The sequence below is a fragment of the Gymnodraco acuticeps genome, unplaced genomic scaffold (assembly GCF_902827175.1).
Source record: "Gymnodraco acuticeps unplaced genomic scaffold, fGymAcu1.1, whole genome shotgun sequence".
Classification (NCBI taxonomy): Eukaryota; Metazoa; Chordata; class Actinopteri; order Perciformes; family Bathydraconidae; genus Gymnodraco; species Gymnodraco acuticeps.
In genome coordinates this window covers 13,017,825-13,140,105 of record NW_022990238.1, presented here as the reverse complement: position 1 = coordinate 13,140,105, position 122,281 = coordinate 13,017,825, and the positions used below count along the sequence as shown (strand labels likewise).

Here is a 122,281-nt window from a genome sequence, read left to right as displayed (position 1 = left end):
AGTCCACATTACACATCAGTAGATGGCGGTAATGCGCCCGGAGCTGGTAGTGAAGTTGCATACCTTTTCCAATATAAATGTATCCCCTTCTGTTTATTAATCTTTTCTGGACTGAAATAACAACTGTCTTACAGGGAGGGCATCAAAGGGTTCTCGGCAAACAGCTATGTCGTTCACACTTGGTTTATACCTATGTTGCAGAATCCTGAACAGCATCTCCCGGTACTTATGCGTATTATCATTATTATATATTCTGGAATCATATGAGAATCACTGAATGTAAACCATTCATTTTACCATCTCTCACAAGGATAAAGCAGACGATTTCCGGAGGATTCTGGTTCCTGTGTGGCGCCCAGGGCATTGGACAATATGTGTCAGTGATATGAATTTACTGATCTGTATTTCAAGCTAAACACAAAATATTACTAATTTCATCAATAAAGTGTAACATCTTCTTATACTGTTACTGTAATTTCAAAATTAAGATAAGTATTTCAGCTCAAATTTTGTAATTGTGTGTTCTATTTGCTGTGGTAACTATTTAGTAGATAATGAAGCCACAAGAAAGGGAGATCTTTTTTTTAGATTCCCTAAATGGCACTGGCTTCCGTGATGAAAGCCAAATGGAAACATTGAGGTTTTTAAGCACAGAAATTATGTTCAGTTTTAAGGTTCTGTTCTTATATTTGTATTATTTTTGTCTATGGCTCTGTGTTCAGTTTTACATTTAAAAGATGACCTCAAGCATAAATTGACATGTTATTGAACAAAAGATTGGACTGAAACTGAGCATAAGACATTTAAAATGGGAATGTTCTGTTACCACCCATTTATAAGCTTTCTTTTCTGTTTGTTTCCTTAAAATCAAGCTCTTGGCCAACCTGTTCGCCATTATTCCACTGTTGGTGGTTCTGCAGTTCTGCAGTGTTCAAAAGTTGGTGGTTCCACCAGTTTGACAATATTCAACCAGTTATATGTTCCAGTTTTCAATTTTCTTGAATGTCCTTGTCTAAACAGCTGTGTGTTATCCCCCATTAGACAAGTTGCTCTGCTTGTGTCACCTGGACCCTGGAGAGAATTCTGTGCAAACGACATTCAAGTTAGTAATTATGATGCACACTAATTGAGTTTGATTCCTGGATTCCTACACTGTGTGTGTGTGTGTGTGTGTGTGTGTGTGTGTGTGTGTGTGTGTGTGTGTGTGTGTGTGTGTGTGTGTGTGTGTGTGTGTGTGTGTGTGTGTGTGGTGTGTGTGTATATATAATGTATATAAATCTCACCTTCTTCATGAAATAGGGCATACCAAGACAACGGGCCTCCAACAACTGTGGGGTGTTTGTGCTCATGGTATGGCTCATCTGATGAATTTATCAATCTTTTCTTTACAGTTTTGCAATTAGTGTGTAATGTTTTTTTTTACTCTTGAACAGTATGCCCTCTACTTTGTGATGGAGTCAGCTTTTGATTTCAGTGAGGTAGGCCACAGAGATACACTTTTGATCAGTCCTTGTGGTGTTCCCTTTTCATTTTAATATGCATCTTTTTTTGCACAATTGGACATGGAGCATTTAAGGAGATGGTGGTGCATACTACTCATTGACAACTTCCCCGTGACGTAAGTATTCTTACCGTGACAAATTTTGTGCATGTGTCATCTTGAATCTTTTATTGTATTGTTTTTATGTCTTATGAGGGCAAAAAAAAAAAAAAAAAAGAATGAAATTAAACAATAAACCAGTTATGTTTGTTAACAATTCCCATATCACTTGTTGTCACTGATAGACATTTTTGTTGAAAACGAAAACCTCGACGCCTTTTTTTGTAGTGGACAGCTCAGATCTGTTGTATGAAGCGATGCCGGTAGCGGAGGTAAGGCACACACACCAAGTGTTCAGGAAATGGTTAATACAGCGAAAATCAAAGCTGACGATCTCTTGGTTTCATATGTTTTATCCCCCAGACAACATGGACATAAGAACATTTCAAAGAAGAGGAAAGTAAGTCTTCAGCTGGCAGCAGTTAATCAGTTAACAGTGATGGCGGCGGCGGAAAAAGCGTCTCACTTCTGGAGAAGAGTTTCGTCTTTATGTCATGATAGAGAGATACAAATACTGAATAGTTTAGATGAGAAAAGGCATCGAAATGCCAGGTTACTAGTATTTATCATGTAAACAGGGAACATGAATAACCGATCTCTCTGTGCTCATGTAAACACCATGATGTACTGTAGAGGCGCAGTCAGTGTGTTTTACTGGAGCCTCAGTTCGATAAGAGCTTATTTTCTGAGTTCTTTAACTTCGGTACTCTCTCTCAAAATGGTAATGTTCATTATGTTTTAATTATACTTCTTATCATTCAGAAGCTTTTTGTGTGTGTTTATGTTTTACTGAGTGCTTATATGCAATTTCCATCCCAGTATTCAGTTAACTGTTTATTTTCTGTGCACATTACATAGACTAGCTAATATTCTACCTACTGCTTGGGACTTTGAGTCTTCAAAATGTCCAATGTCACAGACTGGGACTTACTTTAGAGTCAGTTGTATTTACATTCAGTATGACTTGTTATGATTCAATGTGAAAGAGTATACTGCTCAATAAATAATGATCACTTCACCACCTCTCTTGACATCTAGGCGCTTGAGAGTGAGTCAGAGGCAGAACACAGGGACAGTGGAGAGAGGTTCATTGCTCAGGTGAGTGATGAAAGGGAAATGACAGTTTAGAGTCAATTGTGATGTGGACTCTCATCCCAGAATGTTAAGGAAATCAGTGGGGATATTGAACAGGAAGCGTTTCAGTCAAGGGGCATCATATGACCAATATAGACGGAAGAACAACATTTATTTGAACATTTAAGTCAATGATACCATTCCTAGGTGAACTTAACATCTGTATGGAGTCAGATCAGTCTCAATATTAATAAATGCTCACAGAAGGATTCACAAATGTATTTTGCGATTTATATATAAATGACTCTCCACAACAATATCTCTCAATGCACTCATAAATATTTATTGTTGTATATAAATGTACAAAAAATGGGCATTTAAACTGCTTTGTATTAATTCAAAGACGGCTCTGAATTAATAATCAAATATGTTTCCTTTCTTTACTACTGGATGAAATTACAAAATGTACCCATCATTTTCCTCATACTAGTATAGCCACATAAAAGTATCAAACCACCTGATAAAAGGTGCCAGAATACAGGAAATCTATTTTTTTTTCGTGGTGGGGGGGAACCCCACACCCCCCTTTAAAAATGTCCCCCCCACATTCAGGATGCTTCCTACGCCCATGAAGTGAAAACACTAATCTCACAGTGTTAAAATACACCAGTACAAGTGAAAGTATTCCATTCAGTATTTAACAGTAACTACATGTATGTAATAAGTTAAATTACGGGAAAGTATTTAGCCTATTGCCCAGTGATATGTACTTAAAAGTTAAAGTATTAGTTATGCAGCAAAATGTGCATTAATGATATTTTTTGTGTTTCTCGATTAATATTACAACATGCATTGCAAAGTTGTAAGTTTTTTAACTGTTTTATATACTGTTGGGCAGTTTAATCTGCAGAAATTCATCTTGTATTCTATGAAATCCTCATGTTTGTATTTTTGTCACTTTGTTTTTTTCGGGAAAACAGTCCCTTTAAAACAAGAAGCCCATTCTTCATGGAGGTATTTCTAGCCTAATCCGTGTATAAAACACATTTTATTTCTGCATTTAAAAATGTACTCAGGTGACAGTACTGCAGTGTTTTCATCAAATGTGAGAGACAGCAAGCGCATAAATATAGCACGTTTGTTTATTTTAGCAAACCATGCTCCAAGTAAAATTGAATAGAAATGATAATGTATAATCTTTTTGAGAAATAGAGATCGCACATCAGTCCTGTGTACAGATCAGTTCGATAAAGTCATGCCTAAACAGCGACATTACACGATAAATACGGGTTTAAATAGCAGCATTTGCCACGGAAGGCGAGTGGCAGCTACAGTAAACCTTCTCTTACTCTGGCATCTTGTGGCAACTCCCGTTCAGCTGCGGCAGATGCCTCGGCAAGTTGTGGCATCGGTGGCATATGCCGGAAGTACTTGCCACAGAGTAGTGGCCTCTGTGGCAGATGCCGGAAGTACTTGCCACTGCCTGCAGATGCCACGAAATGAGCCAGGCCCTACTGGAAAATGTACTTTGTAACTAACTAACAATGCTTGGTTATTATATCTGACAACTCCACATTTTATTTAGCAGAAGACCCAGGTGGAGCTAATTTAGCCATTTTACTTAGTGTTGGTTGGTTTTATTTTATTTAACATGCATTTGAATGTTCACCTCCAGAAACAACAGTAACTTGAGGTATAAACCAGGCACTGTATGTACCATAGGATCATATTTCCTGCAACAATACACTTACCTGAATTTGCAATATTATTGTCAATCAAACAATATATTAAGCTGCAAATGTCTGTGTAACTGAACTAACCCTTCATAAAAAAAAGGACAGGGAACACCGATGCAATGTGACACACAGAACATTTAATCTGCAGTTTTTTCAAGTCATATAGCACCACAACGAAAAGCAACAACAATCTGTATCTGATATTAGTGTGCATGTCAGTACAAACCATAGAGCGGGTTAACGGCAATGTACGGGAGGAAAGGAAACTAAGCTGAAAGTCGTTTCTGGTGCAGGGCTTTAATTTACGCAGACTGAAAATGGAGGCACACGCACATTTGTTCACTGGCCCTCCTGTTGCCCTTTGTCATAGAACCTCCTCCCACGCCCTCTCTCTCTCCACCACATTGTGCTGGAAGCCCCTGACGTGACCCCGGCGGGGCCCCCCACCTCTGTCGTACAGGTTGTTGGGCCCTCCCCTGCTTCTTGAAGCCCGCCCGTCCCACTGGTAGCGCCCGGTGGTTGGGTCCGAGTCCCCCCAGTGAGGAGCCCTTCTCCTTCCACGGTGACCCCGCCCGCCTGCAACTTCTTTTGGGCATTCAGTGTCCAAGGCTGCCTGGTACAGTGGGGGACCCTCCCCAGACATCGGGGTCTCTGCCGGGACCACCCTGCCTGTCTTAGACTGACAGAATTCTGCATTCTCTTGCATTTGTTGGTTACCCTGAGCTTTAATCGGCCCCTCGTGGCAGGACAGAGACAGTTTGTGCAGGTGCTCCGTGACGGGGGCCGCTCTCCGGTGATGTTGCGGTCGGAACCGGCCTCCTCTCCTCGGCCCCCGCCTCGGAGCCTGAGCGCCCCTGCAGTGGGAGAGTCCAGGAACAGAGTGGTCAGTTTCATAAGAGGGAACCTTAGAAGCAGAGGGTGCCGGGGGGGCGGGGGAGACGTCTGGGTCGAGGTTTTCGTTTTCAACAGCAGGTGGAGCCTGTGGGAGTTTACAGGCGTCATGTTAATCTTTTTGTATAAAATGATGCATATGGGAGCAGTGCTGTGCAAAGGTTTTTTTCACTTTTTAGTTTTAAGAGTTAACGATATATTCGTATCTGACTCTAAAAAAACATCAAACAGAACATTTCCTAAATGATCAGTGTTCCCCTAATGATAGTAGCCTGAAGTTTCTATGTTTAGACAGCAGCTCAAAATGTATTTTTTTTAGGCATAAAACTCAAATGCAAGATGTCCTCAAATAATACATTTCAACTAAATAAAGTCACTTAAAGGGCCCATGCCATGGCCATTTCTACTGATCATAATTCCATTGTTGAGTTCTACTAGAATAGATTTATACTGTGCAATTTTACAAACTCACATTGGTTTCTCATACAGCATCTCTGTAAAGTATGTGTATTCACTCAGTCCTAAACGGCTTGTTGGAGCTCCTGCCCCCCCCCCCCCCTCCCTATGAGCCCAGTGGCCGTCTGCGAGACACCGCGGAACTCAGCCTGGGCACACACACACACACACACACACCTAGGGGATGGGTATCGTTAAGGTTTTAACGGTACTACTACTTTTATCGATACCGCTTATCGGTCCGGTCTTTTAACGGTACTTTTATCGGTTATTTTGGAGAAAAAAACAAGGTAAACTAACTAAACAAATTGTGAACAAAACTAACATTGCTTTTTATTTAAATTAAATAAATAATATTTCACATCAAAAGAAACAACAATGTTTTAACAAATCATATTAAATAATGTGATGACAGAACTGTAAACAGAATAGCTGAAACTTTAACAAACTAAATAACTCAGTTACCTCTAATCATTAACCCATGTTTGTATAACTGAGTTAACTCTGTGTGTTGCTGCTAGCATACATAACACCTGACGTGGAAACGTTACTCGTGGACGGGGCTACAGAGCTACTAGAAAGACAGTGGAACCTGGTGCATTCCTCCGTCTGAATGTGGAGCACTTTTGATAAATGTTTAGACAAATTGCTCGTGTTACCGCCCTTACATGCTAAACTGTTATTGCACTTTAGGCAACGAGCATCGAGACGGGTAAAGTTTAACCACCACGGAGCGCGTTCTCTCCGCCATGGCCTCCGTGTGTGTGTGTTGCTGCATGTAGCAGCTGCGTGTGTGTAAACTGCCCCGCCCCCTCGCAAGCAGGCGGGGGAGAGATCTCTCGTCTGGATTGGGAAGATCGGAAATACAAAAAATAATCAGACGCATTTTGCAGTCTATTTCTTTCTTTAAGTTTTTAGTACTTTATCCATTTTTTTCTGTATAAATAGTTACAATATTGCTTTTTTTACGTGAGTTGAGATTTTTTTGAAACACAATATTTTGTATTTTCTAGAAATGGTTACTGAGGAAAACAATACATTCTAAACGTGTGTGATATATAAGAGCAGAACACTGCAACTTGTATCTGAACCCAGAAATCCAAATACGTCTGATGCAATTAAGAGAAGGAATCATGACGTGTTTTATGAGCTGCAGCCTGTCAATGTGTGGCCATATCATTTCAGATTCATTCTCACCTCGTTGGTATGGATGAGAAATCGATTTGATTCCACCTCCGGGTCAATGATCCCCCCTTTAGAGCGCTGCCTCTCCAGAAGCTTCTGCAGCTTGCACCACTTCTGCTGACATTTTGAACCAATCACCACTTCGTCCAGCTGAGTGAGAAAAACAAAAGACTTTCAATGGTTATTACTGACTTTGGAAACGACTTCCAAAGTGGTAAGATTGTGAAATTAAGCTATGAGCCGCCATAATGAACTATTTATTCAATTAAATGATGCAACATAAAATAATAAATATTCCCATCGATACAAGTACATAAGGTGCACTATGTTACCTCGGGCAGCTGGGGTGCAGGCGAGGACAGAAGCTGGTCCACGTCATACGACAGCGGCTCTCTACACACCGGACACACCACAGTCAGCTCCTGTGAGGGGAGTCAGAAAATGAAATCACTTGTAAAAAAGAGAGACACAAAAAGGTTTGTTTGGCCGGAGCTCCTCTCACCTGACGCTGGGTGTGGTCTCGGGTCTTGTCCTCCTCTAACTCACGCTCCCTCTGCTGGAGCTCCCTCTCTGCGTGGCTGGCGTAGCGGCCGAGGCAGTGGGAGTGGAAGTAGTGGTAGCAGCTCGTCTTGGAGAACGTCTCTCCCTCCTGGAGACATCCAGTGCACATAGAAAAATTAAATGGGTTTGCAGAGGCAGATTTTAGGAACATTTCTGCTTACAAGAAGTTGCTTAAGAAATATACTTTCCTTTTCAACATTTTTAATTGGAATTCTTTTGTATTTATTTAAATAAAACAAAATAAGGAAATACATCCATATTCTATTAACTAAAACGAATTATAGTGATAGACAAAATGTTATAAGGATTGATGTTGTTGATGTTGATGATGATGTACCTTAAAGCCATAGAGGCAAATGACACAGTTTCCATGAGGAATATTGCTTTCAGTCAAGATTTCTTTAGCTTTCTATAGGAGAGAAAAAAAGGAGAAAAGTTAGAAACTTGACTTCAAGCAGCAGTACTTCTCACTATTACCATTATGTATGAATTAAATAAAAAGCACTATATATAGTGACCTCAATGAGCTGATACAGCACGGGTGAACCCAGACAGGACTGAGCCTCCAACTGAAGACACTTTTGGACACTAAAAGAAAAGGTGGCATATGCTTACAGAGTTTTACACTCCAAAATAAACATTTCCGAGCAGAAAGTAGTGATAAAAGAGTTCAATCACACTTTATTACCTACTGATCTTGTCATCAGAAAGCCCCCGAGGGTTACGAATGGAGATTGCTGGAGAAGACGAGGGATACTAAGCACACAAAACAGGGAAGAGAGTCAAAATGTAATTATGTCCATCAGTGTGTTGAGCTTTACAGGTGGTGTTTTAGCACTATGGCAGCATTCCATACCTTTTCTATTAGTATATACTGCTACTGCCCTAAAAAGTATGTACGGTTGCAGGCAGTATGCATACAAACGGGACTATACCCTGAGTTCCAATACCCATACATACTACTAAAAAGAAATTAGTATTTCCCAATAAATAGTATGTCAAATGTAGTATGCCAAAAATACCTGGATGTCCTACAGCATCAGGTCCCATATGAAAAAGCTTAAAGAGCCTGTGACACGAGTTTCCCCCATCATCCAAACCCATCAATTTGAGTAAATATTGTCCCTTTGAAAATCGTGACTGAACTGATTTTGGATATTTGTACTTTGATAACCATTAATCTGCCCTTCAATGTTGACCATTTTCTGGATCTGCTCGGGGATTCTTCAAGTCCCGCCAAATTACGTGTGACGTCATTGCGGGCACAGCGCTCCAGCTGCACCGTTCAGGATCCCAGCATCTGCATGTAAACGCACGATGGCGCACACAGCAGCAAGCTCAGACAGCGATGACAGTTTAATTTTGAACGTGTCTGAGAGCTATGAGGCTGAAGGATCGGTTTATGTTGTATCTGTTAGAAGTTTAGGAATTAGGTGCGTCAATATGGGCGATCATACGGTCATGTAGCCAGTGGTGGAATGGGACTAAAAATCATCCCGGGACTCTCGACCAGCCCACTTCGGTACCGCTAGTAAATTGTCAACGGGGGGAGTGGGGGATGTGCTAGTGACTTATCCGACCGGCCCACTTCGGTACCGGCCCATCGGGATTCGTCCCGATGGCCAGTCCGCCACTGCACCCAGCCCACGTAAACTGTCAACGGGGGGAGCCTCGCTGCGGGGAAACGGTGGACCTAGTGTCCCGATCGGAGTGGGAATAATAATAATAATCATAATCCGTGCATTTTATCCATTCATTTCCCCAACATTGTGGTAAAAAAAAAACCACACGTTTAATCCATGTTGGTGTACTACAACTACAAAAAGCATCGGTTTGTTTTCTCATCAGGAAATGCAGACCGGCTCAAACAAACGATTTTTAAATCATCATCCTCACGATCATTTAATCTATCATATGTTCGCCGAATTGACATGAAAGCACTAATAAATGTAGTTTCATCCACTTGAGTTTACAACTACAAAAATAATCGATTTGTTTTTATATCACATCCTACGGGAGGAAATTCAGCAGCTCCGATTTTAATCCTAATTTAATCATCATCTTCACCACGATCATTTATGTTTATGTTCACCGAATTGACATGAAAGCACTGACAAATATGAATATTCTGTAGTCAACTTCATTAACGTGCCTAAACTCAGCAATTCACCATTTCTACGCATGACAACACACTATAGAGGCTTCTCAATTCTTACATTTCCCCTCCTCGGTTCCCCTCCTCGAGACTTAGTCCCGCCCACAGGAGATGCGAGCGGAGGACCGAGGAGAGAGGAGGGGAAGCAGCAGACGTTTAAAGAAATGAGAACTCCTCTCATATTAAAGCGACGTCGGTTCATTATTACGTGGCAACAGCTGCATCAGCTGTCGAGTGTTTTGTCATAGCCCTGTATTTTATAATCTCTGTTAGATCAGCTGAACATTGTTCCCCCACATATTTACTTTGAATTCATTGAGAGTGCGGTATAATGAGACAATAACAGGCACAGATGCGGACACACACACACAAATATATTTATATAAATATATACAATTTAAAGTATGAGAGCACTCTCATAATAACGTAACACAATCAGAGATTGGATATATCCCCCCCTCTCTCTGGTCGCTGAAATGGGGAATTGAAATTACGGGCCAAAAGTTGTATTTACAAGTAGGCCTATTAAAAGTAAGCAGAGGACACCAAACCAACTGAGACCGACACACACACACACACACACACACACACACACACACACACACAACACACACACACACACACACACACACACACACACACACACACACACACACACACACACACACACACACACACAACACACACACAACACACACACACACACAACACACAACACACACACACACACACACACACACACACACACACACACACACACACACACACACACACACAACACACTACACACACACACACACACACACACACACACACACAACACACACACACACACACACACACACACACACACACACACACACACACACACACACACACACACACACACCACACACACACACACACACACACACACACACACACACACACACACACACACACACACACACACACACACACACACACACACCACACACACACACACACACACACAACACACACACCACACACCACACACCACACACACACACACACACACACACACACACACACACACACACACAGCTCCTAAAGCATAATCAGGCTACAGCCGTTGTGTATTTTATTATGTGAAGCACTAAACTGTCTTAGAAAAATATCGACTCTTTATTTGTAGATATCTACTCAACTAAAGCAAATAAAGAGAGTAGGCCTGTTATACTGAGTGATATACATTTTACACACTGCTCTGCTTTCTGCACGGAAACATCGCGACGCGATGAAAGCAGTTTCTAAAATAATATCCAGGGGATGCATGCATAGCTGTCATTGGCTGAGATAAGTCCGGCCGTGCGTCACGCCTCCACCGTTCCCGGAAATGCATCCGCGGAGGAGCCGTGGAGGAACCATCAGTGTCTCCTCGGTTATAGCTCCTCCAGAGAGCCTCCTCGACGCTCGATCCTCGGTGTGCATTTAGAGAAATGAGATGTCCTTCAAAATGGCGCGCTGAAATTCATTTCCGGGTCACTACCGGAGGACCGAGGAGTCGAGGAGGGGAAATTTGAGTATTGAGAAGCCTCTTTTGTCCGTGTTTGGCTCTCTCGCCGCACAGTGAAGCGTTCCCGCATTGACGTCACTTCCGGCTTCCCCCAAAACTTCAAAATGAGTCGAAGGAATATTTCATTGCACAACAGTTGTTGGGATGCTGTCACAGGCTCTTTAAAGTTAAAGGTGCAATGTTAGGACTAAGCACTATGTCAGAATAAAAAAATCGGATAGTTGTCACTTTTATTTTATATTTTATTCGTCAGCGTGGCAACTAAATAGAATACTGGTATGTTTTGGAACGCAGGACTGGTGTTTTCAGTTGATTGTATCCTTACAGGTACATAGCAGACACCTTATTAATGTGAGCCGTGGAGAGAAATGTGAGCAGTGTTGTATCAATAAACCTCATCACACAACACAGAGACTGACGTAGCCTACTGTAAACACAGTCCAGTAGCAGGATAAGATCATAAATGATGTACCTGCTGATCCAGGGTCAGAGTCAGGGTGAGGCGGACAAACTGTGAGACAGAGTCCTCCGCTGTGGACGGGTACAGGACCAGGCTCACCTCCCAGCACCTGCAGGACACAGCTGCAGCTTCAACAACACTCTCTAAACACAGATAAACTCTGAAGCCAAAAAGGCAGCAATCATTATGCAGAATGGCCCAATTAATGACGATACACTTGATATGATGTAATAATGTGCATTTTAATGTAACTAGAAACTAAAGTTATCCAGTATTGTAGTATAACGTTTCATGAAATTGGAATACTCATGTATAAGTACTTCAAAATCTGTACTTGATTACAGTTCTTGAGTAAATAAACTTGCACCACTGTCTCGTACTGTAAATCACTAACAACATGCCTTAAAGCTAAAGCTTGATGTCATTTTAGCTCATTTTTGTCTCACCCTTCTTCTTTCCTGTTGACCAGCAGTTCATCCAGATAGATGGACTGCAGCACCTCGATTTCAGACAAAACACTGCGGAGAAGAGAAATATAATGTTTAACTTGTATTGATGCCATTCTGTCCTGTTTTATAACAGGTTGACACATTATGCTAGCGTTAGCTGGTTAACCATATAGCCACAGCAGAACTGCTACATTTCCTCTGATGTTAAACCGTCACTAAATAAATAAACCGGATATCAATTGTATTGAATGTCATGAAATGTGTTTGATGGTAAAAAGAGGAAATACATGCTGTAAACTAACTCACTCGCACTCGGCTGCCATGATGAGGTTTGTCGCTGTTTGAGCTAGCTGCAGCTGCTAAAACCTTGATATAGCACACGGTTCTTTCAAAACAAAAGTGTCACGGCAAGCTCTTGTTACCGTTTTAAATAAATCACGTAACTAGACATTAACTGGATCATTGTAGGTCTGATTTAAACGTAACATTCCCATTTATGAAGGGAAAGGGTGAATCATACATACTTGGGCCTAAATTATAAAACTTGTATTTTGAATGCGTTCACCGGAAGTACCAGCATGTTGTTATGACTGACTTGATGTCAAGTGACCATGGAAGGGAAATGTGCTGATTTCCATTCCACAGTAAGAACTGCATACTATAAATAACTAATAACAATACTGATAATAATTATAATGAGTCATAATGTCTTTAAAATTACATTATGACTCATTATATTATATGACATAATTATGAGTCCTATCATTTTAGTTTTTTCATCATTGAGTAAATGTTGGAATGTGTGTTTTGACCTATGATTTTGACCCATGTGCTGACACATTCATACAGTGATCCATTTTGTGGGAATACATCTTTTGAATAGTTTTCATCATTCATTGTTTGTCTACCATTAAAATGTTCGTCTTGTAAAACACTTCACAACTTTGTTTTGGAAAGTGATAGCTTTGTTAATAAAAAATATGAATACTTTATTATTGTTATTTGGCACTAAGGTGCTCAAAACTTAAGTATTTTCTTTAACCACTTTAACATACTGTATGATAGATGTTGGATACACCACTAATAACACCTGCAATACTCATTTACACATATACACATCTGTCTCTCTCAGGGGCGGATTTACAGGGGGGCAAGGGGGGACAGCTGATCCCCCACTGTAGATTCCCCCCAGCTGCCCCCCTAACTTTTGTGTCCCTAAAACTGTACTTGTAGAAGCAAACTTACACTATGTGCACAAGCTTCTCAAGTAACGAAACAAGCAATACATTAATTAAAAGTGAATCATTTGAAATATAATCTTAGGCCCCTCAAAAATGTAGCACTGCGGAGTGGCGTTCACACGGACAGCGACACTCAGGAGCGACCGAGCTGTCACAGCAACCAAAGAAGGATCAGTTTCCCCTGGCAGCATTCCCCCTTGGACCAGTTTTGTTTTTACTAAAGAAGAGAGCTTGAAACAAAATATTAAAAACTATAAAATCCACGTAAATTACTCTCACACATCATAGCAACCAGGCTGCATAAATTAAACCAGGTTGCACCCTTTATCGTCAAACTGGGTGTTACAAAGTAAACAGTCTAAACACAGCTGCCTGTGTGCGTCACGTTTGATAAATACTTTCTGATTTGATATTTACTATAGCCTATTAGCTATAGCTATTAGCTACATGGTCCTAACGTGTAAGGTAATACAATCATTTGTACCAGTGCTTTTGACATCGAGACTCTTTCATGCCAGAGGAGCTGGAGTGATTCAACGACAACAACAAAAGATATATCTGAGAAGAGATCAGGATGAATAGAAAGAGAAAAGGGAATACACTGGAGAGACCATGGGTCAGAGCAGGAGAAGGCCAGGAGGAGATGAAGACATTAGGGAAAAAGAAGAAATGAATGTGAGGAATGAAGATGTGATGTCAGACTCAGAAAGAGGGACAGTGATCAGGAGCAGATGAAACTCCAGCTGGACCGCATGGTATGTTTTTATTCTTCCTACATACGATAACAGCAGCAGTGGCTCTTAGAGAAATATTGCCTGAAATGTTTCGCTGCACAGGTCGCCTTAAGCTCTCTTAAGAGATGGGTGATGTCATTTGTGGACTTAATAATAACTAAGTACTTTGTCTGAACTTACAGTACATATAATTTTAGGGTAGCCTTCCTGTACTTAACATGAGTATTGTCTGCCGTTTTTACTATGTTTTTGTTTGTTTGTCTGAACACCTTGTTTCTCTTGTGCATTAAGACCACTTGTGTTAGGGTATGATTTAACAAGATATAGGTTATATATACATTATAAAATACCACTTACTGTCCGCCCTCCCATGCCACCCTGCCATGACCTCTTGCGCCACCTTTGCCACCCCATGTAATATGTGGTCTCTCTCTCTCTTTCTCACTCACTCACTCACTCACTCACTCACTCACTCACTCACTCACTCACTCACTCACTCACGCACTCACTCACTCACTCACTCACTCACTCACTCACTCACGCACGCACTCACTCACGTCACGCACGCACTACACGCACACACACACACACACACACACACACACACACACACACACACACACACACCACACACACACACACACACACACACACACACACACACACACACACACACACACACACACACACACACACACACACACACACACACACACACACCCACACTGTGTTGTTTTGTTGTGGTATTGAGTGTCAGGCTGACAGGCGGATGTGAGTGAGCTCCACCTGCAGCGGCTGTGCACAGCAGGCGGTTTGGAGCCACGAAGATTCAGGTCAGACACACATCTTTAAAACTTTCTGCAAACACACGGCCTGTTTCTGTCTGACTCTGCACACCTAGCTGAAGGCACTGCAGTATCTCTGCATTATTGATCTGTGATGAGACATGTTTCTCTCTGTGTGAAGATGCTATAACCGTTTTAAGAAAAACTGAATCTTGAATGAAAATATAGGAAAATATAAATGAAGAAAGGAGGGGCATGTATGCAATGACATGATACTGCATGGTGTCATTTTGATCACAGTTTATCTTCAATTGCTAACACATATGAAACCATGGCTCATTTTCTCAAAACACTGAACATAATTCCCAAACAACACACCCAAAGTGCAAACACCTCATATATCCTGCAGAATGACTCAAAACGACATCAACACCTATCAAAACCCAACTTTTGCACCGAATTGCACACACTTCGTACAAGACTCTTTGTCCAACCAACTACACACCGTGGTGCTCAATCAAAAACACACATACTTTTATGGGTTTCTGCACCACAGAAATAAGCGCAGAAACCGTTATGCTGCAAATAACTCTTCAACTGACTTCCATTCATCCTCCCTCTCACTCCCTGTACCTCTACCTCTTGCTGCTATGTCTAAATATCCATTGTTGTTGTAAAAAGTTCTTACTAGTAGCCTTTTCCTAGTGCTTGCATCCTGACTGATGAGTCAGCAATATGCATGTGTATTTGTTTATTGGTTCATGTGTGTAGCATTTCTTAATGGCAGTGCTATGAAAATGCCAAACAAGTGAATATGTCAGATATCGGTGTCTTCCTTAGAGAACTGTGTGCAGTGTCTTCTGCCAAGATGAGTTGAAAACTGGGTGCAGAGCTGAAATGTGTTGGAGATTTGAGCTGAGGTTTTGCTCTTTGAGTGTGAGTTTAAATAATTATTGCACAATGATGCACTAGGTGTCATTTTGTGTGTTAGCCACTGAAATAAACTGTACTAAAATTCACTAAACCACACACCCAAAGTGCAAAACACCTCATATATCCTGCAAAATTCTGCACTGCAGAAATATGTGCAGAAACACAAATATTCTGTTGAAACAAAACAAAATGTTTCTTTATACACAACTAATCAGGGCAACATGCATGAAGAGCACAGCAGTTGTGTGAATGAAAAATATGCTCTTTATCAAATACATTAAATGCTAAGGAAAACTTTGAGGAGAAACATATAAAGATAATTTTTCTCTAAAAAAAAGAGAAAAGAAAAAATACCTGAATTGACTTGAATTCGTCCTCCCTCTCACTCCCACATCCCTCTCTTCATCGTGATGCTATGTTGCTTCCACCTATATGACCGTACTCACCTGCAGTCTTTATATAGTGCCCACAGGACCAAGCAATCATGTGTGGCCCGATGGCAAATGTATTTTCGAATGGTTTCATGTGTGAGGCGTTTTCAGTGGCAGTGTTTTGAAAGTGACTTTATGTCAGATTTATGTTTCTCACTTAGAGAACCTTGTGGAGTGTCTTGCAAAAAGTCCGTAGATGATTTGCAAATGAGGTGCAGAGCTGAACATGTGTTTAGGGTTTTGGAGACTTGAGCTGAGGTTTTGCTATCTGAGAGTCAGTTTATGTGTCATTTTAGTGGTTAGCAATGGGAAAAAACTCTTCTTTTTGCTTTTAAATGTAACACTTAGATTAACTTCATATGAAGAATGTGATGAATTATCTATTATATGATATTATTTATAGTCTGAGATATACATGTTTTTCACATAAATGTTTTTTATTTATCTTTTGAATTGTGTATTCTTATAATTTATTTTTAGTTCCTTTTTGTTTTATTTCAGTAACTGTTTGGTAACCTTAAATAAAGGTGGACTAGACATATTTACGGTGGCCCTGAAGTGCAAGACACCACAGCATTTCACAAAACGCCACAGCATTTCACATTGGACGGAAAGGGTATTCCTTAGGGAGAACACTTCTTGTTTGTGATTGGACAGAGCTGTGATTGGTTGTTTTTGCTGCCAGTCAAGAAATTACGCTTCGTGATTGGCCCAACACTCAGAGCTCACAGCTCCTCATATCTGTTTAGAAACTGGACAAAAGTTAAACATATACAAAACACAGACTGTCTATGTCATGGTGAATACAGTCGCTGCTTTATTTATGTCTGTATGACGTTGTTGTGAGCGTGGACGGATCAGCTACAGGTTAGTTTAGCCTGGTCGATCCGATTCCGATAGGATTTACATTCAAGGGTACTATGACTATGCTTGCACGTCATGGTACCATAGCACCTCCAAGGCGCTAAAAATAAAACTTCAAACATCGCAAAATAAACTGGTCAGACTACTGCTTGACCTTTCATCTAGAACCCACCTCACCTCTGCCCACTTTGACAACCTAGGATGGCTTAGAGTAGACGACAGAGTACAGCTACTTGCAATGGGCCTGGTCTACAAGATCCACTACACCTCTATGGTACCCATGTACATGTCAAAATTCTTCCCAAAGGTCAAGGAATACCATGATCATAACACCAGAGGGAGCTCCACAAATCATGTGAAACCCAGATTTGGCACAAAAAAGGGGGAATACACGTTTCGCAATTATGCCACATCAAGGTGGAACGCTCTTCCCACAACTGTAAAGGAAAGTAAAACTATACTTACCTTCAAAACCTCTCTTAAAGAGCACCTTCGGGGGAGAGCATTGCAAAACTGGCCCCGGTAATGGTACAAATCTCAACCTGTCGTTCAATGGACAGCCCCCGATCTATGTATATACTCGCATTTTAGACTCTGTTACTAACTGTATATATATCTGTAGACTTGGTATGTCTTAAATGTCCGGTTAGGATGTATTAGAACGAAATCTAAAATGAAAATTGTAAACAAGCAATCTGTATGTAAAAAAACCACCTGTATGTAAATTGTAAATAAGCCATCTGTATGTCAAATATGTCTTATATGTCTTAAATTACATGATGAATTGGAAATGGGGGACCCTGATGTAAACAAGACGAAAGTCTTTCTCTGGTCTGCATCCCCTTAACAATTGTATGTTTTGAGCTGTACTGTACTGTACCCAATATACAAGCTGTTAATAAACTTTTCAAACAATCAATCAATCAATCAATCAACATGGAGATACGGCCCGCCCCCTCTCCAGCGTCTTGTTTGAATGACAGGAGTAAACACAGAATTAATGCTTTATTCATTCATGGTTTTTAAGGGGCTTATCTCCATGTAAATACTATGAGGTAGACTACCCAATATTCGCATCGCTCTAATCGCTCGAGTTTCACCGCGGCTGTCAGATGGTGGAGGTAAACGGTACTCTGTCCCCCCCCCTCCCAGTGAGCTGTGGTGTTCCACAAGGAAGCATATTAGGTCCGTTACTGTTCCTAATTTATGTAAATGACATGTCATCAGCATGTGACTGCAACTTGTTCTTGTTCGCGGACGACTCAGCCCTGCTGGTCTCTGACAGGATTGCAGGTTGAAAAAACCCTCAGCTCCGAGCTCGGCAGAATCTGCACCTGGCTCGCCGATAATAAATGATCATTACACCTGGGTAAAACAGAGTCCATTCTCTTCGGTTCTAAACATAATCTCAGCAAATCCGACGACTTCTCAGTTGCAGTGGGTGACATTATTGTCACAAGTAAGAAGGAAATTACATACCTAGGATCTATTCTTGAGGCAAACCTCTCCTGTGACAAAATGGCATCCAATGTAATAAAAAAGGTCAATCAAAGAACTAGATTCCTATACCGGATCTCCTCTCTGGTAAACAAAAACACCCTGAAAACTCTGGCAGGAGCACTCATTCAAGGGTACTATGACTATGCTTGCACGTCATGGTACCATAGCACCTCCAAGGCGCTAAAAATAAAACTTCAAAACATCGCAAAAATAAACTGGTCAGACTACTGCTTGACCTTTCATCTAGAACCCACCTCACCTCTGCCCACTTTGACAACCTAGGATGGCTTAGAGTAGACGACAGAGTACAGCTACTTGCAATGGGCCTGGTCTACAAGATCCACTACACCTCTATGGTACCCATGTACATGTCAAAATTCTTCCCAAAGGTCAAGGAATACCATGATCATAACACCAGAGGGAGCTCCACAAATCATGTGAAACCCAGATTTGGCACAAAAAAGGGGGAATACACGTTTCGCAATTATGCCACATCAAGGTGGAACGCTCTTCCCACAACTGTAAAGGAAAGTAAAACTATACTTACCTTCAAAACCTCTCTTAAAGAGCACCTTCGGGGGAGAGCATTGCAAAACTGGCCCCGGTAATGGTACAAATCTCAACCTGTCGTTCAATGGACAGCCCCCATCTATGTATATACTCGCATTTTAGACTCTGTTACTAACTGTATATCTGTAGACTTGGTATGTCTTAAATGTCCGGTTAGGATGTATTAGAACGAAATCTAAAATGAAAATTGTAAATAAGCAATCTGTATGTAAAAAACCACCTGTATGTAAATTGTAAATAAGCCATCTGTATGTCAAATATGTCTTAAATGATATGATGAATTGGAAATGGGGGACCCTGATGTAAACAAGACGAAAGTCTTTCTCTGGTCTGCATCCCCTTAACAATTGTATGTTTTGAGCTGTAGTGTACTGTACCCAATATACAAGCTGTTAATAAACTTTTCAATCAATCAATGTGTTTGCTCCTGTCATTCACAAGACGCGCTGGAGAGGGGGCGGGGCGTATCTCCATGTAAATGCTATGGGAGATACCAACTACAACAAAATGAACATATTTGAACATATTTAATTGTAATACACGTTTCAAAGTGATGCCGAAGCAACTACATACTGATAACGGTTAGTAAAAATCATGAATTAACGCTTTAACAAGTCTGCAAACAAGACGGCAGGCGAAAAGCTTTGAAAATGCGTGTTTTCTGAATGGAATCGGATCCATCAGGCTAAACTAACGTGTTGCTGCTCCGTCCACACTCACAACAACGTCATACAGACATAAATAAAGCAGCGACTGTATTCACCATGACATAGACAGTCTGTGGTTTGTACATGTTTAAGTTGTGTCCCGTTTCTGAACAGATATGAGGAGCTGTGAGCTCTGAGTGTGTGCTAACGGCTGATGTGTTGGGAGTCTATGGTTGGGTGGGACATATTTCGCTGTCGGGTGTTGACCAATCACGAAGCGTCATTTCTTGACTGGCAGCTGAAACAACCAATCACAGCAGTGCTTCTCTGGCTGGCTCTGTCCAATCACAAACAAGAAGTGTTCTCCCTAAAGGAATACCCTTTTCATCCAATGTGAAATGCTGTGGTGTTTTCTGAAATGCTGTTGTGTTTTGTGAAATGCTGTGGTGTTTTGTGAAATGCTGTAGTGTTTTGTAAAATGCTGTGGTGTTTTTTGAAATGCTGTGGCATTTTCTGAAATGCTGTGGCATTTTGTGAAATGCTGTGGCGTTTTCTGAAATGCTGTGGTGTCTTGCACTTCACGGCCACCGTACATATTGCTGTACTGTTTTAAAACAGTAGTGCTGGTCCATATTCCTCCAATTGATTGAAAGATATGAATGCATGAGAAAGTACATTTGTTCATGCGGTCAAGTGTCTTTAAACCAGCTTCGAAGAGTTTTTTCAATATAACCCTTCTGTGTTGTTGTGTTTCAAATGATATTTTGAAACATTTTCTCTCTCACTGATTCAAGTTCACATAGGTTGAGTATAGCAGGGACAAATTATATAAATATAATTTTATTACGCAATAAAGTGCTCTGCAGGAAATTAGATTTGCTGTTATTTCCAATAGATAGAGACATTAGTGCACTTATCCAAGAAATGCACTACATTAAACTGCTCTCTCTGAGCAGCATGATGTTAAGCTTCTCTGCAAAAACGGGACTTCCTCAGGAACTTCCCTGACTCAATATGTTGCATGTGGTCAGGTTGGTATGCCAATAATAAAAGTATTGTAAGGCATGACAGGCTTAACATTCAAATGCAGAACTCATTAGGGTCGCTCTCAATTTATTCCTATCACCAAAAACATACTGAACCTAGCACCTTTGGGCCCCTGAGGTTCTGGGCTCACAGAACAGATGCCCATTTTATTCATTTTGTGTCAATGAATGCATCAATTTACTGTACAGCCAGTGGAACTCAGAATTGAATGCATGATAAAACTAGAAAAAGTGCATTCAATAGATGTATCTCCCTCTCACAAGATACGTTAAATCTAACTTGATAATCCCTCCCTGCTCCCTTTTAAGATGGCATTGAAAATGACAAAAACAAGTATTTATCTATTTGAAATGTTACCTTACTTTACTGGAACGCAACATATGGGATATTAATTGATTCGTCAGTTCAAAATAAGACCAGACTTTACTGTAAATGTCTTACAATAAAGGCCAAAATGGCAAGCAACAAACTAGGGAAATCTGGTTTTAAGGTCTTTGTTACTGATGCAGTTGTTGATCAGATTGAGCCTTTTCCAGACGGACAGGGAGGATTCAGTCAATTATGAAAATATCTAAAAATATATTTGTCATAACATGTTAAATCACCGCAACCACGAGAGGTTCTTGATCATACAGTCATACATCAGGCTAACTGATGACACACACACACACACACACACCACACACACACACACACACACACACACACACACACACACACACACACACACACGAACACACGAACATATGTATGATCCGTTTTAAATCTGGCTGAGGTAACAATGCAGTCTTTTTAAGAAGTATGCATATCTAGATGAACAAGATGCTTAATTTGTCAGGGTTACTTTTGCATGTGTGTGTTCTTGAAACGTGCAACTAAACCACAGTTGCAGCTGTGCTCAGTATATGTGTGACCGTCCCTTGATAAAGCGTCCTCTGAGGAAGGTCTGTGGTTAGAATACTAGGAAAGGAAGGGGAAGTTGCATGAAGTGAAACAGAGAGGGACAGGAAACTGTGCACATTTCTGCAAAATAAAAGGGAAAACACAAGGTCAACTAAACACACAATATTTAACAGTATTGGGCTTCTTCACCCAACTTTTATCTCAGAACTATTTTCATATATTTTACATATTTAGGATATAGCCTAGATGCAAGATATAAAATATTATTTAACAAATTACTGTTTCCAGCCAACAAATGTCTTGTTTTATTGATAACAAAGCTGAAGATTTTAACAAAATGTCTAAAAATGAAAAATAATACATAAATACAACAACTCATGATATACATGCAGACACAAAGAGAGAGAGTGAGAGTGTACCAGAATATTAAAGAACTATAGATTGAAACAGGTTTTAATTCCAATACCTGCCTAAAAATGTGTCGGATAAGGTTTCCTCAATAGATTATTTGATTACCTAATGCAACCTTTATTTCCCAACAATTTGTGTTTATATATTAAATTCAACCAATTGTTTGTAGGCTAAAGCAAGAGATATCAAACTTCTTTAAATATTCAACTCGCTTAAAAATTAAAAACGTTTGGGCGAGGGGTAGACCTAGGACCAGGTGGAGGGATTATATCTCTTCGCTGGCCTGGGAGCGCCTTGGGATCCCCCAGTCAGAGCTGGTTGATGTCGCCAGGGAAAATAAAGTTTGGGGCTCTCTGCTGGAACTGCTACCCCCGCGACCCGACCACGGATAAGCGGGAGAAGATGGATGGATGGATGGATGGATGGATGGATGGATGAAACTCGCTTAAAAATGCTGCAACAAGTGGCCTGACTTTTATTTTGAAAGTGAGGCCGGAAGTGACATTTAACGCACTCGGTGGCTGGTACTTGTAGCAGAGGCGATCATCAGACCGCACAGAGCAGACACACGCAGACACAAATTATCGTGTTCACGCAACCTCACCCAGACAACAGAGCAACAAAACGCCACTCACTCAAAACCGGGACTTTTGTTTGTTTGTGCTAACTGTTTTAAACATTCAAATATGCTTCTGTGTTCACACTTCGGACGGAGAAGAGGCCAGCCTTAGAATAAAAGTCACCACAAAGTATTCTCCGGAGAGGAGGAAAGGTAAGCTGAACAATGCTGTTTTAATATCTGAAAATGTATTAACCTCATACTTCCTTGTGAAAAAAAAAATGAAATTAAGTTACGGCTCAGTTCTCTTCCTCTTTCTATTGCTCTCTATCTCCAACTTCTCTTTCGTTACTTGAAACTAAATAATGACTTATTTATTATTATTATTATTATTTCGTAACTGGATGAAGCCCTCTCTGACAGCAGACACAACATTACACATACTTATTTAGCTTTAGGCAACTTAGGTGATATCAGTTATGCACATTTACGCCAATCTTGGATGTTATACTTGTAAAACCCAGGTTAAATCTACATTTCTGAACTAATTTTAATCGTTATTTCATCTCTATTTTCTGGATCTCCCCTCTTGGCTTGGATTGTATGTTTTCAAGCTGCATGTTTTTATGGTTTTTCACCCCCGTCATTTAAGGGAAGTAGCTTGAAAGCTTTTGTTGGTGGGCAAGATTGAGTGATATGATGTCAATACTAATACACAATCTTTGATAATCTCATTAGTTCTTAATATATGTTTAGTTTTTCTGTCTAAATCCATGGAGATCGATGCTTTTCTACCACCACAGAGCTCAGGGTTAGAGGTCAATGCCCTAACTAACTAACTAACTAACTAACTAACTAACTAACTAACTAACTAACTAACTAACTAACTAACTAACTAACTAACTAACTAACTAACTAACTAACTAACTAACTAACTAACTAACTAACTATGAATTAGGGATTCAAATACACACTTTTATTTAGAGAAACCATTTTTTTTTTAGGCAACAGTTTATTGTTTAATGTGGTTTCCAATAATGGTTTTGCATCTCCTTTGAGCATGTATCCTCGTTGTAAGTGTTTGCCAGCGGACACTGTCATAAATTTAATTTAAATCCAGTTTTCATCCACATTTTGACCATACACATGTTAGATCTTGGTCGTTCTTAACTATTTATTTCAACCAGATAAAGGAATTTAGTCATCGGAATCTGGATCCTAAGTCCGCCCTGGGTCCCAATAATCAGCGTTTTAAAAAAAAGTTTTTAAATCAACTGGTCCGTTTGTTTTGATGATGAGAATAATTATGCAGGTTATTTAGACTCCCGGTTAACCTCCTTTCTTACCGGGAAAAGATCCAAGGCCACCAAATTCCGTATTTTGTTATACATTTTTTTGAGCGACCCCTAGCGGTTGCAAAAATATATGTAGAGATTTCAATCTGCCGATTTTATTTGTCTAAGTTATTTTAAAGGTCCCATGTCATGCTTATCCGGTTATTACCCGTCCCCTTGTGTGTTATGAAGGTTTTTCTGCATGTAAACGGTCTGCAGAGTCACAAATCCTCAAAGTACACCCTGTAGCGAGTAAAACTCTAACACAGAAAAGAGCTGTCTATGCTGCCCCAGAACGCCTCGTTCCTGGGTACAGTGACGTGCTCATACCCAAATGGACCAATCCGTGGAGCCGTTACGTTACGTCCATTGATCGGTCCAAATGGACCAATCTGCGGACTTCCTCACACACACACACTCAATCTTTTCTCAGCTGTAGCTCCACCGATTTCTCCTCCCTGAGACGGCGGGTGTGTATGTTTGGGCTGGTTTCGGGCTGGGTTTCGCTGTCTCGCAGACGGCCACTGGGCTCATAGGGAGGGGGGGGGGGGGCAGGAGCTCCATCAAGCCGTTTAGGACAGAGAGTGAATACATACTTTACAGAGATGCTGTATGAGAAACCAATGTGAGTTTGGAAAATTGCACAATATAAATCTATTTTAGTAGACCTCAACAATGGAATTATGATCAGTAGAAATGGCCATGACATGGGACCTATAACATTTCACAAAATTCTAGTCCACAATACACAATCCATATGTCTATTGACCTTACCAAAAACTACAGCTGAAATAATTATTTCATAAGAAGATCGACAAAAAATGTAACAGCAAAGATTCTAAATATTCTACGGTGCTGATTCAACGTTTTTCCCTCAACATAATTTTCACATGGATATCTATCTTAGTTTTCAGGTTTGATCAGATAAAACAACCATTATAAAGACATTCCCTCGGGTCCTGAGACATTTTAATCTGCAATTTTTCATTATTTTTATTATAATAATAATTATATTATTATATATAATTATACGGAGGCATGTGGCGCAGTGGATAGAGCGTTGGTGTTCAGATCAGGGGGTCACAGGTTCAAACCCCACTGCAGTCAGCATGTCCTTGTGTCCCTGAGACACTTCACCCCAAATTGTTCCTGTGGGGATTGTCCACAGTATTGAGTATGTTAGTCGCTTTGGATAAAAGCGACTAACAAGTAACATGTAATGTAATATTATTATGGTTGCAGTTTTTTCACAACGTGGTAAGTGTTGTGTGAATTGAAACTCAACTACTCGTCCAAAATAAGCAGGGCCGCCCCTCCCTACGCAGACTGTGTGGGGCCTCACCTCGCGGAGGGGGCCTCAGCTTGTGGAGGGTGCTTCATTTTGCGGAGGTGCTTAATCTTCCGTAGGGAGCCTCATTTTCCGTAGGGAGCCTCATCTGAAGCGCAAATGCGGGGCACTTACAGTGTAAGCGCGACACAGTTTCTTCGCTCCGCTAGCACCCCCCCCCCCACGCTCGCGACACAGAGGGCCTCATCATATAACTTTGCGTGGGGCCAGGGGCGGCCCTGAAAATAAGTATGTATCGTTTTGTAACGTAAGTAATGTGTTTGTTACATGAGTGAATTAATCCATTGTCCATGACCTCCTCTTATGCAGACTTTGATTACAAACTTATTTGTGATACATCAAAAACTAACTTTTTAAGACAACAGGCTCTTGGATAGCTTAAGATTTTAAAATACATTTATTATGACATGGCAGTTTTAAAAATACAAACAAACTGTATATAAATTCACCAGAACTAGCTCTTCCTTGACCAACTATTACAGTGAAACACTCCGTACACATTAATGAACAATCACATAACATCGTATGTTATATTGTGGAGCACACAGGAGCCATTTACGATGAATAATTTAGCTAATAATACTCACATTAAAAATGCATTATTAATAATGTTAAAGTTAAGGATCTGAACATCCTCCACTATTTGTAAAAGAAGGCAAAAACATTCAGAACAACATTGTGTTTGTGCCTGAAAAAAAGGAATAAAAGAAAGAGTTTTAGCTGCTTCTGTTCTCTGGATAACTTCTGCCCTCATGGACCGTGCAGTTTAAGATGGATGTGCAAAATGAGAGAGACATCTCTGTAGTTAAAATACTGAAACTTAAAAAGCAACACTGAAAGCAACACTTCTTTAATATACTCAAAAATATATTGATCAACTTCCTTACATCCCCAGTCTACAGAAGACATGAGTTGGCAACTAGCCTACTTATAATCAAATTATCACTATTCAATTGTCCTTTTTCAACAAAAATCAAAAACTTTTTATTGGTTTCAGCTTTTCATTCCTGCGCACACGGTTGACGTTGTAAATTCAAACAACTCTTGGTCTTAGGCAACAAAACTACTTGGTTAGGTTGAGGAAAACAAATCCTGCTTTGGTTCGAAAAGAGTAAGCTTAAGGCCGTCATATAGGCCTAGCTCAGTTTGTTATACTGAAGGCCAATGGACTGCAGCTTGGTCCACATGCGGAGGACCTAGGTTCGAATCCAGCCCGCGTATCATTCACTCTTTCATATCTGTCACTCAAATAAAGACACTGGTTGCCATAACAAATATTTAGATTTCCACCGGACAAACAGTGTTCTCTTGTTGGGAGAAAGTCATGTGTTGTTCTTTTTCTCGGCCATAGCTAAATCTATCTTAAATTAAACAAGAGATTGGTGTGTTATTTATACTTCCACACCTGCCTTGCATCGCTCCCGGCACGTAAAAATCCGTAACATAACTTATTGTTGAATAAAGTCAGCAAACCATATCATAATACATGTTATAATAAGGATCATGTTAGTTGAAGTAAATTAAAAGCTAACCAACTAAAATATTCATTAGAGTATTTTGCTAGCAATATCTGTTAGCATGCTAGCAAGATAGGACTAGCAAGCTAGCTGTAACTAAACTACGCTGCATGATCAGTTGTCGGTTGCTTTGTTACGTTAGCTGATGATTAAGTCATGTGTTCACATTAAGTACATTTAAAAGCCACATCAACCCCGGCAGTGATTAGCAGAAGTTATTCATTCAAGCTGGTATTTTGCTCATTTGATTTTGCTTTATTACAACACACAGTCAGCCCATTAGTAACATTCTTTTGAATTCTTTCAGCAGATCCGTCCACAGATCTTACCATTGAGAGTTTTGTTTGTAGAATCTTTGTATTGAGGGATGTTTGTTTGTCACATGGGGAAATGAATACACCAGGTGTTTCACAGCAGTACATCTACTCCTATGGTACTTGAGTTGAAAGAAGTTTCAAGCTTGCAGAGCCCTCTACAGCTGCACGAGTGAAGCGATGGTAGATTCAGTTTACTTCACCACATCCTTCACTTCATAACCACAAAGATAGTGAAAATTGTTTTCACATCTGTGGGAAACTAACCTAAATTAGTAAGACTGACTGCTGTCGTGAGATTCAAATTCTGACTGAATTTAAAATCTGACTTTTATAAAAGCCTATCTCTTTTAATTGGAGAATAACATTTTCACTAATGTTGTCCTAACCTCTGCATTGCTGCTTGTTTATCCGTAAACAGTTAGTCAAAATGAGAAGTGGCTTTTGTGATTCTTCCTAATTTAAAAATAGATTACAAATGATTTTTTCCAGTTGCTTTACATGTCGTTTCCATGTCATGACATTTTGAGGACATAAGTGCCCTAAAAAACTCAAGTCTGAAAAAAGTGATAGCTTCTGTGTTTACAGTGCATATAGTCCTGTGAATGTGTACTTTGTTTACTTAGATTACATTTAAATGAGCTCCGTTATGTTTTGTTATAGGATTCAAGTGTTTAATTTAACTTATACCACTTTTAATAACCCTAATAGTTTGTTTTGGACCCTTTTTAGGGCTAAACAATAGGGCACAGTCCAATATCCAAATATCTGGAGACGCAATCTTTGTTAAAGGCAATATGTCTGTATTTGCTGCAAAAATGTCCCCGTCCATTAATTGTTTTCAATACTCAAAAGAATGTTGTGACTTCCTTAAAAAATAATCTTGTGACCACTGCCGTTAAGTATAACTCTTTACTAGTGATGGGTTTTCGCTTTTGACTCATTTTCCATCCGAAAAACACGTTGTCTACCTGTCCTGTACCACTTGTTATGACTTCTCTCTCTCGCATATTCCGTTAAGACCCACCCCATCTCACTCCTCGTGCTGAAACCTACCAATCAGAGTAGGGGCGGGTCTTCACAGAATACGTTTGGGTAACAAAATCAAGCTTTTTAAAAGGCGAGGGGATTTTAGCAGGCAGACAGTGCGGACCAACGATTGAACGTTAAAAAGAACGGCTCTCACCAAGCACGACTCGGTTCCCCTCGTTTGTACCAAAGAGCCTTTCAAAAGAATCGTCTCGTTCGCGACCGACACATCACTACTCTTTACAATCAGCAAGTTTTATCTCAGAGAAAAAAAGAAACGTCTCAGAAAAGAATATATACTTTTGTCAAACATGCACTCTGAAGCATCACGCTTATCAGGAAAATCATTGCTTGAAAGATCTTTTTAAATATAAAGTAGACTTATTCTACCAATAGTCACGCAACATTAACCATGTACTGTCCAACATTACATTAGTAGTTTTTACAAAGATTGCAACCCCCCCCCCCCCAACTCTGATTACGTTTAACTTTTTGGAAACTGTATTTGATAGCAATTCAATTCTTGATTGAGAAAGTATAATTTCATTCATCCTTCCTCCCTGCACAGAAACTCATCGCTGATCTCGTCTCTGCGCCTTCTTCTCTTCGTTACCTTTTGGATACTACAGCCGGTCCTGATGGAGGCCAGAGGGAAATATGATTTTGCTGCAACAGCAGACGATGAGCTCAGCTTCAAAAAGGGAGACATACTTAAGGTCAGTGGACGATTAATTAATTTAACAATATACCTTCACATTTTTTTTACTTCCTCATACTCCGCACTGTGAAGCTTTCTGCATAATACTGCCATTTTTATATTATGTTTTTGTTTCTTTCAGTAAATGCTCTTATTTTTCTATTTTAATTATTATTTTTCTGATCAGGTTTTAAGCCCACAAGATGATTGGTATAAAGCAGAGATGAACGGGCTGGAAGGATTCGTGCCACAAAACTACATCGAGATCCAGACACCGAGGTGAGAGACAATAAATCCTGTTACAAACAGTTAACCTGGAAAAGAGTTACCTTTATATGGGATGACATCCAATTCATATTCATTCATTCATATTCGCTAAACACTTAAAGACATCACTGCAGACTTTCGGAACTTGGATGGACATTTTAAACTTTTTAATGACTTTTTAAAGAACTATTTATCGATTAATCTAGAACATATTCAGTAGTTACAGCCATAATTATCTGTAAACAGTCAACTCCACTTGTGCAAAACTGTATTTTGTACTTGTGTGTGTGTGTGTGTGTGCGTGTGTGCGTGTGCGTGTGCATTCAGGTGGTTTCAGGAGGACGCCAGTCGTAACGCTGCAGAGGACATCCTCCGCTACAAAGATGTGGGAGACTTTGTGATCCGAGGGTGTCAGAGCTCCCCGGGAGACTTCTCCATCTCTGTCAAGTGAGTTAGGACCCTTGCTTTTGAAAATGGATATACAGATCAGGGTTTCCGTTAGCCGGTAATTACCGGTTTTTAGCTGGTAACATTTATAAAAAAACGGTAAATTCAAAACCTGCCGGTCAAAATGTCCAGTAATAATTAGGGATGCTCCGATCGATCGGCCGATCATTATCGGCCGATATTCACTCTTAATAGTTTGATCGGTGCTCTCTATAAAGGTTGATCAGGAGAGCCGATCAGATGAAGCAAAATACATGAGACTTTTCTCTGTGTGCGGCAAAAGAAGCTCGCCAAAATGGCTTCACCGGTCTGGCAGCTTTTCAAGGTGTCCGAAAAGACAATAAAACAGCTATATGCAACGTGTTTATTCTTCACTGTCGGGTCACTCATTACTGGATCAGCGAGCTGCATGAGTCTGATACAGAAGAGAGAGCGGGAGAGAGGAATTGTATTATTCCCGTGTTATTATCCAAAAATAATGTAAACTTTTGAATAATGTACTTCATCTACTATAAGTAGTTTGTTTGAATGTAATAATGATGATTATAAAGTGATGCAATATAAAAATGAGCCCCATTAACTGAGTTTTAAACATCAGCATATATTACCGGTCATAGTCCTGTAATTACCTGCTAACGGAAACTCTGCTACACAATTCTTATTATTCTTATTATTGAAACATGACCGGTAAGTTTCGAATTTGTCCGGTAAAATGTATTATTTCCGAACACTTGACCGGCGGAAACCTGATACAGGTATATCCGAATGGAATCCTGTCTTTGCAATCTTGTTTAGATCCAGATAAAAGTGGATTTAGGTTGGTTTCTAAAGTTAGAAACAAAAAAACAACTTCCTTTTCTTTAACCTTAAAGCTGCAGTCAGAAATATTGTAAGTGTGTCATGGCATTTAAGATATGCCAGTGTTAAAGGTTCATACTGTTGTGTAATCAGTAAAGAGCTTTAAGAAAGCTTCACTCTAGAAATATATATCATCTGTATGCTTCCTGTTGTTTTCTGTGCTAATAATAATATTAATATTCATAATAATACACCGTTTTTGTATAGCATTTTAAATACAAGAAATGCACATTAAAACGCCTTACAAAAAAATAAATATCCAAAAATACTTTTTATGAATTAAAAAACATATATGATCAAAACTAAAAGAAGAAAAAGAGACATTTGAGATTTTCTTCACCCATCAATTTCCACATTTTCAAAATCTGTTCTCATTGTCCTTTTGGACCACTGTTATTTCTATATAATTCATATTATTAGGAATAAAGTATTCCAGATATTTCAATATATTTAATTTTATTAGAAATAAAGTTTCTCATAAAAACTGAATATTTAAGAAATGCTCGTCGCAGATATACTTTTAGATTATTGTCCTAAGTATGACGGTACAAGAAACACCAAATAAGAACAGATGTTGTGGCTCAACATAATTTAAATGGATCAAATGTAAGCCTGTTAGAAAAGATCTCTCACAATCACTCCCACTGAGCATAATTCAACCCTCAGAAGCAGTAAACCCAATGTTTCCTTTGCGCGTATCATTATATAAAGAAGAGTTCAACTCTGACTCATTTTCTCGCCTTCTTTGCTTCACTTACATGCTGCAAACTCTGCAAGACTCTTACATATTTACAGAAGGAGACAGCTGCAGGAGCATCACAGTAAACAAGTTGAGTTAGTTTACCTATGAGTGTCTGCAGATATTCAGACCACCAGAGAAAAAGATCTGCACACTGTACGGCTTTCTTTAACTCTACTCTCTGATGGTTGCTTTTTTATGCTCAGGACTTCCATGATTAATGATACCAAGAGTACAACAGAACACAATGATAAGAGCAAACAAACAACAGGACAACAAGAGTTAAAAGCAGTTGTTTTTTGACATATAGTTCTTACATATTGCACCTGGAATGCTTGGAGGTCGGTTGTTGGAAATCTAGGAAAGTTCAGACCTCTTGAGTTTTTTAGGGATTTTGTGTTAAGATAAGGATTCGGCCAGTGAATTTTGAGGTTGTAGTTTTGTCCTTTGACCAGCAGAGGACAATCCAGCCGAGGAAACAGCTGAACCTCTGGAATGTTGGTGCACAAGAAGCCTAGTCCTTCCTTGAAATATTTTTAAAGCAACACTTCTCACTACATTTCTGTTTATCAAATACTTACCCAGCGCTACTTTGAATTCTTGAAGAAAATGTTGTTTTTCTAGATTCAAAAACAAATCTAAGTGTCATTTATCCAGTTGTATGCTCAATACTTCTCAAAAACACGCATTTCTTAAACAGGAATGCTCCACGAATTCTGTGTGAGTTTTTGGATTCTTCTTTCAACATGAAAGCAAGAAAGCAACATGTTCTTCAATGAAGTATTTATTTAAAGTGATTGTTAAAGGACCTTGTACAGTAAGTGTCTTAATGTGGCTTTGCACTTTACTCTGTGTTTCTGTGTCCATGCTTTATTTCCCCCTAGGCATGAGAGTGATGTTCAGCACTTCAAAGTGATGAAAGACAACAAAGGGCAGTACTTCCTGTGGTCGGAGAAGTTCACCTCGTTAAACAAGCTGGTGGAGTTTTACAAGTCCACCTCCATCTCTAAGACCAGGGAGATATACCTCAAAGACGGCAGCTCGGACAGTAAGAGCCCCCCCACGCCAACGGCGGTAAGAGACAGTTCAGTTTCACACAGGGGCTTAGATTTGATTTTCAATAGTTCAGTAAACTTGCTAAAAGCAGATTTCAAAGCCATGAAAAGGTCACACCACAGTGAACTATTGCACCTGGGCACCTGGGTTTCTTGTTAAAAATGTGGTTGGTCAAATTAAACCAAAGATAGAGAACTAAACATGGTATAACCATGCTTTTTCCCCATATTAACAAACACAATGGTAAGAGCCAAAAAACTCACTTGAAAAATAATAAGAAATTAACAACAACAAAAAAAGAGAAGAAACTAACTTACTAAAAACTGTAAAAATGATCATGATCACATTTTTTGGTTTTGTATGTATGTATTCCTGGTACATTTGCACTCTATTTTCTCAGTTTCATTTTATTTCTTGGAAGTTAAAGACATATTAAACATTATGATATCCTACATTTCTGAATCATTTGAAATGAGTTCAAATGTTTTTGCTTCCTTCCTTGTTGTCCACAGGGCGTTCACATGAAATAGAAATGACAGCTTATACTGTAGTTCCTGTAAGTCACGGTCTGTTTCCTTCCTTTAGGTGAAGAGGGGAAGTTTGCCTGAACAACGTAACACGGCGGCAGCCATCGTTGCTTCAACGCGCAGAGCTTCAGACCAGCCTCACAACCAGCTGGTACACACTTTACTTTTGCTTCCTTATGTGTTCATTTGGAATGTACGCTTTTATTACACTGTTTTTTTTAAAAGGTTAGTCTGGATTCATGAAAACAACACAATAACTCAAACAAAGGCAGGGCAGCATCTAAAAGGAATTTGTTTGTCAATAGAGTCTGGTGGCTTTAAAAAGAGCATAGATAATGGCTTAAGTTCCCCATCGGAAACTTCCGAAACATACATGATACAAGTTTGTTAACAATACATAAGTTAACATGTCAATGTTGACATCTCATTTTACATGGGAAACGAACATTGCTCACTTGGGTGAAAATACGTTTGGCCCATCCATTCATCCAATGTGGGCTTTCACGTATTCAGGAGACATCAGAAAACAAATGTGACCTGAAAGAAAATACATTTCCCTCAAAGCGTAAATGAGTATGCGATCTGCATTGTCAACTACGTTGTACAGGAACATGATTTTTTAGGTGACCGTCATGTCAAGAGATATGCAGGTTGAAGCCTTGCTGGATTTCTGTCTTTACATGTATGTGTCAGCCTTCTGCTTCTCAAACCTTAATAGTCAGATGTTTCCTCAGCCTTGTTCTATTAACATATGTTTATGCTAATGTTTAAGTATCGCAAACAACAGCATTTGATAAAACATCCTCAGTTGCACAAACGTAGCAAACATTACAAACATTAGTAGTAGAAGTACCAGAGTGTATGAATACTCTGTTACAAGTAAAAGTCCTGCATTCAAAAGGTAACTTTAGTAAAAGTAGAAAAGCATTATCATCAAAATATACTTAAAGTAGCAAACGTAAGTACTTATTTTGCAATCTGTCAATTATAGGGTAGCTTGTGATTGTTACTCCAGGCGTAACTAAAGTCTTATTTAAGTGTTGAATATAGTTAAAATCATCCAAATCTGCGAAGTAACTAAAGGTGTTAAATAAAAAGTAGTGGAGTAAAAGTACATGATTTACCTCTAAATTGTAGTGGAGTAGAAGTACCAAGTAGCATAACATGGAAATATAATATTCAAGTAAAGTAAAAATGATCTAAAGAAAATACAGTACTTGAGTAAATGTACTTAGTTACATCCCACCTCTGCATTTACCTCGCGTGTCTGATCAGCTGATTCAGCAGTCGACTTTCCGATATTTCCATAACGAGTGAAAACACGACAGTATGAAACATGGCCAATACTAGCAGACATGGCCAAAAATAGTTTATGAACTATGATTAGATCTTTGGAAGCATGCCGGTTTGGATCGCAACAGGTTTAGAACTTGTTAGCACTTGATAGTTACACTTATTCCGTGTGGCTGTAATTAATTTGCAATAAACACCTGTTCAAGTTTAACCTTACCTTTCCTTTACCAGTGAGTGCATTTGAGTCTTCACATAAAGCTTGGAACACAAGTCAGAACGAATACTATGATTGTTGATAATTATGAATCAGTTGTTACTTGTCTGTTTGAGTGCACAGTCAGCTAAAGTGTTTTTTTCCTTTCTGTTCCAGGCTAAGAGAGCGGGTCTGGAGGAGCGAGCTCACACCATCGGTCACACAGGAAGAAGCAGCCCCGTCAGAGCTGGCTTTCCTCCCCATCGCGCATCTGAAACCTTGCCCCCTCCTCAGGTCAGCCCCTCTCTTTATTTGTGAAAATCAAACAGTTACAAACAGAATTACGCAGAACCTTATCATCAAATAACTTTTTGACTTAAACTCCTTAACAAAACCTATAGAGTGTTTTCTCTAGGATTTTGTCATCGATGCTGACTTGAATCATTCATAGATAATAAAACTAACTTGTTGAGTTTTATTGTTTCATCATTCAAGCAGTAACTAAAGTGTAACTGAGTGAAAACTTGTTTTTCTAACCCTAACCCTTATAAAACTCATTTTGGCCACAAGAGGCTGAAGTGCACCATCAACAAATTCTCTAAATACAACTAATAACACTTATAATTTCCTAAAAAGCAGATAGGCACCAATTAAAATACATATATCGCAGAAAGAAAGTAACATACATATGTTACATACCTTAATAATACACTAACTATTTACCTAGTTTTAAACTGCATTGAGAAATTAAAACTCACCTGAAAAAAATGCATGTTAATTACAGGGAAAACTATTTTATATCACAAATGTAAGTTATTTGTAACATAAACAGCACATATTTCTATTCACTGAAAATTAATTTTAATCATAAATAATGGTTAACACTTTAAACAGGACATTTCAGGGGACCTATCATGCAAAATGCACTTTTTGATGTCTTTTATACATTAAGATGTGTCCCCGGTGTGTCAGGGAACTCACGCAGCGTCAGAAAATAAAACCCTCTCTCTTTTCCTCCGTACCCACATCTCTAAAACCGGGGCTACAACAGAGCTGATCTAGATTTGCGTCCGATATGACGTAATATCTGAAATGTGGACCCACGGCCCAATCAGAAACATTGCCATCAGAAACAATGCCTGACTGTTTTGGACGTAATATGGTCGGTGATTACATTAGCATCGCTAACACTCAGAGCTAACCTGTACTGGAGAGCATGTGTGTGAAGAAGCAGGAAGTAAAAAGGAACTCACCTTGTGGTATAACCGGCAAGAGAGAAAGCCTTTGAGCTCCAAACTGTTTCAGAGATAATCCTTGATAATCCATGATATGGCGTTTCATCACGGCAGTATTTAGTTTAGACAGTAGCTGCCGGGTCCCGCATGAGCTCAGCCCTCTCCTTTAAAAAAAAAAATCTTTTAAAAAAAATGCTTTATACATAAAATCACCACTGTTGAAACAGGAAGTGAAATAGAGGGATATGAGGCATGGCTAGAATGGGTGATCTGTTTGGTATTTTGAGCAAAACACTTCATAGACATGTTTTTTATATATTTTTATATATCTGAGATCTGCCTAAAAATAGCATGATCGGTGACCTTTAAACTGATATTTAACACCAACATTTAACATTTCTTCTGCCCCTTAGAGGGCGTCCACGATGCAGGTCAAGGCGCTGTACGACTTCAACGCAGAAGAAGAAGATGAACTGGGTTTCAGCACGGGCGACATCATTGAGGTGTTGGATCGCTCTGACCCGTCGTGGTGGAGAGGAAAGCTGCGGGGGAAAAGCGGGCTGTTTCCTGCCAATTACACAACGCAGCTTTGAGAAAACGCCACAGGCGAAGCACTTACTGAGCCTGCACGCATTCACAGACTCGCTCTGCAGCTGCTGACTAACTGACTTATTTAACCTCAGCACTTCAAGTTCATCAAGGAATGTGAGTCAGTTACTGTTTTCAGATACTATTCATACATCTAAAAGGTCACAGACACCCCAATGAACTTTCCAAAACCAGCCAAATGTTTGTTGGCCGGTCTGCTGATGAACTGTGTCTGCTTGTGTTGTAAGTGTAGTCACATTTTGTACCACATAACGTTTGTTTTTGTATTAGTTCAGTTGATTTCCAAGAGGTTTGAATACTTATGATAGATGTGTAATTTCCTCGCAATAAAATTGTTCTTATCACTGATTTGAGGCTTTAATTTAATAATCTGAGTCATGAGGTACTTCTGTGGAAATACAAAGGAAAACCACAACAATTCTGTAAAGAAACTCCTCCTTTAAAGCATTGTTGTTTTCAAATTATTATTATTAGATTTGTTTTATTGTTTTAATTATTTATATAGAAACCTGAAATGTTTTTATCGAGGTAATTATTAAGTGATATTTCGTGTCTCTGTGAGGGTTGTCTGAACCAGCCAAAAATAAAACCAGAAGTAATAAAAGTTAGCCTTTACAATAAAAGCTTCCTATGGTACTTTTATTTAAACGATATGGCAAGAAAGTGTTTCTTTATATGATTAAAAAAAACCTTGTATGTATGAATTAAATTATGGAAAAATACTGCAATTATATGCTCACATCAATAGCAGCAGCTTCAGTATGTTTATTAGGACGCTTTAACATGTAGACACATGTAAACCATCACACACTTAATTCCTTGTGCCACATCATTTCCATTCTCTTGATGAAAAACACCTACATGCACCACCAAACTGACCCCTCTGCATAAAAAATGTAATCGATTATTAAAATAATATTATTTATTAGAGAATAAATGTTGACACAAACCTTCAAAACTATTATATCGGATGACTTCACTTTACAGGAGGAGGATTACAATTTGTAATCTGAAAATTAACTAAATCTGAAAACTGTACTAAAGTCAGACAAATGTAGTGAAGTCAAAGTACAGGTAACACAAACATAAACTCTACAAGTCACACTATAAAAGTATAAATGTACTGTAGCCTTGAATAATGGTATATTGCAAAAAGCAATAGTGAAAATAAACAGGTAAAGTACCTAAAAGTAGTACTTGATTACATAACTTAAAATGTATTTATTTACATTCCACCATTGATTGAAACAGCTGACCTTCCCAAACAATTCTGTAGAACAACTTTTTATTTTATTCTGAAAGTTTTGCTTCAGGAAGTTCTGTAATAAATTGGGGGGGGGGGGGGCTTTAAACTGCCGTGTTGACTTCCACGCAGTAGTCAGTCCCGCCTCCTGCAGCCACTCACCTGGGAGCACCTGCCGTATACCTGCCACACAGGTAACTTAAACCGGCTATGGCGGATTCCCAGCTGCTGTGCATGGACGATGAGCATGTCAACGAAAAGATCCCGGAGACCAAACCGGAGTTTTACTACAGCGAGGAGCAGCGGGCCGCCCTGGAGCGGCTCCTGAAGAGCGGGGACGGAGCCTTCAAGATGCGGCTGAAGGAGGACAACATCAAAGACTTCCTCTCGGCCAGGGAGATCAGGTCCCTCCGGAAAATGTTCAAAGAGTACGACACGGACAGTGACTCCGAGTCCGGGGACCAGGAGAAGTCCAAGGGGTCCTCCAGCGCGGACTCCGGGGTGCACTCCACATACTGGCCCGAGATGTCCGACACTGAGGTCCCGCCTCTGGACATCGGCTGGCCGGGCAGCAGCGGCGTCTACAAGGGGGTGACCCGGGTGAGCGTGCACTCCCACCCGCCCAGGGGCCCCGGGCCGCACATCAAGCAGGTGGTGAGGAGACTCATACAGGAGGCACACAAGGTAACTTTTACTTAATTAATACAACAATATGTGTGGTCCTATCTAGACACATACATTGTGATACAAGGATATATAATAACATACTATAACAAAAGGGTTTTCATTTAAATAAGCAGCTACCAAACTTGAAAAAAAGGTGTTTCCAAGGTAAGCAAAGGTTACAAAGTGCTTTACAATACAATGAGTGAGTGATGACTGCAGCCTGCAAAAATAAACACACAAAAGAAAACAAAACAAAAAATATATCAAGTCCATTCTTATTTTAAAAAGTTTGAAGAACATTTAGTCAAATCTAAATAAAGTATTAAAAACAACACATTAAATGGTTCCAATGTAACAAAGTGAACTACAATTTTATTTTCACCAGAAAACGTTTTATTTTAAATGTTGGTGAAATTACTATGTTAAAATGTTCTCTTGTAATTAATGGTTACATATAGGCACAATACTTTGTATGAACTTGTACTTTGTATTTTGTGAAAATCACGAGGAAAACACGAGGCGACATGAGTAAAACTCATTAACTCATTACTTAAAAACAACCGCCACCAACAATTAGAGCAATTACACTTCTGTCGTGATAAATCATCTATAAAAGTTGTCCAAAGCAAATGGGTATATAGGTAGGTCTTTTATATATCTTGTTTTGTCTGAACAACAGTGCCAAACCAATACATATTTAGTTAAAGCAGAACATGTTCACATTTGCAAAGCTATAACTCAATTATAGAAAGACAATTATTGTTTTGAAACTTTTTACTTTTTTAAAAGCATTAATTCTTGCTTTATCCAAACACAAATACAATGCATGCAATGAAATTCATTTGAAAAGTGTGCAAGAGAATAATATTCACATAAAGAATTGTTCGAGAAGCAAAACATGTATGTTCAGCAAAGACAAATATGTTGAACCTTATCTACATGTTTCCCTTTTTTAAAGTAAAGGGAAACACAATGTATGCCCCTTAATTACTTAACGTGCAGTTACGTATCTTCTTGTACTTCATGTCCCCAACCAGTTCAGAGACAGCAGAACAAAGCTCGAGAAATGTTCAAAATGATTGGCTACAGGTGACCGCCTCCTGCAGGTGAAACAGACAATTTGCCCCCAGGCGTAAACCATCAATGTCACTCCACATGTATTTGATTAATAAATGCTAAAGCATGTAATGGATGACAGGATCTATAGCAGGGGTGCCCAATACGTCAATCGTGATCGACCGGTCGATCGCAAAGGTAGTGTGGGTAGATCGCATGGCATTGAAAAATAATGAAAAAAATTAGCCTATCATCCATCCTTACTATGGCATTTGCCACTTGATTGACGTACAGGTAAGCCAGCCTGAGATCTCATATTTTCTAATACGCAGTTCACCATGTATACGCGTTCAACCGCGCCAGCTGCAAATCACCGGCAGGCTGATTACCTAGTTAGCCTTCCAATTTATACAATTCTACTAAAGAAAGGGTATAACATTGACGTAATGACCAAAAATGTACTGAGTTGTATTGTGCCATACAGGTTCATGCAGTTATGCAAGGTACACCAACATCAGGTATACATATATATATATATCAGTATATATATATATATATATATATTAGGGCCGGGACTTTAACGCGTTAATTAAGATTAATTAATTACACAAAAATTAACGCGTTAAAAAAATTAACGCATTTTAATCGCACTTATTTTTGCACCGCGGAACGTTTCTCACTGGATGAGTTTCAGGCGTACCGATTATACTGGAGCACCAACTAACGTTCATGACTTCAGACAACAACAAACCACGGTGAACAACAGTGGGAAATGTTGTTTTAAAAAACGGACGGATGGAAGCGTCGATAAGAGCACGGTTGTGTGCAAATTATGCAAAAAGGAATTCGCATATCACCGCAGCACATCAAGCCTCAAGTATCACCTCAATGCAAAACATATAGCAGCTAGCGTGGACGTTAGCCTCTTTTATCGCGTTCACACCAAAAAGAGCCGGTACTAAAATTAGTTCATGAGAACCTTTTTACCCCCACGAAAGTCCATGCTAGAGAGCAGGGACTTTCGTACGGCTCTCTTGTGAGAAAATAGCTATATTTCTGATTGGCTGGGCGGATTGCAAACCACGCCCCGTAAAACTCCCAAAAAGTTTGGTGAAGCCGCCATTTTATTATCCTCGCATTAGCATTATTAGCATTAGCCCAGCGCAGAAACGCAGAGAGACTAACTTATGGCAACACAAAATAAAACATGGGAGCGGTGGAGATGAGGAGGTGTCGGCGTTCTGGCGATTTACTCGGAAGGCTGCTGGGACTCCCAGCAGCTTCTACTGAAGCCAGTCCCCAACTCCGGGGACTTCCGGCCGGGGACTTTGGGCGGCAGTATACGCCGTGAAGTGGTTTGCGGCCTGCCAGTAAACCTAAAGCAGAAGAAGAAGAAGTGACGTCAGCGGCTTAATTTGTTCTCATGAACTAAGTTCTCATGAACCTTTGTGGGAAAAGTACTGCGGTGTGAATGCGCCTAATGGTATACTAAAATCCATGTGAAAAAAATTGCTTCTCACTGTTCTTAAGTCAAATATTTATATGCGATTAAAAATGCGATTAATTTCGATTAATTAATTACAAAGCCTCTAATTAATTAGATTAATTTTTTTAATCGAGTCCCGGCCCTAATATATATAGGTTTAGCATTTTTAATGTACCTAGGTAGATCATTTTGACTTGGTCATTTTAAAAGTAGCTCCCAAGCTGAAAAAGTGTGGGCACCCCTGATCTAGAGCATTCATTTTAAACCGGAGGAGACATCCTTTGATTGTAATCTCTTAACAGGTAGCTTAAATCTGAAGTTATGGAATCTTCTATCGAAACCAAAACTTAAACAAAGGCCCATAGTTAATGCTCTTATAACCAAAATCAAGAGCTTTTAAAAGTCATCCCTTAGTTTATACACGTAGAGTTATTAGGGATTCAAATAACAATTCATTACTGATAAATCTGAATTTTGTTTTATAGATACATTTATTGATTGTGTGGTCTATTAAATGTCAGAATATGGTCAAAAAAACACCATGAATAAGTGTCCCCTGTGTGTAATGGAACTCACAAAGTGTCAGAAAACAAAACCCTGTTTCTATTCCTCCGTACCCAAATCTCTAAAAACTAGGGTACAACGGAGCAGATCCAGATTTGCTGCCGATATGACGTAATATCGGAAATGTGGGCTGGCTTTACGCCCACGGCCCTATCAGATTTTTTTAAATTTTTCAACATGATCTGGCGTTAATCACGGTAGCATTTTAGCTGAGTATCTGGGTAGAATTCTCCTGCATAAGCTCCCCCCCTCTTATTTTCTTTTAAAAAAAGGGTTTTTTCTTTTTTTTTAAAGCTACAGACCCAGAATCAGCACTTCTTTAACAGGGCTGAAATAGAGCGGTATGAGGCATGGCTAGAATGGGGTATCTGTTTGGTATTTTCAGCAAAATACTTCATAGACATATTTTTATATATCTGAGACCTATAATATATGCCTAAAAATTGTATAACAGGAGACCTCTACATTTATTTAAAAATTGTTATACCCTTAATCGTCCCACAGAGGGGACCCCTTGTGTCAGTATAAAACCTAAAGATATTCCAAAATTCAAATCAGGAAAAGAAAGTGTTTGAGGAACCATCAGACAGCCTCTATGCTAAGCTAACAGATAGAAGGTGCAATCTTACATTTAACGGAGGGCTATGAGAGTGATATTGTTCATCTCAAATAAAGTATCTTTCTCTATCTATCTAACTCTGTATTTCCTGGATATGTTGTGATGTACAGTAAGTATGTCGTTATGGGTCAGATATTATTTTAATACTGATTTAAACCAAACCCAAAGAACTACAGTGACTCTATTAATCCGATTTATGGTCTGTCTGACAAACTTCGGACAGGTTTCAACATGTTATTCGAAATAAAAAATTGTGGATAAGCTTTAATACCCAGATGTATTATTATGGTTAACGGCAGTGCACAGCTTCTCTCTGTTTCAGCTTGCAGGAGTGAGTTCCTTCATCATGTGATGATAGCTAGCTAGGTAGATAATGATAATGTCAGAATAATTTAGAACTTACTTTTTAGATAACAATTACATAACTAGCTTCATAACTTACATGTACTTAGATTACGTCTTGAAAAAGCACTATTCTTTTCTTAAAAATGTGTGTTTGCCTACATTAGGTCAGTGTATCTCCTGGAGGATTAAAGAAAGACAGAAAGTTACTAAACGTCTGACAGGGTTGTGTCTTTATGAATTGCTGCTAATATACTGTACACACGGTTAAAATGTTTTCCATTACAATATAAAGCAGGGAAGGGTTTGATAAAGCCCACGGCATTAATAAAGAAACGTACATAATTGGGAGAATCTAATGCAGGTCTAAACGAGCTGCAGACGGAGAAGGTCTAAATGTCAGCTTCACATCAGGACTTGCAGCAGAAAGATAGGCTTGTTCTGCCTCCCCCGCCATGTTAGGGTTCTTAATGTCTTTGTTTCCCTCCACCCTCTGGATGTTTGACCCCAGAGGTATGCAAGCTTTAGCCAAAAGAGGGGAGCGTTCACTGGTGATTGGTGTGATGTGAAGTTGCAGGTTGTGGTAACAGGGTTTGTTTTTACCAGAGAGTTTGACTGCTTGAAGATAGCTTAGTCAGATCCCTTTGAAAGCAATGTTGCACACCTGTTATTAAAATACATTTAAAGGTCAGGATTTCACAATTTCAGAAACTTTGTAGTCGATACCAATGAAATGATCATTGAAATTCCATGATTCTCAATACCAATTGGATGAGACTCAAATAAATCAACACATCCCATGTACTTCAACATACACTGCTTTATTACCACTGATTTATGTGAGGAAGTTAAGTCATAATTCTCTCTAATATCTGTTTTTCAGTGCGAATGTGAGTAAATAGAACCTGAATGCACCATAGTGCAACTCTCTGGAACCTTAAATGCTGCTAATGGCTGACATTAACTAGCTCTCCTTTCTCTGAGAAAAGAGAAAGACATTTATTATCTTCCAGAACTATTTCAAACCTACAGAAATCTGTAATTTTAATCAATATAACAGTGAATTTAATTTCATCGCTTGAAATGGCGACGCATGTTTTCTTTTGATTCAGTGTTAAAGTTGATCCTCTTTTATTATCTTTTGACAATAGCTTACTCAGGGCCATGACAGCATAATATCTGACAACACTGAGATTCTTCCCCTTGAGGTAAAGTAAATTATCTACTCATGAAAGCCTGCCAAACCAAACAGTTGGCTGCACTTCTGCATTTAGCTACCCTGAAGTTACAAGTGACTTTATACTAGGGCTATGAGCTTTGAATGCAAGAAGGAAATGGTTTTCATGCCAGATATATATCATGACTTGCGAATAATCAACTTTCTGGTTGAACTACATTCAAGAAAAAGCGCAACGTTGCAGGAAATGTCTATATTGATATGTTTGCAGTCAGTTAAGAAAGCTATTGTTTAAGTTATGTGTTTAACCGTTCTGAAAACTGCAGTTGGTGTACTGTATGTCTTAGTACATTGACTCAAGTTCATTATTTGCTAACACATACTAAAGACTCACGTATGGTTTAGTTTTAACGGTGGATGTTAATGAAAATCAACCCAGCGGCTGTCAACATAAAACTGTCTTCCAGCAAAACTTGTTTGGAGACTGATCAGGCCCAAACATGTACAGTACACGTAAGGTGCAATAAGGAAATGCTAAAAGCCTTGCATGATCTGCATTGCATTCACGGATTTGAAACCCAGTGAGGCTGTTCAACGCTTCATTGCTAATGCTCATCATGTTTGTTTATCAAAGTAGGCCGCAGAAAAGATGCCTTAAAGACAAGAGTACTAAAATGGAAAGCGTGTTAGTTAATAGTTTTCTGTGTTGTTGTACAATGTTTAGCCTGCTGTGTCTTGTTACAGGATGATTTATCTTCAGCTCGGATCGTGTACTGTTATGTATTGTATTGAGCAAAGACACTGCTTTTGAAATAATTAAGAATGTTAATCCCAGCCGTTGCTGGACTTCGTCCAAAACAGAGAGTAACCTTTTAATCACCTGGAAAAACAAGTTCTCATGAATAACAGTATCAACTGATGCTTTCCTGGCAAATAACTATTACATGGACTATAATAACACAGTAATAATATGTCGCTCTTTGTTGCTGTGTTTTCCGAAAGTGGGAGTGGCTAAAAATGGTTGAGTCCTAATTTAGCTGTAGGCGGTATGGTTTGTTATAAAAGCTTCCTAGATGTAAATCAACCCCAATAAAAGAACATGTGACATCAGTAACGTGCACACACACATCTTAACATATCCACCTGGGGAGGTTTTATTTTACTGGAAAACAAAATGGATATGAGGAAAGAGAATCAAAAGGAAAAAAAGGGATTCCAGAATAATACAGGCAAACAGGGAAGATCTCCGGTGTCTTGTCTTTTGGCTTGGTCAAGGTGATTGTCACAATGCTACAATGTACTTTCAATAAAAAGATCTAGAAATCCTGAATGCACTCATTTTTAAATAATACAAAAAAGAAGCCAGCAAAAGTCTTCCCCTGAATATGTGTGAAAAAAGTTTGAGTAGGTTTACAAAACCATAGAACATGTTCTTACAGTAAAAAAAAGAAAATGAACTTTATGTGAATGTAACTAGTGCTAATGGATAAGCAGTAGCCAAGTCATCGATAAACAGCAAAATGAATGAATAAACAGATTTGAACTCATCTTACTTTTACTAAGAAAATGAGATAATTAGCTCAATGCTGGTCCATAGTTGACATTGATAGCTGAATGTTAAGGGTGAATGGATGAAATAATCTGACTGGGCTGTGGTGGTATGTCTAATAAATAGGGTTGAGAACCAGTGGTTTGGTAACAATGCATACTATTTTATAATCACATCGTAAATGTAAGATCTAAAATATTAATCTGTAATCTTATCCCAATATTTCCCTCTAAAATGTTTTCAATAGTGTAAAGACGCATCCAATTTAATTACTAGGATTGAGTGTATTTAGTTACTTTCCACCACAGCTGCTGTCGCTCTGTTTAGCTGCATTGAACCCCCCTCCTCCTCTCCCCCCACTTGTTTTCCCCAGGTGGTGGCCATAGTGATGGACCTGCTGACAGACCTGCAGATCATCCAGGACCTGCTGGATGCCTCATCACGGAGGGGGGTGGCTGTCTACGCTGTGCTGGAGGCCAGGGGAGTGCCCCACTTCCTGGATATGTGCACACGGCTGCAGATTAATGCAGTCCATCTGCGGGTGAGCTCAGCAAACACAGGAGAGCATGACGGAGGGAGGAGGCTCCCTCCTACAACACACAAAGAGGGAACATGGAGAGTGGGTCATTCCTCTCCTCCTTAAATCCACAATGGCAGTTGCTGCAATAATTATCATGGATTAAAACAAATTGTATGGGTCTTTCACAACGTACTATCCCAATTTATCTGCAATTAAAACATAATCTAAAAATGACTGGAGCCAGAGGTTGGGGATAATGTTCCCAGGATAAAAAACAGTTTTGAAGTCCTACATTTACCAGATATTCTGCAGAATTTCTGTCATACATTTACGAGGAACACATTTAAGCACAATCTTTCCAATTTTCTTTCTGGTAAAATTGTGACATAAATGTAAGAGAATGTTTCTGCCAATGTTTTTTGACCTACAAGCTTCAAACGGCCCATATTAGAACAAATTGAATCTGTTAGGGACAGTTCCAATTTTTTTAAATTATTTTAGGGATAAAATAATATCCCTAAAATAAGATGATAGTATACAATCATTTCCAAAATTCATAACATGTTTTATCCAACAAAATACTGCTTAATATTTGTCACCATTGGAGGTATAACGACATGATCATTGCGGTCAAAAACGGTTTGCTTCTGAGCATGACGCACACAAAGAAAAGCCTGCACCTTTATTATCAGGGAGGCCTATCAGCAATCTCTCAGCACCATAACTTCCATTTTTAACTAATCACAATAACAAATTCCCTTTTTTATTGGGTGATGATGTCATTAAACATTTCGAAAGACACCTAAAGCTTCATTTGAAAACATCACAAGAAGCTGTGGATGTAAGAACAATATTTAAAAATTATAAAAGGGGGGGGATGTCTGCCATAAGATCTTTGAGGAATTTAAAATATAAGATGCTGAAAAAAAGGCCTTTTCCCCACCATGTATTTATTTAAGGGTTAAACATAATCCTCCTACTTTTATAAACTAACATTTCATACAGGTCTAATCTCACTGGAACAGCAGTTCAGTGAGTCAGACTGTCACTCTACCCCCACAGGGACACAATACCCGGCCTTATCTGCTCCAGCTGAGTTTTGTAGCTCCTGTGTAGTATAGCTGGTGCATTCCTTGGTTATAGTGGTGTCAGTTGATACGGCAGTGAAAGGCCTTTTCAGAGTGCTGGGCTCTGTTACTCTTACTTCTCACAAATGAACATTCATAGATTCTGAGAACAGATCCAAAGACTGTAACCCGATGCTCCGGCAGAGCCAAGCCTCCTCCCAGTGTGTCCGTTTAGTGTCTCCTTCTCTGTCTCTTTCCTTTCTCAGCCCTTTAAGTAAACACATGTGTCCAAAGGGTTAGAGTTTATTTTTGTCAGGACAGTTGACTTAATGTTGCAATGTGTGCACAGTTTGTCTTGGCACGTCATGCATGATATACTGTACATGGGCCCAATTAAAATCTGAGAGTTTACTCCGGCTCACCTGTGTCCTCCTAAACCAGATGAAGTGTGTAATCAAGCGGGTGTTTTTTTTACAGAATCTCCGTGTGCGCATGGTGAGAGGTTCAGGGCTGAACCTGTCGTTTGGAAAGCTGCCCGGGTCCCTGTGCTCCAAATACATGCTGGTGGACGGAGAGAAAGTCATGTTTGGGTCTTACAGGTGAGCATGAATGTCTCGCAGTGCCTTAAAATCCAGGGGTTATAAGGACACATTCAAAAGTACACAAACAGAACTCTTAAGTATTCTTGCTCCCAATTTTGTAGGAGAATTAGACATCAACCTTTTATAATCCTTTGTAGTTGGGAAGCCACAGTCAATAGAATGGATTTGAATTATTTTCTGATTTTAAAAAAGAAAGAAAAAAAAAAGAAGAAGATCTACAAGTAATTATATCAGCACAGGGCCTTTTATGAGTGCGAGTCTGTGGCCTGCATATTACATAATATTTCATAGCTCTACACCGACTACAAATTATATCAGTCATTAGCGAGCTTGAAATATTAATGTACACTAGCTAGTTTACTTACACAAAGGAAAAGACATAGCGAGATGATCGAGAAACGTACATGAAATTAGGAATTATGGCAATTTAGGAGATTCATTTATGCCAATGATCAAATCTCTTACACAGGTTAGTAAAACAAAGGATTTATCCAAAAGACAGCCATTTTGTGCAGCAGATTTGACCTATTAGCATAACTATTTTCTTGATAATTTGTCACTCTCAACTCAGATAATAAAAAAAATCTCACAATTGTCTTGCTATATGATATAGTAGATACTATAAGAGAATATATATAATGATTTTTGTTGTACATTTATTTTTTTCCCCCTGTAAATGTACGACTTTGCAAGTTATTTCCTTCTCCCCTAGTTTCATAATCCAACTTTTTGAAATCTACAATGGTTCTGATGCACTTTTGTAAAAACAAAAACTGAAGATGAAAGATTTCCCTTCTGAGATCCAAATGTGTTGAGGCTTTAAAAAAATATTTTACTAGAAGCTGCATACAACATCACAAAAGAAAACCAATCCGACGAGTACATTACTTTTTAAATACTTTCTGAAGCATATTAACTATCTGGACATACTGGAATGCTTTTTGCAGCTCTCTCTTTATCTGCTGTTGGTCCTGCACACAAATCTGTGTTGAAGATAACCGTGTTGTTTATTGTGGCTACTGATTTAGGTGTCAGTTGAGAGCTCATTTTATAATGATTTACGAGGTTAAACCCAACACCGCAATTGAGTGTATGGAGAAACAGAGGTTCCCATACCTATTTACATCACCAATAGAGTGGTGCAGGGATGACGTATTTACCCAGAAGTAAACTGCGCATGGGTTCCCTCGACAAAAAAGCAATGGGATTTCTCCATAGGATTTTGGAAAATAGCTTGAAATAAGGTCTGTGGAAAACTAACCTGTTTGATAAATGCACGTTTTGTTCAGCCGGATAATATCCACATGTCTTCCCTGCTTTTATAATTTTCTAATCATAAATCTAATCGCCAGAAGCAAAATGCTATGTTTGAACAGTTTGCAGGAGGCAGGCACTTGCTTTCAAGCAGAACAGGGGCAAACAAACTTAGCGGGAGTGTTTACGTCGTTTTTCAGACACGTACACTCTTCAAAAATCACCAGTGGGGTCACTGCTGATGGATTTAATGTCGTAGAACAAAACGTAATCCGTCTCTTACATGTGTGTCAATCACAGACCTTATTTCGAGCTATTTTCCAAAATCCTATGGAGAAATCCCATTGACTCTGAGACGAGGGAACCGGTAGTGGTAAAATGCTAACTCACTTCTGGGTTTTAGGATGCGTCACTGCACCACTCTATTATTACAGTAAGAACTATTTTAAATACAGGAAGCACATGTTAGTTCAACCTAAAGTACGGACAAAATAATATTTTTATCTCGATACAGACATTTCAATTCCAAAGAGAGGCATGAAAACACTGAGAAACATACTGTGCACACATGATATCATTCTAACCAAGAGTTAGAATTTGTGGCCTCAATTTTATTAAACTGTTTCCACGCTTCATTTAATATGTTGGCAGGAATTTAATTATTTACAATTTTCTGCAGTGCCGCCTGCTTAAAGTGGCCCTCGTATATGGGCTCAGAACAGTCTCATAATACACACATGCACACAGAAGGATTCACACTTGTATTTCATGATCTGCAAAAGGATTCAAACTTGTATTTCCGGATCCACACTTGTGTTTTTCAATGCACACACAAATGTATTCCGTTTCATATACATGTAAATAAAATCCAAATACAGAAAAAAGTTTTACATGTGTATTTTTGATCCTCACATATTTGTCTTCCGTTTAAAACCTCTGCACCTGCAAACACAAACCGCTTTCTGTGCACGAATCGCTGTGCATTCGTGTGTTTTTTTTTTAGACTCCCCTGACGGTCAGCCAATTCGTACTTGTAATTTTTTCTATCTATAGCCAATCAGATGTCTCCTCAATTCTAAGCCAATCACATGAGCGCGCCTCCACGAGGGTAGATTCATGACGTAGCGCTTCATGTACGCATTTTGCGCAGTCCGGAGCTGACAGTTCCATGGAGCCTGCCTGCAGGCGCTAATGTCAGGACACCTCCACTCTCAGTACATTGCCACTTTCCGAACAGGAAATGCACGCAAATACAATCTTTTATATTATTAAGGTACAGCGCCACTTTCCGAACCATTGATGAATGCTTGTGTACACTAAAACGGCAGGCAAAACCGTTTTAAATGTGTGTTTCCTGTGTGGCGAATACAGCTTTATTTATGTCTGTATGAAGTTGTTGTGAGTGTGGAGGGAGCAGCTACAGGTTAGCTTAGCCTAATCAATCAGTGCACTACGAAGCCAGTGCTAGACAGTGAACTGTCAAGGTGGGGGAGCCCCGCCGGTCATTATCGGCCGATATTCACTCTTAATAGTTTGATCGGTGCTCTCTATAAAGGCCGATCAGGAGAGCTGGATCTGATCGATATGGACATAAACGCGAGTGAAGTGTAACCGGACGCGAGAGAGAGATCAGATCAGCTGCTGAGTCTGACGGAGACACGCAGCTCTGCATAATCACCTGAAGCTCCGCCCTCTGCTTAGCGAGCTGACCGGACTGCGCAAAAATGCGTATAGTGTCATGAACGCAATAAATCTACCCTACCCTGTTGTGATCTCTCAACTGCTTAGGGATGTCCCACTCATTAGCATATCACAAACTTTGGGAGCGCTAGCCCAAAGAAGCGAGTGTTTTTCTTCGTTCTTAATAACAGGACATTTTCTGTCAAAAAGTTAAAGTGTTTACTTGCATCAATGGTTGTAATTTAGATGATTTCATAAGTACGAGTAATGGTATAGCTTGACTGCTCTCACAAGAGTAAGAATTAAAGCACAGGTGAGCAGCAGAATCCAAAAGACTTCCCTCTCTGTACTCCCAGTTTAAATCTTCAGATTCTCACTCTAAAATTATGCTTTACGACTGTTGTCACTTGATCGGCCATCTTCCTTTTGACCTCTGCCTGAAGGCGCTGTATTTCTAATTGTTCTTTTTGTTGCTCTTTCTGGACAGCTTGGTTTGCAGCAGCTCTTTGGCATATTTGAGAAATCCTGATTTAATGCTTAATATCGCTTTTAAGGGAAAACAGATCTGAAGGTTCTTGAATCCAAAAGAGAGCCTGCTTTAGTTTAGGCCAATGTTGCTTTCTACTTTTGGAATATTTCCATTCAGTCTTTTCTGTGTGTGTGGCATGTTTACTGTTCATCCATCAGTCCTTTGATGACATCTCTGGGCGCAACCTACCAGCCCGCCGGGTCCTTTGAAGTTGCCACATCGTCAATTAAGGCCAACTGGTTAATAGCCAGAGGTATTTCATTGTAATTCTCTCCAAGCAAGAAGTCAGACACAAGTGGGTTTCTTTCTACAGGTTTAGTTGAAGCTTCTCTCCTAATGTCAAGACATTAGGGTCAGCAAAATCATCAGTTTTTTAAAAATATTAAGGTTTGTTTACATGAGATAAAAAGCCAGATTTTGTTGGATAGTCAAGAATATAGCAAGGTGTATATTTGAATTTATGCATCTTTTTTTAGATAAGATTTAAAAATCTCAAAATAATTGTCAGTGTTTTGTGAAAAAAAAGAAAATTGTCAATGTCTAAAAACAAATGGGCAAAAATATCCTTGACCCTAAGTAATTATTTTATTTTTTATTTTATTTTGGTAAGTATAAAGTTGGTATAAAATATCTTAGCATTATCATTAAAAAAGGATACAAACTAAGAAGAACCCTGCTCTTCCTCCACAGTATTAGTTTAAATATCTCTTCTCTCCTCCAGCTTTACCTGGACCTCCTCTCGGATGGACAGGAACACGATCACCGTGATGTCGGGACAGATTGTGGACTCCTTTGATAATGACTTTCGGGAGCTCTATGCCGTGTCCGAGCTGGTGGACCTCTACCAGGAGTTCAACATCACCAAGCCGCCAATTTCTACGCCCATCAGGATGCCAAAGGTGGAGAGAATCCAGCCAATTCCTGTGTCCATGTCTCGCTTTCAAGTATCTGTCGGGGACTCTAGACAGGTAGACTTAAAGGTGCCTGCACATAAATATCACAACCCTAAGTACTCTTTAGTTTTTGGGAACAGTACGGGCCTCACTGGTTCCCTACAAGACCTGTCGAGAGTCAGCGACTCGCTGGTTGGGGGGCTGATCCAGAGGAACGGCCTGCAAAATGGCATGCTTCAAAACAAGGACAAGGTGGACCCAGCCCCCCCTCAGAGTCCTGGTTCCCCTGCAGAGGACGAGGATGGAAAGGGAAGCTTGAAGAGGAACCAGTTTTGTGGAGCTAAGAAACAACGCAGCTCTTTCAGGCACTTCCTGAAAGGCAGAGGAGCCAATCAGAGTTCAGAGACTATAGAGGAAGGCGTGGTCACTCCTCAGAGCCAGTCCCCTGTCTGTAAGGTGCCAGAGCTAAATGGCAATGCAAATACAAATAAGATGGAAGATTCCTTTGAGATTATTGAGAAACCGGATTTACCGAAACCCAAAATCAAGAAGCCCTTAAAGACCCTTCAGAGAAGCATGTCCCTGCAGACCATCAACACAGGAGACGAAGACGGTACGTCCTCACAAAGTATTTTATTTAATCATTTGTTTGTTTCATAATGGTTCGAATTCCAACTAAATGTTGATTTTGCTAGCATTTGATTTAGCCTAGTGTGCAGAGTATTTTACTTCCTTTATTTGTTAAATAAAATGTCAGAACATGCATTTCAATTGTGTATTTTTACTCCTGCCTTAAACCTGCTTATCGCTAGCTCTGATATGTGGAAAGATGTGGGATTTGCTCTTGTTTTAATAACTAAATCAAGAGAAAATCTCATATTTCTGGTCAGAAGGAGAAACACTCCTACGTTTAAACATTATAAAAAAGGCTAGGATATAAGGCATGTATTTGGAGATGAGCAAGTCTGCCCCTAGTGGATTTGTTAAAACTACTAAGCGCCTTCTGTAGGAATAATCGTACAAACCTCAGGTTAAGGCCACTTCAGGTTGGTACAACTTGGACTTAGCTGAGGTCTGCCATGCTTAGCAGGAATATTGTATTATTTTTTTAATAAGGGCGAAAACTGGATGTAATTGTAGTCAGTGTTATAATTTGGACCTTTTCACATTTGAGGGGCCATAACAAAACCATTTTTGACATTGGCAGAGGTCTATGCTCTGTAAGTGCCCTCAAGTTTTATACTTAAGTCCTTTTTTCTTTTTTTCTTTTTCTCAACAGGAACTAAAAGCCGCCGGCAGCATCAAAAGAAGAATTGCATCCAGTCATGAGATGAAAAACAAGAGGTCAGTCAGAGTTATGAGGAGCAGCAGAGGATCTCCTGATGAAACAGTATGAGTCACAGTATCTGCTTACCGTAACCGGGTGACACGACGCTTTCTGGCCTGGTATACTGCAGGTGAAGTAAAGGAGAGGAGAGAGAGATATTGTAGCTCAACTAATCATGTGAGGAAAAAACTCCTCCCAGAGAATCTAAACATTGTTGCCAAAGTGCTAATGGAGGGCGATTTCATTGCCTTTGTTTTTGTGCTTATGTTTTGTTTTTAGTAAATTATTCTACAGTTAAAGGGATAGTTAATTATTTTTGAAGTAAGTTTTTTTGATCTACTTATCCACAGTCATTGTACCTACAATAGATGGTGGTTGGCTTCAGGTTTGGAGAAACAGATGGGAGCACCTGCTGAAATATAAGCAATGTACTTCTTTGGACTGGGGTAGCAGCAAAACATATTTAGACTACTAAACAATTCATATCAGTTAAATTGAATACTATATTTAGAATAATTTAGCTGCTTTACCTTGCTGTCAGGTGGCCCTTTTCAACAGGGTTCAGAAACTGTTAGATTCAAAGCTACCAGACATGGACAAAAAAGTTAATTTGAACTTGCAAACCTTGTTGCTGCCTCAATCAGTTATTTTGTTGATGTTTTTGTTTGGCGAGGCAAAAAAAACAGGATGAGCAAAATACTTGAGTACAAATATTTTGCATAGAAAATATTCATAATGCACCGATTGCGATTGCGATGACTAGATGTGCGCCATGTCATCCTTAGAAAAAGAGAGAAGTGTATTTACCGTTACTCTCTACTTTAATTGACTTCTCTTTTAGCTAAATGCTCAGACTGCATTTAACCCACTGCGCCACACACCTCCTGTTTCTGCTAATAGACAATAAACATCTTCATGGTACATTGGTACATATACACATACCTCATACCATTGAGATACACTGATATAGTGTACATTTTTACACAATGTACGATCCGTAATACTTGAATATGCTTTAAGAAAAACAACAGCCTACATCTCAGCTCTCCAGAGGGTTTCATTTATTTAGTTAGCAGCTCATGCCTTACAGCAGGAGCCCCTGATTGCTTATCATAAGAGGAAATAGGAAGGGTGTATTTCAAGCATGTTATGAACATAAGTCATTGGGCTTTTTTCTTATCAACTTAGATTTGATAGAAAATGTTTTCAACTTTAATTGACTGAATTTGTTTGAAGAGTGGACTTCTTAACACATGAACACTGTGTAATATCTGTTTTCATCTATATTTAAGAAATACAATATAAGACAAGCACAAGCTTCATTTTTGGGCCATACTCCATTATACTTTTTCAATTTGCTGAGGGCCGATTCAAAATGGTCCGCGGGCCGCATTTGGCCCCCGGGCCATAGTTTGTTTAAATATAACATTATCATTTTTATTTTGTATAATAATTTACATATTCTTTTACAACAATTTATTTCATGGCAAAAAAAGGTGCAAATAAAAAAAAACCTATGTGTTAAGGTCTTAAAAATGTGTAGATAAGTGCATCACTTCAAAACATCCAACTATCCCTTTACTGTAAGTGTTTTCTTATATGATATGCATGAACCTGGTCACCACAGAGCAGCCAAGGATTATCACACCTGGTTGCTATGGAGACAGGAGAAGTGATCAGATGTGCTGTTTGTCACCGAGTGTTGCCTTTCAGACTGAGGAGCCTTAGTAACAGAAGAACTGTTGATCAGAGAGCGTCGTGCAGGCAGTGAATTATGTACGTTGTGTTGAGTTCAGCAGTGCAGACACACGCCTGCTCGGCTTCCTGCAGTGTGAGGACTTTGTTTGTTTACACTTTGCTTTTGTTCACTGGCAGAGACGATAATGTGAATCCTTGAGAAACTACTTGATGCAAATAATCCTAATTTTGTAGCAGAGATTGAATAAAAGACTTGAAAAAAATGGTTTGTGTGTGAATTAAAATGTCAAGTCAGATTCAAACGTGGGGATATCTTTCAAAGAATGCCAAATAATGTAATAAAAGCTTAATCAGATTGTTCATTTGACCCAATATGACACATTTCTAAGTTATATTCTGTTGCATTACTTTAAGCTCTAAATCCTGCTTAATGGTCTCCCTGAAAAGAAAATACTTTAGGTTTGTATTGTGCATTTGGCAAACTACACACAAGAAAATGTTTCACTTTTAGTTCATACATAGGCTATATACTGTGTGTATGTATATATATATATATATATATAACCTGTGCTCACCATAGGAATATAACAGAATCTGTTAAGTATAAATCAGTAATACAACATTTTTAAGTAAAATGTGAACTATTTGTTATGTAATAATTAAAATGCAACGATTTAGCCTTGAAAGACCTAAGACATCTTTTGTTAGAAAATATATAAAAAGTTATATCATAACCTAAATTATATATTCTGAATAAAATCATGTTCCCCACTTTGAGAATCACTGTCTTCAACAAATATTTCCCTATTTGGTATACCATCAAGAATTGTATTTAGCCACCTTTTTTAGGTTTTACTAACCATGATCCTTTTAACACAGTGGATACCAAAAACATATTACAAGCACATGATGAAGAAATATGTATGTTTTGCAACCTAATAAAACACTTCCACATATAGGATTTTAGTAAGAAAAAATAACATTGAAAGATGTTTTTATCTCACATTGAGGTCTATGAAAAGCCATGGGAAACTGAACACATTAGGGTCCTGTAAGCTTTAGGAAAGAAGCCTGACATGTATACACAATCCAGTCCAAACTAACAAACCCTCCCATGTTTGATCAATATATACTGAGGAGATGTTATACATACAAACAGTTTGTTAGTGAGGGGGTGTACCTGCTCCAAGGAAACCACAACTTTTATCACAGCATCACACACACTCACGACAGGAAGAGCCTACACATCCGATTACTTCTGAATCTGATAACCGAGGGTTTCACAATAGATTAACTTCTCACTTTGCATCATCATCATTACAGCAATACAAGATAGAGTCAGTGCGTCACAGAAAAAGTTAACATTTGAACAACCCAATGATAGAATAAAGATGCAGCTCCACCTGCTGGAGTAACAGATTCACAAAACACCAGTTTATTTTCCAACATGGGTTTTAATCCTCCATCAATATAGTCATTACATTATAACAACATAATAAAACATGTTCAAGCTAAATAAAATATACTGTACAGTGACCATTTAAAAATAGTATTCATAAGTTAATTTTTTTAATATGACAGAATCTTTTCAGTTTGTTCAACCTGCTTTTTAAATGTATATACAACAATGTATCAGTAATAATGCCCTCTATTGTAAAAGAAAAATATTTATGATAATTCATTTTCATGTTTAGATGAGTAAGTAAAGTTATAAAAGTGGAAAAACGTTTAATCAACGTTTTGAACAAGAGCTCAAATTGAAGGCACTTTATTTACATCATAAAACTGTACATTATATAAAGTAAGATTGTTGATTCAGTTTAATAAATGTTTAAATATTCTAAATAAAAAGACATTTCAATCAATAATAATAAATAATTGTTACTCCAAATAGCCCAGAGGATATTAAGACAACATGACTACTGGCTTTTTCTTTGTATTATGTTTGTGTCTTATTTTGTACGTTTATTTTATTTTATCTGTTGTCTTTGTGCTTGTTTTATATATATTTGTAGACTTTTTACAATGCTTTGCAGTAATATGAATCTTGTCTAAAACATTGTGAATCGCTCGCATCCCATTTCCTACACTTTACATCTCTGTGTTGTCCCTTTGAGTCTTCTTTTTGTCATTTGTTGTCTCTTAGTGGATGTTTTCCATGTTTTCCATTTTCAAGGGCGACTGGCTGCGAGGGAGTGCGGTCGTCTTTCAATCAGAAGGTTGTGGGTTAAATCCCAGCCCGTGCTTTCAACATGTCGATGTATCCTTGGGCAAGATACTTAACCCTGAGTTGCTCCCGATGGCATGGCCAACGGTGTGTGAATGTTAGTTCCCAGAGCAAGGTACACTGCTCTGTATGAATGGGTGAACAACTTGTAGCATGTAACGCGCTTTGAGGGGTCGTAAAGACTGGATAAAGTGCTATATAAGTACAGTCCATTTACCATTTATCTATTTGTAGGTCATCTTTCATCTTATCCTGGTTGTATTCCATGTTTTTTCTTGGTTCTCTTCGCTTTGTTATGGTTTTGGACATATTTTATGGATTATTTTGTGCAATAGAAGTTCACGGTCACTTGATGAAGAGTTTGGGTCGTAGGGGCCATGGACCTGCTCAGGCCTGTTCAGTTTGACTTTTAGGACACTATCAAGCCTTCCTTCGATCACTTCTCTGGTAGCAGATGTTTGTCAGTAGGACTAGCATTCCCTTAAGTCTGTGCAGTAGTGCATGCAGTTTGCAGAAGTAAGGTCAAGACTCAAAATCACAAGCCGAAAATAGTTCACCAACATTTTACACTTCAACAAATGTTACTTCCCAATTTGAACCTTTCTGAGAATGCTTTGCTATTCACGTTTGGCAAGTTCACAGGGTGATTCATCGATAAATGTATTCACACATCATGCAGGATTCAAATACTTTTCCTCCAATGCCTTGTGTTTCAGTCCCATCAGGAAGTGTTGCCTGTGACCTTCCTCTTTCTCAGAGAAACCAGGTCATAAAACGGATCTTTGGTGATGCATGTCCTGAAAGAGAAGTTTTGTATTCAGTTTTAAACTGAGATCATCAAGAGTAGAAGTAGTAGTAGATTTTTCTCTTTGCCTTTATGTCAAGAAAGTGCCAATTTTCTCTGTACTGTAGGCATTGTCACTTCTACAGTAGCTTGGGCAACTGCTAGTATTGATTATTAATGAATATATTAAATCTATATAATGAAAGAAAATAGAGAAAAAAACAACTATTTACAGCTCTCAAGGTATAATCTTTAAATTGTTTGACTTACAATGGAATCGGCAAATGTTACTAGTAGACAGATTTGTATGGATATTTTCCATACTTTTTTTCTTGATAATTTCCTCATCGTTTCTGACATTTTTGAAATATTTATGGATATTTGACATGTTTCCTGTGAGTTCTCATAACGTAGACAGTTCTTACCTGATCGCATCCATCCAGGCGTCCCGCTCTTCGGATCCGGCGGCCCTCAGCTTATAGGACTGATGTTTGCCCTGCACCACTCTGCCTTTGTTCTCCGTCTTGCAGGCCTTGATCTTTTGTCCTTTAGGGTTATATAACTCCAGACAATACTGTTCAAACACAGACAAAGACACACATGCCGTACTGTTACTTTGTGCCTATGCTTTCTGTTTGTTCTATGAGCTTTCTAATAGGCTTTTGACTCGCTGTTTCAACACTTGTGTTAAATATATTAATTTAGAATTAAACTGTGTCATTCATTAAGTTGTTTGGCAGCAGATTGTGTTTTAATTGTTTATTCAATAGGGACAGAGCACACTTCTAAACGTCAGTTTAAAAATACAAGGTCCCACAGCTGTAAAAGTGACACATACACAGTAAACAAGTGGAAAAACACATTTTGCAATATGGCAAGAGGAAGATATTCTTCTAGAATCACTTAATTACAGATAACCACTGCCATCACTGCTACAAATTCCAGCTTTTTGAAATAAACATTTAAGATGTGTTACATCCTAGATTGTACACATTATCTAAGGAGAAAACCTAGAGGAGAGGATTGTGTAACTAAACATTTGGGGAATCTCCCTGAATTTATCTCCAGTTATGGGAGGGTTATTTTTTATTTTGTAATATTTCCATTCTTCTAGATTTTCATTCTGATAATGAATGTTTGTCACGATGGCTCATTTCATTTAAGAAATGCTATTATTTAGTTGCCTTTAAATAAAATGCTTTCCCAGTATTTAAGGTATTGAAGCCTCAAAACTCAAATACCTGTTTGTTGTTGTCTGGTAGACTCCTTACGCACAGGTTCTCCAGAGGAATAATACCTATCGGGTCTTTATCCTGCAGGAAGAGGCGGATATTAAAACACAGATTCAACCTTTAAACCCCCAGTAGAATATTTACTGTTGAAGCAAAGGTTTTGTAGCAGCAGAAAGACACATACTTACTGTGGTGTATTCAAAGTAGTACAAGCAGCTGTCTGTTAAAATAAACCACCTCCTCTTCCAGGTTTTAACTCGCCCACCTTCGACAAAGACAAAATAATTGTAGGAAAACGTTTTCTTTTTGTAATCTTCTCTAAATACAACAGCATATTAAAGCTTTTTGAGTTTTAAGTAAATCAATTATTCTAAGGGTAAATGTTCGATTTGATCTTTTTTTTATGGTTAATGTACACATTTATTCTCAATTAATTTGTATCAGAGAATTTAAGCCGCCCTCCTCTGGCTTTGCAATAACAATTCGTTTTTTACTTACAATGGCCCTAATGCACAGGAGAGTCTAAAAGCCTCCAGAAATGTCAGATTATCTTCTGTGTGTTACAAAATCATCATCTTCTCACCCATTTTAAGGAGCCAGCCTTCTCTGTCTGGATTAAAAAACGTCAGCGTGAGGTCGTTCCCATCATCCTCAGGGATTTTGAATGGCTCGCTGCGGATGCTCGCATACAGTTTCTGGAAGAGATGACAATTTCAACATCAGATGTAGAATATTTCAAGTTTTTGAAAGTCTGGTTTTCCTTAAAAAATGTTGGATGAAGGTCAAAAACCTTCAAACCAGAGTCAAGTCTACTGTTGTCTGAACAACTTGTTCATACAGTATGTTCCACAGCCAAGCAGAAAAAAAACTTTTTGGCAAGAAATGTGTAAATGTATCCTGCACTAAACTCAATATGAGAATAAGTTATATTTTTCAAACTTTTATATTTAGTAAGCACGCTATTCCTCAGATCTTTTAGTAAGCGGTCTCATATCAGAAAGATGTCCTTAACTACACATGGCAACAAGCCTTTCGTGCTTCCTTCCGCACTGTGATGTGATTGGACGGTGTAGTTCACTTGAAACTGCTCACAACAAGTTTTGTTAATTATATTTAGAGACATTGCTGTTGAGATTTTAACATGTATTTTTAGTTTCTGAGCAGCAAAGGATCAGTGCCATCTAGTTCTGCTATATGACATTTATATGGCATTTTCAATCCAACTCTGAGGTGAACCATCCCTTTTAAACAGAAGTATTAGTAATAGCATCAGACCGTGAGCAGTTCTGTGGGCAGGTCCTCTCCGTGGTTGATTCCTCTGTTCATGGAAATGAATCGCTGCAGATTGGGTTTGTCTTTCACGTTGGGGTTGTGGAGACTTGTGTTGAGCATGATGATGGCAAAAGACAGGATGTAGCATGTGTCTGTAACACACATCAACACAAATACACACACCACAGTTAGTTTCCTTCAGCTGATCATCATCAAATAAAACCCCATTATAAATAAAAGGTTTGTGTGAGGCAGAGATGAGAAGATAGCAAGGCTTGTCGTGTTTTGTGAAAAGAAAGAAATATAACAGTGGATAACTTGTCTTCTAGATATTTATGAAATTAGGGAAACTTTTGAATTGGACTGTCTGAGAAAGTGAGTCAGGCAGCGCCTTTGTTGTTCGTACCCGTGGATTGAAAGACCCCTGGGTTACAGTCGCAGTAGCGAGTTGCAAACGCCTCCATCATCCTGTCAATCTTCTGAGCTTCTCCCGGGAGACGAAAGCTCCAGAGGAACTGTCTGCAAGACGGCAGAGGAGTCAAACAACATGCATACACAATATCAAACACACACTGTGAAGAAGGAGGAGAAATCCCTCATCATCAGAAAACAAGAAAAAAGGTAAAACTGCTGCAACGTTTTTTGCTGACTTTCAAATAAATTCTGCTAGACGAACCTCAGCGCCTGCACCAGATTCAGGTCGGAGAATTCATGCAGGCCCACAAACTCTTTCAGTGTCTGCAGATGCATTTCCTCCCTGTGTGACATTTAAATATAGTTAACACAATGTTAAGATGCAGTGTAAACCCTTTTATAAAAAACACATTTAAATGCAGAATGAGTACATTTGGCCGATAATTGGCTGGAGTAGTTCATTGCACTGGTTCTTTTGATTAAAGTAAATACATATTCAACCACTGCTTTTTATCTAAATGAATGTTTATGCTTCATTTTGTGGCATCAGGATATATTTCAGCCACGGTTTTCCTCCTGATCGAAGTTACATCCATGACCTTTGACGGCACCCGCCTGTCATTCAAAGCAACCAGTGATATGGTTAAATAACTTTAAGCCCGAGTATATCTTAAACAGGTGAGTTTTATAAAAGTTACATCCCGTGCAGTGGTCAACAAAAGGGATATAAGCTATAGATCCCAAAACCATTATTTCAAAAACGTTTATTTGTGCTCTAATTCTGGCCATTTCGACGTGGAGGTCTTTGGAGATGGACATTTTGGAGCCAGCCTAGAGTGGCCGTTCGATTATTTGCAGTTTTGTGCACTTTAGCATAGACTGCGCTGCTTTATTACAACCCATTTCAGTTAGTTACCACCAGGCTCACATTTTGTCAGAGCAATTTACCTGTCTCCCAAGAAGTTGCCAATGGCGGTCTTGTTCAGTCCCTCCTCTTTGTAAAGAAACTCAGCCACTGACTCTGCTCGCCATTCCAGCAATTCATTTTCCACTAGGTAATGGACACCCTGTAAAAACATTAGCATGCAAATCAGTTATGTGCATGTTAACAAAGAGTACCTTATATTTTGATTTAGTACTCCAAATAAAACCCTACTGAACATGAACACTGAAGTAATGGAAGAAGCTGACGTCAATGGTGGTGAAGACAACAAGTCCCATGATCCCACTCTACCTTACGACGCCACTAAACTCCATCCTTTGTTATTGTTTTGATTAAGAGACCCAGGGTAGCAGAATGGGTTTTGCATATAACGATCATTCTAAATCACACAATGCTATTTGTACTGTCCCTTTTTGACATGATACAAAAAATGCTTTACACCTATTTTATTTACATTTTTGTATTTTAAGTTTTGAACTCTTGGTTGGACAAAACAAGCAGTTTGAAGTCACCACATGGGCCCTGGGAATTTGTAATGATAATGTTTCACTACTTTTGACATAATTTGATACATTCCCTGAGGTTGAGTTTGATACTGCAGTTAAATGAACTGTCCCTGGTTTCTAGGAATTTATGAAAACACAATTATCAGTCAGAAAATGTGGGATATACTTAAATAACTATCAGCAAGTGAACATAAGTTAAATGGCCCTTTTTTAGCCAATAAATGGAGCGTCTCATCATAGCATCATATGATTCGATGAAAAAATGTTGCTTACAATGGAGCATTGAATTGGATTAGTTTGCTAGATGTTATATTTGAAGGGGATGGAGAAAGGGCCATTATGTTAATGTTTGTGTAAGCTGACTAAAGGTCACTTACAGGCACTACAATTTATTTAGCTAGTTTGAAATGTAGATTGAATATTGGCTGTTCTTATAGAAACTGTAGTTTGTGAACGTCCCTGACACGCTTTTATGTTGGCCAAAGCTTGTTTATATTCTTATCAGCAGTGCCAACTCTGCAGGTTGATAATCAAGAAAGTTTTCTTCTACTCCTCTGAGTCATTCTTCGTCATTGATCACCGTGAAAAAGAAGACGAAAAAGGTTAGCACACCGTTATCTTACTAAATCTCAAAGCATGTTCACATCCAAAACTTCACTCCTGTTGAGTAGCTCTTCATATCAATTGCACTTTCAAAACCCCTTTAACCCCAAGAAGCCTTCAAACTTCTCCTCCTCCCACTTGTACGTGTCCTCAGGCCTGAGCTCAGAGTGGTCACGTGCCGAGGGACTCAGTTTTTAACCGAGTACGCAGAGAGGAAGCAGCGAAAAAGATGTAGGTCGCTGTGGTGAAGTGGCGCTTCTGCACCACTTCAGGGAACAGGATGTGGCTGTTCTCGCTATTCATCATCCTCTGCGTCTGTGCACAGTTTGCGTTTCTGCACAACACACACACAGACACATACTCTAATCTACATCAGCTCTGTGACAAGTTATATTCGCTGTCATCAGACTGTTGACCTTCAGATCCAGGGGAGTTTAAGTCAAAAGTTTGATTTGACCTTCTACCCCTTTACTCACTGTAGCATATTTTTAAAATGTTGAATATAATTATTAGATTGTTATAAAATAGGAAATAAACTCACCTTGTTTGGGTTCATGTTGAATTTCTTTTTCCCACGTAAGAATCTCTTGTTCCTCACAACATTTTTACTGCAATAAAGATTGTTTTTTTACATTAGTATATCATACAACATAAATACAATTATTAAATAAAGCAGACATATTATGCTCATTGACAAATTCATACTTTTCACCCTCTCTCTGAAACCAGAGCCCAGTCTGCTCTGATTGGTTAGCTGGCTGTCTCTGTGGTGATTGGTCAACAGTTTAGAGATCATCCTGCTATTAGCATATCACAACCAATGTGTGGGGGTGCTAGCCAATAGAAGCGAGTTTTACATAGTGATGTCACTATGTCACTGAAGTAAACAAAGGACTATAATTGAGGCTTGTGGGAGAGAAACTCCCTCTGGAGGGAAAAAGTCATGTTTGCAACTGTGTAGTCTGCTTTCTCAATCTGGATACAGCATCACTTTTTTGCAGTTTTGCTATATTTATATGAAATACATAAAATCATAAAGACATTTCAAAAACAAAAACATGATATGTTGCTGAGGCTCAAAATGTTTAAACGAGAAGTTATTTGGAGTTTTGACTCGACTTGATAATAACTAGACTGATAAATCAACTATTAAAACTATCAACATGTTTATCAATACATTTTCTGTCATTGAACTATTCACTAAAATAAATTCCTCAGAGCATTATCTGAATTGTTCTTAAAGGTGTATCTCATAATTGTATTTATAGTTTTTGGGTGAGATTAGCAGTCCAGTAGCCTACTGATAAGAGTGTTTATCAAGCCAGTAGCACAGTTATAGCTAAATGAAGTGTCATCATACAGATGAAATGTAATTATCACTTTCTGAAATCAGCGTCAAAAGCAATAGGAAGTCAGCCACATAATCTCTTCAAATGTTCACAAGACTTTGAACATCAGTGACCAACAGAAGTACTTATACTCCATGGTTCAAGTGAAAATATAATACATTTGAATATCCACATTTAAATCATGTGTTGAGAGTGCATGAGAAATAGTTGGCGAGCAAGTAAACAAGTAAAGCTACAATTACAGATACATTGTTGAAATGTAACTAAAAGTAATGATTAACAGCTAAAACAGTAAACCTGAAAGGGGATCGCAAAGTTGCTAAGAGCCCTGGATAAACAATATAAATAGTTGTAATAGTTGAGATTAAAATGTTTCGTAGCTAAAACTAGAAATAAACTATAAGTTGAAATAATTATTGCCATCTTTAACTAAAGTTGGCAAACTATCTAAAAACAATGGATGAACAGTAAAAAAACTAATTAAGATAAACAGTTGGAATAGTTGGCTAAAAGTAATGTCATTGTCTGAATAAGTAGGTCAAACTAAAGGATAAACAGCTGAAATTGTAATCAAAAGGAATGGATCAACGGTTCAAATAGTTAGCTTGAAGTTCTGGATAAACAGTTGACAGAGCTGTGAGGCTGCAATCGAGGAACCACTGCTACGGGCTATGTCAAGTATTTTCATAAGAAGAAATGCAGTTCTAAAAACATCAGGGTGAAAGGTTTGAGTGGCAGGTTTACAGGTTACACTGCAAGTGCAGCATCTAATCGAACATATGTTGACTTCTGACTCAAAAAGAAAATTACAAAAAGCTGTTTATATGAAATGTTCAAACTCAGCACTTACTACAAGTGAAGTGGTAATCTGCCAGTGTTGCTTAAATAAGAGCGAAAGACCGTGCTGACTCATAGATAAGCTGATCTATATAAAAAAAAGAGCAAGAAATACTCACTTCTGCTCCTTCATTAAGGGGTTGTGGATATCTGGCATGACGTGATTGATTTCCAACCTCAGCTTCTGAGACAGGGAGATGAGAATGAGAGCAGTGTTGTAAGCTTAGTACCAAGATTTGTCATTATTACAAATCCCCATAGAAACAATGCTAAATGACTCAGGGCCGATTGGTCCCCGTCAGTTATAAAAGAGGATCTTTAAATAATATTTCATTGAAACTTGTTGAATGAAATGCCTTTGTGTGCTGAGAGCTTTGTCAAGGCAGCCAGGAGAATAATAATGAGGGATTTATTGTAAGACCTTGGAGGGATATATTCACCACATTACCTGAATGTCATCCAGCATTTGAAATGTGTGAATCCCATAGGTGTCACCATCCCTCCTCTCTCCTGGGGCTAGGCTTGGTGAACCTGTGGAAAAAGTATATTTGGGAAGGCAATCAGTAGACATTCAGCAGCAATGTGCACTTTCTTGACAACCTAGCTCACGCCTATGCTCCCTCTCTCACAGACTAGCATACATCCAAACATCCTCCTAGTTAGTGGACAGTAAGTAGGGAATGAGGTCTAAAAACATCCCCTTCCTCTTTACAATGAATAAGGTTAATTTTGAGTGCACTATGGCCTTTAAAGGACAAATCATGTTATTTTGTGCAAATGTGTTAATGGGGGGATGATTTGAAACCGATTAAAAAGCAAGTTAAAGGCACAATATGTAATGTTCTACCACAAGGGGTCTCTCAATGAAAAAATACCAAGTGTTGGTTGGTGTCGTGTAGTAGCATGGGATAATGGGAGGGTTTCTCTTCACCACCACAGTTTCTCCAAGTTAGGATTCTTTCATTTTCATCATTCAGGACGTTTTTGGGTGCCCAATAAAACCAGTAAAAAACACAAATATATAGCGATTTTAGTTAAAAACTAGAGAATGCAATTCCTGAAGAAATTGCTAGTGGGAATGCTTTATGCTGAAAAGCTGACGCTAAACTGCTATGCTGAAATGTAATGTGTAAGAAGAAAGTGAATCATTTAGATTAAAATGAAATGTGTAAGAAGAAAGTGAAGAATTTAGATTGAAATGAAATGTGTAAGAAGAAAGTGAAGAATTTAGATTGAAATTATACATGAACACTGGGGGCTTGAATGTGTGATGAGAGAAGAAAAGAAAGTAAAAAGGCTTGGAAAAGCAGCAGAATATTTGAACCGCAAACTTCTGAACTAAGTTAATGATCGAGCGAATGATCGAGCGAATGATCTGTCGCCATGGCAACGGCATTTGATGACACCCCATAATACGCTTAGATGCGTTGATGGCTGCATCGTTACCAAACCTGTGAAGTCTTGGGCTGTTTGGAGTATTTTCACTCAAGTTATGAGAAAACCGTGTTTCCAGGCGAGCATTTTGTTGCCATGGTAACGGCAATTGAAGAAATCTCAAAACTGTCCCGTAGATGTCTTTAAGGCTGGACTGTTAGCACACTTGAGCACTTTTTGAACATTTTCAAGGAGTTATAGCGACATCATGTTTTATGGCGAGGGATGCGTTTCCATGGAAACGGCATATGGTGAGATCTCAGATTTGGCGTAGAGCTCTTGAGGCATGGACCGGTGATATACAAGTGAAGATTGGGGGACGATTGGACAGTGTCGATTGGACTTACAGCCTCATCATGTTTCATGGCGAGTGGTCTGTCGCCATGGCAACGGCATTTGATGACACCCCATACTATGCTTAGATGCATTGATGGCTGCATCGTTATCAAACCTGTGAAGTTCTGGGCTGTTTGGAGTATTTTCACTGAAGCTATGAGAAAACCGTGTTTCAAGGCGAGCATTGTGTTGCCATGGCAACGGCATTTGAAGAAATCTATAGGTTACTTACGTAACCCCAGTTCTCAGAGTAACATGAAGTGAGATGTCTCACTATGGGATGCACCTCAACGCGTATGTAAACAGAAGCATCAATCTCATTACGCCAATCCTGATTGGCTGGTGATCTTGACGTCAACGTCAGGGAATCCACCCACCCTTTAAGTAGCTTGCGCTACGACGCAGCGTCATTCAAAATAAGCACCTCTTCTCGCTTCGCCATAGCAAGGAGGGCCGTCTGGTGAGACATCTCACTTCATGTTACTCTGAGAACTGGGGTTACGTAAGTAACCTATAGTTCTCATTCATAACACTCCGTTTGATGTCTCACTATGGGATATTGAAACTCCCGTATTGCTAGACATGCTTATCTCGAAAATCACCAAAAACAACCAGAACTTAACAGGTAGAACCCTGTCTCAACACGGGACCCAGCACTGCGCGGGCCACACTTGGAGCAGATACATCTAGCCTGTAAAAGCAGACAAAAGTGAGCGGCGAGGACCAAGCTCGCTGCTGCACAAATGTCTTGGATCATGGAAACACCCTTGAACAAAGCCCAGGATGTAGCCGGTCCACGAGTAGAAAAAGCATGCAGGCCCGTTGGTGCCTGAAAACCCTGACTCGTATAAGCCAGAGCAATCGCTTCCACAATCCAGTGGGAGAGCCGTTGCCCAGGATATAAAGAGTTGGTCATTGCATAGAAACTCTTTTGACCTGTCCATATAGATGCGTAAAGCACGGACTGGGCACAGCAAATTCGGCCGCTGTTCCTCAGAGGAACACAGCGGCGGAGGAAATGCCACAATGTCAATGGGGGTACATGAGCCAACCACCTTAGGTATAAAGGCAGGGTTGGGCTTCAGCAACACTCTCGTTTGCCCGGGGCAAACTGAGTGCATGAAGGATGTACAGAGAGCGCATAAATGTCACTGACTCGCTTGGCAGATGCCAGAGCCAGTAACAGCACTGTCTTCAGTGACAGGAGTTTCATGTCAGCTTCTTCCAGGGGTTCAAATGGAGGTCGAGTGAGCCCATCTAAAACCACTGCCAAGTCCCATAAGGGCACCAGTGACCTGGAAACAGGGAGGAGCCTGCGAGCACCTTTCATAAAACGGCAGACCAAAGGATGTTGGCTAGCCGTCTTTCCCTCAAAGCCCACATGGCATGCAGCAATAGCAGCCAGGTACACCTTGATCGTGGAGAAAGCTCTGTGTTTATCAATTAGGTCCTGTAGAAATGATAAAATCACCCCGACAGGACATTGAAAAGGGATGTGTCCTTTTTTAAGGCACCACTCCTCAAACACCCTCCACTTACAGTCATAGAGAGACCTGGTGCAGGAAGCTCTTGCACTATGAATAGTGTTTATCACCTTCTGAGGGAGACCCACTGTATTCAGATTGTACCACTCATGGGCCAGGCCCATAGTGCCAAGCGCTCTGGGTGTGGGTGAAAGATCGTCCCCCCCGCCTGAGACAGTATGTCCCTTCGTAGTGGGAGCTGCCACGGCTGCCCGCACAGCAGCTGATATATCTCCGCCAGCCAGTACATTGCAGGCCAGTGCGGAGCTATCAGGATAAGTGTGTGGCGTTGTTCTCTCACTCTGGCCAGAGTTGGGGTATCAGAGCCAGGGGTGGGAAGTCGGGAACGTGTACAGAAGGACCGGAGGCCAAACGTGCGCGAGCGCGTCCACGCCTAACGGTAAAAGAACAGCTGACATTGAGTATTTTCTTTTGATGCGAACAGATCTACCGCGGCTCGGCCGTAACGCACCCACACCTGACTCACAATTATTGGATGTAGAGTCCAGTCTGCATATAGTGGTGCACCTCTGGACAGCAGATCTGCCCCGAGGTTCATCACTCCTGGTACGTTCTCAGAGAGAGGAGACGTCCGCAGCTCCATAAGATCAGTTTGCGTGCCAGCATGTGTAACTGGAGAGAACGCAAACCCCCTTGGCGGTTACGATATTGTGGTCGTGTTGTCTGTCCTCACGAGGACATGATGTCCTCTGAGAAAAGGACGAAAGCGTTTCAGGGTGAGGAACACCGCTAAAAGCTCCAGATAATTTATGTGTGACCGTTGGAGGTCTCTGCTCCAATGACCCCTCACAGGTCGACCTTCGTATATACCCCCCCCAGCCCGTCAGACATGCGTCTGTGGTGACCACCTTCCACGATAGGACAGCACCCATAGGCACGCCCCGTACTAGAAAAGTCGGGTGTAGCCAGTGGCGCAGTGCCGCAGTGCCATTACGCATTTCATAGTGACCATCACTCTCCGCGCGCCATGACGCGCGGGGTCCAATCTGAGGGCAGCTACCCAGCGCTGAAACTCCCTCATGTGTAAGCGTCCCAGTCGTACCACCAGAATGGCTGACGCCATGAGCCCCAGCAACCGCAGACATGACCTGAAGAGAATATATTTGCGTGGCTGGAAATGAGCGAGGCAAGCCCTGAAGGCATTCACTCTCTCTGCTGACAAGCGGGCTGTAAAGGGCACCGAATTCAGGCGTAGGCCCAGGAAGAGTACAGTCTGGGCTGGAGACAACATGCTCTTTTCTGTGTTTATTACGAAACCCAGGTCGAGCAGGTGTTTTACGAGGACATTCGTCTGCGTAATATCCTCTTGCTCCGACTGTGCGAGAAGGTGCCAATCGTCCAGATAAGTTGCCAGGCGAATACCCTGTTGTCTTAACGGGGCTATCGCGGCTTCCGTACACCGTACAAACACTCGCCGGCTGAGAGACAGACTGAAGGGAAGTACTCTGTACTCGTAACAGAAAGGCGAACCTCAGATATTTCCTGTGTGGGTAATATACTGGGATGTGGAAATACGCATCTTCCAGGTCGACTGATGTGAACCAGTCGTTTTGGCGCACGAGACGCAACAGAGATGTGTGAGTGAGCATTCTGAATTTGTATCTTTTGAGTTATTTGTTCAGAGCTCTCAAATCTAGTAGGCCTATAGGCCGAATTCCGTTCCCTCCCCGTTTGGGAACGAGGAAATACTTGGAATAAAAGCCGCTCTGACTCTGTTCGGCGGGTATTATCGATATAGCCTTCTTTTCTAGCAGCGAGAAAATCTCTTGCTCTAGAATATGGGCCGACTCTCCCCGGGCCTGTGAATACAGAATGCCCGATAAGTGAGGGGGGGTGACAGCGAATTGGAGCCTGTAGCCCCGTGTTACTGTCTTGAAAACCCAAGCAGAATCTGTGAGCATCCTCCACTTTTCGCTTCTCAAAGCGAGAGGAGATGTCACAGCTCTGTCGTCTGCCCTCAGTGTCTCTATTTGTTGTGTTATGGGGCCCTCTAGTGTCTGAACACGGTGGTACCCCAGGTTGACAACCCCGGCCGACATAGCGCATGCGCGTGGCGGTGGTGCCTTCACGATCCCGTCTATTGTCCGCCTTTTGAGAGAGGCCGTAGCCGCTCTCAAAAGAGGGGCAGACGACAGACTGTTTATTATTTTTCTTTTCATTTTTATTGACTGCGCCCTTGGCTTCAAGCCTGGAAACGACAGTGGAAAATGATTTATTCTGAAACAACAATGATGACATGTGTTTGTGTGACTTAAACAGGCAGCGTAACTTGCTGTCTTCGATGTTAAGTCCATTTCCCTGATGGCGCGAACTTGAGGATGACGTTCTGGCATCACTCGAGGCGGCGGGAAGATAGGGGCATGGTGGCACCCCGAAAACACATGAGCATCCAACACTGGAACGTGCTCTGGAGCTGGGGAACAGGGAACTTCCAGCTCCTTCATCGAGGAGAGGAGAGGAGGCTGTCAGGCCGCCCGCTTCTTCTTCCTCGCCTGGTGGCTGAAAACCTCGGTCGGCTGCGCCTGAGCGGCAGCTGCCGGACCCGGAGATTTTCTTGGCTAGCTCCCCCTTGCCTCGTGCCTGGGCTGGGGATCCGGGACGGGCTGCGGTCTCTGCTGCTTCGGTATCTTGAACCGGGCAAGACGTGAGCGGGCTTGAGTTAAGGCCGCTGCACACGGAGGCAAATGTCCGTGATCGCTGCGATCTCGTCCCACACGGCAGGCTCAGGTTTGCTCAACATGTCTTCGCAGAGCTCCGCCTGGTAGGCGGTCAGCAGCGAGGAGACGTTGAGTGCCCTGGCGGACAAAGCTGCGGCTTTATAGGCCCGTTCGGTCATCGCTGACTGGAACCGGTCTGCCTTTGCCGGTAGCATGGGGTTCCTGCTCGGTGTCGAAGCCAGCCTCGGTTGGAGGTGGGCTGCCACCAGCAGTTCCATGGGCGGCATGCGGAGCAGGCCGAGCCTCTCCATACCGTCACAGTCCAGGGAGGAGGCACCCTGGATTGGGGCCTTGTTGCTAAAGGGGCGGTCTCTCCATGAGACCGACACCTCGTCCAGCATCTCCGGAAAGACTGGAAGGAGCTGCCTCTTCGTCCTCGCTGCTTGGGGCAAGTTCTTCCAATCGTAGCGAGATCTGGAGGTCTCCTTGGCCACTTCAGGCCATGGGATGTCCAGCCTGGACGCAGCGCGTTGACACACGGCCTGCAAGTCCATACTTAGGACGGGCGAAGCTGGTGTGCTCTCGCCCGGGGAAGCGGACATCGCTCCCGGCTTTGCAGCCTGAGCTGATGAAACGAAGATGTCATCCTCATCCGAGTCAGACAGGAGGAACTCAGAAGTATCCTCTTCGTCCTCCATGTAGTCCAACTCCAGGACATCCTCCGCGGGTGGAACCATGGTGAGGTCCAGTTGGGAGCCCCAGCTTGACACAGCGCGGGGCTCCGCTATCGCGGCTCTTGCCGCCACCGGGTCCCAGCCTGACACGGCGTGGGGCTCCGGTTCAGCGGCTGTCGCTGTTGTTGAGCCCCAGTCTGACACAGCGCGGGGCTCAATCTCTGCGGCGGACGCCACTATGTCTTGATTGCCGGCCGGCGAATCAGCGGACATGAGGGGGTCCCGTCCCGACAAGCTAGCTTGGCGTGCTAACCGTCGGCGGAGGCTCTTAATGGTGAAGCGGGTACAATGCCCGCACGAGCCGGGGTTATCGATACCCTCCCGGGCGTGTTCCAGCCCGAGGCAGGACGAGCAGACCTGGTGTGAGTCTGTGCCTGAAATCTTAAACCCGCAGCCGCATAGCCGAGCCTCCGAGTCCCTGACTCCTCTGGTGTGAGGGAGAGAAGGGTCCATCTTCGGGCGAACCGTGTCTATCACAACTGGACCTTCTGTAGACACACACACCCCCCACCGCCGCCAACCCTCCCTTCCGCGGCATTATAATGTCCGTCTTTTCACTGAATTGCGGCTAAACCATCCAATCATCGAGCTGAGGATCTTGCCTACGTCTGTTTCCGGTTTCGTTTATGACAGAGGTATTTTGTTATACACACATTCCTTCACATTTACATTAAAGTATTTCGTGAGGCCTTCTAACATGTTTTTAAATATAACTACGGTTGTAGTTGAAGAGTTTGTAAATTAACATGAACCGAAGCTGTTGCCTGGCAACGCAATCGCACAACGTCACGTCCGTTAATTCCACATCCACACGCATGGATTAACATTGATTTAATACATTAATGTATCCTTTGTTTCTGCTAAAAGAGGTGTCGACCAGCTGGGGCAACAAGAAAATTGGCGTAATTGAGTGTGACTATTAAAGAATAAATCATTATTATATTAATATTGACAATAACAACCAACCGTGGGGGTAGCATTTGCTTGGCATTTCCGGGTATTTCTCCACTGGTTAACATGGGTTAACAATACCGTGTAACTGTCACGTTTGAAGGGACGAAATCGTGACATCTTCACGTCTCCCAGCATGGTAAATCGTCACATGTTCACGTCTTGCCGTGATACCGGATTGGACCAATGAGGGCACGAGATAAGTTTGTGCACAGATGTAAGGCTGACAGGCAGGTAGGCCATCCAGTTATTTTAGCCGGGCCGGCTAAAATGATTGGTCGTGCTTTTTACAGTACTACGGCTTCCACAGATGACATTTTTGTATGTATTTATTGTCAAAGCACCTAAGATATTCATTGCTATCGGGATGTTAAGAGCATTCCATGGAATATAACAAAAAGTGTACCTCGAGTTGGTTTCTCAAACTTACCTACCCCACCTTTAAGTGCTTTGACCAAAAAGGTACTGATGTAAGCTCAGCTTGTTCCTCTGACAATTCTAGATCCAGATGTTCTGGAGCTTTCTACCGGATGCCAAATTATCCGCAGAGGTTTCCTACTCTCCCAAAACTGGCCCCATGATAAAAACACAATTTAATGTTTAAAATAAGTGTTTATCCTACAATGTTCCGCTAAAATTGAACTTATTAGAAACGTTTAGCGTTAAGTACACAACTCAAAAAGATAGATAACATAGATCTATTTGAGATTTGAATACCCAAAAGTTACAAATTATATCTTACATTAATAAGGCTGATTTTGGGTTAATTAAAGCACACTTTATTTGAATTTGTGTGGGTTAGTCCCCAATTTTGTGGCGTAAAAATCAAGTAACATGTACAAAGCTAGATAGGTTTTAATTTGGTCTCAAATGATAAAGAATAAAACTGAAATGTCAAGTATCTGTTGTAGAAAATGAAAATAATTATTTCCACATATAGGGCATACAAGATAAGTCAACATTACTGAATAGATTGTTACCCACAAAATCTATTAGCAGCATTTGAAGTGAATTCTATTGACCTAACCTCCCAAATCCCACAAAAGCCTTGATATTGTTTTTTGAACGGTAGCTTTTCCTCATTATATTGATTAAAATAAAAATGATAGCGTACCTTTTCCCCAGAGGAAGCTGTCTTTTCTCCGTACAGCCATGTTTTTGATGCAATGTGACTGATGGCTGTACAGGAAACAAAACTGTGAGTGTGAGACCGAAAAAAACTCAGTGCTGCTATTTTGTGACACTGTGGCGCCTCTCAGTTCACTCAGCAGCCTCTTACTTCATATCTAGTGATGTGCACAGCAAAATGTTGACATGGACTCTCTTTATGTGTGTGGACATTTCTTTAATAAACGTAGATGTCATTCATGCTCTACAACTGCGCAACATCGCTATTGCACATGTCTTATTACAAATACAAAAAGCAACTACAACTACTATTACTGCACACCTCCATAAGAACCATACAATTGAAATGGAAAAAATATGACAAACATACACAAAAGGGGAATGGCCTATAAGAGGAGCCACACTTTATCTTTTTAATATATCAAAACGTTTTTTATTTGCATTTAAAGACTTGGGTGTCAAACATGTTCACTTCTGCAGGAAGGAAACAGCCTAAACAGTGTGTGGTTACCTCCAGTTTAAATATGAGGCCCCCTCTAGTGGGGCTTAACACCTCAGAGAATATAAAATACAGAAGGATGTATTTCTGAACAGGGGCAGTGGCTTTGACCTCCAAAATGTTCCACAAAAAGACACATACCACTCCTAATAACCACAAATAAACATATAACGACAAATAGAGAAATTAAATCATAAAAAGGTGCAAAATTGCCAAAGAGACACTAAATGATGGCTTTTTACTACACTAAATGCATAACTTAAAGGTGTCCTATCATGCAAAATGCACTTTTTGATGTATTTTATACATATCTATGTGTCCCCGGTGTGAACCCACAAAGTGTCAGAAAATAAAACCCTCTCTTTTCCTCCGTACCCACATCTCTAAAACGGGGGTAGATTTGCGTCCAATATGACGTAATATCGGAAATGTGGGCTGGCTTTACACCCCTTTCAGAAACGTCGCTATCAGAAACAATGCGCGATGTGTTTTGGAAGTAATATGGTCTTTGTTTACATTAGCAAGCATCGCTAACACTCAGAGCTAACCCGTACTGGAGAAAGTATGTGTAAAAAAGGAGGAAATAAAAAAAGATACTCACCTTGTAGTAAACCCGCAAGAAAAGAAGCATTTGAGCTCCATACTGTTTCAGAAATAATCCTTGAAGTGGTATGGAACATGATATGGCGTTTAATCACGGCAGCATTCAGCTGTATCTGAGCAGAGCAGACAGCTCGTCACATAACGCAGTGTGCCTGGTGCTGAAAAGGGGGCGGGGTCAGCAGAGAATCTGCCAAAACAGGGCTGAAATAGAGGGGTATGAGGGATGTCTAAAATGCATGATCTGTTTGGTATTTTGAGCAAAATACATCATAGACACGTTTTTTATATCTTTTGATATATCTGATACCCTTAATATATGCCTAAAAATAACATGATAGAAGATATTGAAGCTACTTCTTTTTGAAGCTATCATTACATCTATTATTATTATTATTACTTGTATTATACTTAGTACAAAATATACTGTACAAAATATAAATCAAAAATATAAATCTACTAATAACTGGTTATATGTCAGAAATAATAAAATATTACTTAACTGGATTTAATAATCAAACATGTGCGTGGGGGGTTAGTCCTGTGTAATAGTCAGATATTATTTTTAAACATAATGAGTCAAGATCAGTGTATTTTAAGCAGGATGTGAGTATGTTGTGTGACTCTATCATGCTAACTTTCCAGTTGTAACATGGGTCACTTTCTGTTAGGATGAAGAGAGTGAATATAGCTTTGTTTTTTTAAGTCTGACGTAAGAGTTTGAAGCATTTGAATCGGAAAAATTCAAAGTTAAAGCAACCTTAATTACCCCCAAAGTGGGAGTAGTAACATACTAACCCAGGGGTCGGCAACCCGCGGCTCTCGAGCCGCATGCGGCTCTTTAAGCCCTCTACTCTGGCTCCCTTGAGCTTTGTGAAGCTGACCGTTGAGCGGCCCGACCAAGCAAGGAGGCAGAGGCAGAACGTCCCAAATACAACCCGGTGTGGGCATTTATTACTTATGGACACATGATTCACAGCCTCAATATTGCTGTCCACGGGAAGACAGTCAGAAGCCACAAGGATCTCACACACACCCACAGGAAAACAGAACCTAAATACACCCAGGACTAATCAAACCAACAAGACACAGGTGAGGGGGGTGGAGAAACACAGGGCACCAGGTGAACACAATCACCAGCAACAGACAAGACGGGAGGGGGAACACTTTTCAAACTAAAACAGGAAACAGAGACAGACAAACTAAAACACAGACAGATCGTGACAAATAGATGCATAAGTTGCATGTATATTCACATTCTTCCTGTGCCATGTTTTAGTGTAGAACAGATCAATATACTTCGCCAAATATGAAGCTATATTATCCGTAATGGAGGCCGAGATCTATGGCCCCAGAGATCACCTCCGTTACAAGCTTAAATAAAAATAAGAAGGAAATAAAATAAAGATATTTGTAGGACTATTTATATTTTGTTGCACGGTTGAAAATGTTTCGTATCTTGTATTTTGGGGTGATACTGTGAAGGCTTCTCAATTCTCTAATTTCCCCTCCTCGACTCCTCGGTCCTCCGGTAGTGACCCGGAAATGGATTTCACCGCGCCATGTTGAAGGACATCTCATTTCTGTAAATGCACATCGAGGACTGAGGATCGAGCATCGAGGAGGCTCTCTGGAGGAGCTATAACCGAGGATACACTGATGGGTCCTCCACGGCTCCTTCGTGGATGCATTTCCGGGAACAGAGATGTTTCAAAGAGTCGTGATGCACGGCCGGACTTATCTCAGCCAATGACAGCTCTGCATGCATCCCCTGGATATTATTGTATTAACTGCTTTCATCGCGACGCAATGTTTACAGTGAGAACAACTGTGAGGTCTGTGCAGAAAGCAGAGCAGTGTGTATAATATATATCACTCAGTATAACAGGCCTACATTAATCTCTTTATTTGTATGCTTTAGTTTAGTAGATATCTACAAAAAAGAGTCTATATTTTTCTAAAACTATTTAGTGCTTCACATAATAAAATACACAACGGCTGTATCCTGATATATTTATATGCTTTAGGACAGGGGTTCTCAAAGTGCGGCCCGCGGGCCAATGGCGGTCCTCGGAAATGTGTCTGGCGGCCCGCGATAGTTAATGTGACACGCTGAAATGCATGCGTTATATTTTAATCCTCCATGGTTGTATCTAGTAAGAATTAGAATGAGTAGCTTTCCAGCGGTATCTCCTGTGAGACTGTAACCAGGGCACAGCAGCCAATATGGCCGCTCAAAGCAGCTTGACTTTAGACTGTGTGGGATTGGTGGATTTGTGTGTCCGTCAAGGAAATCTCGGCTGGCAGCCATCATGGTCTGAAATGACCAATGGACATCGAGAAATCACTAAGGGCCTACCCACCAAGTAAAAAAAACATAAACCACGTGTCTCCCATCAGTTTCCTTTAGTGAGGAGAGAGAGAGAGAGACAGATAAAATGGCTAAAAAAAACGTTACAGTTGCCGACTTCGCTAGAGATTTTTTTCGCTAGCAGCAGTGAAGATAGAGCCTCAGAACCTGAAGTCTTCGACTCTTCTGAAGAAGAAGAATACAAAGACAACAACAAGGATCCATTTGGACATGGGTAAGTGTAAATATTACAGTAATAGTGTACTGGCAATGTGTGGGGAATACCGCGAAAATGAACAATAGGTTTATTGATATATATTTTTTATCGATAGTCATTAACTTTTTATTGGGACAAAATAGACTCTCCATTAGCAAGCGTTTACTCTGTGTTAACGTTATTTTGGTGTGTAAAAGTGAGATTACATGTGTAGATGATTAAATTAATCATTTATTCGTCCCACAACGGAGACATTTACAGTGGTGTGTGTGTGTGTGTGTGTGTGTGTGTGTGAGATCGAGAGAAAGAGAGAGAGACTCCTTCTGCAACCTCCCAAACTTTATTTTATGTGTGCATTGTTATTTGTGCTTGAGCAACATTTTACTTGAACTTTATTTCAATGAAATTTGTTGTAATTATTGTCCTACACAGGCGGCGTTTATCCAGCAGCCACAACATCCATTTGTGCCGGCCCCCAGGTCAAGATCTACTGTGGCTCAAGGGCCTTCACCAGAGCCATCACCACCAAGGACCAGCCGACCATCATCACTACAGCTGCCTCCACCTCCATCTGCGGCTGCCACCAGGTCAAGATACACCTCAGCACAAAGGCTCCACCACAGCCATCACCTTCAACCCAGCCAGCAAGGAGGTCTCGTGGAGGTCTCGTATAGCACTTGTACACCCCACCTACACAGCAGCCCATGCACCATCACCCCCACCTACACAGCAGCCAGACCCACTGTCTTGGAAGACAGACAAAGACCTTGATACTGTCTTGACATTTATAATGAATAGTTGGTTGAAAGTTCTGATGTTCAATATTGTAAATAGTGAGATTTTCCAGTTTCTTATATTTATATAAATAGTTGGTTGAAAAAAACATAATTATAATAAATTGTTGGTTGAAAAAAAAAAAGGTTGAATGCTCAATTTGTATTTGTACACATCACATGAACCTTGGTATGTAATATGAAGTCATTATTCAGTCCTGATGTATCTCAGTCCCTGCTGTGGTGAAAGTAGAGTGATAAACACCTATTTTACTCAAAATTTGAATTTAATGTTTTTAATTTTAGACATGAATAACACATTTATATACAGTGTAATTCAAATATTGCACTGCTTTTGTGATCCTAGGACTTTGGTAACCAAATCTAAAACACCAAAACAATTCGATCACATGAGTAAATTTGTGTTTTCACAAGAGTTTTGAAGATTTTCCAAAAATCGGATTTCACATTTTAAGCTTTTGAGCTACTTATCTCATCAAACAGTGCTCTAAGGTGAGCAATATGCATATATAGCAAGACCAGAGATTGTCCTGAACATTTTGATATTTAACACATGGGGTGCCATGTTAGAAGAAATACATTTAAAAGTTGATTTAAGAAAACATCTAAAAATCGAGAAAATACCCTTAGACTCCAGAGGGTTAAGAATGGTAAAACTGCGCCCCCTGGGATGTCATTCCTAAATTATGAATGACAGCTTGTGGAAAGTTTGCTAGACTACTGGTTGCATGGCAACTAGGCATCTCGCGAGTTGCGGTAATTGGTTAGAACAATAAAGAAAGGATTTGTTTTGGAATTATTTTGTGTTCCGTTTTTTCTTGGGCGGCCCTCAATCCAATATTGGGTACCTAAATTGGCCCTCACTCATCAAAACTTTGAGAACCCCTGCTTTAGGAGCTGTAGGTGCATGTTGTACAGTGTGTAGGTACGTGTTGTACAGTGTGTAGATGTGTGTGGTACAGTGTGTAGATGTGTGTTGTACAGTGTGTAGATGCGGCGGACAGACAGGTCTCAATTGATTTGGTGTCCTATGCTTACGTTTAATACTTGTAAATAAAACTTTTGGCCCGTAATTTAAATTCCCCATTTCAGAGAAGGTTATTATGTGTTATTACGAGAGTGCTCTCGTACTTGTTTGATTCTGAAATTGTATATATTTATATAAATATATGTGTGTGTATATGTCCGCATCTGTAGCCTGTTATTGTCATACCACACTGTGAATTAATTAAAAGTAAATATATAAGTCGTCATGAACACATCTGTCCATCAGACAGAGGGCTGCTGTGCCTCCTGTCATCATTAATGGACGTCTCTTTAAAATGACCGCTCAGAGGAGAGGAGTTCTCATTTCTCTAACCGCCTGCTGCTTCCCCTCCTCTCTCCTCTGTTCCCCTCCTCAGTCCTCCGCTCTTATCTCCTGTGCGCGGGACTAAGTATCGAGGAAAGGAGTCGAGGAGGGGAGTCGAGGAGGGGAGTCGAGGAGGGGAAATTAGAGAATTGAGAAGCCTTCTGTGACACATAAAAAAAACAAAAAACGGTTTTAATTAGGTCAACTAAAATATGCGTCATATCCTGCTACGGTCCCGCACCAGCGCCTTTTTTTGCAGATGAATAACCTGACCCCCGGCTCGATGAGCGAACTATGGATATATCAAAGAAAAGAAAAGTATCGGAGGAACACAGAGGGTTTAATTATGCGTGGTTGGAGTTATATGCTTTCACAGCAAACAATGCTGGTTTACCGGTATGTTTGATATGGAGGTGTGTGGCGCAGTGGGTTGTGTGTTGGTGTTCGGATCAGGGGGTCACAGGTTCAAACCCCACTGCAGTCAGCATTGTACTTACGTATGTGGTTTTGGTTAGAATATACAGCTGAATTACTTGAAAAGTGACGTTATAACATCCGTAATCTAAAATAAACACAGGGGCACAAACTCCAGTTGCCTGAGTATTATTGTAAAGATTCACAGATTTTCTTTATTGATTCTGAGAGACTCAAAGACTATAGTTATATGGTTATTTCTGAAAAATAATATATATAATCAGAGCCGTGGGAAGTAGGGGGTGCTGAGGGTGCTGCAGCACCCCCCTGATGGCAGGTTAAAAAGAAATACAAAATGTTCGCATAGGCCGTGTGCTGGTAGCTCTGTGATGGAATTTTTTTTTTGAACTGTTGGTGCTCATCTTAATTTTCCGATGGGCGTTGTAAATGCAGCAAAAATCTTGCCTAGGACAGAACATTTGTCAGAACCGGCCCTGGTGTAATCCCACAGCACCCCCCATTTGAAACATGTTCCTACGGCTATGTATATAATAACATTAATTTAATCTTTCATGTCTATTTTTTGCATAAAATGATGGATTAAAGTTTTGATGAGAGTATCGGAAAACCATGTTTTCATTTTAAAAATGTAAAACTTTGGTTCATAGCACTCCTCTTTAGCCTGTAATTCAAGGCCGGGTGTTTTATTCAGTTGCCATAGTAGCCTGATATCCAAAATGAAAAGGCTGTCTTGTCAGATTAGAGACCTTCAGGATCCAGGCTATTTACAGCAGGGGGATGTAGGCAAAATGACAGGTTATATATATCCATATGTCTTGTCTACTATATGTTGTTGTACCTGATTTACTCTCCAGTGTTGGAAAGCACAGCTAGTAACACAAAACATATGTTAAAACATAAAAACATTTTTAACAACCAAATAAGTGCTTCTAGTACCATGCCTGCTGATATTTACATTTTCGTGTCTTAAGAACAGTTCCTACTCTTCTCAGAAATGTCGTCAGTGCAGTCAAAGTAAGCATTCAGCGCTCAAGGTTGGAGAGTGTCAAAGAAACAATCAATGTACTGCAAAAGCAATGTAATGGCCGTCTGACTTTCATTAATCTCCCCTAAAGCCTGAAGTGAATGAGGTTAAGCACACTCATTCATTCTCTGAAGGTTTCATGCACTCAGACAGAAATAAATTACATGTTTGTACTCCCTGCTTATTGTGGTCTCTTCACAATCTCCATTTGCTCGTCAGGAATGAATCACTGGTTGTTTTTTGTGGAGCCTTTCAAAAGCTTTAAAGTTAGTTATCAATGTCACTATCAAGAGGAATGTTTTAAAACAACTTTTTCAGCTTATTGCACGTTTCTGAAAGTCATTGTAGGAGGCAGATCATACCCGAGCTGGGTCCAAAATGTAAATGACAAAATTACCTTTGATTTAAATGAACCACGTAATATAGTCAAAGCAAGCCATGCAGCAAGAACTTCGAGATCTCCACAAAGATTATGGGGATGTGAAGATATCGACAGACGTGTGCTTGGAAAATCTTGGAGAAGTAAATTGAATTGTAACAGCAAAACCAGTTTGTCAAAAAACAGCTTCAAAATCATCTTCATAACAACGACGTAGAACTGGAAGCTGAAGAGAAAGTCCTGTTAGCCCACTGAGAACAGTCATCATTAAAACCCAATGTGACGTCTACACGTGTGTGTAGTACTGAGGGAGTAAACAATTGCTTGAAGCTAAAAAACAAACAAATAGTGACTGCGGAAATCCAGATTATGAATGAAAACCTCATAACTCTGAATGCTTTTAGGCAAATTAGAAGTCGATCAAAGCAGAGAAGAAAACGTTGAATCAACCAGAACAACACAGCAAAAAGTCCTTGAGCTGGAGAAAAAGCTCCCAAAGAACAAACTTTGGAGCAAAACAATAGTGTGAAAAAAAAGTCAATGTGGCCCTGATCTGAGAAAAATGGCAACCTTCAAAGGTTCAGAACAACTCATTCCAAGGTGAAAAAGTTTTAGCCCTATTTAAAGATTCCATTAAAGAGATGTAAAGAGCAATGAAACAGTTGACTGACTCCCTTTGTAAAGACATTCAGGAGCTTAACAAAAAAGGGACAAATAAAAAGGTCTAGAGCAGGGGTAGCCAACACAGTGCCCGGCACTTAGTCGCCCGCAGGGGCAACGTGAGTCGCCCGCCGGGCATGTTCTAAAAATAGCTCGCCAAGCAAATCCAAAATGTATAAAATACACAAAACAAAAAAGGAAATGTAATTAAAATAATCTACCCTATATGCATAAACGAAACCTAAATCATAGCGAACTCTATCTACTTACTCTATAACTATAACTCTATAACACCCCTCCCCCCCACCCCCACAATGAATATCGACCAATCACGTTCTTGCTTGATTTGCGGGACCAGCGTCGCAGTCGGGAAGAAAACCAATGTGGCACCTCCCCACTGATTTTCCTTCTGGCAGAATCTACACAACACATCAGCCCCATTGAACAGCCTATCATGCCAGCCTATACTGCACATGAGGGGCAGAGTTTTACTCTGTGTGTTGTAACTTATATATTTATTGCACTTGACGCACACACACGCATGGCGTAATTTCCACTGGGGACAGGGGGGACATGTCCCCCGCACTTTTCGAAATCCCGTTTGTGTCCCCACTTTACAAATATGTTTATTATTATTTTTTAACGCAAGCCGTCAAAGCCACGGAGGAGCACACAGCCTTTGTGAGCGAGCGAGACAGAGAGAGAGAGTGAGCGAGCTAGGGAGGGAGGGAGAGAGAGAGAGACAGAGAGACGGAGAGAGAGACGGAGAGAAAGAGAGCTAGGGAGAGCACACCTTTATCTATTTAATATAGATAAAGTAAGAAATAATTCCAATGTGTACTATAGGACAGTAAAAAAAAACAGTTTAAAAGGGGAGTGATTAGTAAAATATGCATAAAGAAAAAGAAAGAATGCTAATAGGTAACATAAGATAAGAATAAACAAGTTTAAATGATTTGTTATTGGTTGTGTTCCTATTCTAAAGATGTTTGGATTATTGAAAATACAGCTCCCTTTCATGTGAGTGTTGAGAGCTGTATCCATCAATTCATGTTGTGCTCAAAGTGCACCAGATTGATGCATTTCACTTCAACATTTAAAAAAAATCTTCCATGCATGCCCCCGGACCCCCTTAGAGGCGGTGAGGTCCACCCCCCAAATAAAGCAGGTTAAATTAATTAAATTGCAAACATTTTCTTTTGTAAACACTGCAAACGGGTCCCACAGACCCAAACAGCACACAAAGGTTAAAGGTCAGCATATAATAATGTTAAAATGTGCTAAATATATACACTGCAACAAAAAAAAAAAAATAGGAGTAAAAGTAGCCCTCGACTTATTTTTTTGAAAGTAGCCCTCACCCTAAAAAAGGTTGGTGACCCCTGGTCTAGAGAGAGGTGCGCATCGATGAGGGTGAACAAGGATAAAATCCGCAGACAACATGGTGTCCTAAAAAAATAAATCAGAACTTCAGAAAGTCTCATGTCTTCAAGCCACAGAGTAAATGCCACTTCACACAATCATGCTAGGGTTGATTCCCGGGTCTTACACTTTTGCGTTAAGTCATATTTTCTTACTGTTATGGTCTGGATTCATTCCAGGTGTTCTGGATTAATCCAACACAACTTCATATTACTGCTTTTCATTCCTAAGAGGTTAACATTTGCCTAGGTTTAATCTGGAGTTCCCTGTTTTTTTTCCAACGTCAAATAAATTGTTCTTCAATAGGTTACTGCAATAAAAAAAGTTACTAATAAACAGTTAGAATGGGTTCAGTCTGGGTCTTCCAGTTTCCTCTCGGACCAAAAAACGTTCTTAATTAGGGGCTGAGACCAGAAGTCGGTGAAGACCCTATTGTAAGGGAAAACGACCGGCAAATGCACAGAAAAAGGTTCCGAAATCCTGACGGTAGATAGTCCGTGCGAGCCTGATTGATATCCATATCCATATCCATTTACAGTGTAATCGCTCGCGAGCGAAAACCATGCATCACACACACAAAACAGGGAAAAACGATGGGCAAAAGCTTAGAAAAGGTCCGAAATCATGACAGGTAGGTAGCCAGCGACTACAGTGATGTGTACATATTAGGGGTGTAATGGTTCACAAACATTCGGTTCGGTACGTACCTCGGTTTTTAGGTCACGGTTCGTTTTCGGTACAGCAGAAAAAATGATCACAAACATAAAATATATATATATTTTTTTATTATTATTAAACTGTAAATAATGTATTCACTCAAATAAATACAAAATATAATAAAATAAGCATTAAGGTGCAGCATTTCGATGAACTGAAATAATCTGTATTTGAACTGTACTAGTACAGTAAAGTAGGTTAAATTAATTAACTATTAGTTTTGGGTTTTTAATTATTATTAAACTGTGAATAATGTATTCACTCAAATAAATACAAATATAATAAAATAAACATTAAGGTGCAGCATTTCGATGAACTGAAATAATCTGTATTTGAACAGTACCTAAGCAGCCAGTTTGACATTATGACTTGCTTGTCATTGTATTTTCATGTTTTTTTAAAGAAAAATGAACTTGTCCACATTGCTTGCCGAAAGGACAGATCTGCTGGCACTAACAATGTCTCCTGCTGTGGAGAACACCCTCTCGCTAGGGATAGAGGTAGCAGATACAGCCAGGTAGCGCTTTGCTAACATGACAACATAAGGATATTTGGCATTTGTAATAGCTTTGGCTCGGTCTGAACATTTTGCGAGTGGTGGAGGCTTAAATGCTAGTGGGAGTTGGGTTTGCACTTCAGTCTTTTTTCTTTTGGTACCGGTGATATTCACGTTCGGGTGATGCCTTTTCAAATGAGTATGCAAGTTTGATGTATTGCCAGCCGCGTAACCAATTTTAGTTCAAACTGGAGAGACGTGATGTAAGAATTACATATTTATTGTTTACACGTCATATGAATGAAATGATTGCCATGATAATACAACAGGAGAATGTAATGGTGTTTGGCGATTAGGCCCCGGTTTGCAGGATAATCATTCAGGAGGGAAAGCACCGCTCTGATGAAATCCCCGGGGTCTAGACACTGGTGGTGGTGATGAGTAGGTGAGACCGGTCTGAAGGAGGAAGGTTTAGCTTTGTCCTGAAGGAGACAGGAGGCGAGAGGGGTGGAGGCGGGTTGCGTGTGATCATCTGCAATGACAACTGACAGGGAGGAAGAGCAGGCATTTAAGGAATTTAGCATGTGCAGCGATTGGCTGCTGAGGTGTGACGCCCTCGTATTTAATGAGGGGGGAAGGGAGCCATAGAGTGACGTGTAAGTGACTCGTGTTAGGTCTTCCTTATTGAACTTGCGCTAAAGCTTTCATTTGAACAATGCCGACAAACAGCTTTGGTTCGGTCCACCTGTCTTTGTCCGTCATCATTGTACGTAACTGCGAAACCAAAATGTTCCCAAACCGGAGACTTCAATGATGCTGGAGGATTTTCGAGCTCAACTTTATCTGCGTTTGCCATTTCGACAGTTCCTCAAATTACTGACAAAATATGAACGCATCCCTGTGACCAGCTCTCATAGTATGCCTCTCGTCCAATGAAATGACTTGGTCGCTCTATGACGCGTTGAACCCAATGTGAGCAAATTACTCTGAATGCTGCGACGCAGCACCTGAGATTACTTCCAAAAAGTTGTTCACGTTCTCATTTTTTTACGTTTAACGTTATATTCGTTCGGTACACTTCGGTACACACGTGTACCGAACCGAAGGGCCCGTACCGAATAATTTCACCCCTAGTAGGCTACATATAAAAAAATCACAAAATGTTGCACGTTTGTCAGGACTAGTGAAAATTGCGATGCATTTATGGTTCCTGAACTTTGCGTAAACAAACTTCATTTATCACATTTTTCGCCCTCCGTACTTAACAAACTACTCCTAGGGATTTTATCCAATCGACTCCAAATTCGGCAGTTAGCGTTTCAAGACATGGGGGATGAAAAGTTATCAAAATCGTCATTTTTAGCAGATGTACTTCCCATTATTGTTTGTTTGTTGCAACAACTAAATAATAATTACTGATCAGCTATATCTGTGTTTGTGTTTTATTGATTCCTCTCTGTTTAATTATTTCCTGTTGTGTGAGTGCAGAATCGCCACAACAGACTGGAAAAAACAAGTTATGTTGCAAAAATAAATTTGATGTTATACAAAATAGCATCCAACTCTGTTAAATGCGATTAAATTCAATCTGCTTTTTCGACTTTACACTGCTGGCTGATCACTGCTCAAGTGTGTTTCAATGTCGAGGTGTAGGCTTAGGAATGTAATTGTTATTGTCGGACAGACCCCCTCATTTACTAATTTGGAAAAGTGTAGTGGGAAGGTTTTCCCTATTTGAACATCTGTCAAGCTATTCTGATTATGCATACTAGCAGAAGGCATTCCAGGCTGTACTGCAAAGCTAAATGCTTACATGCAGGTTGAGCAGTTGAACAAATCATGATTTGTATGTTTCAGTTACGAAGGTCGCTGTAGTTGGGATAAATGGTTTGACCCTCTGTTGTTTGCATTACCAGAGGTGCTTCAGGCTGCAACATGATTTTTTCCCATCAAACTGTTGTTCAACATTTGGTACTGTAGATATTTGGTTATCCAGGGATCACTGCTCTCAGTTACTTTGAATTTGGTTAACATATACGGCCCCAATACAGATGAGCCTGGCTTTTTTACAAATGTATTTCTTACACTTGCATCTCTCCCAGGAGAATATATAATTACAGGGGACTGGAACTGTACATTAGATCCAACCAGGGACAGATCTACAGGCGTTGATCAAACTCACACTAGAAGTAGAACAACTATTCAACATTTCATTCAATAGTTACTTTTGTTAGACATCTGGAGACACATATTCACGGATAGATTACATTTTAATCTCTGTTCCTTTAATGTGATATGTTAACAAAGATGGAATGTTTTACCTGCAACATTCTGAGGATGTGTTTTGGACGTTGTTGTGGTAACATATTATATATGTTATTTTATAAAACATTCCCTCAATGTTACATGATAACAAAAGAAGAACATTTTAAAATTCAACATTCGGATAATGTTTTCAGGAGGTTATTCTTTTTTTATAAAACGTTCCAGTGATGGCAAATATTAACACGGTCATGGTCAACGTCAGATTTTATGTAGAGCGATTTAAAAAACGAACGTGTTGCATTTGTTTGAAAAGGATGTTTTAAAAAAATCTGATGTCACCATATTTTCCTTTTGAAAAAAACAAACAAGCACGTAATTCATGATAAACTGTAAGCAGATATTGCATGTTTGCGGTGGCATGTGTGGCATGTTCCCAGCTAGACATTTTTGGTTCTTAAACATTCTGAGAATGTTACCATTCATTGTTCTAGGAATTTTTCCAGTGGGAAGTTTTAGTTTGGTTCCCTAAAATGTTTTTGATAACATTGTTAGAACATTATGCCCTACTATTCTTAAAACGTTTTCAGCGGGATGTTTTATTTTGGTTCCCAGAATGTTCTTCTGAAAGGTAGGATAACGTTCTATAAAAACATTCTTAACATTTTTGGTGATAACTTTCTTAATGGAGTGTGGACTGCTACTTGGAGAGGTCCCAGTTCACCTCCTGCCCTGCCATGGTGCCCTTGAGCAAGGCACCGGACATCCCCCTTCCCCCCTCACTCCCATTGTTCCCTGGGCGCTGTACAATAGCTGCCCACTGCTCCTAGTACTAGACTCCTGGTACTAGGATGGGTTGAATGCAGAGGCCAAATTTCACTGTGTGTGCTGTGTGCTCTGCATGTGTGACCATTACAATTCTAATTCAATTCTAAGATGTATGAGCGCATTGAGACAATGGGACGTATAAAAACAAATTTGCATGCCAATATTCACTCACATGCACTTATAATCACATAAGGTATGTAGGCCCACAGTATTCATAATACTTATTTTTTATGTGTAAAATATCAGAAAATAGTCACACTTTTTTTCTGACTATAATCGCTGGGTCTCGTATGTAGGTTCTAACTGTTAGATAAGCTATCTGGCCGTGTGTGGTTTGTGAGGGCTGCGTATAAACAGTGTTCGCTGTTTATGCATATTGGATAAAAATCGTTATTGCACCCTTTTAATTTGAGATCGACAGACATATAGAAGAACGGACCGACTGTCGCTGCCCGTCCCTGAAACCCCTGTTATGCTGCGTTCACACCGGACGCGATGCGAATATTCGCATCGCGTCCGGTGTGAACGCACCAATAGACGGTGCGTTCACACCGGACGCAATGCGAATATTCGCTTCCCTCTATACGCTCGAGTTTCACCGCGGCTGCCAGCTGTGTTTACTTGCATCCAGTGGCAAGCCGTGACTTTTATACCTAGGCCCTCTGGATAAAGCACTTGATGGCGGGGTCATGCAGCTGATCCTTTGCCACTCCAGTTTATCATTGTAACTCAATCTTGAAAATGACTCAGTTAATAATTTCGCAACGATGTCATCATCACTATCACTGAAGTGAGCCATCATGAACGAATTTATGCTAATCATAAATCTATCGATCATAAATCTATCGATTAGATTTATGATTCGAAAATAATAAAAGTAGGGTAGACATGTGGATATTATCAGGCTGAACAAAACGTGCATTTATCTAACAGGTTCGTTTTCCACAGACCTTATTTCGAGCTATTTTCCAAAATCCTATGGAGACATCCCATTGATTTCTGTCGAGGGAATCCGAGCGCAGCTTACTTCCGGGTTTTAGGACGCATCACTGCACCACTTGCATAGACTTCGAAAAGGGTCTAGCTCAGGGGTGTCCAACCTTTTTTGAACCGAGAGCTACTTTTAAAGTTGCCGGTCTGCCGAGATCTACCAGTCCAAATAGAGAGGCGTAGCCATTACTGACAGCCTACTACCAGGTAAATACACACTTCTACTTGTATAAAACTGACCTTTGTACGATTAATACTTCATAAAATACTGCAGATCCTTTATCTTACCTCTTTCTAATCCAAGTACAAATACAAGTATTTAACTTAAGTTGCACAACAGTGTTGTTGATACAGAGTTGGAGTTTATTCACAAAAGTATCAATTAGGCTTACTAATAATAATAATAATGTAATAAGCTACACAGGAATCTGCTGCCAAAGTGCAATAAAAAAGACAACATTAATAGAATCAAACCCTTTTTTGATGCATTTTAGTAGAATATAAACATAAATGCCTTTAAAATAGGATGCAAGCAACACTAGTTTCTTAACCTGAATTGATAATAGACTATAATCAATTTAAGTTTGCATTCTTATACCATGTTGTACAATAATTATAATGAATAAGTTCAAACAAACTAAAACTTACAGCTGATTAATAACGGTATCTAACTTGAGTTTTTATTATATCAAAAACCTGTTGAAATGCTTCTGTTATTTTTACTGTCCCCAAAAAGTGCCTCGGCAGCCTCCAGGAATGCTTCTTTCACAACTTCGCCGTCTTTGAAAGACTTCATGTGTTTCTCAAGAACGTGACTGACACGATAAGATGCTATGGGAGCAGCCTTGCTCTTGTTGTTGGCCTGGTGAAAATGGACTGCTGTGCATTTAGCTGTCCTTTCAGGCCCCTCCCCTTTTGGGAGCGTAAGGCAGAATTAGGAGGGAGTTCCGTCTCGTAGCGTTTGTGCACTGTTTTGAAATGCCTCTTCTAAATTACCCTTCTTCGATAAAGCAACGCTCGCATTGCAGATGAGACAGATGGACTTTGAATTGGAATAGATACAAAAATAATCATCCTCCCACTCGGAGTGAAAATTATATATTTTGGGCTTTTTTGCTACTGCCACTGCCCACTGCCCACCAACCACGCCCCAACACATGGGATCACGCCGGCCAATCACAAAGCTTTGATGCGTTCAAGTGCATTATTCTGGCACAGGAAGATTATGTTATAGGACATTAACGATAAAACTGAATATTGTTGTTCTATTTTTAGACACATCTCGCGATCGACTGGGAATCTCCCCGCGATCGACCGGTTGATCGCGATCGACTGGTTGGGCACCCCTGACTCTAGCTCATGGATGTATAAACTGCGGCCGCGGACAGTACACGACACGCCCACCTGACACGACACTACGGTGGCTGAGAGGCACTACCGTACATGGCAGATTAAACGCGAATTGACGACACTACACGCCCCCTACACGACACGCCCACCTGATACGACACTACGGTGGCTGAGAGACCGTACATGGCAGATTAAAAACGAATTGCAAATGTTATTGTAGCATTTTAAGCAACTATTAGGCAAATAAATTAATAACCTATCAGTTTGAGAACCCCTTATTCCATTTTGATGGTTGACATCTCATTTGAACAGTGAAAGCCAGAATGACAGCAGGGGTGAATTTTATTTTATAATTTTGCAAAAGTCAAAGATATGTTTACTGTATATTATAAAAATGCTTGTCATGTAGGCATACTGGAGATGGAAAGGCTTTAGTCAGTGTTGTAGCTGAGATTCTTACCGTTCCAATGATGTATTAATAATAATTGGATACTTGGATTTATATAGCGCCTTTCATGAGACCCAAGGTCCCTTTAAAAAGAAGAACAGGAGTAGAAACAAACATAACAAAAGGCAGTCAGACAAAACAACAAATAGATTTGGGGCCAAAGGCCTTGTCAGACAGATGGGACTTGAGGGCCCTTTTGAAGGCGTCAAGCGTGGGGATGTTGCAGATCTACGCAGGGAGAGCGTTCCAGAGTGGGGGCTGCCATACTGAAGGCTCTGTCCCCGAAGGATCGCAGGTTGGTGCGGGGGGCCAGAGTCTGAAGACCGCAGGTTCCGGGGTAGGGCATGTGGGTATTGTATTGATTTGATACAAGCAAGCCAGTGTTTCATTGTGTACTTTCAACTACAGTATATGGTCCGGCAAGTTCAGCATTCACTGTGATGAATATAAAATAAGACACTGATACCGTTTTCCTCAATGAACATTTATTGAACAGAACATCATGTGGAAAATCAGAGCTGGTCAACTTTAAAAAATATTGACCTGCAGGAGTTTAAAGCCTATTTAAAAACTCCTCGGAATCTTTCACAAGTCCTTCAGCCTTTGGTGCGCTTTCTCAGTCATGTTCTTGGTGAGGTCATGAGAACAAAGTTCCATCTCACTGATAAGACAAGATGGTATAAAGAAGTCATATATGTAATATTATAAAATCACATGCATCAGGGGTTGTACACTTTAATGCAGGGGTGGGGAACCTCCGGCCCCCGGGCCGTATACGGCCCGCAAGACCATTTGGTTTGGCCCTTGAGATAATTTATAAACACACGCAAAAAAGAAAAAAATTAAAGAAATCTAGACCGCAAAATAATTAAACAAGCGAGTGCCTGTTTTTCCTGGCAACAGTCATGGTCCTTGAACACAACACGAGTCGTCATCACGTGGTATATGTCTCGTCTGACAGGGATGCAGTGCTGACGGAGAGCACCAGAACGCCACTCCGGGGCCCTTTCTCATTTCTCCAACTCCCCTCCTCGACTCCCCTCCTCGACTCCTATCCTCGAGACTTAGTCCCGCCCACAGGAGATGCGAGCCGAGGAGGGGAACCGAGGAGAGAGGAGGGGAAGAAGCAGGCGGTTAGAGAAATGAGAACTCCTCTCCTCTGAGCGGTAATTTTAAAGAGACGTTTTGCAAGTCAAAAAAAAAAAAAAGTGTCGTAAAACTGTGAAGTAACACATTTCTTTGTGTGAAACGCTCAATGAACTACATCTCTGGTCTCGCAGAACAACACACGTCACCAAGATGGCCGTCACTACTGTATTGTCAACAAAACAATTGACTACCCTCACTATCACCACAATGAAACACGTCCAGAAGAATGTCATGCAAAGCTGCCTACCTGCCTTCCTTTGATTCTCTCTGAACTGCCTGGTCTTTTTAATGTTTAATGTCAACCATTTGTGCAGATAGCATGAGGTAGAAAAGATCGGCGATCGCCGATGCTAGCGTTAGCATTTCTCCCTCGGGCTTAAATTCTTTCACACACACATACAGGTATTGGGCCGAGGGCGACACCGTACTTCCGGTATCCGCCGTTTTACGCGAGGTGCAAGCAGGCCAAGGGTTTAGCCGTACACCATCTAGGTGTTGCTAAGCTTCCTGTACTGAATATCATAGTCTAGACTCTATTGCCTTAATCAATATCTAGTCAACTCTAAAATACCACATATATGCAATGGCATGATAATATTATTGTGACAAGTGGGGTATTCACCTGGTGTTTCCAGAAATTAGACGTAGATGCAGCCACAATCGACGCAGTCTGTAAGGGCAATCCGACAACCCACACAGCTCTAGTTTACGCTGGTAACAACCTAGAGCACACCCCTCAAGTCCAGAGATGTAATCCGAAGACATGCAGCGATTTCTTCGGTCGTTAATTCAGAAAAAAAACCTAGTGCGCTCTGCCTTGCTACGTTAGCTAGCTGTTTATATTTGCACTTCCAGGATATTTGCACCTCCATGAAAATGGCATATTTATATATATATATATGGCGCGTGTTGCATTGTGGGTAGCTCGTGACGTCACTGTGTGTGAAAGAATTGTGTATTATAGAATGATCACACCGGTACTCTTCAAAGGGTTCACGAAATATGACTACTACTCTTACTGTTTAACATTTTGGGTTACTTAATGTTACTTCATATTAAGGCTAATAAAAATGACAAGGCTGTAATGCTAACTAACGTGCTAGCTACTAGCTAGGTAGCTAACTTGATCCAGCCACAGCCACTTTCATCAGACGAGAAGCGAAAGAACGAGCAAGACCCATTGCTGGTATGATAACAACCTGGTACTAAGCACACAGGCATCTTGTTAAAGTTATCTTATTTTAGCCAGCACCATGTAGATAGATTATATCAGGGATCACCAACTACATTTGTCCAAGGGCCAAAATGTATCCAATACACTATCGCGGGCCAGCGATTTTTATATAACCCAGAATTTTGAAGTGGGGGGGGTGCTAGTGGAGCACGCTCAGGTACTGTGGACCGCATAAAGCTTAGCAGACTCTTCACGCTAACGAAGGATCACTTCTAGGCAGGGTTGGGAGGGTTACTTTGTAAATGTAATCAGTTACTGAATACATGCTCTGAAAGTAATCAGAATACAGTTACAGTTACGTGTCTTAAAAATGGATTCAGATTACTTTTAGAATACTTTTGGATTACTTTATTTTTCCATAACAGATGGGTATGTTTTGGTGAGCAGGAGACACTTGTTTTACTGTTTTAATGGCTTATCAAGAACTCAAACACAACATCTTGGTGTCATTCTGGACAGCTCCCTCTCATCTGCACCCCACATAAAAAACATCACCCAGACTGCATTCTTTGTACTGTCTTAAAACCTTTCCTTGGAATATGTTATGAATTATAAGGTGTCCTTGGGTGCTTTGAAAGGCGCCCCTAAATAGAATGAATTATCATTATTATGTATTATCTGAAACGATGTAATAACTTTTAAAACTTTTTCCAGTCACTTGCCCCATGCATTCAGCAGCAGCAGGCCATTCAGTTTGATTTGATCCCGTTATAAATGTCATCATCTCGACAATAAAGAAATGCTACATAAACGTTATCTTGCACATTTTATCGAACCATCTCCGTTTCTAACTTTCAATATATTTTAAAAGAGATCTCTCTCTCATCTGCGTGCGGGGGCGGGGACTCACAGACACTCTGCATCTCTCTCTCGCTCACAGACATGCAGCGCTGTGCAGTGTGCACACAGTTCTGCCGGTAATGAATATTACATTTTGTGAGGAAACCTTTCCACCAATAATTCCAAAAAGTATTCCAAAATGTATTCACTTCAGGTTTACGAAAGTAACTGTAATCAGATTACTCGTTTTTCAAATGTAACGCCAGCTGAATACAGTTAGCCTACTTGATTTTTGTATTCTGATTACGTAACGCCGTTACATGTATTCCGTTACAACCCAACCCTGCTTCTAGGCTACTGTCCCGCAGCTCCTGCCTCTCTGTTGGACTCTGTCGCAGCGGGCTACTGCTGTGGTGCGGACCGCATTAACCAGACTCTTCACAACGAAGGACCAATTCTTCTTCAAGGCAGGGAAGGTTTCGCAGTACGCAGTCTACTGACCCGCAGCTGCTGCCTCTCTGTTGGACTCCGGTACTATACCTTACTCACGAGACGTTGTAAAAAAAAAAATGGGTGGGAGGCGAACGCAGTAACCACTCCGCCAACGCCACAGTCACCCCCGTCGTGCGGGCCGGATGAGAATGTCTGGCGGGCCGGATGTGGCCCGCGGGCCGCCAGTTGGTGATCACTGGATTATATCTATATGGCGTTGATTTTAGCTATCTCTCAGTGGAGGAAAACAATTGTGACATCACTTACGCAACTCTGGGATTTGTAGTCTTTCTAGTTGCGTATTTTTCATAGTCTTATATTTCAACAGTTTTACGACAAACTGTGACTTTTTTGACATGGAAATTATTTTTTAAGATTGACAAACATCATATGTGTAATTCATGGCACAATTCAAACGGGATCGAAAGATACGTTTTCTCTCTCCATTGACTTCAATACATTATTTTTCCGAAATAAGGTCCCATGGACCGGAAGTAGATGGGCGTGACTTCGCCACTCTATTGTGTCGGAAATAGGTATATTAATATGTATATATATATATAGAACTATAAATATATATAAATATGTATATATATATATATATATATATTAGGGCTGTCAAGTTAACGCGTTAATAACGCGTTAATAACGCGTTAACGCAAAAACAAATTAACGCCACTAATTCTTTTAACGCGATTAACGCATGTGTATTTGTTGTCCTCGGCCGCCCCGTAGTTTCAGAGCGCATCGAGTTTAAAATACCATCTACAAGCTGATGCTGACAGCCCCGCTCCTGCCGCCCGCTTGTGGCAGACCACACTTCCACGCTCACCGGCAGGCACCGACTGGCTGTTGGGAGGACCGGGAGGGTGTGTGTATGTGTGGCCCGAGCGAGCGAGAGAGAGACCTTACGTGCATTGTTGTTGTTAGCATCTGGTGCTAGCTAGCTGCGCTAACGGATATGGAGCTGTTTAAATGAAAACAGAGGAGCGACATTTCGCCACGACTGCGCCGAGCACTTGACTTTATGCAGGAAGCCAGACAGTGGGACATTGTACGAAAAGTCAGCACACTCAGCATGGATAGTGCGCAACATGATTGCAGCTCCCGTTCGAGCATATGCCTTGAGTTGCACATAGCTCCAACGATCACACACACACACACACACACACACACACACACACACACACACACACACACACACACACACACACACACCACACACACACACACACACACACACACACACACACACACACACACACACACACACACACACACACACACACACACACACACACACACACACACACACACACACCATTTGTATTGTATTATTGTATGAGAGAGGTTCCAGGTTGAATTGAGGCGAATATTTGTAATGTTCAGAGGTTGTTGTGTTTAATATTCATGAGAATATTTGTCATTGTTCAAATGATAATAAACATTAGCATAAAGCATATTTGTCCACTCATATGTTGATAAGAGTATTACAAACTTGAAAAATATTCCTCTAAGGTACATTTAGAACAGATCAAAAATGTGCGATTAATTTGCGATTAATCGCGATTAACTATGAACAATCATGCGATTAATCGCGATTAAATATTTTAATCGACTGACAGCCCTAATATATATATATATATAACTATAAATAAATATAAATATATAATATATATATATATAAATATCTATAAACTGTATATATCATGAATATAATTTACAAATAAAGATGGATGAATGTGTGTATTGTGTTATTGAGGAGAGTGTTCTGGTGTGTTTGTGTAACTTTGGCAGGGGGCGTTCATGTGGGATGGGGAACACTCAAAGATTTTTATTCACGAACATTATATTTGTAACAGTTTTTGGATTGAGACGATTTCTTTTCTTGCTTACAATTTCCCTGCATTTTGAAAACACTCGCTCAGATGGAACCGATGATGCTGGCATGCATAAAAATTGTTTCGCCAATTTGAACAGATTGGGATACACATTTTGATGGTCCACCCAGTATGCCAGTGGGTCTTTCGATCTTTCCAGCGGTGGATCAGTCATGTACCGCTCGTACCGCTGCACCTCCACTGTAGCATCTGCTGTGGCATTCCTTGCCATCCTCGCTTCAGAAGCATCTCTGTCCAGAGTTTCCCAAAGGTTAAGACCTGAAAGACAAACATGACTGTAATCATCAGTACTGAAAGGTTTCAATGTGTATCCTTTTTTACTTGTACTTATTTTGTCCTGCATTTGATCAATTAACTATTTATAACATTACCTGTGGATGATGGATTTTCAACATTTGTTGGTGCCGGTTGAGCTGATGTGGAGGGCTGTTCTTCTGTAGGTGTGTCAGGTTGTGCGTTTTTCCTCAGTTGTGTGCAAAATGCTGTCAGTCGTTTAACTGATGCCACTGCCTGTACTTGATTGTAGAATCCAATAGTTTTGAATCTAGGATCCAGCAGTGTTGACAGGGTCAATGCAGTTTGGCTCTCCGTGTTTGTAAATAAAAATGCTACATTTTTTATTTTGTATTTATTTATAGAAGGACCATGCATACAAAAACATTAATCTCAGCAAAGAGAAGAGATGCAATATGCCAGATTATAGCTAATAGCTCATTTCCATCTGTGGTCCTCAGGCAGGTTCTGATTGATCATATACATAATTTTACTTGAATGCTACTTAACCTGTTAAACCCCGAGCCTGTTTTTCAGGTTTCAGGCTCAAAAATGACATTCCCAGAACAAATGACTATAACTTCACTTCTAAAAGGTTTATATGAATAATTGTTGTTATCAAAGCAAGGTTACATCTGTGAGTTGGATGTAGAAGTGTCAGAATCAATATAGATCTTTCTGTGTCAGAGTAAATTCAGATGGAACATAGCAAAAAAATGTAAATTCCTGTCTCCGCCTAAAGAAAACCCATTACTTATAGTGAAGACCAACCTTGAATGATGGGTTAGTAGCCTAAACGCTTTAGGAATCCAAAGTATAACATATAATAAGTACCCTGTATCAAGATTGAGGCGAAACAAGTGACATTTGACCTTTTTAGAGAGGTTTATGAAAATAAAGTCCAGGCGCAATAAGCTTTGGGCACATTTGGTTCCATCAGTGCCATTTGACCTTTTTCAGGTACCAGACTATAAAAATCATTGTATTACATTGAATCATCACTATAGGTATTCATTCCACCCAAAACAAAAAAATATTTAAAAAAAAATATTATTATTTTTTAATATTTTGTGTGAGTGTGTGTAGGTGTGTGTAAGTGTAGGTATGTGTGTGTGTATGTGTAGGTGTGTATGTGTAAGTGTAGCTGTGTGGGTATGTGTAGGTGTGTATGTGTAAGTGTAGCTGTGTGTGTATGTAACTGTACCAACGCACTATACAATAAAACTACACTGTAGGTCATTATGTGTAGGTGTACTTGCACAATAAAAAAAAAACGGAAACATAGGTAACATTTGACTCCAACTGGGGCAGATTTATTTCAAACATTTTACCAACACACTATAGGCATGTAAAAACAAATAGTTTACCAACACACTATACAATAAAATCACACTAGGTATATAAAAACAACAAGTATTTTTTTTTTTAAATAAACACTCGCAAAACGTTATACCTACCTGAATGTTCCAGTATTTAGGTTGTGCCACTCCCTGAAACAGTTCTTTTTGACAGTGAAGCACAGAGGGACCTGGCACTTCCTGCAGTACACAGGTGTCTTCACCCTTTTGAGTCCAGCATCTAGGCCCCTCCTGCAGTTCTTCCTGACCTTGGTGGCATCTTCCCCATAATACTCGGGCATGCATGTGAGTGGTGGAGGAGTGGGTGGTGGAGGTGCAGGGCCTTCAGCAGGGCCTTCAGCAAACTCCAACAATTCTGCAGCAAGCTGCTCCCTGAAAGTCTTCTGGGTGTGTGGCTTTGTCCTGCTGGGGTCACTCCTCATCTAACAAATGTGGAAAAACAAAGAGATTAGATTAATTCACTGGCTTATACTTATAGGATAATATTGGACTATAAATGAATAATATTACACCAAATAAATAAGTAAACACATGTATATTCATTCACTGGCCATTCATTTAGAAAATGTAACTCCAAAAAGACAAGTAACACTATTTAGCATTTTGCCTAATCATTCCTGTAGCTTATTGGCTAAGCTAACACTGTGATGCAGTTCCACCAAACACAAAAGTAATAAATAAAAAGGACAATATTGGACTATAAATGAATAATATGACACCAAATAAATAAGTAAACACATATATATATTCATTCACTGGCCATTCATTTAGAAAATGTAACTCCAAAAAGACGAGTAACACTATTTAGCATTTTGGCTAATCATTCCTGTTGGCTAAGCTAACACTATGATGCAGTTCCACCAAACACAAAAGTAATATATAAAAACAGAGAGATTACATACCTTTCCCGTGGTGGAAGTTCAACATCCGAGTCACTACTATCCGGATCCAGGTCTGGCTGGAGGAGATCTTCATCATCCGACGAAGAGTCATCTGGTATGATCATAGCCCCGCTAGCATCTCTAGCACCTGCTCGGTGGTGAAGCTCTCCCTTCTGGCTGCGTAATGGAGCCGGAGCGGGCGTAGTTTACACTACGCAGGATCATATCTTTGGAACCCATTGGTCGATTTGGGTGATTAACACCTTTTCTGAACCGTTAGAGCCAATAGAATCGAGTGACAGTTAGTAAGTCCCGCTAAACACTTACGTCAAGTAGAGAGATGTTTGCGTAAACAGCACGTGAGACAGCATTAGCTCGGGACTGCAAAACGTTATACATACATAAAGTGACTAAGAGACATTGGATTAACCTTAAACAGCGTTTTTATTCCCTTGAACAAGAGCTTTGATCACAAAACAGCAACGGTAAGACATAATTATTGTTATGGTTTTGAAAACTGTTGTTTTTTTCTTCTCTGTTCTGGCTGCTAGCTCAGTAAATTTGTGTCCTACAGTGATGATACTTATAACGAAATAATCTGTGGAGTATCAGCTTTCAGATTATATGTAGTTTGTGCAGAACATATTAAGTTTTAAAGATCGTTTTTGCTAGTTAGCACCGGAAGTAGCATCTGCCCGTTTTAGCTAAGGGCTAATGCTAACGCTTCTTGTGAGACTTGTGTTTTGTTTCGGTAAAAATGGTTCGTATCGTCAGTTAGCTGAGATTCTTCTCGTTAATCTGGTATAACACATTAATAGGTTTTTAAATATTAAGATGCCCTGAGACTAGTGCTGCGTACCTGGACTCACATTCAGGTTCAGGTCCGGACTCAAGTCCAGAGGTTCAGGTTCAGGTCCGGACTTATAAGTCCGGACCTGAACCCATGGCTTGTGTCAAGTTGTGTGAGTAACTAAAGTGAACTTATTGTGAGCTAATTATCAATTGAAAATTAACTCATAATCAACTCAAATTCAAACTCATCAGGTTTATTGTGCTCCCTTCCAACTTGTGTCTACATTTCTCTACAAAGTACAAATGTAAAAAAAACACTTTTTGCCACTTAGTCTAAATGACTTATGACAGCAACTACAGTGAACTACTACAAAGTTCACACATTTATTTCATTTACCAAACTAAAGTAACCAAACAGTCCCTGAGCTGACTGAGCCTAAATCCCTAAAACGTTGCTGAAAGGTAGAGTAGACTATACAGTATACACTGTAGTGACTGTACAGTCAGAGTGTACTGTAGGCTACTGTCTGTACACGTTGTATTTTCTACAACTCTACATGTGTACATTATACAGTACATACTACATACATAGTGATGTACATACAGAAATTAAAATCAATGTTGATATGGCGTAATTTTGAATTAAATACACTATTTAATTAAAATCAGTTTTATTCTGAAAAAACCGGAAGTTCACACTATTAACTTAATACTTTTATTCTGAAAATTATTCACTTCCGGTTAGCATTAGCATGTGGCGAAATGCTACGTTTTCAAACCGTGAATCGAAGGTGAAATGACATGTGATGTTGAACACTGAGCACACTGGGATTAGCACTCATTTATTGACGCTGCATAACGTTTATCGGGGAATGTTTAAATAATAATAATACATTTTATTTGTAGGCGCCTTTCATGACACCCAAGGACACCGTACGATTTGTTAAAAAAAATAAAATAAAAAATTTAATAATTTAATTTAATTTAAAAAAATAAAAAAATAAAAAAAAAACGCTAATAGGCCACAGAACATGATAAAAATAACCACAGACACCAGAATATACGTAAGTGCTAGTTTTTTTGCGAGTCCAAGTACCGGTTCCCAACGTTCCGGTTTTAACCGGACTTGAACCGAAACTTTTTACAAGTCCAGTACCGGTTCGGCGTACCGGTACGCAGCACTACCTGAGACACAGTGTCGTGGAAAAAAAAAACAGGGTCCCCGCCGGCGGGGACCTTCGGGCTTAACAGGTTAATATAGATTTAAGATAAACCATAGCTATAATACTGTAGTTGACCTACCTAATCATGCGCAATCAGATTGAAGTGATCCCACATCTCAGAACGACCTCTCTTCCTGGCTGGCTCCATAATGATCCAAACGCAATACTAACAACTCAGCAGCAACAAGGAAAACTACGACGACAATCCCACAGATTGCCAAATTGTGCATTTTTTTGAGCGGTTATAAAGTGTCACTTACTAAGTGACGCTCAAATTCAAACAGTTTCAACCAGTCAGAATCGAGACGTGGCAGTGCATTGAATCACCTAATTGGACGGCGAACCAGTGAGTTGATTCATTCAGGAAATGAAGCAGTTGCTGGTTCGGACGTCACATGTCACGTGATTTGAAGCAAGCTTTGAAGCACTGCTTCTATGGAATAGGAAGTCCAGGGTTGAAGCTCCGTTCGAAGCTTCAGTGTCAAACTGCCATCACTACTCTCTACCCACCCTGGAACAACTGTTTCCCACTGCTGCCATAACCAACCTCCACTCCCAGCTCCCCTTTTCTAATAAACAAATGTTACGCTCACCAGCTGATTCCGAGACATCCTTTTACATGTGTTAATAGTCAAATTCCAATAGTTAAGTAAACTATCAAAATCATCCTAGTGACCACTGTGGTCAGTTCACTTACCCAGGAATTTTGAGTTGAACAATTACAGGAATATTATGTCTTTATGTTCTAATAATGTTAAAATATTTTAGTAAATTGTTACCACAGAACATTTGCATAATGTTTTAAAAGTAAAGCACATTATACTCTAAAATAATAACATTCTGGCAACATAAAAAAATCTAACTTGCAGCCGAAAATGTTTTAAGAACAGCAGGGCATAATGTTATAACAATGTTATCAAAAACATTTTAAGAAGGTTATCACCGAATATTTTAAGAATGTTTTTAGAGAACGTTATCCTACCTTTCAGAAGAACATTCTGGGAACCAAAAGAAAACTTCCCGCTGAAAACATTCCTAGAACAGTGAATGGTAACATTCTCAGAATGTTTTTAGAACCAAACATTTCTAGCTGGGATGTGGGGACAGAGATAGATAATTATTTCAGGGATAATACTACACATACAACGGCATGTATCATTAGTTATACTTCATCTAAATCCAGAGAGTTACGCCAGAAAAGACAGAAGCCAGAGTCCAAAATACAAATTCTTCAAGACCATGTATTTAGGAGAAAAAACCCTGAAGTGGAAAAATAACTATTGCTTTTAAGAGCCGAATATAATAAATTATCGACAGACAGGGCATCATCCAGTATGCTTAGGCTCAACCAAACATTCTACGAGCAAGGGGAAAAACCTGGCAAACTTTTAACGTGGCAGATCAAACAGCTTGAAACAAGGAAGAACATCACTTCCATTATTAACAATAATGATGACACGATAATAGACTGAAATAAACAGGGAATTTAGGAAATATTATGAAGACTTGTATCAATCCCAAGTCAAATATGACCCCCAGACCCAAAAAACCTTTCTTGACTGGCTGAATATCTATTTCTAAGGAGTTTGCAGAGATGCTAGATGCAGATCTTAATGATGAAGAAATAAGAATAGATCAAGAATTGACGGCATGAAAGCAGGAAAAGCAGCAGGACCAGATGGTATACCAATAGACTTGTATAACACATGTAAAACAAAATTACTTAAACCACTATTGGAAATGTTTTTGGAAGCATTCCTTAGTGGTAGCCTACCCAGTTCAATGTCAGGTGCGTTAATAACACTACGGCCAAAACCAGGAAAGCCTAGTAGCAACAGATGTGAAAATATGAGACCGATAAGTCTACTTAATTCTGACCTCAAAATTCTATGTAAAGTTTTAGCGAGAAGGCTACAAGAAACACTACCCAGTGTCATACACAGGGATCAAAATGGGTTTATTCTGGGTCGCCAAGGATTCCACAACTTAGGAGGGTCCTTAATATTATTCAAGGTTTGGAGGTTACTTCGGATAAGGCCCTATATCTTTAGATGCCAAAAAGGCTTTTGACAAGGTGGAATGGCCCTACTTATTTAATAGTTTGGAAAGATTTGGATATGGGAATATATTTTTTTTATGGATTTGATAATTGTATTTAAATCCTACAGCAGAAATATTAAATGAAGCTCAGCGCAAGTTCTTTCAGGAAGACTGGTATACATTCAGTCCGCAGTTGCTTATAATCAGCTCATCACGGGCGTTCTCTTTAACCTATTACATTCACCTCATTCTCCATCAGCCAATCACTGTGCTGCAGCCACATTTTAAAATGGTTCACTTCTCCTCTCTCCTGTAGTCAACTGTGATTTCAGGTTGTCATGCTGCCGCCATACCCGTTTCAGATCCTCGTAGCAGATATCAAGTCTCGTCCAGCCCTCGCAGCACCATTCAAAAACCCAGCGTGTGGTTAAACCGGGTCACCATAATGCTCTGATGCTCAATAACGTCCATGCGCAGCCAGCGCGGCTCCGGAAAATAATGGGGAAAAGATACTCATCTCTAAGCCTCAGCAACCTCTCAAGAGCGAGAGGAGAAGACCTCCATCGGCAGAAACCAGGCGGCAAACTGTGGGGTAGAGCCGGGAAGCCAATACGGAAGTGCCACACACTGCAGTTCATACATGGGCCGCTAGGGACTGGCTGCAGAAAGGAGCAATTTCCATAGACCCCCATGTTAAAATGCCCAACTTTACAGCAGTTAGATTCCACCTTCATGATTATGAATCTGTGAGTGAATTGTTTTCTAACACGACCCTTTTATTTATATTAGGTCTTAACGTTTTTGCATAAATTAGGGCGTGGTCACTTTGATGGACACGTACATGCCTCACTGTCAGCTAACAGCAACTTGTCCACTCTGCTAGGCTACAACCATAGAGGCTACAACGTTAGTTAGTCATAGTACTGTACTTGACCCTTTAGCTTTAGCCGTGTTCGTGGTGATTGTGCCTTTTAGGGAATATTGTTACAAATACCAGACAATTAAAATGTCGTGCTGTGCGCTTGAATGTACTAACAGAACTTCCAAGAAGTCTAAAATTATAATATTATACATGTTAACCCCGTTCGCAGGTGTTTGTGTGCTTGGTTGCTTAGCTTGTTACTTATTAGCCAGCTAAGGACGTAACCCTTTATGCATACATACACATTTTAGTTTATGATTCAGCCTTGGGTAAGACTTTTATAGTCCATGGCTAGACGCTCATAATGCTAAACGGGAGCAAATGTTAATAGGGGACCCGATTATCCCAGTGGTGGCCGCCGGAGCTAACGGAGCCGCAGGGGGCTAGCTCCAGCCGGCGTCCCGGAGCTAGCCCACTGCGGCTCCGTTAGGTCCGGGCGGTGGAGTCCGTCTTTTCTCAACGTGTGAATGACAAGCATTAAGAATAACAAAATATAGCTAATTCTCTTGCAGATTGTCTCATTTGATTATGAATGTAACGTTTATATAGGGGTACTACACTGTTAGCAGTAACTTGGTATGCATGTATTTCATGTTAGCTTAGCTTCTTAGCCTGAGCTAGCTCTGTTTACTTCCAGTTCGGAGACAGCTGGTCCCGCCTCGGCTCTGCCAAGTTGCCCTTATTTGGAGCAGGCGGGATTAGACTCTGACGTCACAGTCGAGCCGTTAGTGGCCGACTCCGCCTACTAAGAGCTTCACGGCAACTCTGCAGAATCCTATGGGTGACGTCACGGACACTACGTCCATTTATATATACAGTCTATGGCAGAAACACGGGTACAGTCCGGCCGTCTCGGCATAGTGAAACGAGCCGATCCGGCATCAGAACGGAGTCGAGGCTCTCGGATCAGCTGATCCGCGAACACGGAAGTTGCATTACACACAAGCCGACCAAGCCCCCAGGAAGTGCGCCGGACTCAGATGAAAATATTCGTGCTGGCCAAACGGCGGTACTACACTTCCGTTTGGTTGCCAGGCCCGGAAACACTTTTTCCCATTGATTTACATGGGGAAAGAGTGGTCTGTAAATCGTTGGATAATTTTTTTTAAACTAAATAAACTACCCAGTATGAACACTTGTATAGCCCTTATTAAAAACATTCGTTCCTCAAGTTGTAATAATGTGCTAATAACGTTATTCTGAGAGTTATTTCCCTCTGCATTATGAACGCGCATCTAACCCACGGGACTGCGCCGCCCGGCACGTTCATGTTACGTGTCCCGACCAATCAGAGCACACTGTGCTCACAGGAAGGGTGGGGGCTGGAGCTATTGGAGCTATTGGAGCTACAACGAGCCGTTAAAGGCAGAGAGTGAAATTCAGTGAATACACGTAGTTTACAGAGATGCTGTTTGAAAAACCAATGTGAGTTGCGTTTATCTTTACCCATGGATGCACAATGGGAACGGATCCATATCGTCTTACTGCCATCCCACGGAGCTGTAATAATGGATATATTGCACATGTTTGCTGTAATTCATTATCATACTACATGGGCTGTATGATTAAATCTTGTACCGTAAATGTTGTATTAAATAAAGTTAATATTACCGACGTTAGTAACGTCCCTGTAGCTTCGTATTGCACTGTGTGTGTATATATATATATATATATATATATGCAATAATTCTTTCATGATAAATGAAGCTCTGTTGCTTGGATATCACTAGATCCTGTTACAGCGTAATATAAGTACATAACGATTGATGTTACATTAGCATAATGACTAGCTAGCCGCTAGCTGCTAACTGCCGCCTCGTTATTATCAAATCCATCATAATAACAAATCATTACCAGCTGTCATGAACGTGCGGTGCTGTTACGTGTACGCAAATTGACGTGCTTGATGTGAACGAGCATTTTGGTTACATTTGCGCATGCGCTATGAGCGCACATACGGGTACTTATCAGGCATGCCGGGTAATCTGTGACGTTTCGCTCTCTCAAAAGTTGGGCCATTTTATCATCATGCGCTAATGAGCAACTCTCATAGGAATGAATGAGGCCCCGCCTCCCACGCTGTATCCAGTTCTTATTATACATCCATGAAGCCGACGCGAGCAGGCCCTCTACGCCGCATTCAATCCCTCCCAGAAAAATTCAAACGGCAGATAAGTGACGTTTATCCGTTTTCTCAGTAACGTTTAGGCACGATCGCCTCAGTGTCTCATCAGATCGCCCCCTTCGTGATTGGGGCCATTCCGGATAAATACAAGTAGCCTACAGACATGTTTAGTCTTGCTGTACCTCCTTAACAACTACCGTATTCTCTGATAGAGGCGCATCGTCTCTCTGATTCCCTTGTAAAGGGCTCTCTAAAGCGTCCCCTCCTCTCTCTTAGGTTATGAATAAAATAGATATAATGGATAAAATAGATTGAATGAAATGAATAAGATAATAATATATTTAAAAATGAATAAATATAAAGAAGAAAGTATGCACAGGTTCTCCTTCATACTTTCATGCATATAACTGGTGGTGGTGCAAACCGTGCTCTTGCTTTACATGATCATACGATCCCTCTATCTGGTTCTTTAATATGTCTCTGTGCACACTTTTCCATCAAACACATAAGAATAGATGCAATATAACAACTCATGTCAATGTGGTCTTACAGTGCACGCTCACAGCAATGAGTCACTCACTCAGCGTTCGTTTTAATCATCTGCAGAATACCTTCTTTGCATTATATTATTCATTAATCAGCACTCCTTCGAACGGTTTAATCTAATCGTAGCAATGGCGAGATGAAGCTTTCCAGCAATTGGCTTGCAAAAGGGTATCTCATGAGGCTTCATTTGAACACTATCCCCCTGCTGGTCAACGCGCGTAAAACAGGCAGATATATCTCAACAGCGTGATCTTCTCGTACTAAGTTCCCAATGAGTAAGCCTTAGAATAACCCTCGACAATGAACACAAAATCATATTCACATGTGTATCAATATCGTACTCATTATTTATTCATCTATTTATTACTTATTTTATTTATTCATCGCCTTATTATTTATTTATTTATTAATGTTGGTATTCATACATTCATTTATGCATTTATTTAGTTATACATACGGAATGTTCCTTCTTCTATACGTGAGGGTCTGAGCTCTACAGGAGGGGTAACATGAGTGTTTTAAAACGTGAAGTGTCAGTGGTTCAACAGATCTGAGCACTATCTGAAGCAGTCACGTGGTGTAGACGGACAGCGAGGCTTCTAACGATACAAGCCTTGATACACGCTTCACTGGATTACTCGAACCACGCTCCGAAGCCTCGCCGCAGTACGTAACATCACTACTAATCGTATCCCTGTCCTGTACATATTTGTGTTTATATGGTATGCTTATTTCTGCCTACCTCATCATGGCTTCTTGCACGTATGCTTCAAGTTGCAATGCTTCTCTCAGAGGTTTTACTCCATGCAACATCAGGGGGCAGGGAGATCAGACCCTATAACAAGCCCAGCAGATCAGCCGAGCTAACAGGAGCCATGCTCCATGCAACATCAGGGGGGGCAGGGAGATCAGACCCTATAACACAAGCCTCAGACCCTATAAGGCAGATCAGACCCTATAACGCAGCTCAGCGAGCTATCAGGAGCCATACTCCTTGCCACATAAGCATCTGGGGGCAGGGAGTCAGACCCTATAAACACGCCTCAGCAATATAGCCAAGCTAACAGGAGTATGCGCTCCCCAACGTGGTCCAAAGTTCTCTCGTTAGTATCAGGTTAGTAGTATTCCATCAGTAAACACATGCGGGCAGGGAGAAGCTCTCCCTAAACACGGCTCAACTTCATTGTCAGTAAGATCAGGCCAGAGAACACTTAACAGATGCGTCAGCAGCACCTCATACTGGCCGCAGCTCACTTTCATGCTAACGGTTTCCCTTCTCTCTCACTGCATAATTCCCGTCTAACCCTCGTTGTTTTCCTAGACTCGCCGCATCATACAAGGTAAGGTATATCACGTTCAGTTTAGCTCCACTATTGTAACACCTCACGGATATTATCGTAATGATTCATTGCATCGATCATTCATTTTTGGGGGTTTCTCTTTCCTAATAGGCTTCTCCTCCCCTAAATCATCACAGCATGATGTGGTCTAATCTTCAACATATATATTTCCCCTCGTTCACACGGCAATACATATGTTTAACACTAGCGAACTAAGTTCTGATTAATGAAATCAGCGCTAGCACTTCAGGAAGTACGTCTCTTACACTCTCTTTCAATGTCTACCCTGTCAGCGTCGTCAGACAATACAAGCGAACAGTAGTTCATTCATGCAAACATGATCATTATAGAAGTCAGGGAACTTCTTCCTCAGCTAATGTCCAGTAGAGTCAGGTGAGTCTGATTCATCCGGATCATTAACCCGGATCCTAGTATGACCTGGGAGTGACGAGTCTCTCCTCTCTAACCCGAGTCCTTGAGTCCTACACGGGACGTACAAATTAAACTATTATCGTGTCACTCGCTACTCTCCCTATAACATGTAAATCATTTTTCAGTGTACCCGTCATCTGCCTAGCTTCAGCAGTAGGATAGCTGCAGAAGTGTTGTTTGATTCAGGGGATGCAGATCAGTGAACTTCCGCAGACTGTAACCGTAGCAGATCCAGATATTCAGACTCATCGTACACGAGTCAACAGCAGACTCAGATTCGCAATCCTGACTGAATCAAGGTAACTTCCTTCACTGTGCTAACATAGCAGACTCTGAATCAACGATACCAACTAATGACTTGAGCGACGAGTGAGTCAGTGGAACTCACAGACACAGATTCTGTGAGCGGACCGGATGAGTGGATTACTCCACACAGCGCGGAACAGCAAACTTGTCGGGTGGTCTCGTCATGGTTTTCAGACCCAGTGAGCGTCAGCTGTTCGTGATAACGCATTCTGTACACAGATCATTCGACGACTTCTCAGTCAAGTCTAAGAAGCAAATACTGCAATTAACAAGCATTAAGACACAAACATCATTAGATCATGTCTGCGTAACGGAGGTTAATGTAACGCTGGTTTAATATGCTCGTGAAATGCAATCCAAAATCACAATACACAAAGAGTGGACTGTCGCCCTCACTAGTTGCTCTATATGTACGTTTTAAGTTGGATACTATGAGCCCTGTCTCACCGGTAGGATCCTACGCTTGGCGATGCTGACTCATATGACTCAAGGACTTGTATGATCCGGATCTCTTCAATGACTAACTCAGAAGAGCTTGAGTCAGTAAAGGATCCAGATTTGCATCTTCATGTCCAGCAGCCTTCATACCGGCTGCAGTCAAGCTCCTTATTTACATTACATTGCATTTAGCTGACGCTTTTGTCCAAAGCGACTTACAATAAGTACATTCGACCAGGAAGACACAACCTTGAAGAAAACAGAATCATATAAGTATATCAGGTTTCATAGAGCCAAACATTTCAAGTGCTACTCAACTGGCTTTAGGTAATCCAGTCCTTTATTAGTATAAAAGTGCTTCGTTAATCGTTCTAACGCTCGAAGTGGAGTCGAAAGAGATGAGTTTTCAGTTTGCGCCGGAAGATGTGCAAGCTATCTGCCGTCCTGATGTCAATGGGGAGCTCATTCCACCATCTTGGAGCCAGGATAGCAAACCCACGTGTTTTCGCCGATGGGAACTTGGGTCCCCCTCGCAGCGAGGGCGCAACGAGTCGTTTGGCTGATGCAGAGCGTAGTGCACGCGCTGGGGTGTACGGTTTAACCATGTCCTGGATGTAGGAAGGGCCAGATCCATTCGCAGCACGATAAGCAAGTACCAGTGTCTTGAAGTGGATTCTAGCAGTTACCGGAAGCCAGTGAAGGGAGCGGAGGAGCGGAGTGGTGTGGGAGAATTTAGGAAGGTTGAAAACCAGACGAGCCGCTGCATTCTGGATGAGCTGCAGAGGTCGGATGGCACATGCAGGTAGACCAGCCAGGAGGGAGTTGCAGTAGTCTAGGCGTGAGATGACGAGAGCCTGGACCAGAACCTGAGTCGCTTTCTGAGTCAGCTGGGGACGTTTAATATTTATATTATTTCTATACTTTCTGCCTCTCTCTGCATAAGTCTCTGTCTAACACTCGATTAATTCTTTCATCAGATGTATTTGCCATCACGTAGATAAGGTCCTACGTTCATTTACAAGGCTTGTTCCACTCTGGTAAAACAACAGGCTCACCTCACTAATATATTTCTCGTATCATCATATGATCAACATTTACTATTTCGACGGGTTCACCTTTCCTAGCATCTCCTCCCCTCTTTTAATCATCGAGTCATATGGGGTCTAATCACAAGTATTAAGATAGTTATACTCCGGAGGAGAGAGCGAAGGATCAATCATGTCTCAGCAGAATCCACGCCGTGCTGGACTATGGTGATCTGATTTTTATGAATGCACCTGGCCATTACCTGAACAAGTTAGATGCTGCCTATCACAGTGCACCGAGATTTGTTACTAATTGTAAAGCACTTACTCATCACCGTACCCCGTTGCCAGGGCAGGTTTGCCTTCACTACGTACGGAGGCTCAGTCATTGGTACATGTTCATCTATAAGCCACGTCGGGTAACTCCCATCTTATATCTGCTCTCTGATCACACAGAGAGTTGCAGGTAAGCTATTGCCTGATATCACATGTGATCTTTTTAGATGTGCCAGTGCAAGGACTGACTTAGGCTCGAAAGCTTTTACGTGCGCAGCTCCTCTTGCTTGTAACAGTCTCAAAGATTGAAACCGAGCAATTTGGTCCACTGCACGCTTTAAGCTCGGATAGGTGCAATGCCATTTGATACTGTTGGTACTTGTCAATGTCGATAGGTATGTAAATGTAGCCCTGTAAATATGATGTTTGATGATGTCCTTTATTGTTTTTTGTCGTTCATGTTTTTATGTCGTAACCTACTTGCTGCAGGTCTCCCTTGGAAAAGAGATCGATGATCTCAATGGGACCACCTGGTTAAATAAAGGTTTGAGATGAAATGAAATGCCACCTGGTAAATTAAGATCCTTCGTCAAGTGGCCCGATCTCCTTATATTTCATTCACTTTCCTCCTTTTTGGGGGTTCCCTATATGCTCACGGCTGCATTTCCCCCTTTAGATATACGATTTCAGGATCGGGGTCTAATCGCCAAAGACTTAACATTTATCATGTGACATGTGTCAATAAATGTTCTTTAAACAAAATGAAGTCTCTCCTGATTGAAATGAAGCTCAGCGCAAGTTCTTTCAGGAAGACTGGTATACATTCAGTCCGCAGCTGCTTATAATCAGCTCATCACGGGCGTTCTCTTTAACCTATTACATTCACCTCATTCTCCAGCAGCCAATCACTGTGCTGCAGCCAAACTTTAAAATGGTTCTCCTCTCTCCTGCAGTCAGCTGTGATTTCAGGTTGTCATGCTGCCGCCCGCCTCCTCCCCACCCACCTCCTTTCATCATATCCCGTGCCAGGAGAGTTAATCCAAAGACCTCATCACACCTCCTCTTCATCCCATCTCCTCATCAAATCCAGATCTTCAGCATCATCACCAGTGTCTAGACCCCGGGGGGTTCCCCTATATGCTCACGGCTGCATTTCCCCCTTTAGATATACGATTTCAGGATCGGGGTCTAATCGCCAAAGACTTAACATTTATCATGTGACATGTGTCAATACATGTTCTTTAAACAAAATGAAGTCTCTCCTGATTGAACTAACAAAAACATATCATTCAGCACCGATTCTAATTAAAAGAGGATGCCGTCCCCTGTCCCCACTTGTATTCACAGCAATCAAACCATTTGCAATAAGGATGCATACAGACATTGTGGGAATAACAATTGGGCATTTTATTTATCTCGCACCTGAATAGAACAATTCCTGCTGTGTTGGAATTAATAAGCTTGTTCGGCGCCATATCAGGGTATACAATCAATCAGACTAAATCCTCCATGCTTTTCCTTAATGAGACGGACACGGAAAACTCTCCTAAGCTTCTAAATGTAAAGTGGTAGATCAAGTCACATGTCTGGGAATACAAATTGGACCCAAACTAGATTGGATTGTTAAAATTAACTATGAACCTTTGATAGATAAAATAGCTAAATCAATTGATAGGTCGATTACCTTGCCTCTATCTTTGGTTGGCAGAATAAATATAATAAAAAGGAATATACTTCCTTAGATACTTTATTTATTTCAAAAATATTCCTTTACCGCCACTTAACGACTTTTTTCAGAAAGGTAGAAGATTATTTACAGAATTTATGTGGGGAAATAAACAAGCCAGAGTGCGCATGTCCCTGCTATACTTGCCATATAATAAGGGGGGGGGGGGGTGAAAATTCCAAATATAACCTGGTATTATTAGGAAGCACAACTAAGGAGCATCAAGTTTTATATTGCAAAGAAGGATATTCCACAATGGAAATAGATGGAATCCGAGAGCTTAAGTTTGCCTTTACCCCTCTACCTATACTCACTTTGACGAGTTTGATGAACATAACTAATAATCCAAGAGTCAAAAATATGATCAAGGTATGGTCTGATGTGAAACTAATTCTTAAAGGAACTAATACATTGTCTAGTACAATCCGATATGGGGAAACCAACACTTTACTCCAGGGAGAGCGGATGCTGTATTTAGAACATGGAAATCTAAGGGACTAGAAAAATTTCACGACCTGTATTTGCCCAACTCAGATAGCATGATGCGAACAAATTAAACGTAAGTATAACATAGATCAAAAATATATGTTAATTTATCCAACTAAGAAGTTTCATAAGAACAAGTCAGAATGGTATTATAACCAAACCCTTAACATCTGAATTAGAGAAAATGATGGCTAAGGATAGCCTAAGCAAAGGTGCTATATCAGAGCTATACGATTTAATATTGTCCAATTCACGAGAGAATTCAGAAGATAAACGAAATGCCTGGAGTAAAGATCTGGGAACAGAGATCTCCTCAGAGGACTGGGAATCAATATGCAAGAAGGCTCAATCCCAATCAGTCAACACAAGATTAAAAATGTTACAATACAGATGAATAATGAGAACATATATCACACCAGCCAAATTACATAAATATAATAGTAATATTCCAGACCTATGTATAAAATGTATGGAGGAAAGGGGGACTCTATTTCATTGTTTGTGGCAATGCAGTAAGGTCGAAGCTTTTTGGAAAGACATAAAAAAATAAATAAAGATTATCACAAAAGAACTTTTGATTAATCCTGTTTTTTTTTAGTTTAGGACTTTACCCAAAAGGTCACAAGTATACCAAGGGCGAACAAATAATCATAGATATGTGTCTTTTGCACGCAAAAAAAAAATCACTATTTTGGAAAAAGACCAGCCGACCAAGCATCACATATATGGTCAGGTTTTTCAGAGGATTTTTCAATTGATTTACCAAGACTGAGCTGATTTGACATTTACAGCTTTTTTTATCAATTACAAAGAGGGCAGCAGGAAGACGTGGGCTCTGTTCGTGACCTTTCTGGCGCTGTACTGTAGTCTGATCCCAGAGGCGCTATACGGCTCTCACTCTAAACATGGGTTGTACATTGCATGATTAAGGGAGTGTAATACAAAGCTATAGCCATGATATCTTCTGCCCGCTCCAGATAGAATAATGAGATGGATTACCTTGATTTTACCTATTGACCTCTCTTCGTGAGTTCTTTAGATCAGTGACGTGCGGTGAGGTTCATGGCTGACTCTTTCAGAGTCAGATTTACAAATCAGATTTACCAATATTATATTTTGACCTTAATCGAAATGTTCGGTTTTTTTCAGAAGCTTTTTTAGTCTGATGCTTCGATTCATTTTAAACAGACTGTTCAACAAAAGGATACCCAAAATCTAAATATTGGATTGTTCTTTCTTAGTAAGATCCCATTTTCATTACAATTGTGGTCTTACCTTGACTTGAAGATGAAGTCCATGCTATCCTTCTGGACAACAATCTCCATTACATTTTTGTAAAAGTCCTCCTTATCTTCCTCTAGTTTCAAAAGTCTAGCTTGTTGTTTGCGTCTACCGTCTCTGCGTAGAATAACAGTAGCAACAAGAACCTGTGGGCTCACGTGCGCCCCCTTCAGTGCGGCAGAGGTTATGGCTGCCTCCCCTGGTGCTTTTTTCATTGCCGTTGTATGATGAGACCAGCGGGCCTAAATATCATATATATATACGTGAAATAAGTTATTTAGAGACTATGGATGGCGAGGATAAATGTAATAAAGGGATCTACAAATATTACATTGGTGACATACAGTGAGATGGTAACAGGCATGCGCTTAGGACCCGCTTTCCAGCCAGTTTCTGTGGGGTGACGCATTCTGAGGTGAGGCAGAGCTCATCTGTGCCTCACCTCACCCCACAGTAACTGGCTGGAGAGCGCTCACAAAATAAGTGCCCGCGCTCCAGCCAGTTACTGTGGGCTTACGTGAGGCAGAGCTCGTCCCTGCCTCACTCCTCATCGCTCCCATGTAGTTGTAGCGGAGCTCGGCCAATTTGCTGATTTTGACTATAAAAAGCGATTGGAATCATACAGAAATCACATTTACAACACAGATCAGTGGAGACATTTTATTATTATTACTATTTCGTTTTTCTTTAGTTGTTTTTCCGTTACATTGGAGTATGACAGGTGAGGCTCTGCCTCCCCTGCCTCCCCTGACTGCACGTCGCTGCTTTAAATGGTTTATTGTGGCTTGATGCACCTTGAATATTTGGAAAGAAAAATAACTTTTAGGAGCCACATAATACAGACTCTGCAAAGATGTGCAAACAACAGCATTCTGTTTAACAGCCTTATACGGAAATGTATCTGCATTGTAAAAGTCTTAAATGTTCTTACATGTTTTCATTATCTAAGTTGTTTGTTTGTTGAAGTTGCTAGACATAGGTGAAATATATACTTTAAATTAAAAAGTATACTAAACAACAGGGGACTCCAGTAAAGGAAAGGTAATTATCCTTATCTTCGTTTAATAGGCTTTTTAATATACTAAGAACAAGTAACTTTGACTTTCCAATATTAAGATGACACAACTTCACAAATAATGGGTTATTGCAATAAAATGTTGGTACATTTTAGTTTCTTAGCTTTGTTTGGAATCTAGATACATGAATGCAGTTAGTTCAGAAAGTTTTGTAAATGAAGATAAATAAAATGAGTTTTTTCTTTATGTGTTAAGAGATATCCACCCACCTTCTCGTGCAGAACACTTATCATAACTGACTTTGCAGAGGACTCTTATATAATGTGAGTTTGTATATGAAATGTTGAATACATCTGGCAGACCACACACATGCAGCAACAGAAGGGCTGACTCTCCTTGTTGTCATGGTCCTTTTAACAACAGCCAAGGCACCCTTTGTAGCCTTGAAGAGAGAGATACATCATTTATAGCTGTTTGTTCAAATGTATCAGAATCAGAATACCTTTATTAGTCCCAGGGGAAATGTACGTAGTTACGTATGTGTATGGGAGAAGCAAGTGTGTGTGAGCGGGGGCTATTTCGCCACAAATAATGATCTATTGATCTTTTGCAGCGCTCTTGCTCAATCCATACATCTAAAAAGGCAGCTGTTTATCAGCTTTACGAGACCCATGGCACCAATCACCCTGATCTGAAGCACAAAGCAGGAGCTAGAACAGTCTGTGAAATACTCTCATATCCAAAGTAATAAAAAAACGTCTGCTTCTATTTATCACCAGCCTTTAAATTTAAGATTGTCGACAATCTGGTGAACTGATATCTTCATTGCTTATTTCTTTCTTATTACCAACACGAGAAAGAACAGATAGGAAATAAAAGTCTGAAATGTGTCTTCTTTTGTCAGTTTGTAATCCCAATTTGTTGGCCTACTGCAGGGGTGGCCAACCTGCGGCTCTCGAGCCGCATGCGGCTCTTTGCCTAGTTTCATGCGGCTCTTCAGTTCATATCGAATTTTATATGTGTGAGTTTGGGGGAGAGACACTGACTCCTGACTAGTGTTGCACGGTGTACCGATACTTGAAAGGTACCGCGATACCCTGCCGTTAAAAACGTTACGATTCCTCCGTTTCATTAGTATCGGTACTTTAAGAATAACGGGGGAAAGTACTCCGGTGAGAAAGCGCCGTTTTAATAAGAGCCGTGTATGATCAGCGCTCTGCTTCCACTCCCTGCACTGCAGCCGTGCCTGCAGTCCCTCCCCTCTCAAGCACGCTCTAAGTCCCGCCCCTCTCTCGTGCACGCGCTAGCTGCCAGAGCATGTGAGAAAACGAGAAGCATGGCTGCAAGTGGGAGTGCAACTGCCGCTGCGCCTCGGCTTGTTGACAAAAAAGACGCCAGAAGCGAAATTTGGAAGTATTTTAGCTATATCTCTGACAGTGAGGGCAAGCCTACGGACACCACGAGGCCTGTCTGTAAGACATTTATTAATTTTATTTAATACGAATTCTTGTCATTTATTTTATTTATTGTTCTCATTGTTTAAAAGTTTGTGTTATGGTTCTGGTGTGAAATAAAGCACAATAATTACATTTAAGACCGTTTCCCTTTTTTTAAGAAAATATCGAAAAAGAATCGGAATCGCAATTCTTGACTTGGTATCGAAAACCAAAATGTTGGTATCGTGACAACACTAGCTACTCCTGACAGTTAAACCTGATATTTAGTAGGTCTGTTAAGTATTGAATGCTGATAATTCTGACGTAATTTGGCCGGTCAAAGTTGTTTGGGCTCGGATAAAATCGCTCCGTTACTTTCGTCCCGTGTTATGTATGTGGTGTATGTGTGGTGTCAGTATGAGAGGATGACAGCGCGTATAATTTTGATGTGGCCCAAGAGCCAATCACAATAATACCTGCGATGCAGTGAACCAATCACCTTTGAGGGGGGGGAAACCTATCGTTGATTAAACATTATCCAGTGTTTCCCCTACCAGTAGCGTGGCGTGGGGAAAAATGTAGGGGAAGCCCATTTTTTGGGTCGGGGGGTGGTCAATAACGTAACCAGATGAGTGATTACAGCGCCCGGTATCATTTTACACACATTTGTATCACACAGATGCAGGACTTGCACACGCCTGTTATCTAACCGACAGGTCCGCACGCACTCTCCAGCTGAAACTCTCTCCTTATTAATTTAAGCATTTTACTTATTAATGTATGCAGACAATCACACAATCTATGTGATTTTTGGATTTACCGTGCCTCTCAATTGCCCGTGACAGGTTGGCAAGGTCGATGAATCCTGAAGTTGCCCAAGGATTGTTCAGGGAGCACGAATCCTTGTCAAAAAGAAGACATGTCCAGCAAATTAGACGCTGAAGTTTAGCGCTTCCAGTTAGCCACTCCGTGCGGACATAATTGTCCTCATTGAACGTCCGATTCTCTCCCTTTTTCCTCTGCGTACACACAGCTCGAGTGCGGGCATTTGCCTGTCATCTGATTTAATTTTTAGTTGCTGCTGTAGCGGAAGTTTAGTAAAGTTATGTTTGATTAAGTACGCCAAATCTCCACCCTCCATAATGCTTCATTTGCTTGATCATTTCTAACGGCGGTGATGACAGTTACAGTATTAAAACTGATGTTGATGTGATTTGATTGGATGGCAGTGTCCAATCAAATCGCCAGCCGCCAGCCGCCTCTGAAGGGAAGCAAGAGGCGGCTAGCTTCCCTTGGCATGGCCCTGACCAATCACAGGTTGGCAGGGGCATCACGTGGGCCTCATCTGATTGGTCAATCCCTCCATTTTTTTTCACCAAGGGAAGCTAGATTCGGCTGGCCTCCTGTCGCAACAGTGAGTGCAATCTACTGTTTCACCATAACATCTAGAGGGGCGCTGTTTGTTTCACTCTTTGTAAAATACTCAATGAGAATGGGGGAGAGCCGGGCCGGCAGCAACACACAGCAAAGGAGAATTATCGAAACAAAACAAAGTGTTTTTATTTATTTATTTAAATTATAACTACAATCCGAAAAAACAGGGGAAGCCTGGCTTCCCTTGGCCTCCGGGAGAAAACGCCACTGTCCCCTACCATTGTCTTGGAGGGGCGCTGCGCCCCGCCAACGGAGCCCCGCGCCCCCCCTGAAATTCAAGGTGTTTAAAAAATATATATAATAATTTTTTTTAAATATATATATAGCACCAAATTGCAAATAATCTATAACTACTGTCACTTTTCACATTGAACATGTGCTCTTTTATTAAATAAACTAAACGCTTTCATTTTAAGTTGTGAGTTTAGTGTTTTTGACCCTAAGAAACACTGATGCATTAATCAATAACAATAATCCACAGCTCCTCTCTCTGCTCCAGAGGATTTAAAAAATATATATCCCAATGCCACAAAAATGCATCAGTGACGTGGTTGAAATCTTGTCTCCAGAAAACAAAAAACTGAAACAAGCGGTATCAGTGACTGTGTGTTTGATGTGGCTCTTTGCAGTAACATAGCATGTGGCTCTTAACCTCTGACTGGTTGGCCACCCCTGCTGTAGGAGAAAACAAGCTGACGTCACTGATGAGGACATGCATTAGCTGGTGTGCAAAACACATGCAGCATGAAAACAGCACTATTTAAAAATTGGTTTGTACACATTACATAACCATGGAGTAAACTGGTGGTGTATTAGGGTGTACAAATAGATGGGAGAGGAGCGGCAGACTATAATTTCATAGACTTCCTCATAAAATCACAGAATCCTGTTTTTAGAATAAGATAAATTACGGAGCCTGTTTACAACCTGTAGGCTAGCTACAACGTTATTTCACATTACATTACATTGCATTTAGCTGACGCTTTTATCCAAAGCAATTTACAATAAGTGCGTTCGACCAACAAGATACAAACTTGAAGAAAACAGAATCATATAAGTACATCAGGTTTCATAGAGCTAAAACATTTCAAGTGCTACTCAACTGGCTTTAGATAAGCCAGTCCTTTATTAGTATATAAGTGCTTTGTTAGTAGTTCTATCGCTCGAAGTGGAGTCGAAAGAGATGAGTTTTCAGTCTGCGCCGGAAGATGTGCAAGCTATCTGCTGTCCTGATTTCAATGGGGAGCTCATTCCACCATTTCACTTCACTTGTTGTGTTAAACTGACCTTAGCAGTTTAGATAAAATATCACCGACTGCTGTTACCTTTAGGCTGTATGGGTATTACAGACTTTTAAACTAACCACAGACACTGTCTCATTCACAGTCTGATGGCAGTGCCCTGCAGCATTTAACGGCTCCCCGCCACCGATGAATATACAGGAGAACCAGTGGCGGATTTAGGATTGTAGGAGATCCGGGGCTTAGCCAAGGAGTTGTGGGAGAGGGGGGTGGGGGGTGGGGGGGTGCAGGGGTACAGTGCTATTTTTTACAAGTGGGGGGTGGACCGAACATCCTTTAGGGGGGTCGTCGCCTCCTCTCGGGGGGTCCGGGAAGATTTTTTTTTAAATATTGAAGTTGAAAGCATCAATCTGGTGCACTTTGAGAGCAAGATTAAACCTACCTTAATAACACTTTAAAGCGGACAAAAGTCACTGGAGAACACTCATTAACACCCTTTAATGAAGCAAACTCACTCAAATAGTCGTTTACTTATTAAGGTGAAACGAATGTGCGTAGAGTTTTAAAGGATGCGGATAGTCTCACCTTGATTCTGGCGCATTGCTTATCGTTTTATAGATCTATTCTCATCCACCATCTTTGTTTGTGACTTAAAAAATGTGTAAAAGTCACGTTTCTGAATCGGACACTCTGAGTGGATGCAGTCACAGCCAATCAGAGTCTGATTCAGAGGGTTGCCTGTCAGTTCTGTTATTATGTGTACTGAAACGAGAGCCCGTATAATTCCACGCGCGAAAACAAAATAAAAAATGGAATACGTTATTTTAGTGTCTTAAAAGTAGACTGAGGTATGAAGGGTTAACGTTACATCTTAGGATAATTTTTAGTCATGTTCTGTATACATACTAACATATAAGGGTATACTTAGTGTGGTTACTCCATGTTTACTAGCTATAACATTAACATCACATCACTCTTTTTTACTTCTTACTCAGTCAGCAAGAGTGCAGATAATAATAATAATAATAATAATACATTTAATTTATATAGCGCTTCTCATCTGCCAAGACAAATCTCGAAGTGCTTCACAACAAAGGATACTAATACACTTTGATAGATTAAACAAATAATTGTAATAATAATAAGAAATCAAAAAATAAAATATAAAATATAAAATAAAGTACAAAAATAAAAGTCGGTGTTAGCGATAAAAATGGCAGTACTCCAGGTGTACCATGCTCAAAGTTTATTGGAAGGCCTGCCGAAAGAAGAGGGTCTTAAGGCCGGTTTTGAAGACCTCGGTGGAAGGGGCAGATCTCAGCTGATCTGGGAGGGAGTTCCAGAGGCGCAGGGGCGAGTGAGCAGAAGGCTCGGTCACCATTAGATTCACAAACCTGAAACATTATCCATTTCTTCACTGCTGGTGATGACATTGTTGTCAGCTGCTGATACTGCTGCTGCTGCTGCAGCTTGTGGCGCATGCTTCAATGACAATAACTTTCTAATATCCATAACTGTATAGGCTATTAGCTTAAAACTCGTCAGGCACTAGGAAGGATCACTTCTACTTCAGGGCAGGCTACGCAGTACGCAGGCTAATGTCCCGCAGCGGATGCCTCTCTGGTGGACTGCACATTACTCCCGAGACGTTTAAAAAAAAAAAAGAATTTAACTTTTTTTTTTTTTTAAATGGAATCTTTTTTTTTATTTTTTATTTATTAGTGAAACATCCGGGGCTTTTCAGAAAACATCCGGGGCTTGAGCCCAAGTAGCCACCCCCTAGCGCCGCCACTGAGGAGAACACTGTTATTGATTTGTGGCTTTAATTTGGAATTTATATACGTTTTGTCCTGGGGATTCATTACATTACATTACATTGCATTTAGCTGACGCTTTTATCCAAAGCGACTTACAATAAGTACATTCGACCAGGAAGACACAACCTTGAAGAAAACAGAATCATATAAGTACATCAGGTTTCATAGAGCCAAACATTTTAAGTGCTACTCAACTGGCTATAGATAAGCCAGTCCTTTATTAGTATATAAGTGCTTTGTTAATAATTCTATCGCTCGAAGTGGAGTCGAAAGAGATGAGTTTTCAGTCTGCGCCGGAAGATGTGCAAGCTATCTGCTGTCCTGATGTCAATGGGGAGCTCATTCCACCATCTTGGAGCCAGGATAGCAAACCCACGTGTTTTTGCTGATGGGAACTTGGGTCCCCCTCGCAGCGAGGGTGCAGCGAGTCGTTTGGCTGATGCAGAGCGTAGTGCACGCGCTGGGGTGTACAGTTTAACCATGTCCTGGGTGTACGAAGGGCCAGATCCATTCGCAGCATGGTAAGCAAGTACCAGTGTCTTGAAGTGGATTCTAGCAGTTACCGGAAGCCAGTGAAGGGAGCGGAGGAGCGGAGTGGTGTGGGAAAATTTAGGAAGGTTGAAGACCAGACGAGCCGCTGCATTCTGGGTGAGCTGCAGAGGTCGGATGGCACATGCAGGTAGACCAGCCAGGAGGGAGTTGCAGTAGTCTAGGCGTGAGGTGACGAGAGCCTGGACCAGAACCTGCGTCGCTTTCTGTGTCAGCTGGGGACGTATCTTCCTGATGTTGTAAAGCGTGTATCTGCAGCAACGGGTTGTAGCAGCAATGTTTGCAGTGAAGGACAGTTTGTTATCTAGGATCACACCCAGATTCCTTGCAGTCTGAGTCGGGGAAACAACACAGGTGCCGATGTTGATAGTCAGGTCAAGAGTGGGACAATCTTTTCCCGGAAGGAAAAGCAGCTCAGTCTTGTCAAGGTTGAGCTTGAGGTGATGAGCAGACATCCACTGAGAGATGTCAGCAAGCAGAGATGCGTGTGACGACCTGGGTCTCTGAGCGGGGAAAGGACAGAATTAATTGGGTGTCATCAGCGTAGCAGTGGTATGAAAAACCATGCGGGCTAATGACTGATCCGAGCGAGTTTGTGTACAGGGAGAAGAGGAGGGGACCAAGAACAGAGCCCTGAGGGACCCCTGTAGTTAATTGACAAGGGTCGGACTCAGACCCTCTCCAAGTTACCCTGTAGGTACGGTCTTTGAGGTATGAGGTGAGGAGGGAAAGTGCAGAGCCTGAAACTCCAAATTTTTGGAGAGTGCGAAGGAGGATCTGATGATTCACCGTGTCGAATGCAGCAGACAGGTCCAACAGGATGATGACAGAGGAGAGGGATGCTGCTTTGGCAGTGTGCAGTTCCTCAGTGACAGCAATGAGAGCAGTTTCTGTGGAGTGACCTGCCTTGAAACCAGACTGGTGCGGATCCAGAAGGTTGTTCTGGATCCGCACCAGTCTGGTTTCAAGGCAGGATTCCTGTTGTCCTGGCAGGTGTACAGTGACAGAAGAAACAGTACTTTGGTCAGTGTTGATAAGTCAAATTGGTTACAAACATGTAAGCTATAGCCAACATTGTCAGAAAACAAAAAGTCAAAGTCAAATTGAGGGAATCAAAACTGGCACACAGAGCTTTTGGAAAATGCTTTTTAAGCCAAAAAAACCCAAAAAGTGTGGGACACCATGAAAACCATGACAGGAATGGTCATCCTCAGCTAAACCAATTTACGGACAATGAATTTTGTTTTGCTAATGAACTAAACACGTTCTTTACCCGTTTCGAGTCCCTGGATAATTCTGCAAAGTGCACTGAAATTCTCGAAACCATAATATCTGCTTCCTCTGACAAAATTACCATCAGTGTCGAAGAGGTCAGAAAAACATTTCAATGCACCAACACCAAGAAAGCGGCTGGGCCAGATGGGTGCAGCGGTTTTTTGCTGAAAAACGTTGCTTCTGAGCTGGTTCCAGTTTGGCAACCCATCTTTCAGGCTTCCATTGACAGCAGGAAAACCGTATTACATCT

General features: G+C 40.5%; 4 protein-coding genes and 2 long non-coding RNA genes across 9 annotated transcripts; 3 read left to right on the top strand and 3 right to left on the bottom strand.

The window, feature by feature from the left end:
* The first annotated feature begins 807 nt into the window (after positions 1-807).
* Positions 808-1,501, top strand: LOC117548317. Its single transcript, XR_004569321.1, has 3 exons — positions 808-1,102; positions 1,300-1,350; positions 1,434-1,501. It is a non-coding gene; the product is annotated as an uncharacterized LOC117548317 (long non-coding RNA).
* Positions 1,502-4,525: 3,024 nt separating this feature from the next.
* On the bottom strand, positions 4,526-12,670 carry rnf25 (ring finger protein 25). Its single transcript, XM_034219496.1, has 10 exons — positions 12,411-12,670; positions 12,102-12,173; positions 11,668-11,764; positions 8,192-8,259; positions 8,022-8,091; positions 7,841-7,912; positions 7,445-7,591; positions 7,275-7,364; positions 6,955-7,092; positions 4,526-5,389 (listed from the first exon to the last, which is right to left on the bottom strand). The coding sequence occupies exons 1-10, from the start codon at positions 12,425-12,427 to the stop codon at positions 4,775-4,777; spliced, it is 1,386 nt and encodes a 461-aa protein (XP_034075387.1). The 5' UTR covers positions 12,428-12,670; the 3' UTR covers positions 4,526-4,774.
* Positions 12,671-22,672: 10,002 nt separating this feature from the next.
* grap2a (GRB2 related adaptor protein 2a) lies at positions 22,673-36,815 on the top strand. Its single transcript, XM_034220322.1, has 8 exons — positions 22,673-22,942; positions 28,840-28,987; positions 29,156-29,247; positions 29,563-29,682; positions 32,164-32,353; positions 32,921-33,013; positions 34,526-34,642; positions 35,997-36,815. The coding sequence occupies exons 2-8, from the start codon at positions 28,910-28,912 to the stop codon at positions 36,174-36,176; spliced, it is 870 nt and encodes a 289-aa protein (XP_034076213.1). The 5' UTR covers positions 22,673-22,942; positions 28,840-28,909; the 3' UTR covers positions 36,177-36,815.
* Positions 36,816-37,545: 730 nt separating this feature from the next.
* fam83fa (family with sequence similarity 83 member Fa) lies at positions 37,546-54,727 on the top strand. The gene is made up of 5 exons (XM_034219966.1): positions 37,546-38,119; positions 45,268-45,435; positions 46,959-47,080; positions 51,268-52,052; positions 52,719-54,727. The coding sequence occupies exons 1-5, from the start codon at positions 37,646-37,648 to the stop codon at positions 52,766-52,768; spliced, it is 1,599 nt and encodes a 532-aa protein (XP_034075857.1). The 5' UTR covers positions 37,546-37,645; the 3' UTR covers positions 52,769-54,727.
* Positions 44,476-47,321, bottom strand: LOC117548603. Its single transcript, XR_004569353.1, has 3 exons — positions 47,202-47,321; positions 46,904-47,042; positions 44,476-46,749 (listed from the first exon to the last, which is right to left on the bottom strand). It is a non-coding gene; the product is annotated as an uncharacterized LOC117548603 (long non-coding RNA).
* Positions 54,728-55,898: 1,171 nt separating the features above from the next.
* LOC117548812 (cytohesin-4-like) lies at positions 55,899-73,641 on the bottom strand. Of its 4 annotated transcripts, XM_034220296.1 has the most exons (14): positions 73,402-73,477; positions 72,718-72,856; positions 65,080-65,162; positions 64,751-64,815; positions 62,987-63,053; positions 61,342-61,460; positions 60,656-60,736; positions 60,386-60,498; positions 59,983-60,131; positions 59,291-59,402; positions 58,896-58,972; positions 58,717-58,788; positions 57,901-58,049; positions 55,899-57,488 (listed from the first exon to the last, which is right to left on the bottom strand). In XM_034220296.1, exons 3-14 carry the CDS (start codon positions 65,095-65,097, stop codon positions 57,413-57,415), a joined length of 1,098 nt encoding a protein of 365 aa, XP_034076187.1. In that variant the 5' UTR covers positions 65,098-65,162; positions 72,718-72,856; positions 73,402-73,477; the 3' UTR covers positions 55,899-57,412. The 4 variants fall into 4 exon arrangements, with proteins under 4 accessions (XP_034076187.1, XP_034076185.1, XP_034076186.1 ...); XM_034220294.1 differs by lacking the exon at positions 72,718-72,856 and having other exon boundaries at positions 73,402-73,641; XM_034220295.1 differs by lacking the exon at positions 72,718-72,856 and having other exon boundaries at positions 64,751-64,812; positions 73,402-73,641.
* Between the last annotated feature and the right edge of the window lie 48,640 nt (positions 73,642-122,281).

Coding starts and splice junctions, on each gene's coding strand:
- rnf25 (XM_034219496.1), bottom strand. Junction 11,765..12,101: donor GTCAACAGGAAAGAAGAAGG/GTGAGACAAAAA, acceptor TGTGTCCTGCAG/GTGCTGGGAGGTGAGCCTGG. Junction 7,913..8,021: donor TGCTGTATCAGCTCATTGAG/GTCACTATATAT, acceptor TCTCTCCTATAG/AAAGCTAAAGAAATCTTGAC.
- grap2a (XM_034220322.1), top strand. CDS start 28,910: ATGGAGGCCAGAGGGAAATATGATTTTGCTGCAACAGCAGACGATGAG. Junction 29,683..32,163: donor GACTTCTCCATCTCTGTCAA/GTGAGTTAGGAC, acceptor ATTTCCCCCTAG/GCATGAGAGTGATGTTCAGC. Junction 32,354..32,920: donor GCCCCCCCACGCCAACGGCG/GTAAGAGACAGT, acceptor TCCTTCCTTTAG/GTGAAGAGGGGAAGTTTGCC.
- fam83fa (XM_034219966.1), top strand. CDS start 37,646: ATGGCGGATTCCCAGCTGCTGTGCATGGACGATGAGCATGTCAACGAA. Junction 45,436..46,958: donor TTAATGCAGTCCATCTGCGG/GTGAGCTCAGCA, acceptor TTTTTTTTACAG/AATCTCCGTGTGCGCATGGT. Junction 47,081..51,267: donor GTCATGTTTGGGTCTTACAG/GTGAGCATGAAT, acceptor TCTCTCCTCCAG/CTTTACCTGGACCTCCTCTC.
- LOC117548812 (XM_034220294.1), bottom strand. CDS start 73,441: ATGGCTGTACGGAGAAAAGACAGCTTCCTCTGGGGAAAAG. Junction 63,054..64,750: donor CCCTTAATGAAGGAGCAGAA/GTGAGTATTTCT, acceptor TCTTTATTGCAG/TAAAAATGTTGTGAGGAACA. Junction 58,789..58,895: donor ACTACTTTGAATACACCACA/GTAAGTATGTGT, acceptor CTCTTCCTGCAG/GATAAAGACCCGATAGGTAT.